The sequence below is a fragment of the Oncorhynchus masou genome, chromosome 1 (genome assembly GCF_036934945.1).
Source record: "Oncorhynchus masou masou isolate Uvic2021 chromosome 1, UVic_Omas_1.1, whole genome shotgun sequence".
Classification (NCBI taxonomy): domain Eukaryota; kingdom Metazoa; phylum Chordata; class Actinopteri; order Salmoniformes; family Salmonidae; genus Oncorhynchus; species Oncorhynchus masou.
In genome coordinates this window covers 52,378,951-52,523,129 of record NC_088212.1, presented here as the reverse complement: position 1 = coordinate 52,523,129, position 144,179 = coordinate 52,378,951, and the positions used below count along the sequence as shown (strand labels likewise).

Here is a 144,179-nt window from a genome sequence, read left to right as displayed (position 1 = left end):
AATAAATGCTCTAAATGACAATATGTTTATTTGGAATTTGGAAGAAATTTTCAAGACAATCAAAAGATGCACAGTGTTGTCAGTCCTTGAATAATGCAAATAATATAAGTTCATGTTCATTTTTAAACACAATACTAATGTGTTTAGATTGTTGAACAATTCATAAAAATCACCACCAGACAATTTACATGGACCCCCCCCTCCCTTGTCCACTGCTGCTACTCGCTGTTTGTTTGTTACCTATGCATAGTCAAAACGCCCCCAGCTACATGTACAGATTACTTCGACTATTCTGTACCCCTGCACACTGACTCGGTACCGGTGCCCCCTGTATCGAGCCTCGTTATTCTTATTGTGTTACTATTTATTATTACTTTAAAAAAATATATATTACCCTTATTTTCAATCACAGCTTTCATGCATCTTGACATACTCTCCACCAGTCTTTCACATTGATGATCAATGATCACATTGTGAACATCCATCTTCCTTTTGATCACATTCCAGAGGTTTTCAATGGGGTTCAGGTCTGGAGATTGGGCTGGCCATGACAGAGTCTTGATATGGTGGTCCTCCATTCACATGTTGATTGACCTGGCTGTGTGGCATGGAACATTGTCCAGCTGGAAAAAACAATCCTCAGAGTTGGGGAACAATGTCAGAGAAGAAGGAAGCACGTTTTCTTCCAGGAAAACCGTGTACCTGTCTTGATTCATGTGTCCTTCACAAAGACAAATCTTCCCGATTCCAGCCTTGTTGAAGCACCCCCAGATCATCACCGATCCTCCACCAAATTTCACAGTGTGTGCGAGACACAGTGGCTTGTAGGCCTCTCCAGGTCTTGCACCCACTGTGAAATTTGGTGGAATTCCTTTGTCTCTCCTTCTCCTGCTCTTTCTTTCCCCACCCCTTTCATTGTGTAACCAGCCATCATATTGGGTTAGTCCACTAGGGACTTTTCATTGCATTATGTTAGTAATCAATTCAACCTATACTGTGTGTGTTAATGAATTTCTGTGTAATTGTTAAATTAGTTAGTAAATAAATAATTAAGCCAATTTGCGTATGCTGAGTCATCATGTAGACTAGGGATTGTGCAGATTTATAGAATATTATGACATTCAGAATGAGACTGATATGAGGTAAAATAAATACATTAATAAGTGACTGTTATCTATAGATATGAATATATCTTATAAGAGCCCAATTTGGGAGATATTTAACGAGTTACTAAGTTTTCCCGTGGTGTCCCAAGTTACTGAGTTAATTGTTACATGATTAATTGAATCACATAATCAATTAAACATAGTTAATTGATTTGATAAGATAATAGTCATCGCATTAATGATAGTCACTTCACGACACCATCATGAGGTTGCTACAACCTAGCCTATGAATTAAAGTTTACAACTTTGCTGCACACAGGTCGAGAGAAAATGTTGAGGTGACAGACAGCGACACATTTAACACCGCCTTGCATACTCTTGCCTGCATCTAGCTGATCTAAGGTGTAATCATTAGTCCAACAAATGCAAACAAGAGTTTCTATTGGACAAATTCAGATATGTTTATCCCCGTTTCATTTACGTTTGCTTCCATTTAAGAAATGTTTTTCAACACAGTTGGCGGAATCAATACACCCCTGATGACACGTAAACAGTTCACTTGTTTTCCCTTCATTTGTGGACTTGCATCAGCAGTATGTGACCAGGCGAAAAAACCTTTCCAAGCCAAACCATATCCTAACCACTACACACAGCCTACATCGTTGTCACCATATTAGCTAAAGTAACGTCCTAGTCAACATAGCTAATAGAACTAATGTGTTAGTAAACCCCCTACAATCATGCAGTAATGTTACAGTCACAAAGCAGTATAGCGGTTACACCGGCAGCCACATTTTTTTCCTTTCTTCTCTAGGGAAAGGTCACTTGAGGTCCAGAGAGGGGAGAGGTCAGGCTTGTCTCTTACATGTCTGGTAATAGGCAGAATATCAGAAAGGGAGAAGTCAGGTTTGAACATTGTCTTCATAATGAATATATCTGTTAAACCATGTGATGGGGAGATGTCGTGGAAAATTGCAAGATTATGTTATAGTGCTTGTAAGATTATTTTATAATCTTTGTATTGCATTAGAATATTGTGTGTGTGTGTTCCACTGAGGATGGGCCTCTATTAGACAGCACTGACAGAGGAGATTTACGATGTCTTTGGCCAATAAAGCCTAAAGAGCATTCCAGATAGTGAGGTAATGTCTTGGTACTATGAAGTACCAGGAACGAGATTAGAATCTCGTTTTAGTGACCAAACTGAACTATAATTTAGAGCTAATGTTATCTGGCTATGGGATACTTCAAGTAAAAGGCCCTTTGTGAAGTTCCTAAGATCTGTGGTTCATCATTGTGAGTTGAGAGGGGTGTATCTTGGCAATAAAAGATTAAGTATTCTTTTGTAAGCACTCTCAGAGAATTCATTTATAGACACTGAATTGATCTGAGAGTCACAGGGCTATGGTGAAGCTCATATTATTAGAATATTTAAGTTTACGTATAACTCTGACTGGTGTGTGGTTTGTAACTCTCATCATTTAGTAAAACAGGAAATTACCACGACACTACACCATGGTGCTAACCTACAGTGTGCTGTTGAGGCTACTGTAGACCTTTATTTCAAAACTGTGTGTTTTAATCAATTATTTGGTAACATTAATATATTTAGTATAGTTTTACTATTTTATTTTTATGGAATTCAGTGAGGAGGATGGTCCTGCTCTTGTTCCTCGGAGGAGCCTCCACTGGCATTAGTCCATTCACAAAATAGTAAATGTACATGCACACTAATACATCGATATTAAACTGACTATGGCACTAGGCCAAGTATGGAAATAGTAACACCATAACCTGCATATGCCGAATAAAAACCTGGAATTATTAGTACAGTGCCTTGCGAAAGTATTCGGCCCCCTTGAACTTTGCGACCTTTTGCCACATTTCAGGCTTCAAACATAAAGATATAAAACTGTATTTTTTGTGAAGAATCAACAACAAGTGGGACACAATCATGAAGTGGAACGACATTTATTGGATATTTCAAACTTTTTTAACAAATCAAAATGTAACGGCGTTCTTCTTTTGTTGAAGGAGAGTCGGACCGAAATGTAGCATGTAAGTTACTCATGTTTATTAGGAAGACAAACGAACGAACTATACACGAATAACTAATAAATACAAAAACAACAAACAGAACGTGAAACCTAATACAGCCTGACTGGTGCACACTACACAGAGACAGGAACAATCACCCAAGAAATACAAAGCGAAAACCAGGCTACCTAAATACGGTTCCCAATCAGCGACAACGAGAATCACCTGACTCTGATTGAGAACCGCCTCAGGCAGCCAACCTATTTAACACACACACACCCCTAATCAGCTACAATCCCAGACACTACAAACCCCAATACGAAAACACAATACATAATAACCCCATGTCACACCCTGGTCTGACTAACTAATAAACTAAAACACAAAATACTAAGACCAAGGCGTGACAGAACCCCCCTAAGGTGCGGACTCCCGAACGCACCTCAAAACCATAGGGAGGGTCCGGGTGGGCGTCTGTCCATGGTGGCGGTTCCGGCTCCGGACGTGGACCCCACTTCATAAATGTCATTGTTCCTCCCCTTCGCGTCCATGGATAATCCACCCTTACCGCCGACCATGGCCGAATAGTCCTCACCCAGAACCCTACATAACAGAGGAGCAGCTCGACTGACTGACTGGGGCAGCTCGGGACTGAGGACAGCTCGGGACTGAGGGACAGCTCGGGACTGATGGGCAGCTCGGGACCGAGGGGCAGCTCGGGACCGAGGACCGAGGGGCAGCTCAGCACTGAGAGGCAGTCCAGCACTGAGAAAAAGCCCAGTACTGAGAAAAAGCCCAGTACTGAGAAAAAGCCCAGCCAGGAAGTTGGATCCGGCAGATCCTGGCTGACTGGCGGATCCTGGCTGACTGGCAGATCCTGGCCGACTGGCGGATCCTGGCTGACTGGCGGATCCTGGCCGACTGGCGGATCCTGGCTGACTAGCAGATCTGGCAGATCCTGGCTGACGGGCGGATCCTGGCTGACGGGCGGATCCTGGCTGACGGGCGGATCCTGGCTGACGGGCGGATCCTGGCTGACTGGCGGATCCTGGCTGACTGGCGGATCCTGGCCGACTGGCGGATCCTGGCCGACTGGCGGATCTTGGCTGACTGGCGGATCCTGGCTGACTAGCAGATCTGGAAGAGTCTGGTTGACTGGCAGATCTGGAAGAGTCTGGCTGACTGGCAGATCTGGAAGAGTCTGGTTGACTGGCAGATCTGGAAGAGTCTGGTTGACTGGCAGATCTGGAAGAGTCTGGCTGACTGGCAGATCTGGAAGAGTCTGGTTGACTGGCAGATCTGGAAGAGTCTGGTTGACTGGCAGATCTGGAAGAGTCTGGCTGACTGGCAGATCTGGAAGAGTCTGGCTGACTGGCAGATCTGGAAGAGTCTGGCTGACTGGCAGATCTGGTAGAGTCTGGTTGACTGGCAGATCTGGAAGAGTCTGGCTGACTGGCGGCTCTGGCTGCTCCATGCTGACTGGCGGCTCTGGCTGCTCCATACTGACTGACAGCTCTGGCGGCTTCATGGAGACTGGCAGCTCCTTGCAGACTGGCAGCTCTAGCTGCTCCATGCAGACTAGCAGCTCTGGCTGCTTCATGCAGACTGGCAGCTCCATGCAGACTGGCAACTCCATGCAGACTGGCAACTCCATGCAGACTGGCAACTCCATGCAGACTGGCAGCTCTTTGCAGACTGGCAGCTCTGGCTGCTCCATGCAGACTAGCTGCTCCATGCAGACTAGCAGCTCAGGCTGCTCTATGCAAACTGACAGCTCTGTCTGCTCAATGTAGACTGGCAGCTCAGGCTGCTCTATACAGAAAGGAGGCTCCGGCAGCGCTGTAGAGGAGGAAGGCTCTAGAACCGCTGAACAGACGGGAGACTCCGACAGCGCAGGAGAGGGAGAAAGCGCTGGCTGCGCTGAACAGGCGAAGCGCACTGAAGGCCTGATGTGTGGTGCTGGCACTGGTGGTATTTGGCCGAGGACACACACAGGAAGCCTAGTGCGGGGAGCTGCTACTGGAGGGCTGGGGTGTGGAGGTGGTTCTGGATAAACCGGACCGTGCAGGCGCACTGGAGCTCTTGAGCACCGAGCCTGCCCAACCTTACCTGGTTGAAAACTCTCGTTTGCCCTGCCAGTGCTGTGAGGAGAAATAGCCCGCACTGGGCTATGTAGGCGAACCGGAGACATCGAGCGCAAGGCTGGTGCCATGTAAGCCGGCCCAAGGAGACGCACTGGAGACCGGATGCGTAGAGCCGGCTTCATAGCATTTGGCTCGACGCTCAATCTAGCCCGGCCGATACGCGGAGCTGAAATATACCGCACCGGGCTATGCACCCGCACTGGGGACACCGTGCGCACCACTGCATAACACGGTGCCTGCCCGGTCTCTCTAGCCCCCCGGTAAGCACAGGGAGATTGCGCAGGTCTCCTACCTGACGCAGCCATACTCCCTGATAGCCCCCCCCCAAAAAAAATTTGGGGGCTGCTTTTCGGGCTTCCTTGCCAACCGTGTTCCCTCATATCGTCGGCTCCTATCTCCGGCTGCCTCTGCTCTCCTTAGTGCCTCCACCTGTTGCCATGGGAGGCGATCTCTTCCGGCCAATATCTCCTCCCAAGTGTAGCAACCTTTACCATCCAGCATGTCTTCCCATGTCCATTCTCCGAATAATTCCTCCTCCCTTTGCTGCTCCAGCTGTCGCTGCCTGTTAACACGCTGCTCCTGTTTCCTCTTCGCCTGCTGCACCTTTGGGCGGCTACACTCCCCTGGTTTAGCCCAGGGTCCTCTTCCGTCAAGGATTTCCTCCCATGTCCAGAAATCCTTAATACGCGGCTCCTCTTTGCGCTGCTCCTGCCTGTTGACACGCTGCTCGGTCCGAGTGTGGTGGGTGATTCTGTAATGGCGTTCTTCTTTTGTTGAAGGAGAGTCGGACCGAAATGCAGCGTGTAAGTTACTCATGTTTATTAGGAAGACAAACGAACAAACTATACACGAATAACTAATAAATACAAAAACAACAAACAGAACGTGAAACCTAATACAGCCTGACTGGTGCACACTACACAGAGACAGGAACAATCACCCAAGAAATACAAAGCGAAAACCAGGCTACCTAAATACGGTTCCCAATCAGCGACAACGAGAATCACCTGACTCTGATTGAGAACCGCCTCAGGCAGCCAACCTATTTAACACACACACACCCCTAATCAGCTACAATCCCAGACACTACAAACCCCAATACGAAAACACAATACATAATAACCCCATGTCACACCCTGGTCTGACTAACTAATAAACTAAAACACAAAATACTAAGACCAAGGCGTGACACAAAAACTGAAAAATTGGGCGTGCAAAATTATTCAGCCCCCTTAAGTTAATACTTTGTAGCGCCACCTTTTGCTGCGATTACAGCTGTAAGTCGCTTGGGGTATGTCTCTATCAGTTTTGCACATCAAGAGACTGAATTTTTTTTCCCATTCCTCCTTGCAAAACAGCCCGAGCTCAGTGAGGTTGGATGGAGAGCATTTGTGAACAGCATTTTTCAGTTCTTTCCACAGATTCTCGATTGGATTCAGGTCTGGACTTTGACTTGGCCATTCTAACACCTGGATATGTTTATTTTTGAACCATTCCATTGTAGATTTTGCTTTATGTTTTGGATCATTGTCTTGTTGGAAGATAAATCTCCATCCCAGTCTCAGGTCTTTTGCAGACTCCATCAGGTTTTCTTCCAGAATGGTCCTGTATTTGGCTCCATCCATCTTCCCATCAATGTTAACCAACTTCCCTGTCCCTGCTGAAAAAAAGCAGGCCCAAACCATGATGCTACCACCACCATGTTTGACAGTGGGTATGTTGTGTTCAGGGTGATGAGCTGTGTTGCTTTTACGCCAAACATAACGTTTTGCATTGTTGCCAAAAAGTTCAATTTTGGTTTCATCTGACCAGAGCACCTTCTTCCACATGTTTGGTGTGTCTCCCAGGTGGCTTGTGGCAAACTTTAAAATACACTTTTTATGGATATCTTTAAGAAATGGCTTTCTTCTTGCCACTCTTCCATAAAGGCCAGATTTGTGCAATATACGACTGATTGTTGTCCTATGGACAGAGTCTCCCACCTCAGCTGTAGATCTCTGCAGTTCATCCAGAGTGATCATGGGCCTCTTGGCTGCATCTCTGAACAGTCTTCTCCTTGTATGAGCTGAAAGTTTAGAGGGACAGCCAGGTCTTGGTAGATTTGCAGTGGTCTGATACTCCTTCCATTTCAATATTATCGCTTGCACAGTGCTCCTTGGGATGTTTAAAGCTTGGGAAATCTTTTTGTATCCAAATCCGGCTTTAAACTTCTTCACAACATTATCTCGGACCTGCCTGGTGTGTTCCTTGTTCTTCATGATGCTCTCTGCGCTTTTAACGGACCTCTGAGACTATCATAGTGCAGGTGCATTTATACGGAGACTTGATTACACACAGGTGGTTTGTATTTATCATCATTAGTCATTTAGGTCAAGATTGGATCATTCAGAGATCCTCACTGAACTTCTGGAGAGAGTTTGCTGCACTGAAAGTAAAGGGGCTGAATAATTTTGCACGCCCAATTTTTCAGTTTTTGATTTGTTAAAAAAGTTAGAAATATCCAATAAATGTCGTTCCACTTCATGATTGTGTCCCACTTGTTGTTGATTCTTCACAAAAAAATACAGTTTTATATCTTTATGTTTGAAGCCTGAAATGTGGCAAAAGGTCGCAAAGTTCAAGGGGGCCGAATACTTTTGCAAGGCACTGTATATGTAATGAGCTTAATCGGAGTTCCAGGGTCCATGCTATCCGAGATCCTTCGGAAGTCCCTACCGCATTGAAGAATTGCACTGATCAGTGTTCTAGGGGTGTATTTGATCAGCACATGCATATTAGAAATACAAGCTTTGTATGTACGAACTCAGAATCAAATAGGGTTTGCAAAAAATAACATGGTGACTGCGGTAGAACGTTTATTTTGATTGGTGATTTCCTGCATTTATTTAAGTCCCAACAGCTAGCCTGATTTCAGATGTTGTAACGTTTCTCCTCTTCGTCCGAGGAAGAGTAGGAAGGATCGGACCAATATGCAGCGTGGTAAGTGTCCATGTTAATTTATTAGAACTGAACACACAAAACAAAATAAAATAACAAAGTGAATGAAAGAAACGAAACAGTCCTGTCAGGTGAAACAACACACTAAACAGAAAATAACTACCCACAACTCAAGTGCGAAACCAGTCTGCCTAAGTATGGTTCTCAATCAGAGACAACGATTGACAGCTGTCTCTGATTGGGAACCATACCAGGCCAAACACATAGAAATACAAACATAGAATACCCACCCACATCACACCCTGACCAAACTAAAAATAGAAACATACAAAGCAATCTACGGTCAGGGCATGACAGATGTGTCCATGTAAACAGGATTATTAGGGAAATCGTTCTTCCTTCAAAGCATGTAAACGTTTTAAACAAACTATTATATTAATCTGACTGTCCAGACTAATCGTATTAGCGTGCATGTAATTGTGCTTAATAAAATCTTTTCTCAGAAGCACAGACAGTGATGGCTTTTGCCTTACCTACTGAGATAATTTCAATAGGGGCAATATAAAATTATGGTAGGCTATCGGTGTGCATTGTTACATTGGCTACACTGTTATTTCTGCATTTATGCCCGACATGACCTTTTCTGGGGGAAAAACTCCCACGGTGTAGTTATACCCTGTTGGGTGCACCCCCTATTTTCCCCCATCCCAATGATCACTGACAGCAATGAACTGCTTCATCACTGTGCAAACCTATGCACTGACACTGGATGCACTCCTGAGACCTATGTCATCAAAGGGGTGTTTGTTTTCTCTGAGAGTTAAAGGGGCCCCCTGTAACGGCTTTCACAGTGAACAAACAAACCCCAAGACGAAACACACTGCAAATAAACCCATGTCACACCCTGGCCTGACTCAATAAATGAATATAACATAATAAATATAGACCAGGGCGTGACACCCACTCAAAAAGATTATACATTTTGATATGGTTTTAAATGTCATTTAAATATGTATACATTCCATGAACTTTTCATTTTGTCTTTCATTTTTCATATGCTTGAGCTTTAATGTCCCAGAGAAGGAAATGATCTAAGATACACAGTACTGCTGTATTCTATGTAACAAATAAACACTGTACATTACACACAACATAGTATGTACACTGAGTGTACAAAACATTAGGAACACCCGCTCTTTCAAATCAAGTCAAATTTAATTGGTCACATGTGATAAGCTATGTTATTGCAGGTGTAGCGAAATGCAGCGTAGCTCCGACAGTGCAGTAATATCTAACAAGTAATATCTAAGAAATTACACAACATGTACCAAATAAACACAAATCTAAGTAGGAATGAATTAAGACTATATACAGTTGAAATCAGAAGTTTACATACACCTCAGTCAAATACATTTAAACTCAGTTTTTCACAATTCCTGACATTTAATCTGAGTAAAAATGCCCTGTTTTATGTCAGTTAGGATCACCACTTTATTTTAAGAATGTGAAATGTCAGAATAATAGTAGAGAGAATGATATATTTCAGCTTTTATTTCTTTCATCACAGCTTACATACACTCAATTAGTATTTGGTAGCATTGCCTTTAAATTGTTTAACTTGGGTCAAACGTTTCGGGTAGCCTTCCACAAGCTTCCTACAATAAATTGGGTGAATTTTGGCCCATTCTTCCTGACAGAGCTGGTGTAACTGAGTCAGGTTTGTAGGCCTCCTTGCTCGCACACGCTTTTTCAGTTCTGCTCCTGTTCTAGTAATAAACTTGTGTTACTTCGACACTGTCTGCGTCTGGGTCTTCTCCTGAAACGTGTTGAAATGTCAGACTTGATTTGCCCTGACTAACTCTTACAAAAATGGAAAACAATTGTAATACACAATAATTCACATTTCCTGTTGCTGCATTTTCCTCTTTCCACCCCACAAACACACACTTTCTCTTTCTCCTCTCTTCCTTTCCTCTCTTGCTCTCTCTCACACTCACACATTTTAAATACTTTATTTGAATCCACCAATCCATTTTTTAAAGGATCCAATAATTTCAAAGGTCCCTCCCTGTATGTATGGAACTCAAGGGTACAGAAAGCACCATCTCCAAACAGCTAGGCTGCCCACGACAGCTGAAACAGCCGTACCTAGCCAAATGTTTTTGTCCGCAATCTGGAGGCCATGCACTGCAAGCCTGCCAAATATCAACTACACCAGCTTGCTTCCTACACCCAAGGCAGTCCAAGAGTGCCAAGATGGGCTGGAATTTAAGCAGCTTCTCGGCAAAGGCCTGCTCCATGTAGCTGTCAAATGAGCAGCTCACTTCCAAAATGAGCACCTCCCCCTGGCCTCCCCCACAACAACATCTGGCGTATTTGGTACACAGGAAAACACATCATCATCAAACCAGATTCCCCTTATGTGTTTATGCATGAGTGTTGTTGGTGAGACTCCTTGTCTCACCTTACTGGCTATCAGGTCAACAAGGCGATCATGTCTACCTGTAGGAGCAATTTTGGCCTGTTTATGAGTTGTGTACATGTTGTCTGTCAAGGGTTATATTTACTTGTTTTATACACTAGATAGCACTATATGTTGGGGTCATGGGTCACTGGTCACGTGTGTATATAGGTAGCATAGGTGACCAGGAAGGGTTAGCACAGGTGAGAGGAGAGCACATAAAGTTATTATCATATCACAGATAGAGCTTATAGAATGCATCTCTCTGCACCTTTTGTATAGGAACTTGAGTTTTGGAGCTTTTTATGAATGGGAACTTCACCCCAAAGGAGTAACGTTTGGAAAGCTGACATTTAAGGATGTGTTATGGACAGCTCTCTCCTGTGCCAGTGGCAGTCCATAGGGAATCACCAGTACACCACACCAGCAATGTACAAATCCTTACATGAACACTCACTCACAGGTTTTTTCTCATTGAGATAACATCTCTTTTCCAAGAGAGACCTGGTCCAATAGCAGCAAAATACTATTTTCCCTAAACCTATCCCCAAACCTAACCTTAACACTAAGCCTAACCCTAAAACTACCCCTAGCTCCTAACAATAAAACCCAATTCTAACCCTAACACTAATTCTGACCGTAACCCCCTAGAAATAGCATTTGACCTTGTGGGGACAAACAAAATGTCCTCAGTTGGTCAACTTTTTGTTTGTTTAATATTCTCGTGGGGACTGCTGGTTCCCACAAGAATAATTACACACACACACACACACACACACACACACACACACACACACACACACACACACACACACACACACACAGGGCCTTATTGGCATATATTAACATTTCCAAAGCAAGTGGAATGAACAATCACAAATCCTTAGTTAACTTCCTCTGTCTGTCTCTCTCAACAATCCTCACAGTTCACTCACAGATGGTATGTAGGCTGGTTGATGGCACCTGCAGGCCTGTTTGAGGGACAACTGGACATAACGTATAAGGACTTTAAGACTTTAGCTACCACCCTCCTCTCCTTCCCCATCCTTCAATGAAAGCCCCTTCTTTACACTTCCTGTTAGGCTTGACACTCTCAAGGTGTGTCTCTACATTTAGCTCACGTCGTGTGGTATTACATAGATGACCCCTAGACACTTTCAAATTGTTTGCCTTGGAATGTCTAACGGCTTTCTTCCTGGGAAGGAGAGGCGGACAAAAACGCAGCGTGGTTAGGGTTAAACATCTTTAATAAAGACGAAAACACTACAAATATACAAAACACTAAATGTGAAAACCAAAAACAGTCCTGTATGGTGAAACAGACACGGAAATAATCACCCACAAAAACCCAACACAAAACAGGCTACCTCAATATGGTTCCCAATCAGAGACAATGACTAACACCTGCCTCTGATTGAGAACCATATCAGGCAAAACACAGAAACAGACAAACTAGACACACAACATAGAATGCCCACCCAGCTCACGTCCTGATCAACACTAAAACAAGGAAAACATACAAGAACTATGGTCAGAACGTGACAGAATGGTTGTTCACATCATCATGCTATATACTTGTTACCTGTGTGTTTAAATACTGCATCTCTCTAACAGAATTTAAATGATTCCTGTAATTGCTGCAATTTACCTGTGATCCAAAGTTAAATCAAATTGAATATTTTATAAGTTACAAGCTAAGACAAAATGAGACTTCATGATTACTTTACACATCTAGTCTTTACACATCATTCACTAGTGGCCACTACAATTCAAGTACTTAAGAAAATGTCAAAATTAGTGAAATTCCCTAAAGCTGCATTGTGAATGTTGCTTTGATGGATACTAGATATTTATATTTGTATTTATTATAGATCCCCAATAGCTGCTGCAAAGGCAGAAGCTACTCTTCCTGGGGTCCAGCAAAATGAAGATATTATACATTTTAAAAACATTACAATACATTCATAATTGACTTCACAGCATATTAAGTGTGTGCCCTCAGGCCCCTACTCTACTACCACATATGTATAACGTGTGTATAGTGCGTACGTTATTGTGTGTTTGTATGTGTATGTGTCTATGTTTGTGTTGCTTCACAGTCCCCGTTTTTCTATAAAGTCTATTTTTATCTGTTTATTAAACTAATTTTACTGCTTGCATGAGTTACTTGGTGTGGAATGGAGTTCCATGTAGACATGGCTCTATTTAGTAATGTGTGCCTCCCATCGTCTGTTCTGGACTAGGGGGCTGTGAAGAGACCTCTGGTGGCATGTCTTGTGGGGTATGCATGGGTGTCCAAGCTGTGTGCCAGGAGTTCAAATAGACAGTTCGGTGAATTCAAAATGTCAATACCTCTCACAAATACAAGTAGTGATGAAGTCAATCTCTCCTCCACCTTGAACCTGCCTTGTTGATAGTGCTGTTAAGAATGCAGAGCAGCGCTTTATTACAGACAGACTTCTCCCCATCCTAGCTACTGTTGTATCAATATGTTTTGACAATGACAGTTTAAAATCCAGGTTCACTCTTAGCAGTTTAGTCTCCTCAACTTGCTCAATTTCCACATTATTCATTGCAAGATTTAGTTGAGGTTCAGAGTTTAGTAAATTATTTGTTCCAAATACAATGCTATCAATGGATGTTCTACCTTGTCCCGGTCCCGCTTTTTCAACTCTCTCTCTCAACCTATGAAGGCTCAGCTATGAAAAGCAACTGACATTTGCCCCTGAGGTGTTGAACTGTTGCACACTCTATAACCACTGTGGTAATTATGTTGATGTAAAAAGGGCTTTTGTAAAATATATTTTACTGATTGATTGATTGTTTGCTGTGCTGTGTGTATTCAATAACTGTCTGAGTAATGGGACATTTATATAGTATCTGTAAAATATTTTGGTGTGTATTTAGTCTGCATCTTAACTTGTTAAAGTGGTATCTTAATTTCTTAAAGTCAGCAGTAGAAACAATAACAAAGTGTCTCCCTGCTCCTCTTTCGTTCAAAAGCTGAGGGATGGGGATAGAGAAATGTAACCACTCTCAAATTCATAGACTGGGCTATAGATGTATAGATGCTATAGACTGACCATCCATGATATAAAATTGTAATCCTGTTTTTAGGATCTGTTTCCACTACCATGTACCCAGTTCGCTTTGGATAAAGGCGTCTGACAAATGGCAATTATTATTAAAGTCTACTTTGACTCTGCCAACTAGCTGCCCAGTGTAATTACCATTCCTTCCAATAGATGACAGCCAAAGCTAGGTGAAGTCACTGGTCTAGTGACAGGGACACAGGATTAGTGCGCGTTGAAAGTCGTTTTATCTTCAAAGCAAGTTTGTCTGGTTACGCTTGAACATGTTGTTATAGTGGACAAGCTAACTAATACTATTTCTTTACCTAAGGGTCAGGCATTAGGTCTATGTATAACAGCAGGCTAGATTTACTAAATTAACTTGTTTTACTCAAACTCAAATCCTATGTAAATGTCTTTGCTTCTGGGTATGTGCACTTTATGGAAGAAACGACACACATGCAGGGATGAGACGCCATACACCTTGTCTAATTCTCCCTATTGCCCATAGGATGAACTGCCGATAAACTGCCAGCCTGTATGCTCTGCAAACAAAATCATAAGAAGAGTTAGCCTGATACTGAAACAAAATCACAACGTATTTATAAGGAGCACGCCTATTATTGGTTAGAATGATATTTCATGAATCATGATGCTGTCTGCGATTCGAACTCCAGTCATTTAATCAAAAGGTAAATGTGTTACCATCACGCCAAACAGCGCTGGTGATAAACATCGTTATAGGATACTGATATTATATACACTGCTCAAAAAAATAAAGGGAACACTTAAACAACACAATGTAACTCCAAGTCAATCACACTTCTGTGAAATCAAACTGTCCACTTAGGAAGCAACACTGATTTACAATAAAGTGCACATGCTGTTGTGCAAATGGAATAGACAACAGGTGGAAATTATAGGCAATTAGCAAGACACCCCCAATAAAGGAGTGGTTCTGCAGGTGGTGACCACAGACCACTTCCCATTTCCTATGGTTCCTAGCTAATGTTTTGGTCACTTTGGAATGTTGGCGGTGCTTTCACTCTAGTGGTACCTTGAGAAGGAGTCTACAACCCATACAAGGGGCTCAGGTAGTGCAGCTCATCCAGGATGGCACATCAATGCGAGCTATGGCAAGAAGGTTTGCTGTGTCTGTCAGTGTAGTGTCCAGAGCATGGAGGCGCTACCAGGAGACAGGCCAGTACATCAGGAGATGTGGAGGAGGCCGTAGGAGGGCAACAACCCAGCTGCCAGAGCCCTGCAAAATGACCTCCAGCAAGCCACAAATGTGCATGTCTGCTCAAACGGTCAGAAACAGACTCCATGAGGGTGGTATGAGGGCCCGACGTCCACAGGTGGGGGTTGTGCTTACAGCCCAACACCGTGCAGGACGTTTGGCATTTGCCAGAGAAAACCAAGATTGACAAATTCGCCACTGGCGCCCTGTGCTCTTCACAGATGAAAGCAGGTTCACACTGAGCACATGCGACAGACGTGAGTCTGGAGACGCCGTGGAGAACGTTCTGCTGCCTGCAACATCCTCCAGCATGACCGGATTAGCCCTGGGTTCCTCCTAATGCAAGACAATGCTAGACCTCATGTGGCTGGAGTGTGTCAGCAGTTCCTGTAAGAGGAAGGCATTGATGCTATGGACTGGCCCACCCATTCCCCAGACCTGAATCCAATTGAGCACATCTGGGACATCATGTCTCGCTCGATCCACCAACGCCACGTTGCACCACAGACTGTCCAGGAGTTGGCGGATGCTTTAGTCCAGGTCTGGGAGGAGATCCCTCAGGATACCATCCGCCACCTCATCAGGAGCATGCCCAGGTATTGTAGGGAGGTCATACAGGCACGTGGAGGCCACACACACCAATGAGCCTCATTTTGACTTGTTTTAAGGACATTACATCAAAGTTGGATCAGCCTGTCGTCTGGTTTCCACTTTAAGTTTGAGTGTGAATCCAAATCCAAACCTCCATGGGTTGATAAATTTGATTTCCATTGATAATTTTTGTGTGATTTTGTTGTCAGCACATTCAACTATGTAAAGAAAAAAGTATTTAATAAGAATATTTCATTCAGATCTAGGATGTGTTATTTTAGTGTTCCCTTTCTTTTTTTGAGCAGTGTATATAGTGAGCACCTACCCACTACTGATATTAACCTTAAACAATTTATAATCAAACAGAATTTCACCAATTATGTAACTGGCATATCGGTTGCTGACTGGTCGAGTAACCTCTTCTGTCAGGAAGTCCTTCATAAGGATTAGTGACATATACAATAAATACAGTTGAAGTCAGAAGATGACATACACTTAGGTTGGAATCATTAAAACTTGGTTTTCAACCACTCCACATATTTCTTGTTAACAAACTATAGTTTTGGCAAGTCGGTTAGGACATCTGCTCTGTGCATGACACAATACATTTTGTTTTGTTTACAGACATATTATTTCACTTATAATTCACTGTATCACAATTCCAGTGGGTCAGAAGTTTACATACACTAAGTTGACTGTGCCTTTAAACAGCTTGGAAAATTCTAGAAAATTATGTCATGACTTCAGAAGCTTCTAATTGGGTAATTGACATAATTTGAGTCAATTGGAGGTGTACTTGTGGATGTATTTCAAGGTCTACCTTGAAACTCAGTGCCTCTTTGCTTGACATCATGGGAAAATCAAAAGAAATCAGCCAAGACCTCAGAAAAACATTGTAGACCTCCACAAGTCTGGTTCATCCTTGGGAGCAATTTCCAAATGTCTGAAGGTACCACGTTCATCTGTACAAACAATAGTACGCAAGTGTAAACACCATTGGACCACGCAGCCATCATACCGCTCAGGAAGAAGACGCGTTCTGTCTCCTAGAGATGAACGTACTTTGGTGCGAAAAGTGCAAATCAATCCCAGAACAACAGCAAAGGACATTGTGAAGTCCCATAACCTGAAAGGCCGCTCAGCAAGGAAGAAGACACTGCTCCAAAACCGCCATAAAAAAGCCAGACTACGGTTTGCAACTGCACATGGGGTCAAAGATTGAACTTTTTGGAGAAATGTCCTCTGGTCTGATGACACAAAAATAGAACTGTTTGGCCATAATGACCATCGTTGTGTTTGGAGAAGAAAGGGGGAAGATTGCAAGCCGAAGAACACCATCCCAACCGTGAAGCACGGGCGTGGCATCATGTTGTGGAGGTGATTGCTGCAGGAGGGACTGCTGCACTTCACAAAATAGATGACATCATGAGAAAAGAAAACTATGCGGATATATTGAAGCAACATCTCAAGACATCAGTCAGGAAGTTAAAGCTTGGTCACAAATGGGTCTTCAAAGTGGACAATTACCCGAAGCATACTTCCAAAGCTGCGGCAAAATGGCGTAAGGACAACAAAGTCAAGGTATTGCAGTGGCCATCACAAAGCCCTGACGTCAATCGCATAGAGAGTTTGTGGGAAGAACTGAAAAAGCGTGTGCGAGCAAGGACAGTTACAAACCTGACTCAATTTCACCAGCTCTGTCAGGAGGAATGGGACAAAATTCACCCAATTTATTGTGGGAAGCTTGTGGAAGGCTACCCAAAATGTATGACCCAAGTTAAAAACATTTAAAGGCAATGCTACCAAATACTAATTGAGTGTATGTAAACTTCTGATCCACTGGGAACGTGATGAAAGAAATAAAAGCTGAAATAAATAATTCTCTACTATTATTCTGGCATTTCACATACATAAAACAATGTGGTGATCCTAACTGCCCTAAAACAGGGAATTTAAATGTCAGGAATTGTGAAAAACTGAGTTTAAATGTATTTGGCTAAGGTGTATGTAAACTTATGACTTCAACTGTACATTGCCATCCAGACAGACTGACAGGAACCTCTGACTGGATGTAATACAGCCACCATCCCCTGGGATTTTGTGCTGTATCCCCAACATCTCTCTACAAGACACACACTCATACTTTAGCGATTATCTGGTAACATCCCCACTCACACCAGTTAGTGTTTTGCTATGCCGACCCTCTAACTGAGATGTTTCAGCCAACATGTCTGTGTTTGATCTGGGGCAACGATCGTCTCAAACATGAACGGCTTCATTAGGTTTATTGGCTCCCTAACTAACATTATTTAATTCTCTGTAATAAACTCATTCTCATACGTGGAGCTCCTCTGTAAATTCAGCCATTTTTGGGAGTTCCAAGATTCTCTCCTGCCAGTGACGCAACAATGCCAATATGGCTATTTACAGTTAGTTAGCTGGCGTTCTAAATCCTAAGCTGTGTTTGAATACCCATACTAACATACTGTATACTACACACTAAATGAGTATATACTACATACTATAAGTTCATTTTAGTATACTGTAAATGAACAGTATCATTCCAGTTGAGCATACTACAGCTTCGCCTATCTACTGGAAGTTGATGATGTTGCTATGCAGCATCTTGCTAGCTTGTTGGCATAACAAATGACTAGCTAGACGTTTTATGATTTTGGGTGTGTTCGTAGAGCACACTGGACACTGGCCGAGGAGTAGGGTTGATCCGAGCCTTCAACGGCAGTCAAACATCCAAGCTAACTGGCTAACGTTGGCTAGCTAATTCCAAACACAAATGAGAGAACACCTCACTCTGACCATTTGACTTGCCCTAGCATAGCTGGTTATGCTGTTTTCATGTTATCCAGAGCGTTAGTGACTGTAACTGTGCTGCTGGCAACAATTTTATTCAGCTTTTTTTTGCCTAAATTTACTCAAACTGGCCATATTCTAAGAGTGTTAAGCTTTAGGAAATTCCTCAGTTATTCTGCGCGAGAGTGCTCTGAAATGCACAACGGCTATACCACTTAGCTAAGAAAGATGTGAATAATTAAGTCAATAAACGTTGGGTAGTTAAGATAGTTAATATACTGCCTGGCAAGTGTGATGTATTAGTAGCCAACTAACGTTAGGTAACTAGCTAACATACCGGTACATACTGCTGTAATGCTATGCAGTTCATAAGGATAGCGTAGCAAATAGCAAATAATGTAACATATTTAAAAAGTCATTACTTTATTACATTGCTCAACATTTTCTAAACATTTGTCATAATTAGTTAAAGCATTGAATTTGTATCCGCTCTCGTTGGACTTCAGCTGTATATTTTCCACCATTTTCTCAAATCTAAAAAAGTTGTGAAGCAACGTTCATTTTCTGAGGAATTGCATTATGGGCCCTAAAAGTACAGAAATATTGCACAGTGCATGTGTACTTCATGTTTTGGCGAATTTAGTACAACTTTTGGCAAACTAATTATATCCATACTATGACCAATTAACCATACTATACTCAATTCAAGTCACAAATCGTACAGTTAGTATGAGTATTTGAAGATGAAGCTGTGTTCTGAAGCCCATACTAACATTTTTATTTCACCTTTATTTAACTAAGGAAGTCAGTTAAGAACAAATTCTTATTTTCAATGATGGCCAAGGAACAGTGGGTTAACTGCCTGTTCAGGGGCAGAATGACAGATTTGTACCTTGTCAGCAGGGGATTTGATCTTGTCACCTTTTGGTTACTCTTCCCACTAGGCTACGCTGCCGCCCCAGTGGCATACTTAATGAGTATATACTACTTTCTTTTAGTATACAATAAACAAAAAGTATGCTTTCAGTTGATCATACTAGCTTTTGGAATGTATACCCCAAGTTGAGGCTCTTGCTAGCTAGTTAGCATAACAAATTACTAGTTAGACATTTTACGAGTTCGGATGTATCCTTAAATTCAATATGAAGTGCCAGAGTGCGCTTGTAAATTCAGAGCATTGTCAGATTGTCCAGTTTGTAAATTCAGAGCGTTTCGCTCTCGGAGCGCACATTGGACGCTCAGGCTAGTAGGGTTGATTTGAGCGTTCTGACCTTACAACTGCAGTTAAGCACCCAAGCTAACGCTAGCTACTTTCAGACCCAAATGAGACCACTGACCATTTTACTTGCCCTAGCAGAGCTGGTAAGGTGTGTTTTCATGTTATCCAGAGCGTTGGTGACTGTAACTGTGCTGCTGGCAACAATTTAATTACGCTTTATTGGCCAACATTTACTGACACCGGCCATATTCAATGGGTGTTGAGCAATCATAAATTCATTATTCTGCGCTCTGGTACACTGAGGAGAGTGCTCTGAATTCGGAGTAGATAGCCAGAACGAATTTATGAAAGCAACTATATATACCACAACAACTATACCATTAAGCTAAGAATGACGGGAATAATCAAGTCAATAAACGTTGGGTAGTTAGATATCATATAGTTAATATACTGGCAAGTTCGATGTATAAGTAGCTAACTAATGTTAGGTAGCTAGCTAACAACATACAGTTACACACTGCAGTAATGATATGCTGTGTGTTTCGTAAGGACAGCATAGCTAACAAATTGTCAGCAAATATAACGTGTAAGTTAACTTCTTTGAAAAGTCATTACTATTGCTCAACATTTTCTTAACATTCCTCATAATTAAACCAATGAATTTGTATCCGCTCTCGCACTTCGACTGCATATTTTTTACCATTTTCTTCAAATCTCGAAACGATGTGAAGCCACGCCCATTTCATGAAGCATTGCATTATGGGTCCTAAAGTACGGAAATAGTGTCCTCTGCATGTATACTTCATATTTTGCTGAATTTAGTACGACATCCGGCATACTAACTATATCCATACTATGACCAATGAGCATACTATATACTCAATACATGTCACAAATAGCATGGTTAGTGCGGTTAGTATGAGTATTTCGAAAACAGCTCGAGTGTTTCCATTCCCCTTTAAATTGGTTTCAATGGGGGATATTATGCAATCCTGACTAAGGGACTGTCTTAAAAGTGCAATCAGCAGAATGTGGTGTTTACAGGAAAACGTAAAGTTTGTCTCAATTAAAAGAGCTCTTACAACAATTACATTTTTAAATTTGATATTGTTAATATGTATTAATTTATGTAAAAAATACAAGGACAAAAAGCATGAATAGGCATATGATCTTCAGTGTTTTCAGCAGTGGTGAGGCATAGGTAGGGTTGGGGGGGGGGGTAGTTCTTTGCTGGAGGAGTTTGAGGGGTTGGATCAGATTATTTGATAGCATAACTGACAAGGTCACTTCTGGTGACTTAAAAAAAACATTCTACTCCAAAACGCAGGAAAACTAAATGATGTTGACACCATCTGAAATATAACTCATTCACGTCACTGCACTGCACTGATTTTATATTAACATTTCCAGTTATGGGTCTTCTGTTCAATTGCTCAGTGTCCATGGGTTGAGTTCCATTACCTCTCTTATGAAAGGTACACCTTTTATTTTTTCTCCAATTTCTTGCCCTTAGATTTCTTTTACAAGTATGTATCCTTTTACAGCTGTGGTTATTTTTTCACATACATACAGTTGATGTCGGAAGATTACATACACTTAGGTGGAGTCATTAAAACTCGCTTTCCAAACACCCCATAACAAACTATAGTTTGTCGGTTTAGGACATCTACTTTGTGCATGACACAAGTAATTTTTCCAACAATTGTTTAGACAGATTATTTCACTTATCTCACTTTATTACAATTCCAGTGCGTCAGAAGTTTACATATAGTAAGTTGATTGTGCCTTTAAACAGCTTGGAAAATTACAGAAAATGATGTCATGGCTTTAGAAGCTTCTGCTAGAATAATTGACATCATTTGAGTCAATTGGAGGTGTACCTATGGATGTATTTCAAGGCCTACCTTCAAACTCAGTGCCTCTTTGCTTGACATCATGGGAAAATCAAAATAAATTAGCCAAGACCTCAGAAAAAACATTGTAGAACTCCACAAGTCTGTTTCATCCTTGGGAGCAATTTCCAAATGCCTGAAGGTACCACCGTCATCTGTACAAACAATAGTATGCAAGTATAAACACCATGGGACAACGCAGCCGTCATACTGTTCAGGAAGAAGAAGCATTCTGTCTCCTAGAGATGAACGTACTTTGGTGCGAAAAGTGCAAATCAATCCCAGAACAACAGCAAAGGACCTTGTGAAGATGCTGGAGAAAACAGGTACAAAAGTATCCATATCCACAGTTGAACGAGTCCTATATCGAGGCCTATATAGGCCGCTCAGCAAGGAAGAAACCACTGGCTCCAAAACCACCATAAAAATACAGACTACTGTTTGCAACTGCACATGGGGACAAAGATTACACGTTTTGGAGAAATGTCCTCTGGTCTGATGAAACAAAATTAGTGTTTGGCCATAATGACCATCTTTATGTTTGGAGGAAAAAGGGGGAGGCTTGCAAGCCGAAGTACACCATCCCAACCGTGAAGCACGGGGGTGGCAGCATCATGTTGTGGGGGTGCTTGGTAACAGGAGGGACTGCTGCACTTCACCATATACATGGCATCATGAGGAAAGAAAATTATGTGGATATATTGAAGCAATATCTCAAGACCTCAGTCAGGAAGTTAAAGCTTGGTCGCAAATGGGTCTTCCAAATAGACAATGGCCATGGCCATACTTCCAATGTTGTGGCAAAATGGCTTAAGGACAACAAAGTCAAGGTATTGGAGTGGCCATTACAAAGCCCTGACCTCAATCCTATAGAGAATTTGTGGGCAGAACTGAAAAAGTGTGTGCGAGCAAGGAGGTCTACCTGACTCAGTTACACCAGCTCTGTCAGGAGGAATGGGCCAAAATTCACCCAACTTATCGTGGGAAGCTTGTGGAAGAATACTCAAAACGTTTGACCCAAGTTAAACAATTTAAAGGCAATGCTACCAAATACTAATTGAGTGTATGTAAACTTCTGATCCACTGGGAATGTGATGAAAAAAATAAAAGCTGAAATAAATAATTCTCGCTACTATTATTCTGACATTTCACATTCTTAAAATAAAGTAGAGATCCTAACTGACTTTTTAATTGGATTAAATGTCAGCAATTGTGAAAAACTGAGTTTGAATATATTTGGATAAGGTGTATGTGAACTTCCGACTTAAACTGTATCTAATTCTCAATAGTTTCTTATCCAAATGATGTGTACCTGTAAACCCGTTTGATGTTGTCACAGACCTCCCTCCTCCATTAGAATCTCAATTTTCCACTGCACTGATGATTTTATATGAATATTTGCAGTTATGGGTCTTCTTTTCAATTGCTCACTGTCGAGATGAGCTACAGATCTACAAACAAGTGTGGAGGGTTCCTTTAAATCAAATCAAATACATTTTTATTGGTCACATACACATGGTTAGCAGATGTTATTGCGAGTGTAGCGAAATGCTTGTGCTTCTAGTTCTGACAGTGCAGCAATGTCTAACAAGTAATCTAACAATTCCACAACAGCTACCTAATACACACAAATCCAAGTAAAGGAATGGAATAAGAATATATACATATAAATATATGGACGAACAATGACCGAGCGGCATAGACATGATGCAATAGATGGAATAAAATACATTATATACACATGAGATGAGTAATGCAAGATATGTAATCATTATTAAAGTGGCATTATTAAAGTGACTAGTGATCCATTCATTAAAGTGGCCAATGATTTTAAGTTTGTATGTAGGCAGCAGCCTCTTTGTGATAGTGATGGCTGTTTAACAGTCTGATATCCTTCAGATAGAAGCTATTTTGCAGTCTCTCGGTCCCAGCTTTGATGCACCTGTACTGACCTCGCATTCTGGATGGTAGTGGGGTGAACAGGCAGTGGCTCGGGTGGTTGATGTCCTTGATGATCTTTTTGGCCTTCCTGCGACATCGGGTGCTGTAGGTGTCCTGGAGGGCAGGTAATTTGTCTCCGGTGATGTGTTGTGCAGACCGCACCCCCTTCTGGAGAGCCCTGCGGTTGTGGGCGGTGCAGTTGCCGTACCAGGTCCCGCTGCAGTTTTCTGAAGTCCACAATCATCTCCTTTGTTTTGTTGACATTGAGTGAGAGGTTGTTTTCCTAACACCACACTCCGAGTGCCTTCACCTCCTCCCTATTGGCTGTCTCGTCGTTGTTGGTAATCAAGCCTACTACTGTTGTGTTGTCTGCAAATGTGCAAACTTTACCTCTCTTATGAAAGCTACACCTTTTTTTGTACTCCTCCCCTTTGATATTCTACAAATATTTATCCTATTACAGCTGTGGTTCTTTGTTCACATATATATCTAATTTTCAATAGTTTCTTATCCAAATTACATATACCTGTAAAATCAGTTGATGTTAAGTCACAGTCCTACCTCATCCATAGTACACCCATTAGAATTTCCTTTTTCCATTGCGCTAATTTTTATTAATATTTCCAGAATTTCAATAGCTCACTGTCCATATGAGCTACAGATCTACAAACAAGTGCGTTGGGTTCACCTTATATTTTCAAAATTCTTCCCTTTTGATTCTCTATAAATATTTTTCCTTTTATTGTCTTGGTTACTAAGTCAGGTACAGATAACAGTTTATGTTTCTTTGTATCCAGATGGTTTTGAAACAAACACTGAAAAAACGTTCCAATATTGGACAGTTTTAACACATATTCCCTACCTAGGTCTTTATTCTACCACTTCTAGCAGTGGTTTTACATATTTGCTCACTTGTGCAGTTGTAATATGCTTGCCTTGCCTCTGCCTTTGATTTATTGTTTTATGTTCTGTATTTTGACACTAGGTGAAGCCATTGACCACAGTTCCTCCTAACCTGTGGACAAATTGAATTGACAACCACACCTCTCATTGGCACGCCAGCTGAATAGTTTCTTTGCAAATGTTCTTTGCATATCTCTTTGACCTGTGTATTTGTCCATTCCATCTGTATCATTGATGAAGCCCAAAACAATCTTTTATTAGTTGTTAAAATATAATAAATATTTTTAATGGCTATTTTTAGCTGCCAACACATAAGTGTTAGTTGCATAGGGCAGAGAGTGGATTAATGAGCTATAAGTACTTGTGAGAGGAATGATTACATGAACATTATGGTAGAGGGTTCAAATTGGAATTTAGCCAGGACATCAGGGTAAGAAACTATTCTCTTATGAGAAGGAGGCCCACCATGTTAAGCTACTAAATGATCGGAGAGTCAAGACACCCATTTAAGACCCCTTCCAAAAGACAGCATCCTCCAAAGGGCAATATCATAGGAACAATACCCAATCAACCCTTTGAACCTCGGCCCTATGCACTTGTGGAGATCAAAGGTTGTGGAGATTGGTATAAGCAGTATGGTGAAAATTCCAAATACTATAAGATGGAAAGTTGAAGCTATTGCCATATTGCTTACACCAGTCAAATCCACTCAGATCTCCACAAGTCCATATGATTTAGGATTGGGCCATACACCACTTACAGAACCATTTGGTATGTAATACCACATTTCTTTTTTTTTTCTTGTCTTTCAATCAACCAACAAAACACACTCCACATTCACAGATGTGACAGGCGTAACAAAAAAAAAAGTCAAAAAATATAATAGTACATTTGAAAAAATAAAAATACAATTAAAATGAAAGATTAAGAAAAATAAGTGTTTTTATTTTTACTTGACTTTATCTATTTATTTTTCTTGATGCATATATATATATATATATATATATATATATACATACACATATACATACACACACATACACATACATACATACGCACACGTACTCAAAAACAAAATTAAAATAAAAACACAAAAAAAAACATATATAACACTTGCAGCAGCACTATCAAGGTTCTTATCAGCTATTTCTAGCATTCGCTGAGACAACGGGCCAATAATTAGTTTTTAGGTTTTACAGTACCTTATCTGGCAATCTCTCTACAGCTCCAAAATACATGCATATAGGTTCCACTTTCAGAGGTACATATTTTACAGTTAGGAGACATATCTGTTTTCATTCTATGGAGTCTCAAAGGAGTATAATAAAATTTGTACAAAAATTTGTAATTAGATTCTTTCATTTTTACATTGGTAGAGGAGCAGTATACCCTGTCGCAAACCTCCGCCCATAACTCACCACTGATAGTCAGACCAAGGTCCTTTTCCCAGATTATTTTCAAAGGAGTAAAGGAGGAGCCTCCTTTCTCAGAAAGGAGTCTATAGATGTAAGATATTTTGCCTTTAATGGATTGTGCTGTGACAAGAAGGGTTTCAACTTCATTCAACTGAGTTCTAAACCTCCTCTTGGATGTAAATGAGGAAATTACATGTCTAATTTGAAGATATTTAAAAAAATTGGATCTTGGCACATCGAATTCACTGCAGAGCTCTTGAAAGGATTTCAGTGTAGTGGTTTTTTGATGAAATAGGTCTGAAAATTCCTGATTCCTAGAGTATGCCAAAGATTAAAGTTGGCATCCCTCAGGGCTTTTGGCAAGTCTGGGTTGCCTATTATAGGTGAGTGAGAACATATTTGGGAGGAAATGCCCAGGTATTTCTTACAGTCCCTCCACGCTAGTAGGGTGCTGTAAATCACAAAGGTTTAGGCTATGTTGCCCACTTCACTAAAGTTATTAATGAATATAATTGAGCTTAAGGGCAATGAACCACAGGATTGGGCTTCTATCTGAATCCACGTTGACTCTTGTCTGTTTGTGATCCATGTTAGCATGTTGCGGATTTGGGCAGACCAGTAGTACAATTGAAGGGAGGGAAGGGCAAGACCACCCTTAGATTCAGGTTTCGATAGAGTGGAAAACTTGATCCTAGGTTTTTTATTGCCCCATATGAATTTGGTGATGCTTTGGTTAGTTGTTTTAAAGACGGAAACTGGGAGATAGCATGGGAGCATCTGAAATAAGTAGTTCAGTCTAGGGAGGACGTTCATACGGATGACATTAATTCTTCCTACTAAGCTAATTGGGAGGGAGATCCAGGTTTGGAGATCGTTCTTGATTCGATCCAGGAGTGAAAGATAATTTTCCATAAGGCTATTCAGATCTGGTGTTATGAAGATCCCGAGGTATTGAAACACCTGTGTTTTCCATTGGAAAGGACACAGTGTCTTCATAGAGCTGGTGAGTGTAATATTGAGAGGGCAGACAGTGGATTTGTTGAAATTGATCTTATAACCTGAAAACTTGCCATACTGAGCAATTGTGTCTAAAATGAGAGGGATTTCTCAGGGTTGGATATGTAGAGCAAGACATCATCCGCGTAAAGCGAAATCTTGTGCTGCAGGCCGCCTGCAGAAACACCCATAATACTTGGATTGCTCTTTATCAGCTCTGCCAGAGGCTCCGCCCCCAACAAGTAGAGCAGGGGGGACAGCGAGCACCCCTGTCTTGGGCCCCGTTCCAGAGGGAATCTGTCAGAGTTCAGTCCATTAGTAGTCACCATGGCATTTGGATGAGAATATAGTGATTTGATCCATTTAATAAAATTTGGGCCCATATTGAACTTTTCTAAGACTGAAAACAGAAAGCTCCACTCCATCCTGTCAAACGCCTTCTCAGCATCCAGTGAAGCCAGCAGGACAGGGGTCTTCTGTGCGTAGGCTGAAACATTAGTAGGCCTAGGTTAGGCTATACAGCCCATCCCTCTCAGTTAAAGGAAAATAAATATAAATTGGACGGCTATAATGACATTTAGGGGGTGGGTCTCTGGATATCGGCTATATGTTGTCTTACCTCCTTTAGTAATGGCATTAATCGCATTTAGTCATTGGTCTGTTTCTCATTGACCAGGATTGTCTTTCAAAAAACGTTTGGCCTCTTCGGGAGTTTTGAAGTGTCGCAAGGCTCCTTGGTGAAGAATCCTGAGCTCGTTTGGGTATTTGAATCCCCTGAAGATGCCTCGAGTATTTCTTCGCTTCGTCAAACTCTCGGCGCTTTCTGTGTATTCCAGCTGACAGGTCCTGGTGTAAAGCGAGTTTGGCGTTTCCCACTGTGATGGTGTTGTTTTTCGCCGCCTGTCGGATGGTGTTGTTTATCGCCGCCTGTAGGACTCGTTCCTTGTCGGTGAATCTCAGGAAACGTATGGTGATTGGGCTCGGTGGTTGTCTGGCTGCTGGTGGGGGCCTCAGTGCTCGGTGAGCTCTCTCGAGTTCTATGGGCCTGTCGGTGGACAGGTGGAGCCACTCGGGAAGTTTGTCTTGCAGGTAGCGGATCAGTGGCATGTCTCCCTCTTCTTTTTCGCCCAGATTGAATAGAACACAATTATTCCTTCGCCCCCTGTTTTCCAGGTCCTCTGTTTTCTCTTCCAGTTGCTCGATTTTCTTTTTAGCATATGCTATTGTTTCCATGGCATCTGTCAATAAGTTTTCCATGGATAGGATTCGCCCCTCTGCATCGTCCAGGCGCCCCGTGTTTATGGTTATCTTGTTGTTGATGTCAGGCAAAGCGTTTTCCAGGATTGTCACTTTGCCCCCTATCGCACTGAGCTGAGAGTTAATGGCATCTAATTTGGTGTTTAGTTCTGTACGTTGAGATCTCAACTCAGAAAGGATGTCTTCGACAGAGTGCGAGGTTGGCATTCGTTGTGCCTGGGGGGGAGCGGGTTCTCTTGCTCCTGGCTAATGGCGCTAGTTTTTTCTGAAGCTAGCTTCTTCTTGGAGGCTTTTTCCGTCGCTAATACTCGAGTCCGGGTAAAATGTCACCTGTAGTGTCGCCTTTTGTAGCCGCCATTACTTTTTCTTACTAAAGCTAAATGAGTTTGAACTTGGAGTGGAGGTAAGATTAGGAATTGGAAACTACTTGTGCGGAGCTCTTAGTTCATGCGGCCATCTCGTTCAAGAGTCACGTGATTCCCCCCGTAATACCACATTTCTAACCGTATACATTAGAGATTCACCTGGGTAACTGGGATCCCTGGACAGTCCAGGGAACACTCTTCACATTTCCCCCCAAAATAAAATGTCAAAACCAGGGAAATAAAGAAAAAAATACCTAATGTCTGCACTAATGCAATTCCACAAAATACACAACATGCGCAGCATCAGACTAGCCAAAAATGTAATAGGACATTATCCAAGCTGGTTGATGCATGGAAGCCTTTAGCCTAGCTTATTTACTTCACAAATAGTCGCCATAAATTCCACACACGCATAACTGAAACTGACATAAAAAGCACACACATAAGTGACACTGCCAGACTGCACACGCAACCCGAATGCAGTTAATAAACCCTACAGGAAACCCCTACAGTATAGCCTATAAAATACAGTCACAAATTTCATAGGCCTAAGCACAATTCACTACATAGGCATCTCTGTCAACTGAAGTCTTAACATATAACATATATATTTTCCTATATAGTCCCAATGCCAATGAAACGCAAAATCCTAACTCTTGTCTCGCATGAACATTCCTAACTTTATTCTGTAATCCATGGGTTGTATTAACAAAGCAAACCTCTCGCCTATGTTGACTGAGAAGGGTCATATCTTACGAGTTCCAACCCAACTTTTCTATGACTTTTATCGCGTTTACCTTTACTTTTGTTGTACAGAAAGTTCACACTATTAACACATATGACTTCTGGACATCAGATCGACAGTTACTAACCTCGATTTTGACTTCAAATAGAGTTCAACTCTGACTCAGCTGTTCCACTGGAAGTTCCAGTGATGCACTCAATACAGAAGTGGTTGGATGAAGCATATGCGAGGCTACAAGACTGTTTTGCTAGTACAGACGGGGATATCGTGCCTGGCCATGCAGTCATGAGTGAACAGGGAGTGCAGGAGGGGACTGAGCATGCACCCGAGGGGCCCCGTGTTAAGGATCAGCGTGGCGGATGTGTTGTTACCTTCCGTTATCATCTGGGGGCAGCTTGTCAGGAAGTCCAAGATCCAGTTGCAGAGGGATGTGCTTAGTCCCAGGCTCTTTAGCTTTGAGGGCACTATGGAATATATATGTGCAATATTGAGAATAATTTTCAGTGTTAGATTTCAAAACCATCTGGATAGAGCTAAAGAAAATGAGATCTGTACGTGAACAAATAATAATAATAGGATAAATATTTGTACAAAATCAAAGGGGAATAATTTTGAAAGAGCTGTAAATGAACCCACCACACTTGTTTCTAAATCTGTAGCTTATATTGATAGGAAGGTATTGAAATACAGACCTATCACAAGAAATATGGCTGTAAAATCAGGGAAGTAATGACCTGAAAATATCATTAATATAGCATAGATGAGGAAGGTCAGTGACTTCACATTATGTGGTTTTACATCTCCATTTCACCTAGATAGGAAGCTTCCTTGTAAATGGGTCAAATGTTGCCCCCTTGGTAGCTAGAGGTAAATAATACAAATGCTGGGCCCTTCAGTGACTGGAGGTGCCATGCAGTGTGCAATCTTCATACAGGTTTAACCCTTCTGAATATGAATATGTAAACATTTTTGTAGTTTACACGCAATTACCGGTAGTGCACTTTTACGATGGTCCCTAAATCACCAGAGGCCAAGACAACATCGTATTGCCTTCTTTTTGTCTCTGTTAAGGGAAGAGTTTGAATATCGGTAAACACAAAGGGTTTACCTAGCTCTATACCATCATTTGATTCTATATATCAGTCATCATCCTAGGACCTTCTGCACGAGAGCTATTGACGAGCAAACTACGAATCTCCAAAGTAAACATGTTTTTACTGCAATTATTTTTTTCTCCAGCCTAACAGATGATGTTGATGCAGAGACTCAAAAACAGACTAACAAGTGAAACTGCTAACGTTAGCTTACTAGCTAGCTAACGTCACCTAACTTAGCATAACTAGCTTGCTAGCTAAATGATAAAAATATTTAGGACTGCTGGCTAAGATCTTGGCGTTGTTTCTTGGTTCTTCATCTAGCCTGAGACCGATACACCGAGGCACAGTTGATGTTGGACCTCCGTGAGCAGCAACATGTACCCCAGCGCTGCGCCAGCGGGATGCCCGCCCTACAACTCCAAAAACGGGCACGGTAATGGACTCTACCCGCTACCTCAGGCCTTTCTTCAACATCACCAGCAACTAGCTGAGGCTCCACGAAACATCGCTAATACAAAGTAAGGCAATCCCATGGAATAATGTTGCTGGGTGGGTCTTTCTATGTATGTATGTCCATATAGACTAAAGAGAACACGTTTTTAAAGAAATTGAACAGAGGTTTTGTATACTTTTAAGCCGGTAGTTCTGAAAGCAGTGCTCAAGAGTCTAAAAGTGTCCTCGAAATTGTGTACAAGGTCATTGTTCTCGAGCCCCCTGTAGCATGTGCACAAAGAGAGTAACAAAAACACTGCTGTGCATGATGGGCTAGCCCCGCAAACTCATGGGACAATACGGTGCCCATTGAATTAGGATTTAGTATACTAGAAAGGATATAAACCTCCATTATGATGGTCCAAAGGTCAGCCATGTTGGTCAGGGAGTTGGTCGACCATGGTTTGCCAGTGCAGTGATAAGTTGTTTTGTAAAACAATGAATGTGAAGAATGTATCTGCACTCTGTGTGTTAGCTAGCCAATCCGTTTTAGAGAATGATTCCATACATTTTTCAAATTAAATGCCAATATACCAACATTTCATTCAAACAATCCAAAGCCATACACTGGCTCAAATCAGTTGATGATAGGACTTAGATTAGTTCTAAATGCAACAAGTACTGATATTGTATCATATAATAACACTAACAGCTTTAAAAGGAAACAAAATCTGAGACATATTATCTTTTTATGTATATTTTAGAGGCTATGTATACAGAACATATGTATAAAACGTGTATAAACTATTTATAATTATATGATAATATTTTAATGCCATTACACAATTTCCGATACATCACTTGCCTTTTATTTTCCTGCACACAGTACATTCAGAAACTATTCTGTTATGTTACAGCCTGTGTGTAATGTATGTGTGTGTATGTACAGTACCAGTCAAAGTTTGGAGACACCTTTATTTTTACTATTCTCTACATTGTAGAATATTAGTGAAGACCATTGGCTACGGGTTGAGCTGTTTTGCGGCTATGAACGATGGACTTGACGATGGACCTGTTAGGCTCTGACAAAGATTTCAAGGCTTTCCCTGGTTGTGACCATGAATAATGCCCCCTTCCTACCTCCTCACGACAAACTTTTACCTTCCAAAGACGCACGGTTTTGCATCTTGACAAATGATTTAACTAGTACACACATCATGAAAGTAGGAGAGATGCACAGTAGCTCCCACTATGTACAGTGCCTTGCGAAAGTATTCGGCCCCCTTGAACTTTGCGACCTTTTGCCACATTTCAGGCTTCAAACATAAAGATATAAAACTGTATTTTTTTGTGAAGAATCAACAACAAGTGGGACACAATCATGAAGTGGAACGACATTTATTGGATATTTCAAACGTTTTTAACAAATCAAAAACTGAAAAATTGTGCGTGCAAAATTATTCAGCCCCCTTAAGTTAATACTTTGTAGCGCCACCTTTTGCTGCGATTACAGCTGTAAGTCGCTTGGGGTATGTCTCTATCAGTTTTGCACATCGAGAGACTGAATTTTTTTCCCATTCCTCCTTGCAAAACAGCTCGAGCTCAGTGAGGTTGGATGGAGAGCATTTGAACAGCAGTTTTCAGTTCTTTCCACAGATTCTCGATTGGATTCAGGTCTGGACTTTGACTTGGCCATTCTAACACCTGGATATGTTTATTTTTGAACCATTCCATTGTAGATTTTGCTTTATGTTTTGGATCATTGTCTTGTTGGAAGACAAATCTCCGTCCCAGTCTCAGGTCTTTTGCAGACTCCATCAGGTTTTCTTCCAGAATGGTCCTGTATTTGGCTCCATCCATCTTCCCATCAATTTTAACCATCTTCCCTGTCCCTGCTGAAGAAAAGCAGGCCCAAACCATGATGCTGCCACCATCATGTTTGACAGTGGGGATGGTGTGGTCAGGGTGATGAGCTGTGTTGCTTTTACGCCAAACATAACGTTTTGCATTGTTGCCAAAAAGTTCAATTTTGGTTTCATCTGACCAGAGCACCTTCTTCCACATGTTTGGTGTGTCTCCCAGGTGGCTTGTGGCAAACTTTAAACGACACTTTTTATGGATATCTTTAAGAAATGACTTTCTTCTTGCCACTCTTCCATAAAGGCCAGATTTGTGCAATATACGACTGATTGTTGTCCTATGGACAGAGTCTCCCACCTCAGCTGTAGATCTCTGCAGTTCATCCAGAGTGATCATGGGCCTCTTGGCTGCATCTCTGATCAGTCTTCTCCTTGTATGAGCTGAAAGTTTAGAGGGACGGCCAGGTCTTGGTAGATTTGCAGTGCTCTGATACTCCTTCCATTTCAATATTATCGCTTGCACAGTGCTCCTTGGGATGTTTACAGCTTGGGAAATCTTTTTGTATCCAAATCCGGCTTTAAACTTCTTCACAACAGTATCTCGGACCTGCCTGGTGTGTTCCTTGTTCTTCATGATGCTCTCTGCGCTTTTAACGGACCTCTGAGACTATCACAGTGCAGGTGCATTTATACGGAGACTTGATTACACACAGGTGGATTGTATTTATCATCATTAGTCATTTAGGTCAACATTGGATCATTCAGAGATCCTCACTGAACTTCTGGAGAGAGTTTGCTGCACTGAAAGTAAAGGGGCTGAATAATTTTGCACGCCCAATTTTTCAGTTTTTGATTTGTTAAAAAAGTTTGAAATATCCAATAAATGTCATTCCACTTCATGATTGTGTCCCACTTGTTGTTGATTCTTCACAAAAAAATAAGGTTTTATATCTTCATGTTTGAAGCCTGAAATGTGGCAAAAGGTCGCAAAGTTCAAGGGGGCCGAATACTTTCGCAAGGCACTGTATGTGTGAGATGATTTTGGGTATGACCATGTTTTATGTTTTACCACTCATTACTGCTGGAACCTGTCTAGATAAAGAGCGCTAGGCTGAAAGCGTCAATTAACACAGATACAGATCGCTAGAGTTTTTACCTCCCAGCCTTTCTTCCTAACATTTTATATTACATTTTAAAGACTTATGCCACTGTTCTTAAAGCTTTTCAGCTGGACATGTCTCTAATCTTACCTTGTTCCATCAGCACTTGAATTGGTTGGTTTTCACAACTCTATCCCATCAACCGGGCCAGGCTTCACAACCTGAAAAATAAGGACTATTACAAAATGCTGTGTAACATAGACCTACTGATAGTGTTCTTGGTTTGTGGCAACGCAGTTCTGTCTCTGTGCAGCTGTGGATTGGTGGTGCAGCAGGAGTGTTGAGTTGTGATATGTGTGCAGTCTGGTAAAGTGCAACTAGATGGTTAAACAGAGCACTTCCTGCAACACAGGAGCAGAGGCTTCAGACTACTGGTACTGAGTGGTTCAACACCATTTTTGGAGTGAAGAAAAGTGCTAAAGTGAGGTGGACACACAGTTGAAGTCGGAAGTTTACATACACCTTCGCCAAATACATTTAAACTCAGTATTTCACAATTCCTGACATTTAATCCTAGTAAATATTCACTGTCTTAGGTCAGTTAGGATCACCACTTTATTTTAAGAATGTGAAATGTCAGAATAATAGTAGAGTGATTTATTTCAGCTTTTATTTCTTTCATCACATTCCCAGTGGGTCAGAAGTTTACATACACACAATTAGTATTTGGTAGCATTGCCTTTAAATTGTTTAACTTGGGTCAAACGTTTCGGGCAGCCTTCCACAAGCTTCCCACAATAAGTTGAGGTGAATTTTGGCCCATTTCTCCTGACAGAGCTGGTGTAACTGAGTCAGGTTTGTAGGCCTCCTTGCTCGCACACCCTTTTTCAGTTTTGCCCACACATTTTCTACGGGATTGAGGTCAGGGATTTGTGATGGCCACTCCAATACCTTTACTTTGTTGTCCTTAAGCCATTTTACTACATCTTTGGAAGTATGCTTTGGGTCATTGCCCATTTGGAAGACCCATTTGCAAACAAGCTTTAACTTCCTGACTGATGTCTTGAGATGTTGCTTCAATGTATCCACATAATTTTCTTTTCTCATGATGCCATGTATTTTGTGAAGTGCAGCAGTCCCTCCTGCAGCCATGCACCCCCACAACATGATGCTGCCACCCCTGTGCTTCACGGTTGGGATGGTGTCTTCGGCTTGCAATCTTCACCCGTTTTCCTCCAAACATAACGATTGTCATTATGGCCAAGCAGTTCTATTTTTGTTATATCAGACCAGAGGACATTTCTCCAAAAAGTGCGATCTTTGTCCCCATGTGCAGTTGCAAACCGTTGTCTGGCTTTTTTATGGTGGTTATGAAGCAGTGGCTTCTTCCTTGCTGAGCTGCCTTTCAGGTTATGTGGATATATAGGACTTGTTTTACTGTGGATATAGATACTTTTGTACCGGTTTCCTCCAGCATCTTCACAAGGTCCTTTGCTGTTGTTCTGGGATTGATTTGCGCTTTTCACACTAATGTACTTTCATCTCTAGGAGACAGAACGCGTATGCTTTCTGAGCGGTATGATGGCTGCGTGGTCCCATGGTGTTTATACTTGCGTACTATTGTTTGTGCAAATGAACGTGGTACCTTCAGGCGTTTGGAAATTGCTCCCAAGGATGAACCAGACTTGTGGAGGTCCACAATTTTATTTCTGAGGTCTTGGCTGATTTATTTGGATTTTCCCATTATGTCAAGCAAAGAGGTACTGAGCTTGAAGGTAGGCCTTGAAATACATCTGCAGGTACACCTCCAATTGACTCAAATGATGTCAATTAGCCTATCAGAAGCTTCTAAAGACATTACATCATTTTCTGGAATTTTCCAAGCTGTTTAAAGGCACAGTCAACTTAGTGTATATAAACTTCTGACCCACTGGAATTGTGATACAGTGAATTATAAGTGGAAAAAAATCTGTCTGTAAACAATTGTTGGAAAAATGGATTTGTGTCAATCACAAAGTAGATGTCCTAACTGACTTGCCAAAACTATAGTTTGTTAACAAGAAATTTGTGGAGTGGTTGAAAATCTAGTTTTAATGACTCCAACCTAAGTGTATGTAAACTTCCCGACTTCTTCAACTGTATATGGCATCGTGTCGGCAAGCGGTTTGCTCCACATGGTGGGATTATGGTATGGGCAGGCATATGTTATGAACAATAAACACAATTGCATTTTATCGATGGGAATTTTAATGCACAAAAATACAATGACGAGATCCTGAGGTCCATTTCTTTAAGGTATCTGTGACCAACAGATGCATATCTGCATTCCCAGTAATGTCAAATCCATAGATTATGGCCAAATGTATTTATTTCAATTGACTGATTTTTGTCACATGAAGAACTGTAACTAATTAAAATCTTAAATTGTTGCATGTAGCGTTTATATTTTAGTTCAGTATATATTTAGGCTAGTTACGTTATTTATTTATTTATTATACCTTTATTTAACTCGGCAAGTCAGTTAAGAACAAATTCTTATTTTCAATGATGGCCGAGAAACAATTCCCTGTAACAGTAAACATATACAGGAAACAAAAGGCGACCGGAGATCTAAATAACCAAAACATAATTTTCCGACCCACATCATCAGTTAAGCAATGCCAGCCTACCATAAACATGTTTCCTGACTATTGAGATTGTTCAAATATGTACTTGTTATTTTCTGAAAAGATGCAAATGATAAAAATACCATTTTGTCACCTTTTTGGACCCTCACCAGTTTGCATCACTGCAGGTAAACCAAAGCATGGGTTGCTGTTGTACCTTGTCTATACACTGCTTACAGCAGGGATCATCAACTAGATTCAGCTGCGGGACATTTTTTATTTTTTGTTGTTGAGCATATGGTCAGGGGGCTGCAACATAATTACAAATAATATGTAAACTGCTAATTGACTGCAAGAAGCCCAAACCAATATAATGGGGGGCAAATAGAATCCTGCGGGCAGCCAGTTGGGGAATCCTGGTTTACAGGTTAAGGGAACCAATATGTAATTTTGTACTTTGGATGAACCATTGAGTGGTGGTGGGTTATTTTAAAATTAATCACAGAATACCAGGAACAGCCCCATCTTCCTGTCAGAATCTGGTAATATCAGGATGTAAGATGGGACATAAACCTAACAACTTCAATGACTAATTTCTCTGAACAGGGTAAAAAAAACTATCACAAATTCACTGAGCCGCAGCTCCATACTACTTGTCAAACTTGTTGGGTTGGGATTGGTGTGGGTGGTCTGTGTGTGGCTTTTGACAATTTCTTTGGAATCCTCATGTTTCACACATTGTTAGAATATTTTGGGGTCCAAATCAGATTTCATCTACTATATTTATTGAATATTAAATGATTCATAAAATTTAAAATGCACAATTTGTCTGAAATCAATTAGAAACATTTCTCAGGGATCTAATTATATTTCAACAAAATGTTGCAGGAATGCTAATCTTATCTGTTTTTTTACTACAAAAACGATTTTGGGAACTATCTGAGATGGTGGGTGTCATGACATGCTGAAATTACATGGAAAGACCCTAAAGTATTATCAAAGACTTTCCAAACCTGGGTCTGCTGCAGACTACTTTTCCTGTTTCCTCAGCCGACAAATCACTTCTCTTTTCCTAACCTTGTGAAAATTGATCCTGCATTCGTGCCATATGTGCGCAAGCAATACAGAGTCAAATGTATTCTCTTTAGTCTGTATGGCTACTTGTATGTACTTGATCTCTTTGCTCTGTTTATCAACTACTGAGATATTTCATGCTGGTGTGTTAGCCTATTCTCACTGTGTGTGTAGTTTCCATGGTCGGTCCCTGACTGCAGGTCCTTCAGATATTCCTCTATATGATTGGAAGCCAAGTCCCAGCACCCCACCTGGTCCTCATGCATCTGCACTGGCCATCGGGAGGAAGTAAGGCTTCTTTATTCTTTCTCTGTTTTCTTCTACCTGCCCTATTTCATTAGCACAGGTACCATTTCCAAACATTAGACCTGAAATGTTGCAGTTTCCTAAAGTGTGTGTGTGAATCTTCCTCTCCTGTGTGTGCTCCTGTGTCTTCTCCCTTTGTATACTAGGAGGCACAGTGGAGACCACAGCCCGTATAATTTAAAGAGGCAGCACTTCAGTTCCCCTGTCCCCCATTATGGCAGTCCTCCTGCTGTCGGCTCCTCTCCCTCTGTATCCCGCCCTGGCCCCAGGGAAACACAGTCTACCCTAATCCAGCACTCCCCTCTCAGCCCCCAACCGTCTGCCCCACGGATGCCCCCCCTGTGGGGAGAGAACCCTCGTAGCTCACTGCAGGCTTATGCCAAGGACAAGGTAAGCCTCAGGATCATGATAATAATACATATTATGTGTAGCGGTTTTCTTTTTATCCAACCCGGGCGTTTACATTCACGTTCACATGGATATACACAAACAAATAGAGATGATGGGAAAACAAGTCCCAGTGGGAAAGCCCATGTGTGTATCAGCACAAATGCTGTGAGTTGTTATGTCTCTCAGCTGAGTGGTCAGATGGTGGAGCTTTTTGAGGCATGCCAGCAGCAGTCGACTGACCTGGAGAGGAAGGAGCTGTGCAGAGCTCAACTACAGAGAGAGATCCAGAGACTCTTCCCATGTATGTAACACACATAGACACACACTAAATCATCCTACTGTCATAATTCTCTACACCCCCCCCCCCTCTCTCTCTCTCTCTCAGTGGTGAGGTTGTACCTGGCTGGTTCTTCTCTGAGTGGTTTCGGCAGCAGGAACAGTGACGCTGACCTCTGTTTGGTCATCCAAGCAGCACCAGTGAGTGTGTCAATTACTTGTAACAGACCCAAACCAGATCTCCATCCAACCATTTAATGCGGATGAATTACCCGAAGCATAAAAAAAGTCACAGCAGGCCTGGTGGAAACAGGAAATTTGTGGGTAAAATTTCCTAATGTCAACAACACAAAATACGCTGGACAAGGGTGGATAATCTTTTTGTCGTGAAATTGAGTATGCGACAATTGTGGTGGAAACACCTTTATGTGCAAATGTTGATATAATAACCATAATTTTGAGGTAAACTTGGAAGTAAATATGTTATGTTGTAGGCCTATCACCACAATGTGGAAAAGCATGAGTTTATAGGCAGATTAAACAAGTTATGATGAAATTTCCAATAAATATCGAGGGTAGGCTATTATTTGAATGCTGGTGACATGATGATCGGTGCTTTATCAAATATAATGATCTTGCTCTTAGCCTATCTTGTCATATAACCTACCCTGTCCACATTATCAGCGAACTCTTCTCTAAAAAGCATGCGCCAAAACCAGATTGGGCACATTTGCTGGTACATGGGAACTTAAGCGCAAAAGTGTTTTTAATGTGCACTATGTCCTCACACACAGTTTTTGATGGAAACACACCTCGTGGTAAAATGCACATATGGTTTTTATGCAGATTCTTTGAAAAAATTACTTGAAGATCTGTCGCCAATTGGTTGGAAACCTAGCTACAGACACACAGCCATATTAGCAAAGACGTGATATCAGTCAAAACACCTCAAAACAAGACATTGTGAAACGAGCCACCTACAGTTCGCAACATGGCAGCTTCTTGTCATTGTTGCTAGCTATCTGACCGTCTAGAATCACAACAACACACAGACCTTTGCCCCATTGAAGCGTGCGCATCGTTTTTGCGACTATCAGCTAACCCGTCTATCTTTCTGTGAATATAATGCCCATTGACCCTGTCTGTGTCTCTGTCAGGTGGATCAGAGGAATGATGCTGTGTATGTACTCAGTCTCATTCAGCAGCTCTTCTACAGACTCTGTGAGTACTACCGCTGCTGTTTAAGCACATTTCAGCTTTGTCTCTCAATACTCTTCATCAGCTTCCTTGTTTCCTCTCCCTTTCTCCAATCCATTATGAATACTAGTACAGTACCAGTCAAAAGTTTGGACACACCTACTCATTCAAGGGTTCTTCTTTATTTTTACAATGTTCTACATTGTAGAATAATAGTGAAGACATCAGAACTATCACATATGGAATCATTTAGTAACCAAAAACGTGTTAACTTTTGACTGGTACTGTATAAGGTTCTGCTTTATTGTTTACACCATATTGCTTTCACCTGTCAGATTGGTGGGCTTGGCCCATCTTGTTCCATGAGTTTGTGTATTAATGATAAGGAGCAGCTGTATTTATCCTCAGTGGCCTCTAGAGGGCTCTAGTTCCCTGGTGAAGCCGGAGTGATTGATATATATAGAGATGTAGGTAAACTAAACACACACAATGGTGTTCACTTTAGGTAGTCATAGTAACGAAAATATGTGTGCAAGGTCTTGTGGAGTTGAGGAATATGTGTATGTTCTGGTCCACAGCGTACATAGAGAGACCGCAGCTGATCCGTGCCAAGGTCCCCATCCTCAAATTCAGAGACAAAGTCAGGTGGGTGGAAAATGTATCAATCAATCACATTTTATTTGTCTTTTTGATTTTCATAAACACATTTAGGCTTAGCAGGCAGAGGCAACACTGGCAAGGAAAGACTCCTTGAGAGGAAGAGTAGAAACCTTGTGAACAACCAGACTCTTGAGGTGAAGCCAATATTTTTCTGGCTGACTGGGTATAAGCGTATAGGTCCTCCTTCACACAATACGGCTGTGCATCAAACATTTCTTTACAGACAGAAATATGTACATGTTACTAATGGTCCACAGTAGAACAGTGCATGGGCAATGGACTATATCAAACCTCAATAAAAAAATGTATTTATCTCTTCCTCTCTCTTTCTCTAGTGGAGTCGAGTTTGATCTGAACGTAAACAACACTGTAGGGATCAGAAACACCTTCTTGCTGAGGAGTTACGCCTACGGTTAGGTCACACACATAACACCCACACCCACCACTGCTTAACTGTCACCACTCACCTTTCACCCTCTTCCAGCTATTGGCTACTGGTTAAACTAAATCATTAGTTTGTGCATGTGGTTGACATTAAAACTGGGGATCTAAGCAGTGTGGCTATTCTCCTTTCTTTTTACAGTGCATTCCCTTACCTTTTTCCACGTTTTGTTACGTTACACGCAGTCTTATTCTAAAATTGGTTAAATACATTTTTTCCCCCCTCATCAATCCACACACAATACCCCATTGCAAATGTATTAAAAATAAAAAACAGATACCTTATTTACATACAGTACCAGTCAAAAATTTGGACACCTACTCATTCAAGGGTTCTTCTTTATTTTTACTATATTCAGAACTATGAAATAACACAGATATGGAATCATGTAGTAACCAAAAACGTGTTAAACAAATCAAACTATATTTTAGATTGTTCAATGGAGCCACCCTTTGCCTTGATGACAGCTTTGCACAATCTTGGCATTCTCTCAACCAGCTTCATGCTTTTCCAACAGTCTTGAAGGAGTTCCCACATATGCTGAGCACCTGTTGGCTGATGTTCCTTCTTTCTGCGGTCCAACTCATCCCAAACCATCTCAGTTGGGTTGAGGTCTGGTGATTGTGGAGGCCAAGTCATCTGATGCAGCACTCCATCACTCTCCTTATTGGTCAAATAGCCCTTACACAGCCTGGATGTGTGTTTTGGTTCATTGTCCTGTTAGAAAAACAAATTATAGTCCCACTAAGGCAAACCAGATGAGATGGCGTATCGCTTTAGAATGCTGTGGTAGCCATGCTGGTTAAGTGCTTTGAATTCTAAATATATCCCTGACAGTGTCACCAGCAAAGCACCATCACACCTGCTTCTCCATGCTTCACTGTGGGAACCACACATGCAGAGATTATCTGTTCACCTACTCTGTGTCTCACAAAGACACGGCGGTTGGATCCAAAATATCTCAAATTTGGACTCATCAGACCAAAGGACAGATTTCCACTGGTCTAATGTCCATTGCCCTTGTTTCTTGGCCCAGGCAAGTCTCTTCTTATTGGTGTCCTTAGTAGTGGTTTCTTTGCAGCAATTTGACTATGAAGGCCTGATTCACCGTCTCCTCTGAACTCTTGATGTTGAGATGTCTGTTACTTGAACTCTGTGAAGCATTTATTTGGGCTGCAATTTCTGAGACTGGTAACTCTAATGAACTTATCCTCTGTAGCAGAGGGTCTACTTTTCCTGTGATGGTCCTCATGAGACCCAGTTTCACCATAGTGCTTGATGGTTTTTACGACTGCGCTTGAAGAAACGTTCAAAGTTCTTGAAATTCATGTAATGATGGACTGTCCTTTCTCTTTGGTTATTTGAGCATTCATATGGACTTGGTCTTTTACCAAATAGGGCTATGTTCTGAATACCACCCCTGCCTTGTCACAGCACAACTGATTGGCTCAAACTCATTAAGAAAGATAGAACTTCCACAAATGACCTTTTAACAAGGCACACCTGTTTAATGAAATGCATTCCATTTGACTACCTCATGAAGCTGGTTGAAAGAATGCCAAGAGTTTGCAAAGCCATCATCACGGCAAAGGGTGGCTACTTTGAAGAATCTCAAATATAAATATATTTTGATTTGTTTAACGCTTTTTTGGTTACTACATGATTCCTTATTTGTTATTTTGTAGTTTTGATGTCTTCACTATTATTCTCCAATGTAGAAAATAGTAAAAATAAAGAAAACCCCTGGTATGAGTAGCTGTGTCCAAACTTTTTACGGGTACTGTAAGTATACTGTAAGGGGCGGCAGGTAGCCTAGTGGTTAGATCATTGTGCCAGTAACCGAAAGCTTGCTGGATTGATGAGTCCCCAAGCTGACAAGGTCAAAATCTGTCGTTCTCCCCCTGAGCAAGGGGGCAGAAGACGTGGATGTCAATTATTGCAGCCCCCCCCAAACCTCTGTGATTCAGAGGGGTTGGGTTAAATGCAGAAGACACATTTCAGTTGAATGCATTCAGTTGTACAACTTCTAGGTATCCCCCTTTCCGCTATGCAGACCCTTTGCTATGAGACTCGAAATTGAGCTCAGGTACATCCTGTTTCCATTGATCATCCTCGATATTTCTACAACTTGATTGGAGTCCACCTGTGGTAATTTCAATTGATTGGACATTATTTGGAAAGGCACACACCTGTTTATATAAGGTCCTACAGTTGACAGTGCATGTCAGAGCAAAACCCAAGCCATGAGGTCGAAGGAGCTCCGAGACAGGATTGTGTTGGCACAGATCTGGGGAAGGGTACCAAAACATTTCTGCATTATTGAAGGTCCCCAAGAACACAGTGGCCTCCATCCTTCTTAAATGGAAGATGTTTGGATCCACCAAGACTCTTCCTAGATCTGGCCACCCGGCCAAACTGAGCAATCGGGGGAGAAGGGCCTTGGTCGGGGAGATGACCAAGAACCTGATGGTCAGTCTGACAGAGCTCTAGATTTCCTCTGTGGAGATGGGAGAACCTTCCAGAAGGACAACCATCTCTGCAGCACTCCACCAATCAGGCCTTATGGTACAGTGGCCAGACGGAAGCATCTCCTCAGTAAAAGGCACATGACAGCCCGCTTGGAGTTAGCCAAAAGGCAACTAAAGACTCCCTGGTCTGATGAAACCAAGATTTAACACTTTGACCTTAATGCCAAGCGTCACGTCTGGAGGAAACCTGTATTCATCCCTATGCTGAAGAATGGTGTTGGCAGCATCATGCTTCGGGATGTTTTTCAGCGGGAGGGACTGGGAGACTAGTCAGGATCAAGGGAAAGATGAACGGAGCAAAGTGCAGAGAGATCCTTGATGAAAATCTGCTCCAGAGCGCACATAATCTCAGACTAGGGCGAACGTTCACCTTCCAACAGGACAATGACCCTAAGCACACAGCCAAGACAGCGCAGGAGTGGCTTCCAGACAAGTCTCTGAATGTCCTTGAGTGGCCCAGCCAGAGCCGGACTTAAACAATATGGAACATCTCTGGAGAAACCTGAAAATAGTTGTGCGGCGACTCTCCCCAACCAACCTGACAGAGCTTGAGAGGAAGCCAAGCTTGTAGCATCATACCCAAGACGACTCAAGGCTGTAATTGCTGCCAAATTACTGAGTAAAGGGTCTGAATACTTATGTAAGTGTGACATTTCAGTGTTTTATTTTTAATAAATGTGCAAAAAAATGATAACCTGTTTTTGCTTTGTCATTATGGGGTATTGTCTGTAGATTGATTAGAAACATCTACACACAATACCCTTATAGAATAAGGCTGTAATGTAACAAAATGTAGAAAAGGTCAAGGGGTCTGAATACTTTCCAAATGCACTGTACATGCTGTTCTAGAGTAACCACAGACCTGCACTACCACATTACTCCACTCACAACAAATTAATAATATCAAAACAGATTATTTGGGTGAAAGTCACACATTTCAATAAGGAGAGTATTTCAAACCCTGTTACACACTGTGTGCTGGATGTGTGCCCACTATGTTACAATTCTGTACTAGCCTCTTGTCTCTCGCTCGGTGTGTCTATAGCTGAGCGGCGTGTGCGTCCCATCATCTTGGTGGTAAAGAGGTGGGCCAGACATCACAGGATAAACGACGCCAGTAAAGGAACACTCAGCAGCTACACTCTAGTACTGATGGTACTACACTACTTACAGAGTGAGTGTAAACACACGCACACACACACAATCATGGTCCTGCACCAACTACAATATACCTCTGGCATTCCTTTTTCGAGGTTAACCACTACACAGTTTAACCCCGTGTGTCTGTCTCTGTCTTTACAGCTTTGCCTGAACCAGTCATTCCCTCTCTGCAGAATGAATATCCAGTAAGGAAATTTACATTTACTCTTAAACGACAAAAACAGGCTACATTACAGGTTTATTAAGTCGTTTTAGGCTACCAATTCCAATAAAACGACATGTCATTACTTTCCATGATTTGTCTAACTACACTATCTTGAATCTAAGCAAAGATGTTTTTTTGTTACAGAGTGTAGTTTTTACTGACCATGTCAAGCAATACATTTCACTGCACCCATCCGTTGTATGTATGTGACAAAACATTTTATACTTTTTTTATTATAAATTATTGACGTATAATAGGAATTTGGGTACATTACTCAACCTGTGACTCCAATGTTCTAATGAATATCGGTTTCTCCCAGCACCCAGACACCTCCTTTCCACTGTGTGTAGGAGTCTTTGTCCCTATATGATGCAGGGTTTCCGTAAGCCGGCAATAGCCGGTTTTGTGCCCCAAAAAACACATGAACAGCTGATAAATAAAACTGTCTCCGGCCAATTATCTGGGGAAAGAAAAATAATCCCATTGCAAAAATGATGCTTTTTAGCATATTCCATGATGGAAATACCAGTCGATGTAAATACATTTGACCGATTATGCTGACCCATTTTTATGTTAATTAGCATAATTTTGTGGAATTAAATTGGCCTTTGTGTATTTTCAGTAGTCGTTAAGTTTATCACATGCGTACAGATACAGAGCCTATGAGCGGAAAATCTGCCAGACAGCGCGAGAGCTGCTGCTACAGCTTTTCAAACAACTAATTTGTTGCTGCTGGAGTGAAACGTGCTTGTATAATCTCATTCATTGCCTATATGCAACAGTAAGATAGGCGTGTCACACGCTACTTTGCAATGATCTGGATGCAATATGTATTTTGAAAACTTAGTTGTTTGAAACCTGAATGTTTTACTTCATATAATTAGTCATGTCTTACCTTGCTTCAAAGTAAAATATGACAATACAAACGTGGAGGCAATTATACTGAACAAAAATAAAAACGCAAGGTGTAAAGTTCCCAGACATTTTCGAAACGCACAAAAAGCGTGAGCATTTCTCCTTTGCCAAAATGATCCATCCACCTGACAGGTGTGGCATTTCAAGAAGCTGATTAAATAGCATGATCATTACATACTTGCACCTTGTGCTGGGAACAATAAAAGGCCACTCTAAAATGGGCAGTTTTTTCACAGATGTCTCAAATTTTGAGGGAGCATGCAATTGGCATGCTGACTCCAGGAATGTCCACCAGAGCTTTTGCCAGAGAAATTAATGTTCATTTCTATACCATAAACGTTGTTTGTGAGAATTTGGCAGTACGTCCAACCGGCCTCATAAACACAGACTACGTGTAACCACGCCAACCCATGACCTCTACATATGGCTTCTTCACCTCCGGGATCGTCTGAGACCAGCCAACCGGACAGCTGATAAAACGGCGTTTGCACAACTGAAGAATTTCTGTACTACAAACTGTCAGAAACCGTGTCAGGGAAGCTCATCTGACTTCAGTGAGCAAATGCTCACCTTTGATGGCCACTGGCACGCTAGAGAAGTGTGCTCTTTACGGATTAATCCTGGTTACCATGGCGTCGTGTGGGCAACCGGTTTGCTGATGTCAATATTGTGAACAGAGTGCCCCATGGTGGGGTTATGGTATGGGCAGTCATAAGCTACAGGCAATGAACACAATTGCATTTTATCCATGGCAATTTGAATGCAGAGACACCTTGACGAGATCCCGAGGCCCATTGTCGCGCCATTCATCCACCGCCATAACCTCATGTTTCAGCATGATAATGCACGGCCCATGTCGAAATGATCAAATCAAATTTATTTATATAGCCCTTCGTACATCAGCTGATATCTCAAAGTGCTGTACAGAAACCCAGCCTAAAACCCCAAACAGCAAGCAATGCAAGTGTAGAAGCACGGTGGTTAGGAAAAACTCCCTAGAAAGGCCAAAACCTAGGAAGAAACCTAGAGAGGAACCAGGCTATGTGGGGTGGTCAGTCCTCTTCTGGCTGTGCCGGGTAGAGATTATAACAGAACATGGCCAAGATGTTCAAATGTTCATAAATGACCAGCATGGTCGAATAATAATAAGGCAGAACAGTTGAAACTGGAGAAGCAGCACGGCCAGGTGGACTGGGGACAGCAAGGAGTCATCATGTCAGGTAGTCCTGGGGCATGGTCCTAGGGCTCAGGTCCTCCGAGAGAGAGAAAGAAAGAGAATTAGAGAGAGCATATGTGGGGTGGCCAGTCCTCTTCCGGCTGTGCCGGGTGGAGATTATAACAGAACATGGCCAAGATGTTCAAATGTTCATAAATGACCAGCATGGTCGAATAATAATAACGCAGAACAGTTGAAACTGGAGCAGCAGCATGGCCAGGTGGACTGGGGACAGCAAGGAGTCATCATGTCAGGTAGTCCTGGGACATGGTCCTAGGGCTCAGGTCCTCCGAGAGAGAGAAGGAGAGAATTAGAGAACGCACACTTTGATTCACACAGGACACCGAATTGGACAGGAGAAGTAATCCAGATATAACAAACTGACCCCAGCCCCCCGACACATAAACTACTGCAGCATAAATACTGGAGGCTGAGACAGGCTGAGATCTGTACACAATTCCTGGAAGTTGAAAATGTCTCAGTTCCATGAGCTGCATACTCACCAGACATGTCACCCATTGAGCATGTTCGGGATGCTCTGGATCGACGTGTACAACATCGTCGTACAGTTCCCACCAATATTCAGCAATTAATTAATTCAAATTAACTGATTTCCTTATATGACCTGTAACTCCGTAAAATCTTTGAAATTGTGGAATGTTGCATTTGTATTTTTGTTCAGTGTATTTTATAAAGACTTCTATAAACCATTGAAACCGGTAGCATATTTCTCTCATGTTCTATTGATTTTCAAGTGAACTTTCTTTCAGTTTCCAGTAGCCAAAGGCACAATACTGGTCATATTAGCAACCCCTGCTAGTTGCATCTCCAGATCTCCCCTCTTTCAAAATTTCTAGCGGACATTTTCATCTCTGTCACTAAACCGCTTGTATTTTCGGTGCGCTTTCGGCAATAGTGTTTTCTTGCTAATTGCATTATGGAACGAACATTCACGCATAGCTTACTGCCTTGTGCGCATTGCTGCGCTTATAATGTGAATAAATAATAGCTAAATGTTCTGATCTATTACATCAGCCTCAATGCTTTAAAAAAAAATACAAATTATGTAGCCAGAGTCTGTTAGGAGTAGGCTATTTCTTTCTTGCACAGAACAACAAGCTGACCAATAGAATAGGTCAACTTTTCTACTATGGGGATATTAGATTGACATATGCTAGTGACTTTTCCGTCGGTTACTTGTCTTGTTAGCTGAAGAAAAGTAAATGTGGCAGTTTATCTAACATCTTCAAAGTGCGCATCGGTATCCAGTAAGAAGGAAGCATGTCGTTGCATCCTCGAGTTGTATGTGATTTCTGTCATTCTGAGCACCGTGGATGGACGCCCTAATCAGGTTACGCACCTGATGCATATGGTCCGGTAAATTTCTCAAAAGCCCTAGTATGATGGTGTAATTTACAACATACTGTGTGATGGTGTCATCTGTTCCTCTGTGATAATGCCATCTGTCCCAGTGTAATTAGTGTTGTATTCCCTTGCTCAAACTTTGCTGATACATGCCAGATCTTACAATGCCTGGATAGATCATTTATGTATCCGCATCATAGGTTATGGCAATCTGGTCGATGACGTGGCACGCAACCATTGTTTGATGCAACGTATGAGCATGGAAACACAAACAATGTCATCTGTACCTGTAGGATGATGGTCTGTCCCTGTTTGATGAGGTCATGTTAAATCACTGGGGCGTATTCATTAAAAATAAGACACAGCGTTGTAAAACATTTTGCAGGGAAACCGTTTAATACCGAACATTCTGCAATGTGCCGCACTAAACGGAACTCAACATCTTTTGCTTGATGTTGCAGAACCTGTTTTAGCTGCAGAATGTTTTGCAACCGTGATTGACTAATGAATACACCCCTGCTGTTTCAGGAGTGTTTTAGTCCATCCATGGATATCCACCGTGTGCCTGAGGGTCCGAGAGACATCCCCCCCTACTCCTCCTCTAACCAGGCCTCACTGGGAGAGCTGCTGCTGGGCTTTCTCAACTACTACACCTCCGTCTTTAGGTAATATTGCTAAAATATTCCTCTAGTACTGTCTTCAGGTAAGACCCTTCAAATAATCCTCAAAAACTCAACATTTACTCTGTAAAAGTACTACAGCAATGTCGCCAGGTAAGTAAAGTTGCCGGTAGGGTTGGGGGGTATCCAGATTTTCAGACCTTTTTTTACTGTCCTTGTGCCATACTGGGGTATAAGGTATTATTTACGTTGCAGAACAAGGGGTCACTTTTTTATGCAAAAAAAAACCCAATAACCATCTGTAAAAAAAATGCTAGCAGATGCTAATAAGTACTAACAAATTTCCATAGCAGATGCTAGCTATATGCTAATACACTTCCTCGCATGTGGTCTGTGCCCTGGCAAGTTCTAGTGAGGGAGATAAGTGTTTCCAGTTTCAGAAATGTTTGTAGTTCGTTCCAGTCATTGGCAGCAGAGAACTGTAAGGAGAGGCAGCCAAAGGAAGAATTGGTTTTGGGGGTGACCAGAGAGATATACCTGCTGGAGCGCGTGCTACAGTTTGGTGCTGCTATGGTGACCAGCGAGCTGAGATAAGGGGGGACTAGCAGGGTCTTGTAGATGACCTGGAGCCAGTGGGTTTGGCGACGAGTATGAAGCGAGGGCCAGCCAACGAGAGTGTACAGGTCGCAGTGGTGGGTAGTATATGGGGCTTTGGTGACAAAACGGATGGCACTGTGATAGACTCCATCCAATTTATTGAGTAGGGTATTGGAGGCTATTTTGTAAATAACATCGCCGAAGTCGAGGATCGGTAGGATGGTCAGTTTTACACGGGTATGTTTGGCAGCATGAGTGAAGGATGCTTTGTTGCGAAATAGGAAGCCAATTTTATATTTCACTTTGGATTGGAGATGTTTGATGTGAATCTGGAAGGAGAGTTTATAGTCTAACCAGACACCTAGGTATTTGTACTTGTCCACATATTCTTAGTCAGAACCGTCCAGAGTAGTGATGTTGGCCAGGCGGGCAGGTGCGGGCAGCAATCGGTTGAGGAGCATGCATTTAGTTTTACTTGTATTTAAGAGCAATGGGAGGCCGTGGAAGGAGAGTTGTATGGCATTGAAGGTCGCCTGGAGGGTTGTTAACACAGTGTCCAAAGAAGGGCCAGAAGTATACAGCATGATGTCGGCGGTTATGATATCGTTTCGGACCTTGAGCGTGGCTGAGGATGTCCCTGGTGTGCTCACCACAAATAATGCTTAGTAGTTGTAAATTAATGTTAAGCTATCTTGTAATCATTAAAGTTCAGTGAAAGTACAGTAAGTTATTGGCAGCTATTTGCAAGTAAGTTACTGGCTATTAAGTTACTGGCTATTAAGTTACTTACAATTTTAGAATAACTTACTGACAGCTAGTTAATAATAGTAATGATAATTCAATTAATTTGTTAAGCGCTTTTCTCACATCCATCACACTTAAGAAAATGTATTAATTGATAATAAAAACAATCCAAAACACAGAACATTGTAAGCAGACAACAATCAAAGCCATACAGGTGTTGTCAGATCCGGTGGACAGTAGAACAGAATACACATACACTACATGACTAAAATGTGTGGACACCTGCTCGTCGAACATCTTATTCCAAAATCATGGGCATTAATATGGAGTTGGTCCCCCATTTTGATGCAATAACAGCCTCCAGTCCTCTGGGAAGGCTTTCTGCTAGATGTCGGAACATTGCTGCGTGGACTTGTTTCACTTCAGCCACAAGTGCATTAGTGAGGTCAGGCACTTCAAGAGGCAGTTTGGAAGTCGGTAGTGAGTGTTGCAACCGGGGACAGACAATTTTTACACGCTTTGGCACTCGGGGGTCCCATTCTGTTAGTTTATGACGGTGCCACGCTGAAAGTAACTGAGCTCTTCAGTAAGGCCATCCTACTGACAATGTTTGTCTATGGAGATTGCATGGCTGTGTGCTCGGTTTTAAACACCTGTCAGGTGTGACTAAAATAGCCAAATCCACTAAGTTGAAGGGGTGTCCACGCACTTTTATATATACAGTTGAAGTCAGAAGTTTACCGTGGTTGGAGTCATTAAAATTGGTTTTTCAACCACTCCTCAAATGTCTTGTTAACAAACTATAGTTTTGGCAAGTCGGTTAGGACATCTACTTTGTGTTTGTGCATGACAGAAGTCATTTTTCCAACAATTGTTTACAGACAGATTATTTAACTTATAATTCACTGTAATCACAATTCCAGTGGGTCAGAATTTTCCATACACTAATTTGACTGTGCCTTTTTAAACAGCTTGGGAAATTCCAGAAAATTATGTCATGGCTTTAGAAGCTTCTGATAGGCTAATTGACATCATTTGAGTCAATTGGAGGTGTACCTGTGGTTTCAAGGCCTACCTTCAAACTCAGTGCCTCTTTGCTTGACATCATGGGAAAATCAAAAGAAATCAGCCAAGACCACAGAAACAAATTGTAGACCGCCACAAGTCTGTTTCATCCTTGGGAGCAATTTCCAAATGCCTGAAGGTACCACGTTCGTCTGAACAAACAATAGTACGCAAGTATAAACACCATGGGACCACGCAGCCGTCATACCACTCAGGAAGGAGACTCATTGCGTCTCCTAGAGATGAACGTACTTGGTGCAAAAAGTGCAAATCAATCCCAGAACAACAACAAAGGACCATGTGAAGATGCTGGAGGAAACAGGTACAAAAGTATCTATATCCACAGTAAAACAAGTCCTATATCGACATAACCTGAAAGGCCGCTCAGCAAGGAAGAAACCACAGCTCCAAAACTGCCATTTAAAAAAGCCAGACTAATGTTTGCAACTGCACATGGGGACAAAGATTGTACTTTTTGGAGAAATGTCCTCTGGTCTGATGAAACAAAAATTGGACTGTTTGGTCATAATGACCATCGTTGTGTTTGGAGGGAAAAGGGTGATGCTTGCAAGCTGAAGAACACCATCCCAACCGTGAAGCACGGGGGTGGCAGCGTCATGTTGTGGGGGTGCTTTGCTGCAGGAGGGACTGGTGCACTTCACAAAATAGATGGCATCATGAGGCAAGAAAATGATGTGGATATATTGAAGCAACATCTCAAGACATCAGTCAGGAAGTTAAAGCTTGGTCGCAAATGGGTCTTCCAAATGGACAATGACCCCAAGCATACTTCCGAAGTTGTGGCAAAACAGTTTAAAGACAACAAAGTCAAGGTATTGGAGTGGCAATCACAAAGTCCTGACCTCAATCCCATAGAAAATTTGTGGGCAGAGTTAAAAAAGCGTGTGCGGGCAAGGAGACCAACAAACCTTACTCAGTTACACCAGCTCTGTCAGGAGGAATATACCAAAATTCACCCAACTTATTGTGGGAAGCTTGTGGAATGCTACCCAAAACGTTTGACTCAAGTTAAACAATTCAAAGGCAATGCTATCAAATACTAATTGTGTGTATGTAAACTTCTGACCCACTGGGAATGTGATGAAAGAAATAAAAGGTGAAATAAATCAATCTCTCTACTATTATTCTGACATTTCACATTCTTAAAATAAAGTGGTGATCCTAACTGACCTAAAACAGGGCATTTTTACTAGGATTAATGTCAGGAATTGTGAAAAACTGAGTTTAAATGTATTTGGCTAAGGTGTATGTAAACTTACGACTTCAACTGTGCGGCAGGGTAGACTAGTGGTAACCGAAAGGTTGCAAGTTCGAATCCCCGAGCTGACAAGGTACAAATCTGTCGTTCTGCCCCTGTTCCTAGGCTGTCATTGAAAATAAGAATTTGTTCTTAAGTAACTGACTTGCCTAGTTAAAATATATATATATATATATATTTTTAAACTGTATAATGTAGGTCCATGAAAGCTTTTCAGAAAAACTCAGTCTTTCGCTGAGCTGTCCTGACCGTGATTATAATGAGGATCCACACAACTGAAAGCCCTGTCACCCATAGTTTTTAGTCCGCTGTGGGGCTGCTGAAGGGAGATGGACCTGCAGGAGCGAAGGATGCGTTTGGGGCAGGAGGTCAGGATAAGATCAGACAGATTTTTGGGTCCAGAGTTGTGGATAGCTTGTTAGCTGTGAACCAGGATTTCAATGTCAGTGCCGACTCGATTCGGTCTTATGTAGCAAAAGTTGAAATGGTGTTTTTTACATTGGATAAAAGTAGAGACTCTGAGCTAGAAAATGGTATATCATACACTACAGTTGAGGAAGAATGGGAAAGTAATTCTGCTTTTAAAGTTGATAAACTTGTAACCTCACTTTTGAGAAAATTGCCTTTTGAATGTTTTGGTGCACCTATTGGAGAGCTCCTTGTCTACACCCATTCAGCATAGTTCACACCCTCTTAAACCTGCTGTCTGATCTAAAAATGAATGGAGTCATGTTTTGCAGCAATTATTGTGGCCTTTGTGTTTCACCGGTTTGCACGATCACGCTAACAGCGTGTTTGTTCTTGTTCAATCGAGACATTGCAGGATATTTAGGTTTACTTATTTTCCCTGATTTTGTCAAGAGTACAGCCTGACAGGAGCCCTACTTTCTTGTTCCCACCCTCAAAGGCAGGCTTTTCAAAAAAACGGGTGCGGTACTAGTTTATAGGTTCACTGGAGCTATGTTACCGCGCATTTTTTATCCGAGATTACAAAAGAATTAGCTATAATGGCTGCTACTGATGATTCCTCTTTCCAGAAGAGCTGGACGACGACAACACGTTTTAATTACAAAAATTGACATAGGAACATACAGCCCTATTTTATTTGAGCCGGAATACACTGAAGAGGAGTTGAAACGTCAAGAAAAATAATTGCGAGACCAGCAAGCTGTGACTGCTTCCTAGACCAGCTGAACCAGGACTCAGTAGGGCAAATTAAAAACAAGTAAGTTATTTTGCTGTCGTTAGCTAGCTAGCAATATAACCTCTTTTTACACAAGGAAGTGTTGTACAGTACAATTTGGTGATCGATTCGGCCATAACATGGCTTGCTAGTAAGTTTAGCGAGTTAGCTTTGTTTTCTATATTTAAAATGTACTGTAGTCTAGCATTTTATAGCTAGTTAGCTAACTAGCCTAGCTAGCCTCAGTGTCTCTCATTAGAGCAACACTGGAGAAATGTGTTGGTGTTTCATATAATGACTTTGGGTCTTTATGACTCATATTAGTCTTGGAGTAACTATACCTGTGGTTTGTAGCGAGCTAGCTAACGTGTGTCTGTGGGTTGTCTCATATTCTACACCGTGCTGCTACAGTAGGAATACAGACATTACACAACAATTTCCCATGAATATCTAATAGCGTTTTCGTCTTTCTCTCACAGACAATATTGCTTGGCTACTAAGAAGTTGATGACTCGCAAGAGGAGATGTGAAAGGTGTGCTCGATTTTATACTCCTGTCGGCAAAGGTGTGGCTGAAATTGCCGAATCCACTAATTTAAAGGGGTTTCCACATACTATGGTATATGTAGTATAAGTATTCACACCCCTGAGTCAATACTTTGTAGAAGCACCTTGAGCAGCTATTACAGTTGTGAGTCTGTCTGGATAAGTCTCAGAGCTTTCCACACGCAACGTTTGCCCATTATTCTTTTCAAATTTCTTCAAGCTCGGTCAAATTGGTTGTTGATCATTGCTAGACAACCATTTTCAGGTCTTGCCATAGATGTTCAAGTAGATTTAAGTGAAAACTGTACTCAGGAACATTCACTGTCTTTTGGTAACCAACTCCAGTGTAGATTTTGCCTTGTGTTTTAGGTTATTGTCCTGCTGAAAGTTGAATTAATCTCCCATTGTCAGGTAGAAAGCAGGCTAAACCAGGTTTTCCTCTGGGATTTTTCCTGTGTTTAGCGCCATTCTGTTTATTTTTTTATCCTTAACAATTACAAGCATACCCATAACATGATGCAGCCACTACTATGCTTGAAAATATGGAGAGTGGTCCTCAGTAATGTGTTTTATTGGATATAAAACATTGTTTTATATATTTGAACTTTTACCCCTTTTTTCATCCCAATTTTGTGATATCCAATTGGAAGTTAGTCTTGTCCCATCTCTTCAACTCCCCTATGGACTCGGGAGAGACGAAGGTCGAGAGCCATGGATCCACCTGTCAAGCCGCTCTGTTTCTTGACGCGCTGCTCTCTTAATCCGGAAGCCAGCCGCACCAATGTGTCGGAGGAAACACGGTATAGCTGGTGACTGAAGTCAGCTTGCAGGCGTCCGGCCAGCCACAAGGATTCGCTAGAGCGCAATTTGACAAGGATATCCCGGCCAGCCAAACGCTGGGCCCAGTGAGCGCCGCCTCATGGGTCTCTGACACAGCCTAGGATCGAACCACCTTAGACCACTGTGCCACTCGGGAAGCTGTTGTATAGCATTTTCCCTCAACACAACACTTTGTATTCAGGACAAAAAGTAAATTGCGGTATTACTTTAGTGCTTTGTTGCAAACAGGATCCATCAATTTATTCTGTACAAGTTTCCTTCTTTTCACTCTGTCAATTAGGTTAGTATTGTGAAGTAACTACAAAGTTGTTGATCTATGCTCAGTTGTCTCCAATCACAGCCATTACACTCTGTAACTGTTTAAAGTCACTATTGGGCCTCAAGGTGAAATCCTGAAGCGGTTTCCTTCCTCTCAGGCAACTGAGTTTGGAAGGACGCCTGTATCTTTGTAGTGACTGGGTGTATTGATACACCATCCAAAGTGTAAATAATAACTTCACCATGCTCAAAGGGATATTCAATGTCTGCTTTTTTATTTTTACTCTAGGTGCCCTTTGCGAGGCATTGGACTACTTTGCTGGTTTTTGTGTTTGAAATCGTGTTTGATATTCACTGCTCGACTGAGGGACCTTACAGATAATTGTATGTGTGGGGTACAGAGATGAGGTAGCTATTCAAAAATCATGTTGAACACTATTATTGCACACAGAGTGAGTCTATGCAACTTATTATGTGACTTGTTAAGCATACTCCTGAACTTATTTAGGCTTGCCATAACAAAGGGGTTGAATGCTTATTGACTCAAGACTTTTCAGCTCATTTGTAAATAATTTGTAAATGACATTTTTCCAATTTAACATTATGGGGTATTGTGTGTAGGCCAGTGATGACAAATTCAGGCAGTAACACAACATAATGTGGAAAAAGTCAAGTTGTGTGAATACTTTCTGAAGGCACTGTATATGTCATACATTTCTATACAGTAACTATTCCTGGATACTGCTGTGTAAACTCACCTCGGTCTCCTGAGCAAATAAACGTTGTCTTGAATACAAGCCATGTCTACTTATTTGCTATATTACCTACATTTCCATCCAATTGGCGACAGATTTTCATGCAAATCTCAAAAAATCTGCATAAAGAAAGTTTTTCCCTCCAGTGGTGTGTCTCTACCAAACTGACTTTTGCCGAGAAAAAGTCAGTGCATGATGTCGTAGTGCACACAAAATGCAATTTTCTGCTAAAGTTCGCATGTACTGAATAAAAATCTGAAGTTCAATGTGTTTCCATCGCATTTTCAACTCTACAGATTAGATTTATATGTTTTGTCTCAAAAATATAGCAAATGTGCCTACACTGGTCTTGGGACATTTGCTATAGCCAACAGCTCGCAGATACAGTGCGGGTAGGTTAGTCTACGTTATGTTATTATTATGGATAAGAGCGAGAATATTTGCCAAATGGCAGTCAAGCATCGATCATGTCACCAGAATAAGACCCTTGATATTTATTTGAAAGGAGCATCAAGCACATAGTGTGCACTTTCAACACTGTGAAGTTCATCATAATTTATAACATCTGTAGCCTACTAAACTGCATGGTTTCCCAAGTCGTAGTGGAAGGATCGCACACCATATCACGAGACTCCAAGTTAGCTTTGATGGTGATGGTTATTACATTAGTATTTGCACATAAAGGCTTTACCACCGCCATTTCTCTCATAATACATTTTACAGACAAAAAAGATCCCACCATGTCAAATTAACACATTTATCTGTAGGCATTTATAAAATTGTACTGAAACTTCCTCTTTCCATCACAGCTGTCATAAAAAATAAATAATACGGTGTGACTTTACTCGTGGTTAGACAGACTAATCTATTGTTTTATTGAAGCATGTTTACTTGCCAACAAATGTAAGTTGAAATGACCCACCAACTCCCTGGATTCTACAAGGTGTCAAAAGCATTCCACAGGGATGCTGGCCCATGTTGACTCCAATAGAATACCACAGTGTGACCCATTAAACCTAGCGGTCAAACAAGGAAATGGTCCTAGTAGTTTTCCCATAGGGGATATTAGAAACACTTAAAATAAGGGCTGTGTCTTGTGTAGGCTTACCCTTCTGTGATTGTTTTGATAACCGTGTAAATCTTTCTAGGACAATGTGACTTCTATCAGGGTAAGCATACATGAAAAAAACTTCATTTGAAGTGTTTCTAAAATTCCCTATGGATGGTTGAAAAACGATTACAACCATTTCCCTTTTTGACAGCTAGGTTTTGTGACGCCTCCACTGTGGGGCCCTACGCTTCCCACAGTTGTGTCAAGTTGGCTGGATGTACTTTGGGTGATGGACCGTTCTTGATACACACTGCAAACTGTTGAGCATAAAAAAACAGCAAAAACTACCTACCATACCCCATTTAAAGGCACTTTAAATATTTTGTCTTGCCATAGTCTCAGAATGGCACACATACACAATCCATGTCTCAATTGTCTCGAGGCTTAAAAATCCTTCTTTAACCTGACTCCGCCCTTTCATCTACACTGATATGAAGTGGATTTAACAAGTGACCTCAATAAGGGATTATAGCTTTCACCTGGTCAGTCTATGTCATGGGAAAGAGCAGGTGTTCTTAATGTTTTGTACACTCCGTGTATACCACAGTTGTGAGCATACTAAGTATTCTATATTATACTACAACATCAGTCAAACTGAATATGGATGTTGTGTCGGTTGAATGTTCCAGGCAGGTTACAAAATGTTCTTTAGCTGGTGAACCTCTTGTGTTGGATAATGGCAGCTGGTTTAGCAGGCGTTGGCGCTGTGGCGATGTTCTTCACCACCCACTGCTTCGACCTCTTTCAGAAGATTTGTATGTAATTCCAACATTCCTGGAAATACATGAAGACTGATCATGAAGATGTGTAACCATACAATAAACCATGTTCATCTGTAAACAAAAAAACAGTACAATAGACTGGTATGTGTTTGTTGTTTACTCAGTCAATAATGGGGCTTTGAGATGGGCTATTAGCAAAGATGTGAAAAGTTTGAGGGGGTCTTGACTTGTAGACAGTTTAGTTGTGTATTTTTGTGTATGAGCACCAAGTTGTGCTGTTGAGTAGACGAACACTGCCAACAATAGTGAATAGGCTAGAAGAGTATGCTAACAATCCCCTCCATGCCAAAGAACTGACTTGCAAGGGTGTGAAAAGTTTGAGGATCACTTGTCTTGTAGACAGTTTTAGTGTATTAGTGATTTTGCTTTCTTCAAGGTCATTGTGCTTTCATAAATACCTTTGGCTGTCCTGGCTTGTTTCAAAGTCAGATGATGTTGAGCTTGAGATTTTTCCAGGCTGAAAGCTTTCATCCAGTGGGTCTACAGGCTCTGCACTACGAAAGCTTGTGTCAAGGTCATCGTCATCAACATTAGGATTAGTCTGTGGGACACACAGTAGTCAGTGATAAGCCAACATTTTACTACTTTGTACCCATCAATACACACTCAATCAAGGTACTATATCCACCCACCCCCCACATGTCAATAGATCATGCATACTAACTATCCCCTCCTTACTGATATCACATTTTTTCCAATTTAGACTTCAAGCCTTGCATGAACAATCAACTAAGCCTCTATAAAATAGATACCTACAGTAGAAGTTGTAGCCTACTTGTAAACACACCAACTATGACAAGACACAGACCGTGTTAATGCCTACTACCAGTATATTTATTTACTCATCATGGAAAGATTTTGTCGATTTTAGAAGGTGACTTACACTAGTTCCTGGTGCTGCGCTTGATTTTGCTGTTGATGGGATTGGACTCTAAATAGAACACACAACATTAGTCACGTTAGCCTCTGCGGTAGTAAGTTAGCTAGCTAACGTAACCTGAAGAAGCTAACGTTAGCTTGCAAAGTTACTAATCACATCGCCAGATAGCAGCTGGCTAACTACCTTGATATGTTTTGGAATGTCTAGCCAGCGTATTATGAAAGCTAGCTAGATTCTGGTTTTGATAAACACGTGTAGTTAGCTAGGTAACGTTAGCTACGTTACCTCAGCTTGACTACTTTTCTGCTACGCTGATTTTGGCTGATCGGATGCCTTCCTCTTTGAAGTTAAGGGGAAAATCGATGGACTAGCATCACTTTTCAACATTCGATGACATGGCAACTCCATCAGTTATGACTTCAGTTATGTTTTGAAATCCTCTGGCTGAAAGTTCTGGATACAAGCACAGGCATTTTGATAGTTGGATACACCTCCACGAGGAGGTTCTCCATGTCCTGAAATTGCTATGAATTTTGGATATTGTGGTTTGCTTACATCCAGGAAATGCAGCTGGCCTGTTTCTACTGGTGAGATGCAGAAACACTTGTATTTGTGTGTAGTGATACAACTCAAAACTTTTATAATGCATATGATACTGTATATTTAACATATTAATGTACATACGTATTCAAATAGAGCAGCGGGGAAATTGTCATTTAATGATGGTGGGAATGCCAGTCAGGGCGACCTCTGTATTTTTGCTGTGTGTCATCAGCATAAAAGTGAAAGCCCAGTCCGTGTTTCCTCAAGATATTTCCCAGTGGCAGCATGTAGATACAAAACAGTAGTGTCCCTATGACCGAGCCTTGAGGGACCCCTGATGGACCACCACTGTGTCTGACCTACTAGGGCCGAGGGCTACAAACATGGAGTTATCAGTGTCTGACAGGCCCAGGAGCTTCTCCATGCTGACCAGCAGAATGGCCTGGCTGACAGTGTCAAATGCTGCACTGAGGTCCAGCAATAGGAGGATGCTGGCAGCCCCAGAGTCAGCATTCATCAGGAGCTCATTGGTGATCCTTACCAAGGCACTGTCTGTGCTGTGTCTAGCTCTGAAACCGACTGGAAGGGCTTGAGTAGGTTGTGAGTGGCCATATGGTGTTTTGAATTGACTAGACACAACACGTTTGAGTAGCTTACTCAGGAAGGGCAGGTTGGAGATAGGCCTGTAGTTCTGGAAGTTGTCAGGGTCAGATCCAGGCTTTTTAAGTACTGGTGTGACTGCTGTGAGTTTGAGCTGAGGAGGGACATATACAGTGGTAAGGGAAATGTTGATGATTTCCAAGAAAGGTTCCAGAGCATGTAAGCAGGTCTTCAGAAAGGAGGTGAGGATAGGGTCGAGTGGGAAAGTGGTGGGCCTCATTGTCCTAACCAGCTTGGTTACATCAGCTGCAGTGACTGTGGTGGAGAACCTTGACTCAGGGATCATAGGACTGGGTAGATCAACTACAAGAGCTGGAGATGATAGGGTGGTATTATTGATCTTTTCAATGTTGCTTGGGAAGAAGCAAAGGTGTTTATTGCACCGTTTTGGGGAGGCTGAGATAGAAGTGATGTTTACAGGTTGGGGGAGCTTGATTAGAGTAGAGAACAGCACCCGGAAGTTACCACTGCCATTGCTGATCAGTTGGGAGTAGTAAGATGTCTGAGCTGCCTGGCCTGTCTGGATGTCTGGCCTGTTTGTAGTCTTTTTCTGATGTTGTGCATACATCACATACATCATTCTAGATGACGGACAGTTGCTTTGAGACAGCGTAGCTCCTCAGTGTACCAGGGAGAATATTTGGAGGAAGACACTAGGCGGGTTTTCAAAGGAGAAACTTCATCCAGTATGGAAGCCAATGCAGTTTTGTGTTGAGCCACAGAGTCAGTAACTGGCAGGTTGGAGGTTACCACCTCATCGTCCTTGCCTTCTGCATTTTGTTTGTGGGATCCCGTATTGAAAGAGGCTGTTCTTAAACTCCTTACACAAGGTATGTTTTAATCTGTGCAAAACCTCTGAGGAGTCCTTATGAAGATTGCTGCCATTTCTGAATATTGTGGTCCTGCCTTTGGTCCAGTAGATGGTAGATGAGATGCATTGAATTTGCATGAGATGATGATCTAGGAAGATCTAACTAGGCTGGTATTTGAATCCAAACAATTAGCTAGTTGATTGGAGAAGAGAAGTAGCCAAATACAGGGCTGCCAACTTTTGAAGAAATTTTAGAGTGAGATTTGCTATGTGAAATTCATTGGCACATCCTCTAGCAAGGGGGCTTGGGTGTCCTCACCCAGGAAAATGTTACTGTTTTAAAGCTAATTTCCTGTGATTTTACAAATTTTGACATGGCTTAGGCCTATGAGCAGGGGGGATTTTTTCTCTCCAAAAAAATCCATGGGTCAGGTGTATTCGGGATGCTTTGAACTTTGTTATTTTGAGATTTATGAGGGATGAAAAATAAAGTATGCTCATATTATTTTTGCAATTTTTGTTTTAGGTGGTTTGGTACTTTATTCAGACAGTAATGAAATGGGGAGACAGGCAAATGGGATAAACCGTGGGAAGGTTGGAAGCAGGGATTGAACCCTGGTCTCATGTCGACAGTTGTATGCGATGGGTAGTGTTACCGCTACACCAAGGCTCTGCACAGGAAATACTAATATTAATGGTTGATGGGATTGGGTAACCAAATCATAGATGGCAGTCGCCTTGCTTTAAAGTTAAGAACACAAACATTTTCTAATTTGGGTGAACTATCTCTTTAAAAGAGGGATGGAAGAAAATCCTGCTTGCTCTCAATGAGGGTTGTTATAACAATTCATTTCTCTAAATCACCGAACCTAATGAATATCAATATTCAAAACTGTCCATGAATGGCTGCAAAAATGCATAGCCTCATATAATTCATTTGAAGACACTAATAGGCTTATTAGATTTCAAATATGTGTCACATTCGTCATTCGAAGGAGACCAAGGTGCAGCGTGGTATGCTTACATTCTAATTTATTAAAATAATGAACAAACTAACGAAACGTGAAGCTAATATGAATAGGGCAGACAGGCAACTAAACGTAGAACAAGATCCCACAAACACCAAAGGGGAATGGCTACTTAAATAGATCCCCAATCAGAGACAACGATAAACAGCTGCCTCTGATTGGGAACCATATCAGGCCACCATAGACATACAAATCATCTAGACCTACAAAAATCCTAGACATACAAAAAGCCCTAGACAATGCAAAAACTAGTGTACTCACCCTAGTCACACCCTGACCTAACCAAAATATAAAGAAAACAGAGATATCTCAGGTCAGGGCGTGACAATATGTGATTACACTGGCAATATTGGGAAGAATCGGGATAATAAAATAAGTGTGGGGAACAAAAGTAATGTTCTTGCTGACAAGCAGTATAACTACACTATATTTTAGCTCATTGTTAAGAATAAGAATTGTTCCACTGATTAGGTAAATAAAGTAAATGCAAAATAATATCGTCTGAAGACAAGACGACCCTACACTCTTACCAAATTATTTATTCAATTTACACTTTTGGGTTTGCAATCTGACAAAATTATTTTCATAGTTACAAATCTGTAGGTCCGTCTACTGCCTTTTCGTTGTCACAGCCTAAATGCCAATCACCAAACGAGGGGACTAATGCAAGTGTGGATTAAATCGACTTTAGTACATGCTGTCAAAAGGCTGCATTCTGCAATAGGGATGGGAGTAACAGCAACCTAATTATGTTGACAACATTGTACATAAAATATCTCTTCTTTGCTGCTCTTTTTAGTTTTATAAGCTCAGCTGAGAACGTTCTCTCTCCATTCAGCTTCACTCTAATCTTAAGGGGTGTTTCTTTAAAACGCACATCCAATCCCCATGATCCCTTACATACTGTAACTAGACCAATCATATTCTTCAATGTGTCGCAGTTCACAGTGCTGTGCAGATTCACCACTTTCAAAATTATTTGGAGCACAGTTGAAAAGTTAACGCATTGAATTAATTAGAAAATATAACCAGTACTTTTCAGTGTGTGAGATATGAGGTGTGGCGTGAGAATAGGGTCAAATGCGCGTCTCTCTTGGCCAATGCGTGAAAGTTGGCAGCACTGCAAATATGTCAGCTAATTTAATGATGATGATTAAAAACAATTGATTCCTGTGTTCTATACTTGATAAGCTATCAAAAACTAAAGGTTGTTAAAAAATAATGTGCATTAAAAACACCTAACAAATAATAATTATGGATAATTTTGCAGGAGGAAACTACCAAGGCAGCCACTAGGCACCATGGCAAACATGGAACCCCTAGTTGCCAGTTAGGTAATGCAACATTTACAGCAACTTCCAGGCAACTAACTGCCATTAAAGGGATACTTTGGGATTTTGGCAATGAGGCCCTTTATCCACTTCCCCAGAGTCAGATGAACTCGTTGATACCATTTTTAGGTCTATGTCCATCATGAAGGATGTTAGAGGTAGTTTTGTGAGCCAATGCTAACTAGCGTTAGCGCAATGACAGGAAGTCTGCATCTGCTAGACTTCCAGTCATTGCTCCAAAACACTGATAATCTGCTGCTTTTATGATTTCTTGCACATGTTCAAGGCCCCCTGTATCAGAGGCAACAAAGCAACCCCACAGCATCATCAAACCTCCCATATAAGAGGTAGCTTTTTCTTTGAATCTTTCAGTTGGTTATTGGTAAACATAGGAGGACCCCACTGCTGAAAATGCATGTAATATCTTATGATATAAATGGTCATACAGCATGTGTTATAGCAACAGTAAAGAGTACATAACACAAGAGCCAATGACAACAGGTTGAACAGTCATCTATTTTAGAATACCTGTTATTTTTTAATAAATTGTTTTTATTGTAAAAGGTATAAAAAAAATCTGCCAAATCAAAATCAATATTAGTCTTTCATTTTTACATTACAATCACCTTTGTAATGATTTATTTTTTCTTTGCAAACAAAACAGACAAAACACCACCTACAAGCCCCACCCATCAGTCCAAAATGACTCCACATCCATACTCTTTCTGCCGTATGTCCATGTCATCCATAGACATGTCCCACATACTATTTCCTTTTCTGTGCGCATGAGTGGCAGTACAATCTCTGATGTGCTGCAATATTTGCAACATCTACATGTCACAAACTCGTCACTCATCACATAAACCGTGCTATCCCTCCAAGACTCCTGTCTCACCGTAGATGGAATTACCATCTGTTGGCTCTGTTTTTCTGCGGCATGGCTTAGGCATCAGAGGCGGAGACTCGAAGTAAACATTGGGAATCAGATGAAGACTCTTCATCTGCAACGTCAAGCTCAATATCCGAGCCTCCATCCGGCTCCAACTCATATAAATTCTGCAGCATTTGCAATGCTGTCAGTGCGTCCATTCGTTTGGTTCGTCTTTCCAATGTGCGCTACACACATTGTGGGTTGTATTCAGTGTCTGATTTGACTCTCCAAGGTGAAATTATATACAATTTCCAGCCATTCGTAATAAAATTATTAGACCGCCCAGAATTCTTCATCATCATTACACTATTACACTTCATCATCCTCATAATTCACTTCATTGAAGTCACATGCACCATTATCAGAATCCATCTGGTTTTTATCGCCCATTCATCCATTGACGACAGAATAGCATATTTTAAGTTTATTATGTTACTAATTTTTGCTTAGTAGCTAGTGGTCATGTGCTGACTGCAATGACAGCACGGATATCCTTGGAAAAAGTGAAATATGGAAACAGCTGCACTATTTGATAAAAGTAAGTGTCATAGAATCTGCAGAATTTGGACTTTCTGAGACTATATAGAAATATAAATGTTTTCCCTGCATGTGACTCTGAAGGAGGATTTGATAAAGTAATGCTCCTTTCCTTGCATCTGTCAATTACAAGGTGAATCCATCTTTTCTATATACAATTTTATAGGCCAATTTGATAGGCCTAACTGATAGGCCTAAGAATTGTCACTCATCAAATTATTTAATCTTGTCTATAGGCTAACTCTCATGTGTGAAATTAGTATCGGTATAGTTTATGGTGTTATTTCTATGGGCCGGCTGTGCAGGCTGACTGGGATCGTTTGTTTCCCGCTCATCAACCTAGATAGAGTCAAGGATATGTTTAGCATTATTCTGAAGGCCTACTGCAACACGTAGCATGTTTTAGTTTTCCTTACAATACATTTGATCAGTAGTAGAGTTACATTAAATAAAACAGTCCCGTAACGGCTTATTTTTTACAAAGTAAAACGTCAATCAACCAACCTGCAAGGCGCGGTCAAATGATTTGCTGCTGAAAAATAGGCACAACACAACCTCATCATTACACTATTGTCTTTCTGAATTAAAGCAACCTCTTCATCCTGCTTATCATTCAGTTAGGCCCAATTTAAATTCAATTGTGAAGTAAGATGCACAATTATCGCCCATTCATCCATTTGTCATTCATTCAGTGAGGAGAGAGAGGGAGACGCATTAGCACCTGGCTGGGTACCAATGTCCTTACAGCACATTATCTTGGCGGGTTAAGTTGGGAATAGGTGTGTAAAAAATAGTAAAAAGGCTCTAAATACTTTTCTGTTTGCTTATTTGACAGAATTTTGAAATCACAATGTAAAATACAAACATTTAGGAAAAGTAAGGGAAGGAGCAGGGCACTGCTTTTTTCGGGGGCCACCTTTTCTTTTACTTACAAAATCAAACGTCAGTGGCCGTTGGCCTATGGCGGTTCTAGTGTTAAACATTTGAACAAGGCCAGAATATAATTTATTGGATCACTTACATACAATAACACAACATCTGCATATAATGACAGTTTCTGCTCATCTGAACCAGAATTTGGCCTTACAGTAGACGTTGATATGGTGAATCTCCTTTAAGCCCAGGAAGCAGCCATTCAACCTGCCGTTCACCAGCTTTTCAAAGCTTAATAATGTCAAATTACATTTGTTATTCACCAAATATGGAGTTTCGATCAGCGACTATCGTCATTTACTGCTGTCACAGCTGGTATGTACTCTCCTCCCACTCCCCCCTCTCTCTGGTGTCATGTTGCTGTCTGAGGGACTGCAACAGGTGGAAACTGACCTTCAACCTTTTGGCAGCGTTGCTGGACGCTCCGAGGACCTCTGACTGAGCTCTGAAGTTTATGTCTACAATACCATAACATGCCATTTAGAACTCCCACACACACAGATGTCTACTCATGCTCACAACACACTCCCTCTCCTCTGTTTCAGGTGGGATAAACAGGTGATCTCGGTGCGAGAGGCTAAGGCTCTGCCCAAGTCAAATAGTCTAGAGTGGAGAGACAAGTTCATCTGTGTGGAAGGTAGGTCAGACCAGACCTGAAAGGTCAATCACTTCTAACCATGACACTGACACCAAGTTGCCTCCCACACAGTTGTGTAGTGACTGTGTAAAAAACATTATTACCATGATGTAATGTCTCCCCTTTTAGATCATCTTCTTATATTGACACCTAGGGGCTAGACTTGTGCTACAAAACATGATTGTGCAATACATGCTGGTGCAATACATTTGGTTCTTGCTAAATCAGTGTCAATGTTTTAACGTGGCATCTGTCCCAACTGAAATGTTGTCTCTCCATTGTTGCTCTCTCAGAGCCATTTGATGGCACCAACACAGCCAGGGCAGTCCATGAGAAGGTCAAGTTTGATGCCATCAAAGCACAGTTCGCTGAGGTAGACTTAGGGAACGTTTCACTGTGGTTATTTTCCTTCCACATTGCAAATCCACAATTTTGCTTTGAGAACCTGGGGCATCCCAAATCTAACCCCACCCCTCTCACTCTCTCTAGTCGTGGCAAATACTCCAGCTGAGAAAGGATCTCAACTTCATCCTCCCAATCAGAAACACCATTCAGAGATGAGGAGGAGGATCTGTGAGTGACTCAGCTGTACAGAGGAAATCTGCCTGGTCTGTCCTGGGCCTTTCTGCTGGGTTGTACAGTCTCCGTCTCCCTCCTCAGCATGCCAAAGCCCTAACATTCAGACTCTTCACGTTCTCCTGACTCACCTGCCAATGTTACGGACACAGAGGAGAAATAAAAGAAAGTATAACCTCTGATATTTGAAGAGGATACATGAGATTGCTGCTAAAGTGTGTGTGACCTGAAGTATTGCTGCTGCCTCGCATAGGGGCCGATTCAGACTTAGTAAATTTCTCTTTCTTAGGCACGCTTTTCCTACGCACTTCTCAGTAGTTGGTATTCAGACTTCAGGCATGTAACGAGGTTTGGGGGGGTTCCCTTGCGCGCACTAAATAAATGGAATTCAACTCCAGAAAACATACCAATTTGATCAGGGAGTTTTTGTTCAGTCATACTGAATAAAAATATAAACGCAACATGCCTCAATTTCAACAATTTTACTGAGTTACAGTTACTTTAAAGGAAATCAGTCAAAATAAATAAATCAATTTGGCCCTAATCTATGGATTTCACATGACTGGGCAGGGGCGCAGCCATGGGTGGTCCTGGGAGGGCATAGGCCCACCCACTTGGGAGTCAGGCCCAGCCAATCAAAATCAGTTTTTCCCCTCAAAAGGGCTTTATTACAGACAGAAATAATCCTCAATTTCATCAGCTGGCTTGTTGGCTAGTCTCAGACGATCCCGCAGCTGAAGAAGCCGAATGTGGAGGTCCTGGGCTGGCGTGGTTACACGTGGTCTGCGGTTGTGAGGCCGGTTGGACGTACTGCCAAATTCTCTAAAACGGTGTTGGAGGCGGCTTATGGTAGAGAAATTAACATTTCATTCTCTGGCAACAGCGCTGGTGGACATTCCTGCTGTCAACATGCGAATTGCACACTCTCAAAACTTGAGATATCTGTGGCATTGTGTTGTGTGACAAAACTGTACATTTTAGAGTGGCCTTTTATTGTCCCCAGCACAAGGTGCACCTATGTAATGATCATGCTGTTTAAACATCTTATTGATATGCCACACCTGTCAGGTGAATAGATTATCTTGGCAAAGGAGAAATGCTCACTTAGAGGGATGTAAACAATTTTGTGCACAAAAATGGAGACAAATAAGGTTTTTGTGTGTATGGAAAATGTCTGTCATCTTTTATTTAAGCTCATAAAACATGGGACCAACACTTTACATGTTGCATTTATATTTTTGTTTAGTATCATTAATCTGTTCATTTCTCTAAAGCAATCTCTTTAAATATGGTGTACCTTTAATTTGAATTTGATCGGCACAAGACTTGAATGTAGACTATGGCGAATGCGTTCAGAATATAGAAGCCATTAAAACCTATACTGTGGGGAGAACAAGTATTTGAGACACTGCTGATTTTGCAGGTTTTCCTACTTACAAAGCATGTAGGGGTCTGTAATTTTTTTATCATAGGTACACTTCAACTGTGAGAGACGGAATCTAAAACAAAAATCCAGAAAATCACAATGTATGATTTTTAAGTAATTAATTTGTATTTTATTGCATGACAATTATTTGATCACCTACCAACCAGTAAGAATTCTGGCTCTCACAGACCTGTACGTTTTTCTTTAAGAAGCCCCCCTGTTCTCCACTCATTACCTGTATTAACTGCACCTGTTTGAACTCGTTACCTGTATAAAAGACACCTGTCCACACACTCAATCAAACAGACTCCAACCTCTCCACAATGGCCAAGACCAGAGAGCTGTGTAAGGACATCAGGGATGCAATTGTAGACCTGTACAAGGCTGGGATGGGCTACAGGACAATAGGCAAGCAGCTTGGTGAGAAGGCAACAACTTGGCGCAATTATTAGAAAATGGAAGAAGTTCAAGATGACGGTCAATCACCCTCGGTCTGGGGCTCCATGCAAGATCTCACCTCGTGGGGCATCAATGATCATGAGGAAGGTGAGGGATCAGCCCAGAACTACACGGCAGGACCTGGTCAATGACCTGAAGAGAGCTGGGACCACAGTCTCAAAGAAAACCATTAGAAACACACTATGCCGTCATGGATTAAAATCCTGCAGTGCACGCAAGGTCCTCCCGATCAAGCCAGCGCATGTCTGAAGGCCCGTCTGAAGTTTGCCAATGACCATCTGGATGATCCAGAGGAGGAATGGGAGAAGGTCATGTGGTCTGATGAGACAAAAATAGAGCTTTTTGGTCTAAACTCCACTCGCCATGTTTGGAGGAAGAAGAAGGATGAGTACAACCTCAAGAACACCATCCCAACCGTGAAGCATGGGGGTGGAAAAATTATTTGGGGATGCTTTTCTGCAAAGGGGACAGGACGACTGCACCGTATTGAGTGGAGGATGGATGGGGCCATGTATCGCAAGATCTTGTTAGAGCATTGAAGATGGGTCGTGGCTGGGTCTTCCAGTATGACAACAACCCGAAACACACAGCCAGGGCAACTAAGGACTAAGGAGTGGCTCTGTAAGAAGCATCTCAAGGTCCTGGAGTTGCCTAACCCAATAGAAAATCTTTGGAGGGAGCTGAAAGTCCGTATTGCCCATTGACAGCCCCGAAACCTGGAGGATCTGGAGAAGGTCTGTATGGAGGAGTGGGCCAAAATTTCCGCTGCAGTGTGTGCAAACCTGGTCATGAACTACAGGAAACATATGATCTCTGTAATTGCAAACAAAGGTTTCTGTACCAAATATTAAGTTATGCTTTTCTGATGTATCAAATACTTATGTCATGCAAATTAATTTCTTAAAAATCATACAATGTGATTTTCTGGATTTTTGTTTTAGATTCCGTCTCTCACAGTTGAAGTGTACCTATGATAAAAGATGACAGACCCCTACATGCTTTGTAAGTAGGAAAACCTGCAAAATCAGGAGTGTATCAAATACTTGTTCTCCCCACTGTACATATTTGCCTCAATTTCAGAACCCATGGGTAGATTTACACATTTATGTTTAGGGAATAATCATGAATCCTACTTAATGGAAAAATGTTGCCTTTTACGTGCAAATGAAGAAAGGTGGTTTGATTCATTGTGAAACCTGCTACATTCAGATCATCAATGGTAACGTTGGAAGTAATGTAGCCTACAAAATAATTATAATATGTAGAATAGTATACAGCAATATCATATAATAAATATTCCCTAATTGCCCGCATTGATCATTGAACTGTTTGATGGCAAGTACAAAGTCTTGCGGCATTCATCAAGTTCAAAGAAACAGTTTGAATTGAATTATTTATTTTTACTACAATTTGTATTTGGCCTTCATTAAATAGTATCCACTATTATTTGACCCTCTGCCAAAACCACAAGGACGCCCTTACAGTGGAAAGAACTAAAGTTAGGCTGCAAACATTAAATTGGGAGTTAAATATATGTGGTTATGGTCGCTACCCACAGTTGCTTATAATATTTAACATAGGCTATTCATTTAATCCCTGCAAGTTATAAGGCCATACAATTAAAATTCTTCATAATGGCACAGCATTTCATACTTCACTGTGGGAAAGGGGCATAAATAGGCCTACCTGTCATGTTTATATATTTTTCAGATTCCTTCCATTCATCTGCAGCAATCATAAGGTAAAGTAGATCTAAAACAATTGTTATTTAGACTTTATGTATAATCCCCATATCCAAACGGATTACCTAGCTCTTGTCAATAGCTCTTATCATATCATTTATTTGATCTGCACCCCAAACGGATACCTTGCTGGCACTGGCATTTCCCCCAAGCTTAAATTCAAGGTCAGAATACGCTTAGACAGAAAAGTGCATAAAAAGGTAATAAAGTACATTTACGAGCGTGTAACTCTGGTCTGAATTGTCCCCTTAGATAAGAGCGGACCCTGACAGAAAACATAGCTATGATAATATCCCTTTCTTCACCCCACTCTATTTTCATCTCCATCTCTTTCTCTCCTCTGTGTCTGCCCTTGCACATGGAATTGTAATGATCTGTCCTAAGGTTCTCCTTGAACTGTGTTCTACTTCCTCTGCTCTTTACATACCATGGGGGACCTGTCCTCCCAAGATCAAAGGTCAAACCCTTGGTCAAGAACACATCTCGGAACCTCCAGTCAGCTCTCTAATGTTAGCTCCTCAGCACCTGTATGTTTCCAGCTTATCTATGATTATCTATAACATTGACAATGTTGTTGGGCGAAGTACCAATCCTTGGTAGAATGCATATTAGAATGTTATTATCATGGAACATTGTCATTCTGCTGTCATTATTCTGTTGTCAGTATGACAATAGGTAGAGGTAATGTCTGCAGAAGTGCTTTTGTGGGAATAACAACAAAGAAATCCATTTGGGATTCTAGGCTATGATGGCATGTATGAGCACCCAGCAAACCAAAGTTGGTTCTGTGAAAGTTCCCAGAACATTCATTAGGTTGCGGTAAATGTTCTCATAATACAAAAACTGTCCCGTTGTGCTGATGATTATACAATATTTGTATAAAACATTCACCTGAGATTGCAAGAACATTCGCAGAACACATTTAGTCTGCTTTTTAAAGGTTCCCAGAATGTGGGAACAGTCTGGTGGGACATTGTGGGGACATCAGAAAAGATGTGTTCCCAAAAAACAAAACCTGTCCAGATGATTATACAATGTTTATATTAGTTTGCAAGAACGTTCCCAGAACACATTTCTTATGTTATTTAAAAGTTCTTAAAACATTTCTTTAGATTGTGGGAACATTGAGGGATATGACAAGATGGGTTCCCAAAACAGAAAATCTGTCCATTTGAAATGTCATTCTTACAATGTTTGTATCAGGGTGCACAAAACTTTCCCTTGATGTTCATTGAATGTTATTTATATGTTCTCAGAATGATCAAATTCAGTTTTGAACAGTCCATGGAGGTTTCTTTCATGTGTTGGTGTTCTCTTACTGTTGACAAAGTTAGTTGTACAACAATCCATGTAGAAACACATCTGGCAATTAATTGTAATTATATGACAATTTATTGTACAAACAGTTCTGCCATAGTCTCAAGCGGGGATCGGACCTGGGAGCGTTATCCCTGGAATTAATCCATAGCACCATTGGGAAGGGACTAACATACAGTTAAAGCAATTTACACCTTTACTCTGACTTCCAGATTGTGGTCTTTATCTTTGCATACAGTACCTGTCAAAAGTTTGGACACCTACTCATTCAAGAGTTTTTCTTTATTTTTTACTATTTTCTACATTGTAGGATGATAGTGAAGACGTCAACACTGAAATAACACATACTAATTCAGGTAGTAATGAAAAAATTGTTAAACAAATCAAAATATTTTTTTCATTTAAGATTCTTCAAATTAGCCACCCTTTGCCTTGATGAGCTTTGCACACTCTTGGCATTCTCTCAACCAGCTTCACCTGGAATGCTTTTCCAACCATCTTGAAGGAGTTCCCACATTTTCTGAGCACTTGTTGGCTGCTTTTCCTTCACTCTGCGATCCAACTCATCCCAAACCATCTCAATTGGGTTGAGGTCAGGTGATTGTGGAGGCCAGATCATCTGATGCAGCACTCCATCACTCTCCTTCTTGGTCAAGTAGCTCCTACACAGCCTGGAGGTGTGTTGGGTCATTGTCCTGTTAGAGAAAAATAAATTATAGTCCCACTAAGTGCAAACCAGATGAGATGGCATATCGTTGCAGAATGCTGTGGTAGACATACTGGTTAAGTGTGCCTTGAAATCTAAATAAATCCCTGACAGTGTCACCATGAAACATTACAGGAGCATTCTGCTAATGTTGATGGATGTGTGTTTTAAAATCCCAGCCCCCGTCCCCGCAGGAGGCCTTTTGCCTTTTGGTAGGCCGTCATTGTAAATAAGAATATGTTCTTGACTGACTTGCCTAGTTAAATAAAGATTAAATACATTTTTAAAAAGCAGCCCCACATCATCACACCCCCTCCTCCATGCTTCAAGGTGCGAACCACACATGTGGAGATCATCCATTCACTTACTCTGTGCGTCTCACAAAAACACTGCGGTTGGAGCCAAAAATCTCAAATTTGGACTCATCAGACCAAAATACAGATTTCCACCTGTCTAATGCCCATTGCTCGTGTCTCTTGGCCCATGTAAGTCTCTTCTTCTTATTGGTGTCCTTTAGTAGTGGTTTCTTTGCAGCAATTAGAACATGAAGGCCTGATTCACCCAGTCTCCTCTGAATAGTTGATGTTGAGATGTGTCTGTTACTTGAACTCTGTAAAGCATTTATTTGGGCTGCAATCTGAGGCTACTAACTGCTAATCTGAGGCTGCTAACTCTAATGAACTGGGTCTTCCTTTCCTGTGGCGTTCCTCATGAGAGCCAGTTTCATTATAGCGCTTGATGGTTTTTGCGACTACTTGAAGAAACTTTTGAAATTTTCCAGATTGATGGACTGTCGTTTCTCTTTGCTTATTTGAGCTGTTCTTGCCATAATATGGACTGGGTCTTTTACCAAATAGGGCTATTTTCTGCATACCAACACTACCTTGTCACAACACAACTGATTGGCTCAAACGCATTAAGGAAAGAAATTCCACAATTTAACAACCTCTTGATACTCCCCATCCCGGATCCGGGATCGTGAATAAAGCCTCAGGCTCATTAGCATTTTGCAACGTTAACGATTTCTGAAAATCGCAAATAAAATGAAAATAATGCGCCTGCTCTCAAGCTTAGCCTTTTCTTAACAACACTGTCATCTCAGATTTTCAAAATATGCTTTTGAACCATAGCAATTCACTAATTTGTGTAAGAGTATGCAAAGCTAGCTTAGCATTTTGAGTAGCATTTAACACGCAACATTTTCACAAAAACCAGATAACCAAATAAATAAAATCATTTACCTTTGAAGAGCTTCGGATGTTTTCAATGAGGAGACTCTCAGTTACATAGCAAATGTTCAGTTTTTCCTGAAAGAATCTTTGTGTAGGAGAAATCGCTCCGTTTTGTACATCACATTTGGCTACCGAAACGAACCGAAAATTCAGTCACCAACAACTTCAAACTTTTTCCGAATTAACTCCATAATATCGACCGAAACATGGCAAACGTTGTTTGGAATCAATCCTCAAGGTGTTTTGTCACATATCTCTTCATTGATATATCGTTCGTGGAAGCCTGCTTTCTTCTCTGAATTCCATGGAAAAATACTTGCAGCTGAGGTTTGAGCACCAATTTCGGCGCAGGACACCGGGCGGACACCTGGTAAATGTGGTCTCTTATGGTCAATCTTCCAATGATATGCCTACAAATACGTCACAATGCTGCAGACACCTTGGGGAAACGACAGAAAGGGCAGGCTCATTCCTCGCATTCACAGCCATATAAGGAGACAATGGAAAACGGAGCCTCAAAAATCCTGCTGATTTCCTGGATGCCGTTTCATCTTGGTTTTGCCTGTAGCTCACGTTCTAGGGCACGCACAGAGAATATCTTTGCAGTTCTGGAAACGTCAGAGTGTTTTCTTTCCAAAGCTATCAATTATATACATAGTCGAGCATCTTTTTGTGACAAAATGTCTTGTTTAAAACGGGAACGTTTTTCATCCAAAAATGAAATAGCGCCCCCAGAGTTACAAGAGGTTAACATGGCAGACCTGTTAATTGAAATGAATTCCAGGTGACTACCTCATGAAGCTGGTTAAGAGAATGCCAAGAGTTTGAAAAGCTGTCATCAAGGCAAAGGGTGGCTACTTTGAAAAATCTCAAATATAAAATATATTTGGATTTGTTAAAAAAAATGGTTACTACATGATTCCATGTGTTATTTCATAGTTTTGATGTCTTCACTATTATTCTCCAATGTAGAAAATAGTAAAAATAAAGAAAACCCTTGAATGAGTAGATGTGTCCAAACTTTTGACCGGTACTGTATATACGAAGACATATGACCATAGTTTGGATCATAATTAAAGTATTTCAATACAAAGGGAAATCCACGGGAAACATTAGGATCCTGGTGGCGTAGCAGACTCAGTAGCCTACAGGGCTTGACGATGTTCAAATCTATTTGATTACCATTCTTTATAAAAGCTATAGTTATGTTTGGACAGTACCCTAATAAAATCTAATGATGTAAGAAGATTGAAATGCCATTTCTTTAAAAGTTTAGCAACTTAATATAATAGTGTTACAACACACATCAATATTAGCAGCACTTCAATAGCAATGTTTTCAAAACTACTTCCATTATCATTGACGTATGTTTTTAGAACAATTCTAGATCATCATGTCATAATCTTTAAAGAATACCTTCATAAGAGTCTCGCAGGAATGTTTCTTGTTGTTATAGGTGTTAGTATTAATATCATCCCAACATTACCTGATTAATAAATAAAAAATAGTTTTTTTAGAACAATTTATATTGCTCAACAGGGAAGGTTATTAGGACCATAATGTCACACTATAACTTTATGAGACCGTTGTAGGAATATTCCCTCCTTGCTGTTATGTGTTTGAATAACATATCCATCAACATTAGCAGAATGCTATTGTAGTGTTTCCTCAGAACCACTTCTATTGCTCCCACATTTTGTTGCGGCAGTATGTTCTAAGAACATTAACGGGTAATTGTGTTATCCCTGGCAAGCTAATGAGATCCTTAGTGTAATGTTCTTTGATAGTTTTTAGAACATTCCAACAATTTATTTTAATTTTTTATTCGTAGAAAATAATATTTGGTGATCAAAAAAATGCTTTGAATTTTTGTGGGACATTATCATTCTCAAATCTCTAAACCTAACTAGAACTTCATAAGAATGTTAGCTAATGTTCTGGGAATGTTCCCGGTTTGCTGGGCTGTTGGTTGTTATAAATACATATCATAGGTTGTTAAATACAGGATCTTAATTTGACCACCCTGTTGTAGGATATTTTTTCCTGCGCCATAGGAAATTAAAACTTTTATTTTATTTAAGGTTAATAAAATGCTTCTAAAGTTTGTAATTTCCACTTTAAAATGTCAGACTTGTTTTTGCTCAAACAAAATTTTTATCAACCGATACAAAATGTACCATTAATTATAATCCACATAGTAATTCACACTTCCTGTTGCTGCAGGATTATTTTCCTGCTGTGAGAAACTGGTCAAATTAAGATTCTATACCTGGATCGGTGTCTCGGTTGACATATCCATTAATGTCAGGGAAATGTTCTAGTAATGTTCTCTTATAACCAATTTAATTGAACCCAGACATGACCGCTGAAGAATGTTTAGGGAGCGTTATTGGAACCATCATGTCATAACGTCACACTATAACATTATGAGAGCATTGTGGGAATATTCCCTGCTTGTTGCTATGGGTGTTTTTAATTTAATTACATTGCCTTCAACATTAAGAGAATGTTCCTGTAATGTTTCCTCAGAACCATTTCTATTGCTCTCACATTTTGTTGCAGCAGTATGTTCTAAAAATATTTATTTTACATTGTTATTAACTGGAAACCTAATGAGAACGTTTGAAGAATGTTCTGTGGTGGATGTTACAGCTGTTATGCACAACGTTTTAACTTTAGTAGAACATCCTAAGGACATTTTTAAATGTTTTATTCAACAACAAAAAAACATGTTATCATCCTAATGTTATATAAAATCCTAACTAGAATTTAATGGGAATCTTAGCTAATGTTCTGGGAATGTTCCCGGTTTGCTGGGAAGCTTTATGTATTTTTCAAATTAGTTAATTATATTGGGGAAATTCTAAGACATTTCTGTTCAAACCCTATATTTTCCTATGATTGGATTGCTGTGTCTGATTCAGCGACTAGTTTTGTTCTTCTAAACATTGACAGTCACTCATATTTGATCAGTTAACTGCTAGACAGACCAGTGCGACAATCTACTCTCACCTCGACGTGAGTATAGCTACTTTTATTGGTAATATTTTGTTAATGTGGTTCCTTGTGACTTTTTGTACTGAACACACTTTCAATGTTTTATTTAAGTGATAAGTAAAATTGTGTCCCTGCGTATTTCATTGGAATGAAATGTTACCTGAGGCTGAGACCTCTAGGTTCCCTGACCCTTGTTAGTTTGTCTCTGTGATTTTAATGCCGAATTACATTTGTTTTATGACCAGTGCATAGTGTTGGCATGAGGAGGGACACGGTGTTAGTTAGACATAGCTATGTGTGCATGTATGTTTGTTCAGGCCTGTGCTACAAGGGGGTACAGTGCCTATATTTAACCCAGCCACGGAGAATCTAGTCTTAAAGGGATAGCTGCAAGATTTCGTCAATTAGCCCTTTATACTCACACCTGTATACAGGTTTAAAATGGCAGGTTTGGGCACTGATAAGCACCTAAATTGGAATGCAGTGGTTATACAGTAACATGCTATAAATTATAACAGAGCTCAGGCTCTGCGTTTCACAGCGCTGTATGGGTTTTGACTGACAGCCGTTTTGAACTTGAGCACCACACACGACAAGAAGTAGCTCCCTTCCCTCCTGCTAATTGGGCAACTATTAAAACATTTTTGTTGTCCGAGTCAGGGACTCGGATAACAAAACTCGATGTACACTGAACAAAAATACAAACGCAACATGCAACAAATTCAAAGATTTTACTGGTACAGTTCATACAGTATAGGGAAATCAGTCAATTCAAATTTCTGTTCATTAGACCCTAATATATGGATTTAAATGACTTGGAAAACAGATGCATCACAGATAGGGGCGTGGTTCAGAAAACCAATCAGTATCTGATGTGACCACCATTTGTCTCATTTAGCATGACAGAGAGTTGATCAGACTGTTGATTTTGGCCTGTGGAATGGTGTCCTACTCCTACTCCTCTTCAATGGCTGTACAAAGTAGCTGGATATTGGTGGGAACTGGAACAAACAGTTGTACACAGTGATCTAGAGCATCCCAAACATGCTCAATGAGTGACATGTCTGGTGAGTAAGCAGGCCATTGAAGACCTGGGACGTTTTCAGCTTCTAGGAATTGTGTACAGATCCTTGTGACATTGGGCTGTGCATTATCATGCTGAAACATGAGGTGATGGTGGCGGATGAATGCTACAACAATGGGCCTCAGGATCTCATCACGGTGTCTGCATTCAAATTGCCATCAATAAAATGTGTTTGTTGTCCGTAGCTGATGCCTGCCCATGCCAAAACCCCACTGCCACCATGGGGCACTCTGTGTCACAACGTTGACATCAGCAAACTGCTCCCCCACACAACCCCATACTTGCTGTCTGTCATCTGCTCAGTACATTTAAATCCGGGATTCGTCCATGAAGAGCACACTTCTCCAGCGTGCCAGTGGCCATCAAAGGTGAGCATTTTCTTGCTGAAGTCGTTTACGATGCCGGTCAAGACCCCGGTGAGGATGACGAGCACGCAGGTGAGCTTCCCTGAGAAGGTTTCTGACAGTTTGTGCAGAAACTCTTCAGTTGTGCAAACCCACAGTTTCATCAGCTGTCCGGGTGGATGGTCTCAGATGATCCCGCAGGTGAAGAAGTCAGATGTTAAGGTCCTGGGCTGGTGTGGTTACACATGGTCTGCGGTTGTGAGGCAGATTGGATGTACTGCCAAATTATCTAAAATAACGTTGGAGGTGGCTTATGGTAGAGACATTTACATTTCATTCTCTGGCAACAGTTCTAGTGGACATTCCTGCAGGAATCATGCGAGTTGCACACTTTACATTTACATTTAAGTCTTATCCAGAGCGACTTACAAATTGGTGAATTCACCTTATGACATCCAGTGGAACAGCCACTTTACAATAGTGCATCTAAATCATTTAAGGGGGGGGGGTGAGAAGGATTACTTTATCCTATCCTAGGATAGGATAAACTTGAGACATCTGTGGCATTGTGTTGTGCTACAAAACTGCACAGTGTTAGTTAGAGTGGCCTTTTATTGTCCCCAGCACAACCTGCACCTGTGTTATGTTCATGCTGTTTAATCAGCTTCTTGATATGCCACACCTGTCAGGTGGATGGATTATCTTGGCAAAGGAGAAATGCTCACTAAGAGGGATGTTGCAATTATATTTTGGTTCCATATATTTTGAAAGATGACACATTGAGGATTATAATTAATACCACTTTGATGCCAAACACCCATGAGTCCAAATTTGCACTTCACATTTCCATATCACAAAACTGATATTGATGTACAATTACTAGATGACATGGCGTCATACCCTGAACTATGTTTGTCTTATGAAGAAAATTTGCCTCGGAACACGCACCTGATTGCATGCATGACTCCTTTCTATGCGCACCAAAATGACGATCTGTTTCTCTGAATTATTTTATAACTTACCTAGTCATGTTGGCAATAGAACAAGCTTTCAAATGTGTATTTATTATGGATCCCAAGGCAGCAGCAACTGTTCCTGGGGTCAGGCAAAATTAAGGCAGTTATACCATTTTAAAAACATTACAATACATTCACAACACATTGTGTGCCCTCAGGCTCCAACTCTACTACCACATATTTACAAATCCATGTGTACGTGTGTATATAAACTCAGCAACAAAAAAACATCCTCACTATCAACTGCGTTTATTTTCAGCAAACTAAACATGTGTAAATATTTGTATGAACATAACAAGATTCAACAACTGAGACATAAACTGAACAAGTTCCACAGATATGTGACTAACAGAAATGGAATAATGTGTCCCTTAAAAAAGGGGGGGTCAAAATCAAAAGTAACAGTCAATGCAGCTGGTGGCCACACCAGATACTAAGTACTGCAGTGCATCTCCTCCTCATGGACTGCACCAGATATGCCAGTTCTTGCTGCGAAATGTTACCCCACTCTTCCACCAACGCACCTGCAAGTTCCCGGACATTTCTGGGGGTAATGGCCCTAGCCCTCACCCTCCGATCCAACAGGTCCCAGACATGCTCAATGGGATTGAGATCTGGGCTCTTTGCTGGCCAAGGCAGAACATTGACATTCCTTTCTTGCAGGAAATTACGCACAGAACGAGCAGTAGGCTGACTGCATTGTCATGCTGGAGGGTCATGTCAGGATGAGCCTGCAGGAAGGGTACCACATGAGAGAGGAGGATGTCTTCCCTGTAACGCACAGCGTTGAGATTGCCTGCGATGACAACAAGCTCAGTCCGATGATGCTGTGACACACCGCCCAGACCATGTCGGACCCTCCACCTCCAAATCGATCCTGCTCCAGAGTACAGGCCTTGGTGTAACACTCATTCCTTCAACAACAAATGCGAATCCGACCATCACCCCTGGTGAGACAAAACCACGACTCGTCAGTGAAGAGCACTTTTTGCCAGTCCTGTCTGTTCCAGCGATGGTGGGTTTGTGCCCATAGGAGACGTTGTTACCAGTGATGTTTGGTGAGGACCTGCCTTACAACAGGCCTACAAGCCCTCAGTCCAGCCTCTCTCAGCCTATTGCGGACAGTCTGAGCACTGATGGAGGGATTGTGCGTTCCTGGTGTAACTCAGGCAGTTGTTGTTGCCATTCTGTTCCTGCACCGCAGGTGTGATGTTCGGATGTACCGATCCTGTGCAGGTGTTGTTACACGTGGTCTGCTACTGCAAGGACTGTCAGCTGTCCGTCTTGTCTCCCTGTAGCGCTGTTTTTGGCATCTCACAGTATGGACATAGCAATTTATTGCCCTGGCCATATCAGCAGTCCTCATGCCTCCTTGCAGCATGCCTAAGGCACGTTCACGCAGATGAGCAGGGACCCTGGTTATCTTTCTTTTGGTGTTTTTCCGAGTCCGTAAAAAGACCTCTTTTGTGTCCTAAGTTTTCATAACTGTGACCTTATTAATTGCCTACAGTCTGTAAGCTGTTAGTGTCTTAACGACCATTCCACAGGTGCATGTTCATTCATTTTTTATTGTTCATTGAACAAGCATGGGAAACAGTGTTTAAACCCTTTACAATGAAGATCTGTGAAGTTATTTGGATTTTTATGAATTATCTTTGAAAGACAGGGTCCTGAAAAAGGGACATTTCTTTGTTTGCTGAGTTTAGTACATGTGCTATCGTGTGTGTATATGCATGTATCTGAGCCTATGTTTGTGTTGCTTCACATTTTCCAACTGTTCCATAAGGTGTATTTTTATCTGTTTATTAAATCGAATTTTACTGCTTGCATGAGTTACTTGATGTGGAATAGAGTTCCATGTAGTCATGGCTATATGTAGTAATGTGCACCTACGATAGTCTGTTCTGGACTTGGGGACTGTGAAGAGACCTCTGGTGGCATGTCTTGTGGGGTATGCATGGGCGTTCGAGCTGTGTGCCAGTAGCTCAAACAGACAGCTCGGTGCATTCAACATGTCAATAGCTCTCACAAATACAAGTAGTTTGAGCCAGGAGAGATTGACATGCATATTATTAATGTTAGCGCTCAGTGTAAATTTAAGGGCTGTTCTGAGTCAATTGTAATTTTTCTTTGTGGCACCTGACCACACGACTGAACAGTAGTCCAGGTGCGACAAATGGACCTGGCTTGTTGATAGTGCTGTTAAGGAAGAGCAGTGATTTATTATGGAGAGACTTCGACCCATCTTAGCTACTGTTGGATCAATATGTTTGGACCATGACAGTTTTACAATCCAGGGTTACTCCAAGCAGTTTAGTCACTACAACTTTCTTAATTTCCTCATTGTTCATTACAAGATTTAGTTGATATTTAGGGTTTAGTGAATGATTTGATTTCACAGCAGTTTAGATGGTACAATGATTATCAACACAATACTAGTTTATTTTGTAACATAAACTGAAATTAGGCAAACTATTAAAGTTTTAGCCATCAGGAAATGGCGGAGTGATTTCTACAGTGCAACTTTTAAAGACAAAAAAAGTCACCTGATTTCACCTTTTTATTTTTTAGAGATACCATTTGTATATCTCTGAGTGTAGTTGAAGGAAGTAAAAAAATAGTTTTGCGAGCAATTGCTAACTAGCGTTAGCGCAATGCCTGGAAGTCTCCCAGAACAGCTAGCATGCTCGCACTATCCCTTTAAACTCACACTGACCCTGATCCATGCCTCCACTAGAACACTGTGGCACTGTGACCCACTTAAAGCTATTTTAGTGTTATGACCATGTCATGTTTCTAACCAGGACCCACCATTTGGAGGACATTGATTTATAATTCCCTCTGTGTTGTTGCACACAGGGAGCAAACTTACACAGCTTTAGATACTGTAGGCACTGTATCTTAGGGAACAGTTGTTGCAGTGAGTGACATGTTACGTCTCTGTCTGAGGGTGTTGTTGTAGGTCCACAAACTGAAACACAGGGGGCAGAAAGACACAGTGCCCTGTCTCACACTCCTCACCCCTCTGTCCCTCTCTTTCAGCCTATATCTTCTCTCCATCTCTCTCCCCTCCCCTCTCTCCCTTTCACTTAGCCCTCTCCTGTCTCGCTCTGTCCCTCTCTGTCAGTCTATTTCCAGTGCTAGCTGCGTCAGGCGAATAGCTCCCAGCTTGGAATGACACAAATAGGAAGAGGGACTCCAATCCTCTAAGAGGGTCAGATACCAACAGAAAAATAACAAGAAACTTTAGAAAACATCAGGAACTACGGAAAAATACTGAAACCTGCTAAAGGAACCTGCTATAAACTACAAAAATGGACTCTGATATGGCGTTGACGGAATTACAGGAGCATGAGTTGCCAGAGGCCATCGTTCAGGAGGATGAAGACGACGTGGAGGAACTCAGGAACAGGTGCTTGAATTTCAGCTAAGTGCTTCACTGTCTTACTGTGCTCTGGAGCACACACACACACACACACACCACTCTACAACACTAGGACAATTAGTGCTCTATTAATTCAGATCCGCTTTAGCCGACATCCGTATAGCTATTGTTTTGGTCGTGTCGGAGGTGAAACTGCGTTAGAGCTGTCAAATCCACAAGCGACTCCTGTCATTATACCTAAAGCGGACATTGCCAATGGCTGCACAGAGTCACATTACGAGAAATCGTATGCAGGCTTGTTTACAAGTTCGAACACTGGAAAGCGATTTAGGCTGATAGAAAACCTTAATTATTTTGTTTAATGATTTTCAATTTGAGCATCATTATTTCTATATAGCCTACATTTTCTCATTCTGAACTGTGTGGCTTTGTGACAATGATCAAGAGCAGCTGCTCACCGATTTGACAACTCCCATGCAGTTACATCTCAGACACCACCAAAACATCAGTATGCGGGTGTCAATGATCACCAGTTAACACTTGATCTAATTGAATCTAGGCCTTACACTATCACACAGTTTAGTGCTTTACTCTCTAATTAGGTTATCCTGAATATTGCAACTGTAGCTACATAGATAGTTGTCACGCAGCCCCAGTCACGATGATGTTCGGGGACACTAGCCTTCCCAGTTTTGATCTACTGTGGACAGAGCGAGTGCTCAGTGCATATAGGATCATTTGTTATACAGCTTTTCTCAATCGCGTACAAGCAATTTTTCGATCTGTGTTGAAACGTATCTATAGCATAACAGCAATGATCAAATGCTCAAATACATATCTTAGACCACATATCTTAGACCTCATCAGTGAATAGTACAAAGTTCATTGTTTTGTTCACAGAATATTAACACGTTGTTTTCATCATAAAATAAATGTGTGCAATTGTGTTCACTGTTTCTAGCTATCAGTAAATACTACTGCACAAAATTCTAAATCATCCCATAAGTGTCATACAATTTGAGTCGTTCCATGTCATTTCAGCAAGCCATGACACCCGCCATTGTTCTGAAATCATTTCTGTAATTTTAAACTGGTAAGATTGACATTCCCGAAACCTAAATTTGTTGAAATTGCATTTAATCTCAGAAAAATTTATAAAATTGATTGCACCCAAATTGTCCATTTAAGTTTAAAGGATATATTCAATAAATATAGCACCCAACATCCGATTTGGACCAAACGTCTTCCTACAAATGAGTAAGACATGAGGAATCCAATAAAATACTCAAAAGCCACCCACAAACCCCTCACTTCAATCCCACCCCAACAACCAGAATACAATATAAGATCTCTATGTCTGACAAGTAGTATGAATATGCAGTTTGGAGTATTGTTTCTTCATTCTATGTAATGTGTTCTTTGTGAATTTGGTGATGGTTATTTTCCTCTGTTCTGAGAAATTTGAAATTGAAGTCTTGCAATTTTTACCATATATTAGTGTGAACATATCAGGTTTTGACCACTAAATGCTGCTGTTCCTGCTATGCTGCCAGACATTTAGCTGGTCCCTTGTTTTTATTAAATGGATCACATTTCCTTTGCAACTTCGAGTAGAAAACCAATACATTTTGCTCATGGTAGATAAATTGCGTGGTCATCCTAACAATTCAAGTCATTTCTTCATGAAATAAATACATTTTGTCTTTCTCTTAGCAACTTAATGCTTCAACCCAACATTCCTTGAATAGTTCAACAAGGCAGCCTTCTGAGAGGGCTATCCCTATGGTGCAATGAACCTGTTCTACAAGACTAAAACTTTGTTGGAGAAATGGGATAGCGACTAAAAGGTTCTAACAACCCTAATAAAATATTACAATTGTAATACAATTGTAATACTTGCAAGGCAGTCTTATATTTCCAATAACATTATTAGAAAATAGCTCTACATGCAGTGTGATTTGTGACATTTACCATTAAACCCAACCCAACTCAATACCATTACAATTGCAAAAGACTATACAGTGTGTGTTTGGGACTTAAGACCACTCTAGCGCCCTCTACTGAAGAACATTAGAATGATGCTTGACAAGGCCAATTCATTACCAGTCTCAATTAAATGAAGTGAATGCTCGGAAAAGCAAAGAGCAAAGTTATTTTTTGAAGATATCTGCTGGGATGGTGTAAATACAACTTGGCTGCATTCCACACAGCAATGGATATTTATTTATTTTTACCTTTATTTAACTAGGCAAGTCAGTTAAGTTCAAAGTCTTATTTTCAATGACGGCCAAGGAACAGTGGGTCAACTGCCTGTTCAGGGGCAGAACGACAGATTTGTACCTTGTCAGCTCGGGGGTGTGAACTTGCAACCTTCCAGTTACTAGTCCAATGCTCTAACCACTAGGCCATATTCCAACCCTGAGCACCGGCCTGCTCTACTCTTGCTGATTTGATTGACGTAAATGCCAGAAGTTTGATTTTGAAAATAGATTTTAATGTAACTCTGGTCTCTCAAACCAATACTGACATTCCTATTATTACTGAGTCTTGGTTAATAAAGTCTATGTCGAATACTGATGTGTCTCTGACTGGTTATAATGTATACAGATTTGGCAAAGGTGGGGGTGTCGTCATATTCGTAAAGGGCAGCTTAAATGTTTCCCTACGCAATTTCAATGTCTAATCTTGAATGTAGGCCTTGGTAATAAAGCCCTGCTGACACTAGTGGGAATTTATCTCCCTATCTCGGCTCTGCCTTGTGCTCTAAGGCGGGAATTACGACCAGAGTTAAGCATGCATAAATGGAATGGCATTCCCTTTTTATGCACTTTTCTCTCTACGTGTATTCTGAACTTGAACTTAGGCATGAGAATAGCATGCTATTCTTTTGGGGTGGAGATCAAAGAAATGAGGTATGGCGGCGGTGTGTCTACAGATATGCCGTATCCTGACCTTTAACTTAATTTCCTCATAATTCCAACAATTTCACGCGCGATGAAAGGATGAATAAGGTCGACATCTACTTTATTTTTCCCGATATAAATAGCACCATTCTTCATGCACTGTAATTTACAAATTGATTACGAGCTACAGTAGGTAAATGAGTAAGCCGTTTGGATAAGGGGATTGTAAATATAAATGACAATTGTTTAGATTTATTTTACCTTATGATTGCAGGAGACAAATGTGTAACTAGTCATATGGCAGCAAACTGAAGCATATCAATATATCAACCTTTTCCACAGTGACATTTATGAAATGATGGCCTTAAAATCTTGCACGTTTGGAGAGCCATAGCTTCTGTAGTCATGCGCAAATTACAGTATAGCACCAAACATACCAAGTTGATTTATAATAATTTCTATAATGTTTAATTACAGTATACGGCCAGACTTTTCAATGTATTTTTTACAATGTGTATCATGTTAAATATTAGCCACTATCAGTAGCCTTTGTTCCTAAGGATTGCTAGCATTAGTGGATCATATTAGGCTAACAAATTAATTTGGGACATGTAGCCTATTTGAATCATAATGGAATGCATGCCATACTGTAGCAGCTTATACCTAGACCCTGGCGTACTGTTCACAAAGACTGGGTTCAAATTAAAGGTACACCAAATTTAAAGGGATGGCTTTAGATACAGTGCCTTGCGAAAGTATTCGGCCCCCTTGAACTTTGCGACCTTTTGCCACATTTCAGGCTTCAAACATAAAGATATAAAACCTTATTTTTTTGTGAAGAATCAACAACAAGTGGGACACAATCATGAAGTGGAACGACATTTATTGGATATTTCAAACTTTTTTAACAAATCAAAAACTGAAAAATTGGGCGTGCAAAATTATTCAGCCCCCTTAAGTTGATATTTTGTAGCGCCACCTTTTGCTGCGATTACAGCTGTAAATCGCTTGGGGTATGTCTCTATCAGTTTTGCACATCGAGAGACTGACATTTTTTCCCATTCCTCCTTGCAAAACAGCTCGAGCTCAGTGAGGTTGGATGGAGAGCATTTGAACAGCAGTTTTCAGTTCTTTCCCCAGATTCTCGATTGGATTCAGGTCTGGACTTTGACTTGGACATTCTAACACCTGGATATGTTTATTTTTGAACCATTCCATTGTAGATTTTGCTATATGTTTTGGATCATTGTCTTGTTGGAAGACAAATCTCCGTCCCAGTCTCAGGTCTTTTGCAGACTCCATCAGGTTTTCTTCCAGAATGGTCCTGTATTTGGCTCCATCCATCTTCCCATCAATTTTAACCATCTTCCCTGTCCCTGCTGAAGAAAAGCAGGCCCAAACCATGATGCTGCCACCACCATGTTTGACAGTGGGTATGGTGTGGTCAGGGTGATGAGCTGTGTTGCTTTTACGCCAAACATAACATTTTGCATTGTTGCCAAAAAGTTCAATTTTGGTTACATCTGACCAGAGCACCTTCTTCCACATGTTTGGTGTGTTCCTTGTTCTTCATGATGCTCTCTGCGCTTTTAACGGACCTATGAGACTATCACAGTGCAGGTGCATTTATACGGAGACTTGATTACACACAGGTGGATTGTATTTATCATCATTAGTCATTTAGGTCAACATTGGATCATTCAGAGATCCTCGCTGAACTTCTGGAGAGAGTTTGCTGCACTGAAAGTAAAGGGGCTGAATCATTTTGCACGCCCAATTTTTCAGTTTTTGATTTGTTAAAAAAGTTTGAAATATCCAATAAATGTCATTCCACTTCATGATTGTGTCCCACTTGTTGTTGATTCTTCACAAAAAAATACAGTTTTATATCTTTATGTTTGAAGCCTGAAATGTGGCAAAAGGTCGCAAAGTTCAAGGGGGCCGAATACTTTCGCAAGGCACTGTACATGTACTGAAAACCATATTGAACACAACTCTACAAGAAAATCTGTAAGTGGGAGGGTTCTCAGGGGTTGAATTACATTTATTCAGTGCGTGCAGGGGAACCATGCCTGCTAAGCCTGATACGCACCTGCATAAGGTAAGTCTGAATACCAATTACTGAGAAATGCGTAGGAATGCCGTAAATTTTGTCTGAACCGGGCCCTAAGCAAATTGTCTGAATTACTGTCTTACTATGGTAAATCTTAATTATTCATATCGGGTCATTTTATTCTGGATTGGTTGATGCCAGTGTCAGACAGCTCAGTAAAAATATATTTCAGCCTAACTCTAACTCGGCTGATAAGCAAACCAACTCTCCCCAACTTTAAACACCCTAAAAAATGTACTCTTTTAGATATTATTCTAACAAATGCCCTCCTAAATATACTGCCAATGGAATCTTTGCTAATGAGCTCAGTGAACATTGTCCCATTGCCTGCATAAGTGATGATAAGCTACCTAAATCCTGCCCACGGATTATTACAAAGAGACATTTTGGGCATTTGAATTATCAACATTTCATGTCTGATCTGGGGTTGTGTGACTTGGGGATTGTGTCATCTGACTCGGATCATGCCCCACATTGTTTTGCTTCTCTGTTCAACAATTGTAGATGAGCATGCATACATTTAACGAAAAATGACAGAAAATACATTTTGCTTGGGCTAAGGCTAAATTGACTGATACCATGTATGACTGGCAGTCCTATAGACAGTCATACACAGTCATACATACATGTAGATTTGGCCTTGTGTTGTAGATTATTGTGCTGCTGAAAGGTGAATTCATCTCTCGTCTGATGGAAAGCAGACTGAACAAGGTCTTCCAATTTTGCCTTTACTCAGCCCCATTCCGTTTCTTTTTTATCCTAAAGAACTCCCCAGTCGTTAACAATTACAAGCATACCCAGAACATGGAGCAGCCACCACTATGATTGAAAATACGGAGAGTGGTACTCACTGATGTATTGGATTTGCCCCAAATATAACACTTTGTTTTCAGGACAAAATGTTAATTGCTTTGCCACATTTTTTGCAGTGTTACTTTAGTGTCTTGTTGCAAACAGGATGCATGCTTTGGAATATTTTTTATTCTGTTCAAGCTTCCTTCTTTTCACTCTGTAAATTAGGTTAGTATTGTGGAGTAACTACAATGTTGTTGATCCATCCTCAGTTTTCTCCAACACAGCCATTAAACTCTGTAACTGTTTAAAGTCACCATTGGCCTCATGGTAAAATCCCTGAGCGGGTTCCTTCCTCTCCGGCAACTGAGCTAGGAAGGACGCCTGTATCTTTGTAGTGACTGGGTGTATTGATATGCCATCCAAAGTGTAATTAATAGCGTCACCATACTCAAAGGGATATTCAATGTCTGCTTTTTTTTTAATTACCCATGTACCAATAGGTGCTCTTCTTTGTGAGGCCTTGAAAAACCTCCCTGATCTTTGTGGTTGAATCTGCATTTGAAATTCACTGCTCGATTGAGGGACCTTACAGATAATTGTATTTGTGGGGTACAAATATGAGATAGTCATTATGCAACTTATGTGACTTGTTAAGCACAGTTTTACTCCTGAACTTATTTAGGCTTGCCATAACAAAGGGGTTGAATATTTATTTACTCAAGACATTTCAGCTTTTAATTTTTAATTGATTTGTAAAACTTTTGAAAAACATAATTCCACTTTGACATGATGGCATATTAGTGTGTAGGCCAGTAACAAAACATCTCTATGTAATCCATTTTAAATTCAGGCTAGTTGATCTGGAAGTTTCTGCCAAGTTATAAATAGCTCTCTAAGGTATTCAATGACTGACATGACAAGAGGAAAACTGATGACCGATTTCGAAATTGCACCTTGTGCATTCTACTCTTACAACTTTCAAGACTAAGTTGAAAGCTGGACTGAGATCAGCTCAGACAGATGGAAACACCATTTTGCCTCAGCTGGCCATCTATTTTAAAGAATAGTTTCTAGAAATTCCTCATTTATTCCCCTCGAAACTTTTGAAAATGATGCACCCCCAGATACACATTCTCTATTTTCATTTCAACCATTTTATATCTATGATTTAGTAAGTGCCTTGCTAACAAATCCACAGGGGCTGATTCTCTTGATCCCTTCTTACTGCAGCTCTCTGCCCCACTTATTGCAGAATAATTAACCTATATTTTTTACTTGACAATTGTTCCATGTGTTATCCCTAAGATCTGGAAAGTGACACGTCCTCCCCCCTACACAACGGAGTAGATAATTTTGACTTAGATCAATTATCTTGCCTTTTCAAAGTTTTAGAATCCCTGGCCAACTCTCAGCTAAGACCTTTTTAAACTTCTCATTCTATTCTAAAAGTGCACCAGTCTGGTTTTAGACCCAGATAGAGCACAGTTTCAGCTGCTACGCTTGTTGTAGATGATGAGTTAAATTGCTTAGATCATAAAAACCATTGTGCTGCCTTATTTATAAACCTTCCAAGGCCTTCGACACTGTTGACCATTACATTCTCACTCAAAGACCGATTTGAAATAGGCCTGGATCAGGCTTCTTGCAAGTGGTTAGAGAATTATCTGTGACAGGACACAATGTGTGATTTGTGATGATGTCCGGTCTACTTTCCTGGATATTACAAAAGGTGTGCCGCAGCTACTATCCAAATAAAGAAAGTTCAACGAAAAAAAAATAACTCTGTCGAACAGATAAAAATGTTGTTGACCTTTAGACCATTTATCCTATAGCTGACATTTTCTTTACACATCCAACTGGGCACAGGCATCAATTCAATGCATATTCTACGTTGGTTCAATGACATGGAAACAACGTTGATTCAACCAGTGTGTGCCCAATGGGATGTTGATTTTGTTAAATAAACCTGGGGCGATGGAAACCTGCCTATTGACTCTCCCCTTTGAATGCCCCAAATTGACCCATTTTTAGCTTCATTGGAGAGGATCAGCTTGAGCAAAGTGGGGTGTAGAATCTTCGCTCTAGAATTGATCTAGAAATAGTATTCTCTGCCTAATAAGGTTTGTACAATTAAGATTCACAGAGCTACGGTCAAGCGATACCCCTTGCCAAACACACGCGCACAACCAGACATTGATTAATTGATCACTTATCACACACTGATATGCACACACACACTGCAAGTTGATGCACACTTCTCTAGTTATCAAGCTGAGAAACAGTTGAGGTAATCACGTTCAATGTGAGGTTTTTGCTCACAGTTTGCTATTCCCGGAGTACCCCCTGAAGTACCCCCACATGTGCATTTCACTTGTAGACCTATGTTCTTATGTGCTCCCAAGTAACTCATCTAACTCCCTGTTCCTTTATTCAGTCTGCGGGAGGTGGTCCAGGACCAGTCTGTGAAGCCCAAGCTGCAGTGTCTGATGGTGGACCCGTCCTTCTCCATGGTGACTGTTCAGAGTGAGGACAGCGGCATAGTCTGGGAAACGGCCTCCAGCCGATGCTCCACCCCCTGGGCGTCGGAGGCCAGCTACAGCTCTGACACCTACAGTTTGGATGGCTCTGCTACTGGTGGTGGAGGTGCACAGGGCAAAATTACCATTGTCTTCGATGAGGACAAGATAGTTCGGAGGAGGAAGAGGATGAGAGGAAAGGCCAGGCTGGGGGAGAGGCTAAGGAGACCCGGGAGCTCCAGGTCTGGCTCGACACTGGGGGTGGAGAGGCCTGAGATGGCTGAGGTGTCTGTGCCAAACATCCGAGTGGAGAGTGTAGAGTCAGACACAGAGTCAGGGGAAGTGAAAGACAAAGAGCAGGAGCTGTTTAGTCTGATTTCAGAGGGTTATGAGATCCTCAACATCAAAGTCCCGTCCAAACTGCCCACAGTGGACGAGGAGGAGAGCACTGAGCTGCAGGATAACCTGTCCTACTTGGAGGAGACACCCAGGATCAGGTCCAAATCCAGGCGGGGCTCTGAGGCCTTACCTGCCCAGGACTACCCAGAAATGAAGGAGGTACAGGAGGGCACAGAAGGAGAAGAAGTAGGAGAGACTAAGCCCTCAGAACCCACAGAGCAACAGGGGCCTCACAACCACAAGGATGGCACCAGCGACATGGACTACTTTGAGGCATTTACCCTCCTGGATGAGGTGGTTCCTGGGCAGCAGGTTCCAGAGCCAGTGGGAGATGAGACACCCACGAAGCCCCAACGAGAGGAGACTAATCTGGGGCAGATGACAGCCACAGACAGCCTCTCTGCAGCTCCGGACGATGACTTTGTGTTTGTCACAGACATGGAGATTGCCAGCGAGCGTTTGGATGAGGTGTTCTACGGGAACAAACACCACGCACCCCCAGAAGACCTGATGAAAAGGGGAGAAGAGGATGAAGAGGAGGGAGGGAAGGAAGGAAGAAGGGAGAGTCTGAGGTCTCTGAAGGAAAGTGGGTCAGCGCTGTTCGGCAGAGAGGAGAGCATCCTCACCCCCATCTTCCTCTCCCCAGGACCCCCTAAGATCATTGATCCCATCCTGCTAGAGGAACCCACAGCCATGTCCTTCCTCTACTCCGACCTGTACGAGGACGCCATGGGGGAGAGGAGGAGGAGCGACGAGGAAGGCTCAGAGGCAGAGAGCGTGGGGTCGGACAGATCGTTCCAGAGGCGACTGTCTGATTCAGAGGAAACAGACGGATACCTGGAGAAGTTTATCCTGAAAGACGAGACTCCCAATGTGGAGGACCAATCAGAAGAAGTGGATGGCAAAGGGGAGGGGCTAATGATGTGGTCGCAGAGTAAGTTTGAGCTGACCGGATTCCTAACAAGAGTGGTGGAAGAAGAAGAAGAGGAGAAGGAGGAGTGTAAGAAGGAGGAGATCAAAGCTGCAGAGATGAATGGGTACCTGCAACCAGCAGGATATAAAGAGATGGAAGAATCAACAGAGAGATCTTTGCTGCACATCAAGGAAACTGGTCCAGAAAACGACCCTGAGTCTGTAAATACAGACAGCAAAGTGTCTCAAGTTGAGAAGGACCATCTAGTCCCAGGAAAGAAACCTGAGAAGGTTGATGTGGTAGATGAAGCTAAAAGTGAGACAACACCTGAGGCACATGAGTCAGAGGTTGACAGCCAGGAGGAGGTAGTGTCAGATAAAGTATCCCATGAAACAGAGCTACTAGCTCGGGCAGAGGAGGTGAAAAAACAAGACAAAGTAGAAGTGTCTAGAGTGGCAAAACCAGTTGTAATTCAGGAGCCTGTGGTTGTACAGGTGAACCAGGTGTCAACTGAAAGTAAAACAGAGACTGTAGTTAAAGCATCTGAACCTGTAAGAGCAGAGGATGCTATTAAAGATCCAACTGAGGCCATAGCAGGAGCACTGGAACTACACAGGGTCTCTCAAAAGGCAGTTACTGATTTATCAGTAGTTGTTGTGAAAGTATCAGATAATACTAAAATGGCATCTGAAATTGCAGCTGAAACAATCAATAGAATGGAAATGCTAGCTGAAGCACACAAAGTTGAAAAAGTAGAGAATAGATCTGAGGAGCCTGTGAGTGTAGCGGAGGAGTCCTTCACACACAATCCTGAAGCCGAAGTAGTTCCAACTGCCCCTCCTGCAGAAGCTGCGGAGCGATGGGCGTCACTTCTTGCCCCTGCCGAGGGAGATAAGGGACAGGAGAAAGAGCCAATGAAGAAGCAGGACTTGGAAGGTGAGGACGAGTGGGTGTTCACTCCCCTCAGGAGCTTTGCTCCTCAGGAAGACCTCTCTGAGCTGCACAGAGAAACTGTAGTTTCAGAGATGGAGCTGCACAGGGAGACTGCAGAAGAGCTGGAGTATGAGATAATCTCGCAGCAGGAGGCAAGAGAGATGATGGTGTCTGAGACAGAGAGAAAACGGCTCTGCCCAGGCCCTAACTCTAATCTAGAGAGAGAGAGGGAGCTGGAGAAAGAAAAGGAGAGAGAGATGGAGTTGGAGAGGGAGAGAAAGAAGCAGAGGCTCAAGGAGGAGGAGAGACAGGAGAGGGAGGAGAGGGAGAGACAGGAGAGGGGGAGACAGGAGAAGGAGAGACAGATGGGGTTGGAGAGGGAAAGAGAAAGAGAAAGGGAGAGGCTAAGGCTGAAGGAGGCAAAGGAGAGACAGGAGAAGGAGAACAAGGAGAGGAAGGAAAAGGAGAGACAGGAGAGGGAGAGACTTATACAATTGGAAAGGGAGAGATATAGGGAGAGGCAGGGGCTGAAGGAGGAGAAGGAGAGACAGGAGAGGGAGAAACAGGAGAGGGAGAGACAGGCGGAAAATGAAAGAGAAAAGGAGAGGCTGAAGGAAGAGGAGGAGAAGGAGAGACATGAGAGGAAAAGACAGATGGAGAGGGAGAGAGAAAAGGAGAGGCAGAGGCTGAAAGAAGAGAAGGAGAGACAGGTGAGGGAGAGAACAATAGAATTGGAGAGGGAGAGAGAAAGGGAGAGGCTGAAGGAGGAGAAGGAGAAGGAGAGACAGGTGAAGGAGAGACAGGAGAGGGATAGACATATAGAGTTGGAGAGGAAGAGAGAAAGGGAGAGGCAGAGGCTGAAGGAGGAGAGCGAGGAGAAGGAGAGACAGGAGAGGGAAAGAGAAAGGGAGAGACAGAGGCTGAAGGAGGAGAAGGAGAGACAGGAGAGGGAGAGACAGATGGAGAAGGAGAGAGAAAAGGACAGGCAGAGGCTGCAGGAAGAGAAAGAGAGACAGGAGAAGGAGAAGGAGAGACAGATAGAATTGGAGAGGGAGAGAGAAAATGAGAGGCAGAGGCTGAAGGAGAGAGAGGAGAAGGAGAGACAGGAGAGGGAGAGACAGATGGAGTTTGAGAGGGAAAGACAAAAGGAGAGGCAGAGGCTGAAGGAGAGGGAGGAGAAGGAGAGACAGGAGAGGGAAAGGCAGATGGAGTTGGAGAGGGAGAGAGAAAAGGAGAGGCAGAGGCTGAAGGAGGAGAGCGAGGAGAAGGAGAGACAGGAGAGGGAGAGAGAAAAGGAGAGGCAAAGGCTGAAGGAGGAGAGACAGGAGAGGGAGAGACATATGGAGAAGGAGAGAGAAAAGGACAGGCAGAGGCTGAAGGAAGAGAAAGAGAGACAGGAGAAGGAGAGACAGATAGAATTGGAGCAGGAGAGAGAAAATGAGAGGCAGAGGCTGAAGGAGAGAGAGGAGAAGGAGAGACAGGAGAGGGAGAGACAGATGGAGTTTGAGAGGGAAAGACAAAAGGAGAGGCAGAGGCTGAAGGAGAGGGAGGAGAAGGAGAGACAGGAGAGGGAAAGGCAGATGGAGTTGGAGAGGGAGAGAGAAAAGGAGAGGCAGAGGCTGAAGGAGGAGAGCGAGGAGAAGGAGAGACAGGAGAGGGAGAGAGAAAAGGAGAGGCAAAGGCTGAAGGAGGAGAGACAGGAGAGGGAGAGACATATGGAGAAGGAGAGAGAAAAGGACAGGCAGAGGCTGAAGGAAGAGAAAGAGAGACAGGAGAAGGAGAGACAGATAGAATTGGAGCGGGAGAGAGAAAATGAGAGGCAGAGGCTGAAGGAGAGGGAGGAGAAGGAGAGACAGGAGAGGGAGAGACAGATGGAGTTTGAGAGGGAAAGACAAAAGGAGAGGCAGAGGCTGAAGGAGAGGGAGGAGAAGGAGAGACAGGAGAGGGAAAGGCAGATGGAGTTGGAGAGGGAGAGAGAAAAGGAGAGGCAGAGGCTGAAGGAGGAGAGCGAGGAGAAGGAGAGACAGGAGAGGGAGAGAGAAAAGGAGAGGCAAAGGCTGAAGGAGGAGAGACAGGAGAGGGAGAGACATATGGAGAAGGAGAGAGAAAAGGACAGGCAGAGGCTGAAGGAAGAGAAAGAGAGACAGGAGAAGGAGAGACAGATAGAATTGGAGCGGGAGAGAGAAAATGAGAGGCAGAGGCTGAAGGAGAGGGAGGAGAAGGAGAGACAGGAGAGGGAAAGACAGATGGAGTTGGAGAGGGAGAGAGAAAGGGAGATGCTTAGGCTGAAGGAGGAGAGTGAGGAGAAGGAGAGACAGGTGGAGAGGCTGAAGGGAGAGAGAAAGGGAAAGGCAGAGGCTGAAGGAGGAGAGGCTGAAGGAGAGTGAGAGAGGAGACAGATGGAGAAGGAGAGAGAAAAGGACAGGCAGAGACTGAAGGAAGAGAAAGAGAGACAGGAGAAGGAGAAGGAGAGACATATAGAATTGGAGAGGGAGAGAGAAAATGAGAGGCAGAGGCTGAAGGAGAGGGAGGAGAAGGAGAGACAGGAGAGGGAAAGACAGATGGAGAGGGAGAGAGAAAGGGAGATGCTTAGGCTGAAGGAGGAGAGTGAGGAGAAGGAGAGACAGGTGGAGAGGGAGAGAGAAAGGGAAAGGCAGAGGCTGAAGGAGGAGAGCGAGGAGAAGGAGAGACAGATGGAGAAGGAGAGAGAAAAGGACAGGCAGAGGCTGAAGGAAGAGAAAGAGAGAAAGGAGAAGGAGAGACAGATAGAATTGGAGAGGGAAAGACAAAAGGAGAGGCAGAGGCTGAAGGAGAGGGAGGAGAAGGAGAGACAGGAGAGGGAAAGGCAGATGGAGTTGGAGAGGGAGAGAGAAAAGGAGAGGCAGAGGCTGAAGGAGGAGAGCGAGGAGAAGGAGAGACAGGAGAGGGAGAGAGAAAAGGAGAGGCAAAGGCTGAAGGAGGAGAGACAGGAGAGGGAGAGACATATGGAGAAGGAGAGAGAAAAGGACAGGCAGAGGCTGAAGGAAGAGAAAGAGAGACAGGAGAAGGAGAGACAGATAGAATTGGAGTGGGAGAGAGAAAATGAGAGGCAGAGGCTGAAGGAGAGGGAGGAGAAGGAGAGACAGGAGAGGGAAAGACAGATGGAGAGGGAGAGAGAAAGGGAGATGCTTAGGTTGAAGGAGGAGAGTGAGGAGAAGGAGAGACAGGTGGAGAGGGAGAGAGAAAAGGAGATGCAGAGGCTGAAGGAGGAGAAGGAGAGACAGGAGAGGGAGAGAGAAAGGGAAAGGCAGAGGCTGAAGGAGGAGAGCGAGGAGAAGGAGAGACAGATGGAGAAGGAGAGAGAAAAGGACAGGCAGAGGCTGAAGGAAGAGAAAGAGAGACAGGAGAAGGAGAGACAGATAGAATTGGAGAGGGAGAGAGAAAATGAGAGGCAGAGGCTGAAGGAGAGAGAGGAGAAGGAGAGACAGGAGAGGGAAAGACAGATGGAGTTAGAGAGGGAGAGAGATATTGAGAGGCAGAGGCTGAAGGAGAGAGAGGAGAAGGAGAGACAGGAGAGGGAAAGACAGATGGAGTTAGAGAGGGAGACAGAAAAGGAAAGGGAGAGGCAGAGGCTGAAGGAGGAGAGCGAGGAGAAGGAGAGACAGGAGAGAGAGAGACAGATGGAGAGGGAGAGAGAAAAGGGCAGGCAGAGACTGAAGGAAGAGAAAGAGAGACAGTTGAGGGCAGAGAAGGAGAGACATGAGAGGGAGGAAAAGGAGAGGGAGAGAGAGTTGTTGAGGGAGGAGGAGAGACAGGAGAGGGAGGAGAGGGAGCAGAAGGAGAGAGAAAGAGACAATCAGAGGCTGAAGGAGAAGGAGCAACAGGAGAGGAAGAGTGAGATGGAGTTGGTATTGGAGGGAGAAAAGCAGAAGGAAAGGGTGAGAGAAAACCTGTTGATGGATATGGAGAGGCAGAAGGAGCGAGAGATGGAGGAGAGGGTAAGAGAAGAGAGAGGGCTGGATCTCCCCGCTTACGAGGAGCCCATTGAGGCTGATTATGAAATATTCGATGCGGAGGAGGAGAGCCAGGCCAGAGCAGCTGCTGCCCTACAGGGGATGGATTGCTTCTGTCTGGGCTGTGGTTGTCTGCTCTCTGAGACTGACAGACTGTCTGGAGGACACCAGGATCATGAGGTCACCAGCGTGGAGACAGCCTACGAAGACATCAGGGTGAGTGACAAAGTTAGATGTTAGTGGATAGAGTACACTATTCACATCACCCCATGTCACAATTCAGGTAATAATTCATTATTGTGTCCCTTCTTGGAAACTTGTCTTGCTTCTTACACTCAACAGCACAGCATCACCACATTTAGTGCAATTATACATAAATGCATAAAACAATGTAAATCAGCACTATACAACTAGATACAACACTTGTGGATCATACCTGGGTTCAAATACTATTTCAGGAATTTCATTACTGTTAAATACATTTCAAAACAAAATAAATTTGAACAAGTACAGTGGGTGTTCACCCCTTTGAATTTGTTCACATTTTTGTTGTGTGACAAAGTGGGATTGAAATGGATTTAGTTGTGATTTTTTTGTCAACTACAAAGACCAGGGATCTTTTTGAAAGCTTCATAAAGAAGAGCAGTGATTGGTAAATGGATAACAATAACAAATCAGTCAATGATTCAAGTGTTTATTTCATATGACTGTTGGTTATTTGTGTTTATGGAGGGCTCATCTGCAAAAGAGACTGTGGTCTCAGCATGCCTTCCTGCTTAAATAAAGGTTGAATAAAATCCAATACATTTTAATATCTCTTTAAACATGGTCAAGTTAATAATTGTGCTGTGGATGATTTATTAAACCACCCAGACACAACAACGATAGAGTCGTCACTCTGAACTGAGCTGCAGGATGAGGCCATTGGTGATTTTAAAACAGCTACAGAGTTCAAGGGCTGTGAAGGGAGAAAACAGAGGATGGATCGACAGCATGGTAGTTACTCCACAATAATCGGCTAAATGACAGTGAAAATATAAAATGCTGAATTTAAAAATAAAAAACATGCAACAAGGCACTAAAATGAAACTGAAAAAAACATTAAACACGGCAAAGGAATCAACTTTTTTGGCCTTAAATACTGAGCCTTATGTTTGGGGCAAATCCAACACAACACATCACTAAGTAACTGCCTCCTTATTTAGAGGAATAGCTGCTTCCGTCTGCTTTACACCAGAGACTGGGAGAGGAATTCACCTATCTCCAGGACAATAACCTACAACACAAGGCTTTACACTTGGCTCATTGCGCTCTAGCTATCATGTTTCAGGTCATTTTATTTTATTTTCCTTTATTTAACAAGGCAAGTCAGTTAAGAACAAATTTGTATTTACATGATCTGTGTCGTAATATTAATTGAATCAGAAACACATTTGCATTGCTGGTTATAGACTAATGTTAGCTAGCTAACAATGAACCAAGTTGGTTTGCTTTAGCTACCTGCAGATTCATACTACAGCTATGACAATGTTTGTGTTGGTAGTGGTACGAGTTGGGATTATGCCAGTTCATTGTTTAGCAAGCTAGCTACATGTCTAAACAAAAGACAGATGATTACATGACTCATCAAGTTAGCCAGGTGTGTCTGGGTTTTTTTATGGTCATCTCTTGTATTTCATGAACATGTGTAGACAATAGTGTCCCTTCCACATAGCTACATGTGGCTGGGAGGTGGTTATAACATTTCCTTCACATGGCCCATCAATTTAGATTGGTGTGTCGGGTAAGCATCATCTAATAATTATAATGTATATTTATCTGGGCACTCTCTGTTTTTGAAATTGCTACTATGCAGTAACCATTTCACTGAACTATTTTCACCTTCTGTATTCTGTGCATGTGGCAAATAAACTTATATTGTATTTGATATAGTGTCTGTTTACCAGAAATGGTAATTTGAAGAACAACATGACCTGCAAAGTCAGATTACGATATAGGCCAAAGACTAGATAGTGTATTTTTACCTGAAGTTTTTCCTTATTGTTGGCTACTACTTTTACTACTTTTAGTCTGGAAATCGTTGGTTGTTTACTAAACAACTCACTCTGTTTAGCACATGGCCTCATGTGAATCCTTAAAGAGATGGGAGGGGTTAAGGCTCTAAGAGGGTGTGAACAATGCTGAATAGGTATAGACAAAGAAGAGCTCTCCAGTAGGTGTACCAAAACATTCAAGATACATTTTCTGGGTGATTTAAATATTGAAAAAGCTTCAAACTGTAACTTGTGCCTGCAACCTGGTTCAGGTTATCAGTCAACCTAACAGGGTAGTTACAAACAGGACATGAATGACGTCATAATCATGTATTGATCACATCTTTACTATTGATGCAGAAATTTGCTTTAAAGTAGTATCCAAATCCATCGGATGTAGTGATCATGTAGTGATCAGGAAAACCAAAGTTCCAAAGGCTGTGCCTAATATAGTGTCTACGAGGTCATACAATACGTTTTGTAGTGATTCCTATGTTGTTGATGTAAATCATATTTGTTGGTCTGTGGTGTGTAATGAGGAGCAACCAGATGCTGCACTTGACACATTTATGAAATTGCTTATTCCAGTTACTATTAAGCATGCACCCATTATTAAGAAAATGACAGCAAACACTGTTATATCCATGTGGATTGATGAGGAATTGGAAAATGTAATGGTCGAGAGGTATGAGGCAAAAGGAATGGCACATACTGTAAGAAATTATACTATGAAACCCTCCTGTACTCCCTGTTCACTCATGACTGCACGGCCAGGCACGACTCCAAAACCATCATTAAGTTTGCTGATAACAACAGTGGTAGAACTGATCACCAACAACGACGAGACAGCATATAGGGAGGAGGTCAGAGACCTGGCCGTGTGGTGCCAGGACAACAACCTCTCCCTCAACGTGATCAAGACTAAGGAGATGATTGTGGACTACAGGAAAAGGAGGACCGAGCACGCCCCCATTCTCATCGACTGGGCTGTAGTGGAGCAGGTTGAGAGCTTCAAGTTCCTTGGTGTCCACATCACCAACAAACTATCATGGTCCAAGCACACCAAGACAGTCGTGAAGAGGGAACAACAAAACCTTTTCCCCCTCAAGAGACTGAAAAGATTTGGCATGGGTCCTCAAATCGTCAAAAGGTTCTACAGCTGCACCATCGAGAGCATCCTGACTGGCTGCATCACTGCCTGGTATGGCACCTGCTCAGCCTCTGACCGCAAGGCACTACAGAGGGTAGTGCGTACGGCCAGTACATCACTGGGGCCAAGCTTCCTGCCATCCAGGGCTTCCATACTAGGCAGTGTCAGATGAAGGCCCTAAACATTGTCAAAGACTCCAGCCACCCTAGTCATAGACTGTTCTATCTGCTATCGCACTGTAAGCGGTATCGGAGGGCCAAGTCTAGGTCCAAGAGACTTCTAAACAGCTTCTACCCCCAAGCCATAAGACTAATCAAATGGCTACCCAGACTACTTGCATTGCCCCTCCCCCCTCCTGTACGCTGCTGCTACTCTCTGTTATTATTTATGCATAAGTTACTTTAATAACTCTACCCGACATGAATATATTACATAAATGACCTTGAATAACCGGTGCCCCTGCACATTGACTCTGTACCGGTACACCCTTGTATATAGCCTCTATTGTTATTTTACTGCTGCTCTTTAGTTATTTGTTACTTTATTTCTAATTTTGGTAGGTATTTCTCTAAAAACTGCATTGTTGGTTAAGGGCGTGTAAGTAAGCATTTCACTGTAAGGTCTACACCTGTTGTATTCGGTGCATGTGACAAATACAATTTGATTTGAAACAAAGATCAATTCTATTCTATAAAGATTGATAGAAAAAAGCTTTGGAGCACCTTAAATAAAAATTTGGACAGAAAGGCAAACTCAGTTCCATCATTCATTGAATCAGATGGCTCATTCATAACAAAACCCAATGATATTGTCAATTACTTAAATTATTTTTTTATTGGCATGACATGCCAGCAACAAATGCTGACATTTACACATACAAGTATAACTGATTTGAATTATGAAAGACAAGATTTGTAATTCTGTGAAGTGAGTGTGAAGTGAAGTGAGTGTGGAAGAGGTGAAAGAATGATTGTTGTCTATCAACAATGACAATCCACCGTGGTCTGACAACTTGGAGGGAAAATTATTGAGGATAATAGCGGACGATATTGCCACTCCTATTTGTCCATATTTTCAATCTAAGCCTACTATAAAGTGTGTGCCCTCAGGTCTGGAGGGAAGCAAAAGTAATTTTCTACCCAAGAATAGTAAAGCCCCCTTTACTGGCTCAAATAACCAACTTATCATCCTGTTACTAACCCTTAGTAAACATTTGGAAAAAAATGGCCAGTGTGTCTACAACACTATACACGTCAGCTAGTGAGTGAAATTACTGCAACAATTAACAAAGAGTGGCAGTTAGTTTCAGAATGGGTGGCAAGGAATAAATTAGTCCTAAAAAAAAAAGTAAAAGCACTGTATTTGGTACAAATCATTCACTAAACCCTAAACCTGAACTAAATTTTGTAATAAATAATGTGGAAATTGAGCAAGTTTAGGTGATTAAACTGCTTGGAGTAACCCTGGATTGTAAACTGTCATGGTCAAAACATGTTGATACAGCAGTAGCTAAAATGGTTTAGTAGTCTGTCCATAATAAAGCGCTATTCTGCATTTTTAACACTATCAACAAGGTAGGTCCTTCAGGCTCTAGTTTTTTCACACCTGGACTACTGTTCAGTCCTTTGGTCAGGTGCCACAAAGAGGGACCTAGGAAAATTACAATTGGCTCAGAACAGGGCAACACGCGCTGGCCCTTAACTGTACACGGAGAGTTAACATTAATAACTCATTAATATAAGAGCGACCTCAACTTACCAAAATTACGACCAGGAATATGACTTTCCCGAAGCGGATCCTTTGTTCAGACCACCACCCAGGACATTGGATCTAATTCCAGAGACCGACCCAAAACAATGTCGCCGCAGAAGAAGTAGACGGAGCAGCCTCCTGGTCAGGCTTCAAAGGCGTGCACACCGCCCACCGCTTCCGAGTATACTACTCGCCAATGTCCAGTCTCTCGACAACAAGGTGGACGATGTTAGGGCAAGGGTTGCCTTCCAGAGAGACATCAGAGATTGTAACATTCTCTGTTTCACGGAACAATTGGTCTCTTGGGATATGTTGTCGGAGTCGGTACAGCCACCGGGTTTCTTCATGCGTTGCACCGACAGAAATAAGCATCTCTCTGGGAAGAAGAAGAACGGGGGTGTATGCTACATGATTAACAACTAATGGTGTAACCATAACAACATACAGGAACTCAAGTCCTTCTGTTCACCTGACCTAGAATTCCTTACAATCAAATGCCGACCATATTATCTCCCTCGAGAATTCTCGTCAGTTATCATCACAGCTGTCATACCCCCTCAAGCAGGTACCATGACGGCCCTCAAGGAACTTCACTGGATACATATCCTGAGGCTGAATTTATTGTAGCTGGTGATTTTAACAAAGCAAATTTGAGAACGATGCTACCTAAATTCTAGCAGCATATTGATTGCAGCACTCGTGCGAGCAATACACTTGACCACTTCTACTCAAACATCCGCAATGCATACAAGGCCCAACCTCGCCCTCCCTTTGGCAAATCCGACCACGACTTCATCTTGCTCCTATCGTCCTATAGGCAGAAACTCAAACAGGATGTACCCGTGATTAGAACCATTCAGCGCTGGTCTGACCAATCGGATTCACCGCTTCAAGATTGTTTTGATCACGCGGACCTGGCAATGTTCCCGGGCACCCTCAGAGAATAACATCGATCTATACGCTGAGTGAGTTTATAAGGAAGTGCGTTGGAAATGTCGTACCCACTGTGACTATTAAAACCTACCCTAACCAAAAACCATAGATGGATGGCGGCATTCATGCAAAACTGAAAGCGCAAACCACCAGATTTAACTATGGAAAGAGGACTGGGAATATGGTCTAATATAAACAGTGTAGTTATTCCCTCCACAAGGCAATCAAACAGGTGAAATGTTGGAATAGGGACAAAGTGGAGTTGCAATTCAACGACTCAGGGAAGAGGCTCAGGCAATTACAGACAACAAAAAGAAAACCAGCAATTTCACGGACATTGACCTATGGCTTCTAGACAAGCTAAACACCTTCTTTGCCCACTTTGAGGACAATTCAGCACCACCGCCACTACCTGCCCCCCCCCCTCTCCCTCTCAAATAAAATCTAATTTGATTGTCACATACACGTTATTTGCAGATGTAGCAAAATGCTTGTTTTTCTAGCTCCGACAGTGCAGTAATATCTAACAAGTAATATCTAACAAATTACACAACATATACCCAATACACACAAATGGAAGTAGGAATGAATTAACCAGCATGGCTACCACAGCATTCTGCAGCGATACGCCATCCCATCTGGTTTGGGCTTAGTGGGACTATCATTTGTTTTTCAACAGGACAATGACTCAACACATCTCCAGGCTGTGTAAGGGCTATTTTTACCAAGAAGGAGAGTGATGGAGTACTGCATCAGATGACCTGGCCTCCACAATCACCCGACCACAACCCAATTGAGATGGTTTGGGATGAGTCGGATCGCAGAGTGAAGGATAAGAAGCCAACAAGTGCTCAGCATATGTTGGAACACCTTCAAGACTGTTGGAAAAGTATTCCAGGTGAAGCTGGTTGAGAGAATGCCAAGAGTTTGCAAAACTGTCATCAAGGCAAAGGTTGGCTATTTAAAGAATCTCAAATATAAAATATATTTTGATTTGTTTAACACTTTTTTTGGCTACTACATGATTCCATATATGTGATATTTCATAGTTTTGATGTCTTCACTATTATTCTACAATGTAGAAAATAGTAAAATAAAGAAAAACCCTTGAATGAGTAGGTTTTCTAAAACTTTTGACCAGTAGTGTATCTGGCATTACTCATCTCATGTATACGCTGTATACACTGTATACACACGTATACTATTCTACGGTATCTTAAGTCACTTAAGTGTGCCTTGAATTCTAAATAAATCACAAACAGTGTCACCAGCAATGCACCCCACAGCATAACACCTCATCCATGCTTTATGGTGGGAAATATACATGCGGAGATCATCTGTTCACTCACACCGCGTCTCACAAAGACATGATGGTTGGAACCAAAAATCTCCAATTTGGACTCCAGACCAAAGGACAAATTCCCACCGGTCTATTGTCCATTCCTCGTGTTTCTTGGCCCAAGCAAGTCTCTTCTTCTCATTGGTGTCCTTTAGTAGTAGTTTCTTTGCATCAATTCGACCATGAAGGCCTGATTCACACAGTCTCCTCTGAACAGTTGATGTTGAGATGTTTCTGTTAGTTGAACTCTGTGAAGCATTTACTGGGCTGAAATTTCTGAGGCTGGTAACTCTAATGGACTTATCCTCTGCAGCTCAGGGTCTTCCATTCCTGTGGCGGTCCTTATGAGAGCGAGTTTCATCATAGTGCTTGATGGTTTTTGCGACTGCACTTGAAGGAACTTTCAGACCTGTTAATTGAAATGCATTCCAGGTGACTACCTCATGAAGCTGGTCGAGAGAATGCCAAAAGTGTGCAAAGCAGTCATCAAGGCAACAGGTGGCTATTTGAAGAATCACAAATATTAAATATATTTACATTTTGTTTAACACTTTTTTGGTTACTACATGATTCCATATGTGTTATTTCATAGTGTTAATGTCTTCACTATTATTCTACAATGTAGAAAATAGTAAAAATAAAGAAAAACCCTTGAATGAGTAGGTTTTCTAAAATGTTTGACTGGCCGTGTATGTAAACATTATTTAAGTGACTGGTGTTCCATTTCTTAAAGTGGCCAGTGATTCCTAGTCTATGCCTATAGGCAGCAGCCTCTAATGTGCTAGTGATGGCTGTTTAACAGTCTAATGGCTTTGAGATAGAAGTTGTTTTTCAGTCTCTCGGTCCCAGCTTTGATGCACCTGTACTAACCTTGCCTTCTGGATGTTAGCGGGGTGAACAGGCAGTTTCTCAGGTGGTTATTGTCCTTGATGATATTTTTTGCCTTCCTGTGACATCGGGTGTTGTAGGTATCCTGGAGGGCAGGTGGTTTGCCCCTGGTGATGCGTTGTGCAGACTGCACCACCCTCTGGAGAGCCTTGCGGTTGTGGGCGGTGCAGTTGCCATATCAGGCGGTAATACAGCATGACAGGATGCTCTCAATTGTGCACCTGTAAAAGTTACTGAGGGTTTTCGGGGGCAAGCCACATTTTTCGGCCTCCTGAGGTTGAAGAGGCACTGTTGCACCTTCTTCACCACACTGTCTGTGTGTGTGGACCATTTCAGTTTGTCGGTGATATGAACACTGAGGAACTTAAAACTTTCCACCTTCTCCACTGCTGCCCTGTCGATTTGGATAGGGTGGTGCTCCCTTTGCTGTTTCCTGAAGTCCACGATCATCTCTTTTGTTTTGCTGATATTGAGTGAGAGGTTATTCTCCTGACACCACACTCTGAGGGCCCTCACCTCCTCCCTGTAGGCTGTCTCATTGTTGTTGGTAATCAAGCCTACCACTGTTGTGTCATCTGCAAACTTGTGTGCATGGCCACGCAGTCGTGGGTGAACGGAGTACAGGAGGGGGCTGAGAACGCACCCTTGTGGGGACCCAATGTTGAGGATCAGCGGTGTGGAGATGTTGTTTCCTACCTTCACCACCTGAGGGCAGCCCGTCAGGAAGTCCAGGACCCAGTTTCATTGGGCAAGGTTGAGACCCAGGGTCTCAAGCTTAATGATCAGTTTGGAGGGTACTATGGTGTTGAATGCTGAGCTGTTGTCAATGAACAGCATTCTTACATAGTTATTCCTCTTGTCCAGATGGGATAGGGCAGTGTGATGGCGATTGCATCGTCTGTGGACCTATTGGGGCGGTAAGCAAATTGAAGTGGGTCTAGGGTGACAGGTAGGGTGGGGGTGATATGATCCTTGACTAGACTCTCGGAGCACTTCATGACAGATGTGAGTGCTTCAGGGCGATAGTCATTTAGTTCAGTTACCTTGGCCACCATTGTTCCTGTTCCCAAGAAAGCTGTCTTGAAGCATGTGGGGACAGCAGACTGGGATTGGGATTGATTGAATATGTCCCAAAACACACCAGTCAGCTGGTCTGTGCATGCTCTGAGGACACAGCGAGGGATGCCGTCTGGGTTGGCACCCTTGTGAGGGTTAACACATTTAAATATTTTACTCACGTCGGCCACTGAGAAGGAGAGCCCACAGTCTTTGGCAATGGGCCACTATGTCGATGTCCGTGACAGGGCTGGTTTTCTTTTTGTAGTCCTTGATTGTCTGTAGTCCCTGCCACATACGTCTCGTGTTTGAGCCGTTGAATTGCGACTCTAGTTTGTCTCTATACTGACACTTTGGTTGTTTGTTTGCCTCACGGAAGGAATAACTACACTGTTTGTGTTCGGTCATATTTCCCTTGCCATGATTAAATGCGGTGGTACGTGCTTTCAACTTTACGTGAATGCTGCCATCAAGCCACGGTTTCTGGTTAGGGAAGGTTTTAATAGTCACAGTGGGTACAACATCTCCTATACACTTCCTTATGAACTCGCTCACCAAGTCAGCGTAAACGTCAATGTTATTATCTGAGGCTACCCGTAACATATTCCAGTCCATGTGAACGAAGCAATCTTGAAGCGTGCAATCCGATAGGTCAGACCAGTGTTGGATAGACTTAAGTACGTGCTCTTCCTGTTTTAGTTTCTGCCCATAGGAGGGGAGCAACAAGCTGGAGTCATGGTCAGATTTGCCAAAAGGAGGGTGGGGGAGGGCCTTGTAAGCATCGCGGAAGTTAGAGTAGCAATGGTCAAGCGTGTTACTCGCTCGTGTACCACAATTGATATTCTGATAGAATTTAGGTAGCCTTGTTCTCAAATTGGCTTTGTTAAAATCCCAAGCTACAATAAATGCAGCCTCAGGATATATGGTTTCCAGTTTGAATAAAGTTCAGTGAAATTTCTTGATGGCTGTCTTAGTATCCGCTTGCAGGGGGATATACACGGCTGTGACGATAACCGAGGAGAGTTCTCTTGGGAGATAATACGGTTGGCATTTGATTGTGAGGAATTCTATGTCAGGTGAACAAAAGGACTTCAGTTTCTGTATGTTGCTACAATTACACCATGAGTCGTTAATCATGAGGCATACACCCCCCGCCCTTCTTTTTACCGGAGAGATGTTAATTCCTGCCAGCGCAATGCACTGAAAATCCCGTTGGCTGTATGGACTCCGACAGCATGTCCCCACCTAGCCATGTTTCCGTGAAACAGAGTATGTTATAATCCTGGATATCTCTTTGGAAAGCAACTCTTGCCCTTATTTCATCGACTTTGTTAACTAGGGACTGGACATTTGTGAGTAATATACTAGGGAGCGGTAGGTGGTGTGTGCGTATCCGAAGTCTCACTAGAAGACCGCACCGGCACCCTCTCCTCCGGCGGCATTGTTTTGGGTTGGCCTCTGGAATCAGTTCAAATGCCCTGGGAGGTGCAGACAAAGGATCCGTTTTGGGAAAGTCGTATTCCTGATCGTAGTGCTTGTTGTGCTGGTAAGTTGACGTCTCTCTGATATCCAATATTTCTTCCCGGTTTTATGTAATAACACTTAAGGTTTTCTGGGCTAACAATGTAATAAATAATACATAAAAAAATATAAATACTGCACAGCTTCCTAAGGACTAGAAGCAAAGCTGCCATCTCTATCGGCGCCACCTTGGCACCATTTCAGCAGGGGCTTGAACCAGCAACTATTGTTTTGTGTCCCAAGTACATTTACATGGTCCTTACATATGGAGAGTTGAGCGACAAAGGGGAGAGACTGAATTATTTATTTTACAGTAGAGCAAAACCAACACTTTTATTGTGTTCACTGCATCTAAAACAGCCCATCCTTACAGTAGCCTGTATTGTATTTTCCTAGTTCAAGTTTTCCTTCAGTGTGTTTCTGTGCTCTGTTCATATTCCAGGAGAGGCTGAGTGAGTGGATCTCAGAACTGCAGGAGAGATCAGAGAACATTGAGGATCTGGTGTCAGAACTAGAGCTGGGATACAACACTGTAGAGGTAGGAGGAAAGACTGAACTTGCTATCTTCTCAAACTGAAGTAACTGTCTAATTGTGTGTTATTGAATGCGTGGAATAATGCATGTTCTAATGCAAAGTGTTACCACAAAACTTCCCTGCAGATTCTTTTCTGGCCTAACCCTTCTCTTTCAGTTTCTCTTCCAATGGACCAGTTTAGACTCAGTGTTCCTCTCCGTGTCACTGTACATTGTCCCTCTCTGTCCCCTGTCTCTCTCTTTCCCCTGTACCTCTCTCTGTCCCCTGTATCTCCTGATCTCTATGGTCCCAGGACCATTGCAGGGACAGTGAGGAGGTAATGGAGGCTCAGAATGAGGAGATGATGGCTCTGGTGATGGATCAGTACAACACCATGTCTCTGAGCATGGAGGAGGAAAAGAAGGCAAAGCTAGAGCAGCTTTACGACCAGATCGTCTCCTTCCAGGAGAGTATAGACCAGACCAAGGTCACACTGGACACCACCGCTAGAGAGGCAGATATAGACCCAGACACACAGGTGAGGGACACACACACACACAATACAGTGTAGTGCTAATTAGACTGCTAAAAGGCTAACTGAATAGCTAACAAAATGGCTACACAGACTGTCTGAGTTAACCTTTGTATTTTATTTCTCTATGCACACACACAGGGCCCTACACACTACACACACTGATAATCCAACACACGCAGAAACAACACTTCATAATTTGCTCACACACACATTATATGCAAATACATTTATACTGACTCTACACACACCCACTCATATACAATCATCATATACGCTGCTGCTACTCCGTTTATCATTTCTCCTGATGCCGTGTCACCTTACCCTTATACATCCTGTATCTATTGTACCTCTATCTATCCAGTATCCCTGCACACTGTAAATATGGTACTGGAAGTGACCCTTTATATATTATGCTTACTTAGTGCTCTTTTTCCCCCCTTATTTTTTATATCTCATGTGTTTTTGTTCTACCTTGTTATTTCTAGTATACATTGTTTTTGATTACTGCATTGTTGGGGTTAGAGCTTTGAACTAAAGGCATTTCACTGTACTTGTGTATGTGACAGAGAAACTTGAAACTACTGACAAATGCATCCTTCGTTAAGATAATCAGTTCTCAGAGGGTTGGATTAGTTATCAATTTCAGCCCGGGCCCGACAGGTTCGGGCCGGACATGTGTTTTCAAGAATTGATTTGGGCCAGGTTGGGCTCTAACTTTCCGCGACGTGTAAAAATATTTTTACTGCGCGTGCCTTTGTGACTGGCAGCACCTTGTCTCTCTTTTCCTCCTCCCTGTCAGCTGCAGGAGCAGGCACAATTGTGTATTGCGCTGTGCAGGGTGCTGAAACTGCTATCTGATAACAGCTATTAACTTGTTTCTTACTTGTTGTTTCTCTGTCTGAAAAGTCATGTTACTGAAATCCCTCATTTGTTGAGAGTGCAAAAACATTCCCTATTTGCTAATTGTGCCTTCCTTGCCATACTTCTTTCACTTAACACATTCATACACCTCTGACTGACCAACACAGTAGGGTCTGAACATAGGATACATCGGTTACAACAACTCTGTTATACAGTTATAACACATGTTATAGCGAATTGGATGCCAAACAGATGTGTGGATGTCATTCGACTTGGTTGTTCAAACAACGGGAGAATCAACTGCCATGTCAATTGCAAAGGATGCGAGGCTGTTCTACGTTATGACAGCAAGACGACAGGTACTTCTTCCCTGCAGCGCCATTTTGCACAATGCCGTGGCGCGACAGCCTACTCAGGCCAAGCTTTTATGTCAGCTTCAAAACGGTAACTCTCAAAGAAAACAAAACAGGCAGTGACAGACACATTTTTCAATTTTTGTTTCAAAGACGACAGGAGCTTATATATATGTGGGAGCCACTTATGGGAGAGTTTGTTCTACTCAGCCACAATACCGTCTCCGCCAGGTGCAAGAGGACAAAAAAGAAGAACTTACAGATAAGGTAAATGATATCCTGAAAGAGGGCACAGTGGGGATGACTATCGGAAGCTTAGTTAACTGACAACAATATGTCATTTCATAACTGAAGAGTTCCAGTTAATTGAAAGAAACTTGACCACGGCTGTGTGTCCAGCTGAAGACTCAACAACTGAGGAGAATATAAGGCGAGAGTTAGTGAAGCTGCTCATGACAAAGTTTGGCCTTGACACTATGTCACTGAGCAGAATTGTTGCGTGACTGACCAGGGCTCCAGCATCATTCTTGTCCTTCGGCAGTATCAGAGGCTGGACTGTCAGGACCACATACTAAACCTCGTGCTATGTCATGGTCTTGACGGAGTAGCACTGCTGAAACCCTCACCGCAGCAAAGATCCTGGTCAGGTAGGCTATATGATATAAGTAACATTTTTTAAATAAATATGACATGTTAGCCTAATTATTTTGTTCAACCATGTCATACCAACAATGTATTTAGAAATATAATTAATATCATAGAGCCTTACTATGTGGGCAATCTTATTTTGCCATGCACCGGTTTTGAAGGTTTATGATGTGTTAATCATACCTCTATCAGTTATGTCAAGAATTCTGGACTGGCTTCCTAACTCTCGAAGACCCTGCTTCAGATGGGAGATGCAAGATTTAGCACAGTCTACCTGACTTGCACTCTGTCCAGGACTTGTACAACGAAGTGCACGAAAATCTGGAGGCCTGTGGAGAAAATCGCAGCTGATGACCTGCAGTTTCTCTTGGAGTTCCTCAAGCTGTATTATGACGCACAGAAGGGACTGGAGGGGGACAAATACCCCACACTGAATCTTGTGTGTCTACAGACGAGTTGGTAGCAACAAAACCGACGCATGCACAACTATGGGGCTAAAACAGACAGGGTTGGCTTACATTGTTGATAACATGTAAACTATATTTTGCTTCCAATGGTTATTGAAAACATAAATAAAGTAGAGCAATGAGAAGTTGTTTCTCAAATACATCATTACAGTTGTTGGTTAGATTTGAGCCATATTAGCAAAACACCTCAAACAAGAACAAGACCAAATGAGCTGGAACAAGTCACTTATGATTCACCACATTCTTTGTCATTCCTTCCTTGTCATTGTTGCTAGCTATCTGGCCAACCAGAACCATAACAACACATGGCCTTCTGCCCCTTTTGAAGCGCATGTAACGTTTGCACCATGTTGTCAGCTAACCCATCTAGGGTCAGAGAGACTAAAGCATCACTGCCAGCTCAATGCGCAAGACTCACAACATCAGGCTGCAGTGTGACTACGACACAGTGAATGGTTGGAGAGGAAGGTGGACATCAAAGATCTACACAAGGTGGCAACATGTCTCTGGCCCAAGTTTAACCAGCTGAGGATGCTGCCCCCTCAAGACAGGCAAGATGTGATCATATGAGCACACTTCCACAGGCCACAGAGGATGACTTTAGTGCCACCCCCCGCCAAGAGAGCAGAGCTTGGCTTTTCAGAGTGGGAAAATGTCCACAGCAGAGAATGAAGAAGAGGATGATGAGGTGACAAAATACACTGTGAAGTGACCTGTGATGACGAATGACAGAGAGATGTTGGGATGGTGAAAGTCCAACAGCACAACATATCCACTGCTAGCCAAGTTAGTGAACGGGTGGTTAGCGTCCCAGCCACCAGCAGCGAAAGGATATTCAGCGTGGCAGGCCGGACCATCGACCCGAGGAGAACAAAGACATGTTCTTCTGTTGTGTTCTGTTGTCTTAATATTTAGGCCATAGGTATATAGCTAATAATATCCAGAACATGTATTTATACTTTACTTATGCAAGACTACATTTTTTATGTTATTGACTTGTTCTTCTGTTGTGTTCTCTTCTGTTGTCTTAATACTTAGGCCATAACTTAATTAGCTGGAACATTTCATTTATTATTTTCAAAATAAAAAGCTGTATTTTAAAGGCATGACTGACTGACTTGTACTTATATAGGCTGCATGAGACTGTTGGAGCTCACGGAATCAAACAAACACATAAAAACAGGCAACAGAAGTAGCATCTGTCTAATTTCTGAAGATACTGTATATATGGATGTTTTACACACTTTGAGTCCACATATAACAGTTGTTGATTATATTCAAGTTGGAGTTTCTCCCTCTCCTCACTTTACTTAGATAAGGCAAGGGCTTTTCCCTCTCATCACCTCACTCCGCTTGTTGCCGTCTCTGCCGTGTTGTTGTCAACACCAGTGTAAATTAATAGCCTACTGGTTAACTTTCGCAAAATAACAACATGGTCTAGGAAAAGGTTGGGCTGTTTTCTAGAAATCAGCCTTTTTTCGAGTTCGGGCCCATGACATTTTTGTGATGTCAGCTCATCGGGCTTGGGTCGGACCGGGCTTGAAGATTCAGGCCCATTGAGAACTAGGTTGAATTGGTGGAAGCAGTTGGATGGAAACCTTGCGGTTATTATTGTAGGTTATTATTGTATGTACCTAATGAAACCTCTTATCCACAGACATCCAAAGACATCTATATGAGGTAACTGCACTGTGTCAGCTGTACTCACAATACTGGATGTAAGCTATACTAGCATGATTATACAGCAAAGGACAAAATTCTTGTTTAGGTGTGTGTCGTCATTTTGTTGACTGGTGGGGTTGGTCATATTCAGAGTGTAATGACCACCAAGGTTTGGGTCAATTCCATTTAAATTCAGGAAGTATACTGAAATTCCAATACTCTTCAATTATTTTCAATGAGGAAAATGTGGAATTGGAATTTGGTTTACATTCTGAATTGACTGGATTTTAAACGGAATTGAGCCCAACCCTGGTGACCATGTTGATTGATTTAACATTCCAAGCAGCTGGTTCTGTTGATGGCATGTGACTGTGAGGTTTTGTTTCTAAGCTAACATTAAGTGCTGTAGGCAGGTACAGGTAACCGCGAAAATAAACAAAACACTTGAGTAAATGAGGGATACAAAGTACAGTGGGGCAAAAAAGTATTTAGTCAGCCACCAATTGTGCAAGTTCTCCCACTTAAAAAGATGAGAGAGGCCTGTAATTTTCATCATAGCAACACTTCAACTATGACAGACAAAATGAGACAAAAAAATCCAGAAAAATCACATTGTAGGATTTCTAATGAATTTATTTGCAAATTATGGTGGAAAATAAGTATTTGGTCACCTACAAACAAGCAAGATTTCTTGCTCTCACAGACCTGTAACTTCTTCTTTAAGAGGCTCCTCTGTCCTCCACTCGTTACATGTATTAATGGCACCTGTTTGAACTTGTTATCAGTAGTCCACAACCTCAAACAGTCACACTCCAAACTCCACTATGGCCAAGACCAAAGACCTGTCAAAGGACACCAGAAACAAAATTGTAAACCTGCACCAGGCTGGGAAGACTGAATCTGCAATAGGTAAGCAGCTTGGTTTGAAGAAATCAACTGTGGGAGCAATTATTAGGAAATGGAAGACATACAAGACCACTGATAATCTCCCTCGATCTGGGGCTCCCCGCAAGATCTCACCCCGTGGGGTCAAAATGATCACAAGAACGGTGAGCAAAAATCCCGGAACCACATGGGGGGACCTAGTGAATGACCTGCAGAGAGCTGGGACCAAAGTAACAAAGCCTACCATCAGTAACACACTACGCCACCAGGGACTCAAATCCTGCAGTGCCAGATGTGTCCCCCTGCTTAAGCCAGTACATGTCCAGGCCCGTCTGAAGTTTGCTAGAGAGCATTTGGATGATCCAGAAGAAGATTGGGAGAATGTCATATGGTCAGATGAAACCAAAATATAAATTTTGGGTAAAAACTCAACTTGTCGTGTTTGGAGGATAAAGAATGCTGAGTTGCATCCAAAGAACACCATACCTACTGTGAAGCATGGGTGTGGAAACATCATGCTATGGGGCTGTTTTTCTGCAAAGGGACCAGGACGTGTAAAGGAAAGAATGAATGGGGCCATGTATTGTGATATTTTGAGTGAAAACCTCCTTCCATCAGCAAGGGCATTGAAGATGAAACATGGCTGGGTCTTTCAGCATGACAATGATCCCAAGCACACCGCCCGGGCAACAAAGGAGTGGCTTCGTAAGAAGCATTTCAAGGTCCTGGAGTGGCCTAGCCAGTCGCAAGATTTCAACCCCATAGAAAATCTCAAAACATCACTGCTGTAGAGGAGATCTGTATGGAGGAATGGGCCAAAATACCAGCAACAGTGTGTGAAAACCTTATGAAGACTTATTGACCTTATGAAAACGTTTGACCTCTGTCGTTGCCAACAAAGGGTATATAACAAAGTATTGAGATAAACTTTTGTTATTGACCAAATACTTATTTTCCACCATAATTTGCAAATAAATTCATTAAAAATCCTACAATGTGATTTTCTGGATTTTTTTTCTCATTTTGTCTGTCATAGTTGACGTGTACCTATGATGAAAATTACAGACCTCTCATCTTTTTAAGTGGGAGAACTTTGGTGGCACAATTGGTGGCTGACTAAATACTTTTTTTTTTGCCCCACTGTATATTGACAGCAGGTGCTTCCACACAGGTGTGGTTCTGGAGTTAATCAAGTAATTAACATCCCATCATGCTTAGGGTCATGTATAAAAATGCCCAGTTTACCCATCATTTTGGCTACCATGACTACAAGAAGAGATCTCAGTGACTTTGAAAAAGAGGTCGCAAAGGAGTATACAGGGTTTAAAATGTGTGTGTGTCTCAGTCACCAAATCTCAACCCAATTGAACACTTATGGGAGATTCTGGAGTGTCGCCTGAGACAGCGTTTTCCACCACCATCAACAAAATGGTGTTGCATCCCTCCAATAGAGTTCCAGACACTTGTAGAATCTATGCCAAGATGCATTGAAGCTGTTCAACGCCCGAGTAAGATTACTTTATGTTGGTGTTTCCTTTATTTTGGCAGTTACCTGTTTGTCTCTGGCAATGGGTCTCACACACACTAGCAATGTGCATGCCCTGCCCACCTGAGGTCTTTGGCAGCAATCTATTTCCTGTGTTTGAGGGGTGCAAAATCCACTTGTCACTTAAATCTCTCTGGATTGATTTCTTTCATTTTACTCCTGAGACTCTTTCAAACTCACACTTGTGCCCGTCTTATTTTCCCGTTAATTTTACGACAGAGGAAATGTTTGTAATGACCTGTCAAACACCCCGGTAATGGCTGAAATGTGCTCAATGTAATTGTCTTTCCGTAGAATCTATAAAAATGCAAAAGCTTCGTTGGGGATTTTACACACCGTCTCGACACTTACGTAACAAGACAGAGACGAAAGACAACTTTATTTTGATGGGTGTTAATACAGTTGACATTTTTACAAATTAGATGCGCTGAAATGAAAGAAATGAACACTCGGATTATAGTGATATGTCTGATCTCTCAAACATGTATGTTTAGATAGGTGTAATATTCACTGAGTATACAAAACATTAAGAACTCCTGTTCTTTTCATGACATAGACTGACTGACCAGGTGAAAGCTATGATCCCTTATTGATGTTACTTATTAAATCCACTTCAATCAGTGTAAATGAAGGGTATGAGGTTTGAGAAGGATTTTTAAGCCTTGAGAATTGAGACATAGATTGTATATGTGTGCCATTCAGAGGGTGAATGGGTAATACAACATATTTAAGTGCCTTTGAACAGGGTATGGTAGTAGGTGCCAGGCGCACTGGTTTGTGTCAAGAACTGCAACGCTGCTGGGTTTTTCACACTCAACAGTTTCATGTGTGTATCAAGAATGGTCCACCAACCAAAGGATATCCAGCCAACTTAACACAACTGTGGGAAGCATTGGAGTCAACATGGGCCAGCCTCCCTGTGGAATGCTTTCGACACCTTGTAGAGTCCATGCCCCGACGAATTGAGGCTGTTCTGAAGGCAAAGGGAGGGGGATCGCAGCTCTATATTCGGAAGGTGTTCCTAATGTTTGGTATACTGAGTGTCTGAGGGTATCCTGCTATTATCTGAGGGTATCCTGCTATTGACACACTTGTTACTGCACTGTCGGGAACTAGAAGCACATGCATTTTGCTGCACTCACATTAACATCTGCTAACCATGTGTATGTGACCAATAACATTTTATTTTATTTTACAATAGACTGTGACACCAACAGTAATTCATGAGGTAGTCTAGACAGCGCAGGTGAGTGCAGGTAGGTAGGGTAGACAGAGTAAGTGTTTAGTGGTTGCAGTCCTGTTACACCCCGTTATGTTAATTTATTCATACATGTATACCCGGTGGATTTATGCAAATGAGGCACATTTTCTTTATTTTAACACAAAAAATGTAATAAATAAGAAAAATGTATATACTGTATGAGTGCATTCTAATAAAAAAAGGTGACATTTGCAAAGTTGAATACATGAATTCCCACCAAAATCCCTGTCCCAGTAAAACGTTTTATGTGCTATAATTCAGTCAATATCTAACGGAATATAAAAATGCTGAAAGTTTTGAGTATCTTCATCCACTGTCCAATTGTTGCATTTATTAGAATTGTTTCGATGACCGTTGCCACATAAACACACACAAACTCTCATAACTGTTGTTTGCCTCTCCAAGGTTAACAGAAGCACTACAGTCAGCCATGTCTCTGGAGCTGGGTCCTCGGGGACTACTAGTGTTTGAAGACTATGCCAAGGGCAATGCAGCAAATACACACACACGACGCAAGGGAATCCCAGGTGGGTCTCTATAGAACAGAAACTCTCTCTTTCTCTTTCTCTCTAACTCTTTTCTATCTGCCCCCTCTCCCTGTGTGCCTCTCTGTGTGTCTCAGTTCCTCAGAAGCCGTCTCTGCAGCCTCAGGAGTGTGCTTCAGCCAGCAGCACCAGTGTGACTGTTTACTGGAGGGTCAACCCTGGAGACATCATAGACTGCTTCCAGGTCTACTGTATGGAAGACCCACAAGGAGGTAGCCTACACACAGGCTGCATTTAGACAGGACCCACAAGGAGGTAGCCTACACACACACACGCAGGCTGCATTTAGACAGGACCAACAAGGAAGTAGCATACAAACACATACAAGCTGCATTTAGACAGGACCCGCAAGGACGTAGCCTACATGCACACACACGCACACACACACACTGCATTTAGACAGGAACCACAAGGAGGTAGACAGGACCCACAAGGAGGTAGCCTACACACACACATGCTGCATTAAGACAGGACCCACAAGGAGGTAGCCTACACACACATATAGGCTGAATTTAGACAGGACCCACAAGGAAAGAGCGTACACACAGGCTGCATTTAGAAAGGATCCACAAGGAGGTAGCCAGGACCCACAAGCAGGTAGTCTACACACACATATAGGCTGAATTTACACAGGACCCACAAGGAAAGAGCTTACACACAGGCTGCATTTAGAATTGACCCACACGGAGGTAGCCTACACACACACATGCTGCATTTAGACAAGATCTACAAGGAGGTAGCACACACACACACACACACACACACACAGGCTGCATTTAGACAAGATCTACAAGGAGGTAGCCCACACACACACACACACACACACACACACACACACACACACACACACACACACAGGCTGCATTTAGACAAGATCTATAAGGAGGTAGCCGGCACACACACAGACTGTATTTAGACATTACCCACAATGAGGTAGCCCACACACACACTGGCTGCATTAAGACAGGACCCACAAAGAGGTAGCTTACACACATATGCTCCATTTAGAATGGACCCACAAGGAGGTAGCCTACACACACACTGGCTGTATTTAGACAGGACCCACAAGAATGTAACCTACACACACAGGCTGCATAAAATCAGGACCCACAAGGAGGTAGCATACACACACAAACAGGCTGCATAAGAGACATAACCCACAACGAGGTAGCCTACGCACTCTCAGGCTGCATTTAGACAGGACCCACAAGGAGGTAGCATACAGACACACAGGCTGCATTTAGACAGGCAGCCCGATTTGTATGTTTATTTCACAAATATGTATTTTTTTTTAGGTCTGAAAAATATCTAATGTGAAAAGATCTGATGCGATTGGTCAAAAGACCATAAACATCAGAATTTGCCTGTCTAAACGCAGCCTAACAGCTCTTTGTGTTCTCTGCCCAGCGGTGTCGGATGAGTACCGTGTGACAGTGAAGGAGAGTTACTGTGTTCTAGAGGAGCTGGAGCCTGACAAGGTGTATAAAGTGTGGGTGATGGCTGTCAACTATACCGGCTGCTCTCTGCCCAGTGAGAGACTACCCTTCAGAACTGGTGAGTCTCGTCGGTAAAGCAGAAATGTCTTCTGATGTCATACTGTGGTCATATGGACCAATGCATGGTTCTCTTGTGATTTGTTGATTAATTGGTTGACAGCCCCATCGGTGCCAGTGATTGATACGGGGCGGTGTACGATACTGTGGGACTCGGCCACATTACGTTGGAATGTGGACAACCAAACACCCATGCAGAGTTACACCCTGGAGTACTGCAGACAGTACGCCCTTGAGGGAGAAGGGCTTAGGTGGGTCTGACACAGGCACACACACATGGCATGCAACCCCCCCCCACACACACACACAACGTACTACTCTAATATCCTCCATCACTTCAAGCATACACACAAAAATGCCACTGAAAACGAGATTTGTGTCTTGGAGGCGTGGTTTGATGTGGGTGTTTCCAAGTTACCAAGGGTAAATTCACTTTGTCAATCTAATCTGATAATAGAACACTCTGGTTTGAGAGTCCCAGAGTGCATAATAATTTATACATTTACGAATGACCTACACCTGGTTGTTAAGACAGGTTTCAGTAATAATTGTTAGGTGTAAATTCTTGCCATTAACAGAGTAACAGTTACTAACCTTCTTGATAACAATGAAAACAGTCTAATCAGCTCTGCTAGGGTTAGTAAAATAGATGCCGGATTTTTTGTTTGTTTTTGCAACAGCTCTTCTTTAAATGACAGTTATGTTTCACTATATTGGATCACTCCAATATATTGGTATTTCTCCGCAGAGGAGGGATACAACCGAGGTGAGGATTTAAAGATTTACTCCCGTGTACACCTTGTATCACGGCTGGGGTCCGCCCCTATATATAGACCCCATGACCGCAACACGTTCTCTTTAATTTTCTCAGAGGACATCCGTATGGCTTGAGGTACAAACTTTTTGAAGTGCCCTTGGTAAGGTACTGGTAAGTGTAATATCTTGCGTGGAAGTATACTCAATGGTTGTTTGCACCATGGCCACATGGCCAGCCCCTCTTCTTGAGTGGTCCACTTGCTGCGCGTGGTTGATCTGTATCCTCCACCCGTGGTTTGTCGTGCTTGTGTTAGCGTTACACGGAACTCAAACCGTCTGCGCGTGTGCTCCCATCGTGCATATATGTATTTTAAAATATCAAAACCAACTCTGAACGAAAATACATTAACTTGGAGACAGGTTGAAAATCATTAAACATGTATGGCAGGCTAGCTAGCTTGCACTTGCTAACTAATTTGTCATTTTTAGATAGCTTGCTGTTGCTAGCTCATTTGTCCTGGGATACAAACATTACGTTGTTTTACTTGAAATGCACTCCGACAATTAATCCGCACATAAAACCGTTAACCGAATCGTTTCTAGGCATCTCTCCTCCTTCCAGGCTTTTTCTTTTGACTTTATATTGTGATTGGCAACTTTTATAAATTTGGTGTGTTAATGCCCCTGGCCTTGTTCCTCTTTCAGTTACCCATGTAGGTATAACCAATGAGGAAATGGCACGTGTGTATCTGCTTCTACAAACCAATGAGGAGATGGGAGAGGCAGGACTTGCAGTGCGATCTGCATCACAAATAGAACTGACTTCTATTTTAGCCCGTGGCAACGCAGACACTTGTTGGCACCCGTGAGCAATGTGTGTGCAATAATTGAATAACATGTATGTCAACATTTATTTTGCAACACTCGCGCACACGACACGAGCGGTGTAGTCAGTCTGTTACACTATGACTGTGTGTATCCATTAATATATTGGTGGCTCTTGCTGCCACAAACTCAATTTACCTTACACAAGTTGTCGACTGGCTTGTTTTGTGTGTGTTGTGAATTGCTTTTAACATGCCGTCCTCTGCTAATTACCATAAACGGGCTCTCTGCTAATTCCCCTACAGTGTTTTCTTGTTCTTTCTACTGCGGAATGTAAGATTATGGTGGTGGGCTGCCACTACGTTGAGATATTAACTTTGGAGTTCCTAAACGGAGTTACTCCATCATATGGTGCTTTTTTTGTTTTCTACTTGGATATGAATCCTGCTAGGTAAAATCGCAGTTGGCGTAAAACAAAACCACACATAAATATTATCCATAACCTTTTTTTTTTGTCTGACTGTTTTTCCCACATGGGTCTACCCCTGTGTTTGCAGAGGTACTGTGTAATTTATCCCCCACCGTGTTCCTATTCCTCCAAGCGGGTCACGACATAGCTCTCCCAGGGCATCAGACCCCTGCTCCATAGCCTAGTTGGCTTGGCTGAGTTTATGGCTTCCCTTTGTGACTGGGGTGATGGTGGTATCCCCCTGGGGATCTGCATACCTCGTATATGCACTGCCTGGGTTTCAACCATACTGGATGCCTGCTTTGTGTGGTGTTCTTAGAACGCCTGCACCTGGCGCGGTTGGAGGCCATGCGCAAGTGGGTCAGCCAGGCTGGGGACGAGCTCCCTCCCTCAGGAGTGGTGCAGCAGCGAGCTGTTAATCCCTCTACTGGGCACAGTACCCCTCCAAGGAAATGTGGCCAGAGCAACCGCAGGCAGAGCCCATCTGCTGCCAGTCCTGTACGGACCGATGGGACCACCATGAACGGAGGGCGCATGCCCTGCGTCAGGAGGTTGATAGCTTTGATGGAAACGACAACTGTTCCTTGTTGGCCAGTGATAGGCTGTTCCTGGGAGACGATGCTGGAACTGTTCACCATGTGAGCGGAGCTACCAGGCTGACGGGCCATCTGAAGCCGCCAGCGGGGCTTCATCGCCCCGAGCGGCTCGAAGGTATGAGCGGCCTACACTTGGGTAGCCACTGCACTGGACATCAACTGGTGGACAGCGAGGACTCTCCATCTGTCCGAATCTCTGCTGAGTTCCGCAAGGCCATGCAGGAGAGCTGGGCCACTGCCAGGGCGGAACCCACGACAGAAGGCGGGACCCCCCCCCAGAGTATTTGATGTGGACTTGAGAGCCACATATACAGTTGAAGTTGAATGTTTACATACACCTTACCCAACTACATTTAAACATAGTTTTTCACAATTCCTGACATTTAATCCAATTAAAACTTCCCTGTCTTAAGTCAGTGATGATCACCACTTTATTTTAAGAATGTGAGATGTCAGAATAGTAGAGAATGATTTGATTTCAGCTTTTATTCCTTTCATCACATTCCGAGTGGGTCAGAAGTTTACATACACTCAATTAGTATTTGGTAGCATTGCCTTTAAAGTGTTTATCTTGGGTCAAACGTTTCGGCTAGCCTTCCACAAGCTTCACACACTCCTGACCGAGTTGGTGTAACTGAGACAGGTTTGTAGGCCTCCTTGCTCTCACACTTTTTCAGTGCTGCCCACATTTTCTATGGGGTTGAAGTCAGGGCTTTGTATTGGCCACTCCAATACCTTGAATTTGTTGTCCTTAAGCCATTTTGCCACAACTTTGGAAGTATGCTTTGGGTCATTGTCCATGTGGAAGATCCATTCGCGACCAAGCTTTAACTTCCTGACTGATGTCTTGCGATGTTACTTCAATATATCCACATAATTTTCTTTCCTCGTGATGCCATCTATTTTGTGAAGTGCACCAGTCCCTCCTGCAGCAAAGCACCCCCACAACATGATGCTTCCACCCCCGTGCTTCACGGTTGGGATGGTGTACTTCAGGTTGCAAGCCTCCTCCTTTTTCCTCCAAATATAATGATGGTCATTATGTCTAAACAGTTCCATGGCCTTGTTGGCTTGGCTGAGCTTCCCTTTGTGACAGGTGTGATGGTGTCAACTGTCACCCCCATAGGGACATGCCTGGGGGACCCATGCACTTTGGGTGCCAGAGTAGAGGCGGGCCCTGGTAGGGCCCCTGACACGCCCTTCCCTGGCCGCTTCTCCCGGTCTCAAAGTGCAAAGTGGGAGGTGTGTGGGGAGTCCCCATGGGTGTTGTCCTCAGTGCTCGAGGGGTACCGACTCCAATTCTGGTGCAGTTCTCCATCTTTCAGGGACCACGGTGGCCGACCCCCTGAAGAAAACCCTGCTGCTAGAGATTTCCTCACTCCTGGACAAGGGTGTCATCCGCAGGTTTGAGAACCGCTAGGTGGTTTCTACACTACCTATTTTGTGGTCCCAAAAAGAGGAGGGTTTTGACCGATTCTGGACCTCCGCAACCTCAATGGGTACTTGATGGTACTGAGGTTCCATATGCTGTCCCCAGTCCACATGTTGCAGGCCGTGTCCAGGGACCAGTGGTTTGTGATGCTGGACCTGATGGATGCGTACTTCCATGTTCCTGTTCACCCAGGTCATTGGCAGTACCTCCGATTCGCTTTCGAAGGGAGGGCTTACGAATTCATGGTTCTTCCATTTAGCCTCTCCTTGGCACCCCGCACTTTTGCAAAGTGCATGGATTCTGTCCTGACACCTCTCACGTCCCGAGGACTGTTGAGCCTCAATTACCTGGATGATTGGCTGATGTGTGCCCCGAACAGGACCCAGGTCCTGTCAGTGGCAGGCTCCTGACCCACATTTGTGGGCTTTGCACTATTATACATGACAAGAAGAATCATCTGATGTCCACCCAGAGAGTGGCCTTCATTGTCATGGAACTGGACTCAGTTCTCATGAGAGCATGCCTGCCCACCAGAAGGGTTCATCTTATTTTGCCTGGACCCCTTTCGACAGGAGTGGTTGCTATCTGCCCTAAACGGCCAACGCCTGTTGGGTATGCTGACAGCAGCCTTGTTGTTTATTCCCCTGGGACCTGACCAAGGCCAGGTCTGCCAGCGGCTGTTGGCTACCCCCTTAGAGTGGCAGGCACATCAATACACTACAGCTGTATTGCTGGCCCTGTAGTCTTTCCTTCCACATCTGAAGACATGTCTTGGTGAGAACAAACACCACAGTGGTGGCTTATATCAACCATCTGAGTGGACTGAGGTCCCAGCGCCTCCATATTATGGCACAGGACCTCCTTCTCTGGGCTCAGGGACGTCTAACATCTCTACGCACAGTGCATGTACCTGACATCCTAAATGTGGCAGCGGATATGATCTCAAAGGAGGGCCTGCCACCTTGGGACTGGAGCCTACATCCCCAGGTGGTGTAGCACCTGTGGGACAAGTTCAGTAGGGTGCAGGTGAACCTATTTGCCTTTCTGGACAATGCACACTGCCACCTGTTGTACTCCATGTCGGAGCCACCAGGGCCTCTGGCTCACGATTGGGCATTCCCCCCTTTTCCCCTGATCCAGGCTATGCTGGACAGGACCAGGATAACAGAGCATCGTCTGCTTCTGGTGGCCCCATACTGGCCCAGACGACCCTGGTTCAGCCTTATCCTGTTGTCTGGGACACCTTAGCAACTTCCCCTGAAACCGGATCTGCTGTCTCAGGTCGGGGGAACTCTTTGGTATCCGAAGCCGCACCACCTCAGTCTGTGGCTTGGTCACTGAATGGCACCAATGGTGCATGTTAGGACTACAGGAGGGTGTAATGAACACCATGCATAGCACAAGGGCGCTGGTTACAACCGCGGCATACCAGTTGCGCTGGCGATTGTTCTGCTCTTGGTGCACTGGTATTTAGGTTGTGCCTGAGTCATGCGGGGTGCAGTATGTCCTCCAATACCTGCAGTCTTACTTGGATGAGGGCTTGGCAGCCTCTACACTGAGAGGGTACTTGGCCACTATATCTTCCTGCCATGCAGGGTGGATGGACAGTCCAGTGGGGCGCCATCACTTGGTCTCCAGGTTTATGAAGGGGGTTTGTTCGTTGCCTGCGTCCAGCTATGACCGGCTCAATGGCGAGCTGGGATCTGGATGTGGTCTTGGCAGCTTTGGCAAAGTGAGGGCACTGGCTGCCTATGTGGAGCGGACAAGGTCAGTGAGAACTACAGAGGTGGCACATTCAGCATGAGGTGTGGCTGCGTCCTGGGCTCTACTGAGAGGAGTGCCCCTCGCTAGGTACTATCCGGTAAATGTGGCACCTCCCTCTGCAGTTGGTTCAGTGGTCCTGGGCGTTGCTTCCCCTTCCACATTGATGGCCCCTGCGTCTCGGTCCCACGCTGGGGCTTTGCCGCTGGCTGGCCAGGTCCCTCTAGCACTGACTAATCTGGTACGGGTATACCAATATATTAGAGTGATCCAATATAGTGATACATAATGAAGGTTCGTTATTTAACCATGGTTATTTGAGCTAGATGGATCACTCCAAACCTCTACGGTGCTAGGGTAGAGGGTAGCCTAGTGGTTAGAGCGTTGGACTAGTAACCGGAAGGTTGCAAGGTACAAACTTGTCGTTCTGCCCCTGAACAGGCAGTTAACCCACTGTTCCTAGGCCGTCATTATTAACTGACTTGCCTGGTTAAATAAAGGTAAAATAAAAAAAATGATGTAGAGAACGTGTCGCGGCCATGGGGTCTGTATATTGGGGTCGACCCCAGCCGTGACACAGGTGTACGCGGGAGTAAGTCTGTTAATCCTCACCTCAGATGTATCCTTCCTCCGCGCAGTGATACCAATATATTGGAGTGATCCATATAGCTCACATTAACATGGTTGCATACGTAACCTTCGTTTCCATTTACAAACTGCTATCATGTCATCATTCAAAGATGTCAAGCAATGATTATCCCTCGTGTGTGTGGTGGGTGCATGGATGTGTGTAGGTCTATCTCAGGTATCCAGGGCAGACAACAGAGGGTACTACTGCATCCCAATGAGAACTACCTGTTCTACATCAAAGCTGTTAACAAGGCTGGAGCCAGCGAACAGAGCGAGGCTGCTCTCATATCTACCAGGGGTGAGAGTGAGACCTGTGCGCACATACACTAACATACACACACCCACACACACTGACCTCTGTACACTGTATCCAGGAACTAGGTTCCACCTGCTGAAGGCTTCGGCTCACCCTGTCCTGAAACTGTCTGAGGACCAGACCACCCTGTACTACCCCCAGGACACATACACAGAGAGAGGGGATGTGGTTAACGAGTGAGTTTTGTATTGCTCTGGTATCTTCTGTCTGTGTGATGTGTGTGCTGCTCTGTAATATACTGTTTGATGCAAAGTATATGCTTTTACTTGGCTGACATTTTGCCAGGTCTCTGGATAAATGAGATGCTAAGTGTGTATGTTTTTTTTACCCCTAGATGTCCATCTGTTCTGGGTGAGTTGTTACCCATGAGGGGGCATCACTACTGGGAGACCAATGTGACCAGAAGTTCTGCATACCGGGTGGGAGTGGCATATGAGACAGCCAATAGGGACAGTCTACTGGGGGAGAACAGCACTTCCTGGTGTCTGCATTGTGTCCCAACACCCTACAGGTATCTATTCCTTTATTTATATCCAATCTCTTATCTATCCTCTTTCCCAACAGCCTTTTCTATTAGGGGTTCAAGCAGCGAAGCTGCGAGAAACCCTATTCTATTTGTTGGCATTAATTCTTCTTCCATAAGGGCAAATTCCAATGCAAATTCCTGTGAGATGGTAAGGCCTACAAGGTTAAGACTTTGCAAGACGGTAAAGGGCCCAGGGCTACACCCCCTCAAGCAATATCAAATCAAAGTTTATTTGTCACGTGCGCTGAATACAACAGGTGTAGACCTTACAGTGAAATGCTTACTTACCGGCTCCAACCAATCGTGCAAATAAGGTATTAGGTGAACAATAGGTAGGTAAAGAAATAAAATGACAGTAAAAAGACAGGCTATATACAGTAGCGAGGCTACATACAGACACCGGTTAGTCAGGCTGATTTGAGGTAGTATGTCTACCGGGTCTTTTGACATAATTGAGTTCACGGTAGTTTTTTTTCTTGTTAATGATGAACCAAACTGTTGACTTGGGCATGCCCAGGGTTTTTGCAATGTTCCTGATGGATTGATTTTCATTTCTGAGCCTTATGACTGCCAGCTTCATTTGAATCGACACAGCTGTCTTCCTCATGTTGCCACACCCCAACAACTCCAAAGGCAATAGCAAAGTCTAGAATCAATACTATTCATTAACAGCTCTCCTGCATTCACTAACGACACAAATGAATACACCTGCCTAACGACACACTACTTCAACAAATACTTGTAGTACGTTAAAATGGGGGGACCATGTACAAAAGGTGCTGTCATTTCTAAACGGTTCATCCGATATGTATGAAAATACCCTCAAATTAAAGCTGACAGTCTGCACTTCACCGGCATTGTAGCATTTCAAACTCAAAGTGCTAAAGTACAGGACCAAAATAACAAAAAATGGCCACTGTCCAATAAATTATGGTGCTCACTGCATATCTCGAACTGCTTGACTCAGATGGATGTCAGTTGAGAGAACTTGTAAAGTCATGTTTGGCCACATGGGGGCACTATTGGACAGGAAAAAACATTCAAGATCTTCAACTAGGTAAATCCGCTCTTAGTTTTAATGCACCTCATTGCTGGAACCAACTACAAAATACATTACAATTGGATGTTTTTGTGCCGCTTGGACAATTTCAGTTATTGATTGGGGACCTTCGCACTGTATTTCTTGAATATTTGTGTTCTGTAATCTTAGTTTTACATTGTATCTGATTTTATTTATTCTATTTATTATGAATTGTATATGCAGGGCTCCCTTGGTTTCAATGGTGACTCCCTGTTTAAATGAAGATACAGTGCATTCAGAAGGTATTCAGACCCCTTGACATTTTCCACATTTTGTTACGTTACAGCCTTTTATGTTTGAGATGCTACTTACTAAATTTGGTGCCGCTCGGTCCAGCCGTTATAGAGAAGAAAATGTTTAAAGAGATTTTCTGGTACTTTTGTTAACTTATTAGCCAGTAGTTCTGAATGTAGTGCTCACGAGCCAAAAGTGGTCCCCTTAAAATGGCTTACTATGTGACATATGTGCACCATGTCATTGCTCTCTCTTTTACTCTGCTATGTGTGCATGATGTGCCTCTTGCTAGATGTCACTCAAATGGCAAGGGGCTGAAGCTCGTTGGTAGAACTTGAATTGCTAGTGGGAAAATGTTACGTGGGGGGAAATATAGGGAAAATGGTGGTGCACAGCTTCCAGAAAAAAAATATATTTTTTGCTATTGAGGTAAAACAATAATTCTGCTTATAGATTATGCATGTATGAACTACACTTTGACATAGGTTTAAAAAATATTTTGTAGTCGCCAATGTTCTGGAGCATGTCTTTAAAGTAGTCAACATTAAAAAAAACAATGTCCAAAATACATCAAGGGTTGTTTCACCAATTCGGTGCCTTTTGAGATGAGTAACTTTGTAAAAAAAACGTTTGATTTCACCCAAATTTAACATTCTGTCATAAAGAGTGCATTCTACTTAATTATAAAAACACATTTTCCCATTGACATAAACTCAACCTTCGTTTACGTTGTGACATACTTCGGAACTAATGTTTTAAACATGACTGACTTTATGACAAATTATCCTATTTACATTTTATAGTTAATGTTTGATTTCTTTATTCATCAGTATATATTTTGTTGTTATATCCTTGTCAATCCAAATGTCTAGGTATTTATATGCAGAAACCCAATGAATAAATATGTAGTTCATCAGATTTGTTGTTGAGAATTAGAGAACAACATGTATTTAGTCTTGCCCACATTAAGTACAAGTTTTTGTAAGACGACAAAGTCAGATTGTAGCTCTATCAAGGCCTGGTCTACAGTTGGGGCAATGGCATACAGTGCCTTCAGAAAGGGTTCAGCCTGATTTTAAAATGGATTACATTTAGAGTGTTTGTCACTGACCAACTATATAGTTGCATGTGATAGAACACTATTAGTTAACTTTTCCCATCACATAACCTGACATACTTAGCCCTATGTTAACAACACCAGCTGGACGTAACAAAGTCTGTATCAGCCAATTACAAATGTTGACGTAGTTAGAAGTGATTTAACACTTTTTTTATGAGAGCGTCCTTAACAGAAGTCACACGGCACCATCTGCTAATCAAAATTACTAAAACACAAACAAAAGTTAAATTGGAGAGAGAGCTCAGTGTTGCGAGCTAGGCTTCTGTTAATTTTTGCCATTTGCAGCAAGTTCAAATCCCAGTTTTTTTTTTCATTTGAAATGTAAATTATATTTATTGTAATAGTGAGTTGCCAAGAAGGGTGCGGCCAAAACCTTGTAAATGAATATGTAATGAATATATTTAATGAGAGGCTTCTTGCAGTCCCTCTTGCAGACCGACATAGCCTACTGCTAGACAGGGGCGGAGATCTGCCGGAGTGCATCGGAGCCACGCTTCGCCACTTCTCAGAATTGTGCTTGTTTAATAAAGTTTAGATCAAAGCTAATTCAATGTCTTGCAAGATCACTTAATGATTCATTAGTATTCTACATAGGCCTAACATACCAAATATTAAAGCATAGTTTAACGTTACTGTTAGAACAAAAAAACACTTAATTTCTGATGTAGGCTACACTTACATGCAGTGGCGATTTTAGCATGTAAATCTTGGTGGGGCAAAAAAAGAATGTAGTATCCATAAAGCTGTCCCAACACCTTACCACTGCTATCAGCGGAGCCTTGTCTGCCAGCGAAACAGTTCATTCAGCCACATTTACTGCCTTTTAAAAAACATGACTGACTTGCTTAAACAAATGTGATTTCTACTGACAAATGAGATGTACCTTATGCCATAGTTTGTACAACAAGCAGATAATCGAAATTACAGATGGCCTCTTAAGACAATAATGAGCGAGCGATGACGGACGTAGTAATTTTAACTATTCGTTCAGCACTTTTGAAATGTACAGCGGCAGAATTCAGAACATTGTCCGTTCTTAGTGTACTCCCTGTTTACCAAGCCAAAACCGTAGGATAAATAAAGGGGGCAGACAATGAAAGCTATTACAATATTCAATGATTAAATTTGTTTAAGCAAGCAAGCCAGTCATGTTTTTTTAAAGGCAGTAAATGAGGCTGAATGAACTGTTTCGCTGGCAGACAAGGCTCCGCTGATAGCCAGGTGTAGCAGTGGTAAGGTGTTGGGACTCTGCTGTTGGGACAGCTTAAGGTAGGCCCTATCAGTTTGTGGACACTGTTTGTCACCGTTATCGTGCAATGAATTTAGTGTTGTGTATTGGCTTTGCTGGCATGCATCCCACTTAAAAAAAAATACATTTGCCCCATCAAGATTTACATGCTAATATCGCCACTGCATGTAAGTGTAGCCAACATCATCAGAAATTAAGTGTTTTTTTGCTCTAAAAGTAATGTTAAACTATGCTGTAATATTTGGTATGATATGCCTATGTAGAAAACTAATTAATCATTAAGTGATCTTGCAAGACATTGATTTAGCTTTGATCTAAAATGTATTAAACAAGCACCATTCTGAGAAGTGGCGAAGCGTGGCTCCGATGCGCTCTGGCAGATCTACACCTCTGTCTAGCAGTATTCTATGTCGGTCTGCAAGAGGGACTGCAAGAAGCCCCTCATAAATTAATATGTAACAAATATATTTAACAAGATTTTTGCTGCACCCTTCTTGGCAACTCACTATCACTTTAAATCTAAATTGTCATTTCAAATGAAAAAACTCACTTGGGATTTGAACTTGCTGCAAATGGCAAAGATAAACAGAAGCCTAGCTCGCAACACTGAATTAAACTTTTTTGTGTGTTCTAGTAATTTTGATTAGCAGATGGTGCCGTGTGACTTCTGTTACGGACGCTCTCATGAAGTGTTAAATCACGTCTAACTACATCAACATTTGTAATTGGCTGATACAGACTTTGTTACATCCAGCTTTTGGTGTTAGCATAGGGCTATGTCAGGTTATGTGATGGGAAATGCTAACAAATAACGTTCTATCACATGCAACTACATAGTTGGTCAGTGACAAACTCAAATGTAATCCATTTTAAAATCAGGCTGAACCCTTTCTGAAGGCACTGTATGCCATTGCCCCAAATGTAGACCAGGCCTTGATAGAGCTACAATCTGACTTTGTTGTCTTACAAAAACTTGTACTTAATGTGGGCAAGACAAAATACATGTTGTTCTCTAATTCTCAACAACAAATCTGAACTACATATCTATTCATTGGGTTTCTGCATGTAAATACCTGGGCATTTGGATTGACAAGGACATAACAAAAAATATATACTGATGAATAAAGAAATCAAACATTAACTACAAAATGTAAATAGGATAGTTTTGGTCATAAAGTCAGTCATGTCCAAAACATTTGTGCCCAAGTATGTCACAACGTAAATGAAGGTTGAGTTTATTTGAATGGAAACATTTGTTTTTATAATTAAGTAGAACGCTCTCTTTATGACAATGTTACATTTGTGTGAAATCAAAAGTTTTTTTGATTTCAAATTGTCAGTAGAAACGACATTTGATCAAACAAGTCAGCCATATCAGCTATGTTTTTTTAAAGGCAGTAAATGAGGCTGAATGAACTGTTTTGCTTCTAGACAAGGCTCCACTGATAGCCAGGTGTAGCAGTGGTAAGGTGTTGGGACAGCTTTATGCAGGCCCTAACAGTTTGTGGGCAGCGTTTGTCACCGTTATAGTGCAATCAATTTATTGTTTAGTGTTGTTTAGTGGCTTTGCTGGCATGCATCCCATTTTGTTTTAGTTTGCCCCACCAAGACCTACATGATTACATGCATGTCTGGCGCCGATGGACATGGCGGCCTCGCGACTAGCGGTATTTTGTTTTTTATGTATTGTTTACATTATTATCTCAGGAAATGTTGTGTCATTACATACAGCCAGGAAGAACTGTTGAATATCAGAGCGGCGGTGACCTACCAGAACTACCAGCATTACGACCACGAATACACTTCCCTGAAGCAGATCCTTTGTTCACTCTCCCCAGTGCAATTGCACTCATTCCACAGGCCGACCCAAAACATCGGAGAGGCACTTGGAGCGGCCTGCTGGTTCGATTTGCACACCACTCACCACTTCTGAGTATATTACTGGCTAATGTTCAGCCTTTGGATAACAAAGTAGACGAGCTCAGGGCAAGGATTTCTTTCCAGAGTCGTCAGGGCCTGTAACATATTTTTGTTTCACGGAAACATGGCGCTCTGGAATGAAATCGGTCCAGCCAGAGGGATTCTCAGTTCATCGCGAAGACAGAGACGTGGTCATTTTCTGTATTACTAAGTGCAAGGAGAGTTTACAAACAACACACAAGTCAGAGTTACAGTGCCTTGCAAAAGTATTCGGCCCCCTTGAACTTTGCGACCTTTTGCCACATTTCAGGCTTCAAACATAAAGATATAAAACTGTATTTTTTTGTGAAGAATCAACAACACGTGGGACACAATCATGAAGTGGAACAACATTTATTGGATATTTCAAACTTTTTTAACAAATCAAAAACTGAAAAATTGGGCGTGCAAAATTATTCAGCCCCTTTACTTTCAGTGCAGCAAACTCTCTCCAGAAGTTCAGTGAGGATCTCTGAATGATCCAATGTTGACCTAAATGACTAATGATAAATACAATCCACCTGTGTGTAATCAAGTCTCTGTATAAATGCACCTGCACTGTGATAGTCTGAGGTCCGTTAAAAGCGCAGAGAGCATCATGAAGAACAAGGAACATACCAGGCAAGGCAGGTCCGAGATACTGTTGTGAAGAAGTTTAAAGCCGGATTTGGATACAAAAAGATTTCCCAAGCTTTAAACATCCCAAGGAGCACTGTGCAAGTGATAATATTGAAATGGAAGGAGTATCAGACCACTGCAAATCTACCAAGACCTGACCGTCCCTCTAAACTTTCAGCTCATACAAGGAGAAGACTGATCAGAGATGCAGCCAAGAGGCCCATAATCACTCTGGATGAACTGCAGAGATCTACAGCTGAGGTGGGAGACTCTGTCCATAGGACAACAATCAGTTGTATATTGCACAAATCTGGCCTTTATGGAAGAGTTTTATTTTTCCTTTATTTTACTAGGCAAGTCAGTTAAGAACAAATTCTTATTTTCAATGACGGCCTAGGAACAGTGGGTTAACTGCCTGTTCAGGGGCAGAATGACAGATTTGTACCTTGTCAGCTCGGGGATTTGAACTTGCAACCTTTCTGTTACTAGTCCAACACTCTAACTAGGCTACCCTGCCACCCCAGAGTGGCAAGAAGAAAGCCATTTCTTAAAGATATCCATAAAAAGTGTCATTTAAAGTCTGCCACAAGCAACCTGGGAGACACACCAAACATGTGGAAGAAGGTGCTCTGGTCAGATGAAACCAAAATTGAACTTTTTGGCAACAATGCAAAACATTATGTTTGGCGTAAAAGCAATACAGCTCATCACCCTGAACACACCATCCCCACTGTCAAACATGGTGGTGGCAGCATCATGGTGTGGGCCTGCTTTTCTTCAGCAGGGATAGGGAAGATGGTTAAAATTGATGGGAAGATGGATGGAGCCAAATACAGGACCATTCTGGAAGAACCTGATGGAGTCTGCAAAAGACCTGAGACTGGGACGAAGATTTGTCTTCCGACAAGACAATGATCCAAAACATAAAGCAAAATCTACAATGGAATGGTTCAAAAATAAACATATCCAGGTGTTAGAATGGCCAAGTCAAAGTCCAGACCTGAATCCAATCGAGAATCTGTGGAAAGAACTGAAAACTGCTGTTCACAAATGCTCTCCATCCAACCTCACTGAGCTCGAGCTGTTTTGCAAGGAGGAATGGGAAAAAAATGTCAGTCTCTCGATGTGTAAAACTGATAGAGACGTACCCCAAGCGACTTACAGCTGTAATCGCAGCAAAAGGTGGCGCTACAAAGTATTAACTTAAGGGGGCTGAATAATTTTGCACGCCCATTTTTTTCAGTTTTTGATTTGTTAAAAAAGTTTGAAATATCCAATAAATGTCGTTCCACTTCATGATTGTGTCCCACTTGTTGTTGATTCTTCACAAAAAAATACAGTTTTATATCTTTATGTTTGAAGCCTGAAATGTGGCAAAAGGTCGCAAAGTTCAAGGGGGCCGAATACTTTCACAAGGCACTGTATACTCTAAACTTCATCTTTTAATAATATGAGCTTCACCATAGCCCTTTGACTCTCAGATCAATTCAGTGTCTATAAATGAATTCTGAGAGTGCTTACAAAATAATACTTCATCTTTTATAGCCAAGATACACCCCTCTAAACTCACAATGACGAACCACAGTAGAAACTTCACAAAGGGCCTTTTCCTTGAAAGGGGAGTATCCCATAGCCAGATAGCATTAGCTATAAATTATCGTTCAGTTTGATCTCTAAGACGAGGTTCTACTTCTCATTCTTGGTACTTCCTATTACCAAAACATTACCTCATCCAATGGCATATATCAATTGTCAATTCTAGATACTCCCATCTCAAATACAACCCACCCCTGGACAAGTTCCCTGAGAGGAGTGAGCCTCTCGGTCATATACTATGAAATATACGTTTCAACATCAGAGGGGACATACAATGGTTCCAGACTCTGCCGTACTCCTCCCCACAATGGGAAAAGGAGGGAATGACTGGAGTACAGACATTGTGTAGCCCTTCACATGGTTTAACCTCTTGAAACTCCCCATCCCGGATCCGGGATTGTGACTAAGCCTCAGGCTCATTAGCATAACGCAACGTTAACGATTTCTGAAAATCGCAAATAAAATTAAAATAATGCGTTTGCTCTCAAGCTTAGCCTTTTCTTAACAACACTGTCATCTCAGATTTTCAAAATATGCTTTTGAACCATAGAAATTGACTAATTTGTGTAAGAGTATGCAAAGCTAGCATAGCATTTTGTGTAGCATGTAGCACGCAACATTTTCACAAAAGCCAGATAACCAAATAAATAAAATCATTTACCTTTGAAGAGCTTCTGATGTTTTCAATGAGGAGACTCCCAGCCACATACCAAATGCGCAGTGTTTCCTGAAAGCGTCTGTGTGTAGGAGAAATCGTTCCGTTTTCTACATTGCGCCTGGCTACACTTAAAAAACGAACCGAAAATGCAGTCACCTACAACGTGAAACTTTTTCCGGATTAACTACATAATATCGATCGAAACATGGCAAACGTTGTTTGGAATCAATCCTCAAGGTGTTTTTTCACATATCTCTTCATTGACATGCAGTTCGTGGAAGCTTGCTTCTCTCTCTGTGCCCCATGGAAAAATACTGGCAGGTGACTTTTGCGCACCAATTTCGGCGCAGGACACCGGGCGGACACGTGGTAAATGTGGTCTCTTATGGTCAATCTTCCAACGATCTGCCTACAAATACGTCACAATGCTGCAGACACCTTGGGGAAACGACAGAAAGGGCAGACTCATTCCTCTTGCGTTCACAGCCATATAAGGAGATCATGAAAGACAGAGCCTCAAAAATCCTTGTCATTTCCTGGATGCCAAGTCATCTTGGTTTTGCCTGAAGCTCACGTTAAAGGGCACGCACAGAGAAGATATTTGTATTTCTGGACACGTCAGAGTGTTTTCTTTCGAACAGTAGCAATTATATGCATAGTCGAGCATCTTTTTGTGACAAAATATCTTGTTTAAAACGGGAACGTTTTTCTTCCAAAAATGAAATAGCGCCACCATAAGTGTAAGAGGTTAACAGATATTCACATATGAAGATGATCCTGACCTCTCCACTCTCTGGGCCCCAAGTGACTTTTTCCCCCACAAGCATATTATGAAAATAAATAAAACATCTTTTATATATCAATGTTACCAAACTAATTCGGATTCAGCTACGACAATAGGAATAAATATCTCTCCGGGAAGCAGAAAGGCGGAGGTGTGTGTTTCATGATTAACGATGGTGTAATTGTAATACATGACCTTTTGTTCAGCCAACCTAAAATATTTCACAAAAAATGTCTTATCTCCCAAGAGAATTCTCCTCGGTCATAGCGTTTATATCCCCCCTCAAGCCGATACCACAACAGCCCTCAAAGAACATCACTGGACTTTATGCAAACTGGAAACCACATATCCTGAGGCTGCATTTATTGTAGCTGGGGAGTTTGAGGACGAGGCGTGCTTCATACTTTTCAACGCTGGTCTGACCAATCGGAATTCAACGCTTCAGGATTGTTTTGATGACGTGAACTGGGATATGTTCTAGGTCGCTTGCAAAAATTATTTAAATGAATACACTGAAACAGTGACTGAGTTCATCAGGAAGTGTATAGGAGATGTCATATCCTCTGACTATTAAAACCTACCCTAACCAGAAACCGTGGACAGATGGCAGAATTCGCCAAAATCTGAAAACGCAAACCAACGCATTTAACCATGGCAAGGTGACTGAGAATATGGCAGAATACAAACAGTTATTCACTCCGCAATGCAATCAAACAGGCAAAACATCAGTATAGAGAAGGTGAAGTCGCAATTCAACGGCAGGGTCAAAAGACGATCACGGACTATAAAAGGAAAACAACAAGCCACATCGCCGACACGTCTTGCTTCCGGATGAGCTAATCACCTTCACCAACTTTGAGGATAACACCGTGCCACCGACGTGGCCCGTTACCTAGGACTGTTGGGCTCTCCTTCTCCGAGGCCGACTTGAGTAAGACATTTAAACGTGTTAACATGACCTGGGTCTGAATCCTGCCCTGTGCAACTGGGTTCTGGACTTCCTGATGGGTCACCCCCAGGTGGTGAAGGTAGGAAACAACACTTGGCCTTCTGGGCAGAGTTGAAAAGACAAAGCCATATCTCAGACTGGCCAATAAAAATAAGACTAAAATGGGCAAAAGAACAGATACTGGACAGAGGTGGGCCAGCCCCTCTGAACCGGGTGTGTAGTACTAATGCAAAAACAGTATACAGTTGAAGTCGGAAGTTTACATAAACCTTAGCCAAATGCATTTAAACTCATTTTTTCACAATTCCTGACATCTAATCCTAGTAAAAAATTCCCTGTTTTAGGTCAGTTAGGATCATCACTTTATTTTAAGAATGTGAAATGTCAGAATAATAGCAGAGAATTATTTATTTCATCTTTTATTTCTTTCATCACATTCCCAGTGGGTCAGAAATTTACATACACTCAATTAGTATTTGAATTGAATTGTCTATAGAATTGTGGTCAGGACGTGTGATGACCACTCCAACACCTTGAATTTGTTGTCCTTAAGCCTCTCTCATCGTCACTCAACACCTAGGTTTACCTCCACTGTACTCACATCCTACCATACCATTGTCTGTACATTATGCCCTGAATCTATTTTACCACACCCAGAAATCTGCTCTTTTTTTATTCTCTGTCCCCAATGCACTAGACGACTAGTTTTTATAGCCTTTAGCAGTACCCTTATTCTTCTCTTCTTCTGGTGATGTGGAGGTCATAGACCCCCCTCAGCCCCCAGCTGTGCCCTGGACACCATATGTGAATTAAAGACACCCCCATTTATCTTCAGAGTTTGTACTGTTAGGTGACCTAAACTGGGATATGTTTAACACCTACAATCTAAGCTAGATGCCCTCAATCTCACACAAATTGTCAAGGAACATACCAGGTACACCCCTAAATCCGTAAACATGGGCACCCTCATAGATCATCCTGACCAACCTGCCCTCTAAATACACCTCTGCTGTCTTCAACCAGGATCTCAGCGATCATTGCCTGCGTCCGTAATGGGTCCGCGGTGAAACGACCACCCCTCATCACTGTCAAACACTCCCTAAAACACTTTAGCAAGCAGGGCTTTCTAATCGACCTGGCCCGGGTATCCTGGAAGGATATTGACCTCATTCCATCAGTAGAGGATGCCTGGTTATCCTTTAAAAGTGCTTTCCTCACCATATTCAATAAGCATGCCCCATTCAAAAAAATGTAGAACTAAGAACAAATATAGCCCTTGGTTCACTCCAGACTTGACTGCCCTTGACCAGCACAAACACATCCTGTGGCGTACTGCATTAGCATTGAATAGCTCCCGTGACATACAATTTTTCAGGGAAGTTAGGAACCAATATACACAAGCAGTTAGGAAAGCAAAGGATAGCTTTTTCAAATAGAAATTTGCATCCTGTAGCACTTTGATTTGACAAACTCCAAAAGTTCTGGGACACTAAAGTCCATGGAGAATAACATCACCTCCTCCCAGCTGCCCACGGCACTGAGGCACTAGGAAACACTGTCACCACCGATAAATCCACGATAATTGAGAATTTCAATAAGCATTTTTCTACGGCTGGCTATGCTTTCCACCTGGCTACCCCTACCCCAGCTCTGCAAGCCCACACAGCAACTTGCCCAAGCTTCCCCCATTTCTTCTTCACACAAATCCAGATAGCCGATGTTCTGAAAGAGCTGCAAAATCTGGACCCCTACAAATCAGCTGGTCTAGACAATCTGGACCCTTTCTTTCTAAAATGTTCTGCTGCATTTGTTGCAACCCCTATTACTAGCCGGTTCAACCTCTTTTGTATCGTCTGGGAACCCTAAAGATTGGGAAGCTGCCACGGTCATCCCCCTCTTCAACGGGGGAGACACTCTAGACCCAAACTGTTACAAACATATATCTATCCTGTCCTACCTTTCTAAAGTCTTCAAAAGCCAAGTTAACAAACAGATCACCGACCATTTAGAATCCCAACATACCTTCTCCGCTATGCAATCTGATTTCCGAGCTGGTCATGGGTGCACCTCAGCTGCGCTCAAGGTCCTAAACGATATCATAACCGCCATCGATAAAAGGCAATGCTGTCCCGCAGTCTTCATCGACCTGGCCAAGGCTTTGGACTCTGTCAATCACCACATTCTTATTTGCAGACTCAACAGCCTGAGTTTCTCAAATGACTGCCTTTCCTGGTTTACCAACCACTTCTCTGATAGAGTTCAGTGTGTCAAATTGGAAGGTCTTTTGTCCGGACCTCTGAAAGTCTATGGGGGTGCAACAGGGTTAAATTCTCGGGCCGACTCTTTTCTGTATATATCAATGATGTCGCGCTCGCTGCGGGTGATTTTTTTTTTTGATCCACCTCTATGCAGACGACACCATTCTGTATACCTCTGGCCCTTTGGACACTGTGCTAACAAACCTCCAGACGAGCTTCAATGCCATACAACACTCATTCCGTGGCCTCTAACTGCTCTTAAATGCTAGTAAAACTAAATGCATGCTCTTCAACCGATCGTTGCCCACACCAACCTTCCCGACTAGCATCACTAATATGTACCCAAATGTTTTATATCCATAATTTGTATGATTATTTATTTGAGTTGTGCGCCCTCCAGTTTCACCGGAAGATGTCGACAGGTGCCCCGCTAGTGGGACGCCTAGCCCTAAGTCTCCTAACCTGCTATGAAGAAGTCATAGCTATAGCGAAGTGGCTTGTTTTTAGGGAATCTCATCCACGGAATTCGATTTCTGGTCAGGACCAAATCTGAACCAATCATAGGTGTCATTTTTGGTTCAGATTTAGTCTGATCCGGACTGGCCTTGATTTGGCCCAAGCACCTTTGGCAGCGATTACAGCATTGAGTATTCATGGGTATGATGCTACAAGCTTGGCACACCTGTATTTGAGAAGTTTCTCACATTATTTTTACCCCAATTTCGTGAGATCCAATTGGTAGTTAAAAGTCTTGTCTCATCGCTGCAACTCCCGTATGGACTCGGGAGAGGTGAAGGTCGAGAGTCATGGGTCCTCCGAAACACTACCCTGCCAAGCCACACTGCTTCTTGACACACTGCTCGCTTAACCCGGAAGCACCAATGTGTTCGGAGGAAACACTGTCCAGCTGGCGACCGAAGTCAGCTTGCAGGTACCCGGCCCGCCACAAGTAGTCAGAGCAGGATGGAAAAAGGAAAACCCTCCCCTAACCTGGACAATGCTTGGTCAATTGTGCGTCGCCTCATGGGTCTCCTGGTCACGGTTGGATGTGACACAGCCTGGGATCATACCCGGCTGTGATGCAGTGCCTTAGAATGCTGCAACACTCGGGAGGCCCGTGTCTCCCATTCTTATCTCAGGTCTCGCAAGAGATGTTTGATTGAATTCAAGTCTGGGCTCTGGCTGGGCCACTCAAGGACATTTGGAGACTTGTCCCGAGGCCATTCCTGCATTGTCTTGGCTGTGTGCTTCGGGACGTTGTCCTGTTGGAAGGTGAACCTTTGCCCCAGTCTGAGGTTCTGAGCGCTCTGGAGTAGGTTTTCATCACACTTGTTAGATAAAATCCTTCTTTATTTCCCAAAAAGTCAGTTTAGTTGGCGCCATCGATTTTGAGTAATCCAGTCGTTCAACATGCAGAGAAAATAATCCAAAAAGCTATCGCTAAATCTTGTTAAAACAAGTGAAAATACGTTTCTATGTTTTCCTCAGGTACCCTAAAATGTAGTTAAACTATAATATTTCATATGGAAAGAAGTATGTTCAATAGGAAAATATTAGCAGATGCGCACACAGACTGATTTCCAAATCTAAGTACCAGTATTAAAACTCATAATCCTTCATTGTTTTGGAAGAAACAAGCCTGAAACCTTGAACAAAGACTTTTGACATCTAGTGGAAGCCATAGGAATTGTAATCTGGGAGCTGGATTTGGATATGCCCCTATGCTTTCCATTGTAAAACAAAATATATTTTATATTTGATATTCTTCAAGGTAGCAACCCTTTGCCTTGATGACAGCTTTGCACACTCTTGGCATTCTTTCAACCAGCTTAATGAGGTAGTCACCTGGAATGCTTTTCCAACAGTCTTGAAGGTGTTCACACATATGCTAAGCACTTGTTGGCTGCTTTTCCTTTACTCTGCAGTCTCTCATCCCTAAACATCTCAATTTTTTTGAGGTCGGGTGATTGTAGTCATCTGATGAGATAGTCATCTGATGCAGCCCTCCATCACTCTCCTTCTTGGTCAAATAGCCCTTACACAGCCTGGAGGTGTGTTTTGAGTCATAGTCCTGTTGAAAAACAAATGATAGTCCCACTAAGTGCAAACCAGATGGGATCGCGTATCACTGCAGAATGCTGTGGTAGCCATGCTGGTTAAGTGTGCCGTATATTTTAAATAAATCACCGACAGTGTCACCAGCAAAGCACCACCACACCACCTCCATGCTTCAAGCTGGGAACCACACATGCGGAGATCATCCGTTCACCTACTCTGTGTCTCACAAAGACATGGTTGTTGGAACCAAAAATCTCAAATTTGGACTTATCACACCAAAGGACAGATTTCCCCGGATCTATAATGTCCATTGCTCGTGTTTCTTGGCCCAAGCAAGTCACTTCTTATTGGTGTCCTTTTAGTAGTGTTTACCTTGCAGCAATTTGACCATGAAGGCCTGATTCTCTGAACAGTTGATGTTGAGATTGTGTGTGTTCCATGAACTCTGTGAAGCATTTATTTGGGCTGCAATCTAAGGTGCAGTTAATTCCTGATTTCTGAGGCTGGTAACTCTAATGAACTTATCCTCTGCAGCAGATGTAAATCTGGTTCTTCCTTCCCTGTGGTGGTTCTCGTGAGAGCCAGTTTCATCATAGTACTTGAAGAAACCTTCAAAGTTCTTTGAAAATTTCCAGATTGACTGAGCTTCATGTCTTTAAAGTAATGATGGACAGTCAGTCCTCTTTGCTTATTTGAGCTGTTCTTGCCATAATATGGACTTGGTCTTTTACCAAATAGGGATATATATACCACCCCTACCTTGTCACAACACAACTGATCGGCTCAAACACATTAAGAAGGAAAGAAATTCCACAAATTAACTTTTAACAATGCATAGCTGTTAATTGAAATTCCAGGTGACTACCTCATGAACCTGGTTAAGAGAATGCCAAGAGTGTGCAAAGCTGTCAAGGCAAAGGGTGGCTACTTTGAAAAATCTCAAATATAACATATTTTGATTTGTTTTGCACTTTTTCGGTTACTACATAATTATGTGTTATTTCATAGTTTTGATGTCTTCACTATTCTACAATGTAGAAAATAGTCAAAATAAAGAAACCCTTCAATTAGTAGGTGTGTACAAACTTTTGACTGGTACTGTATATAGTGTATTTATGTGTTGTATTGTGCAGGGCTCATTTGAAAAGGAGACCTAGGTCTCAATATGTCTTCCCTGGTAAAATAAAGGTAACACATTTATAATTTGCCCAACAGTGGTGTGGAGAACTAATTTTTATTGTTTAAACTGCTGATTGCTCCTTAAAGTTAAACTGTTTCTAATTTTCCCAAATATGGCCCCGCCCAGTATTAAAACATTGTTTTTGTAAGGTGAAATGGAGTCCATTTTGACATTGCAATCACATTGAAACTAAAACACAGGTACGTGTTGAACCAGCGATATGCCTGCTCTGAGGGCGTAGTGGTGAGGAGAAGTGATTAGGTAAAAACAGTGTTCTACGTTTTCAATTGTTTGACGGAAACGCAACTTTTCTGATGGAAAAACAGAGCATCACAACGGCCCTCCCACTACGTACTACCCCCATCAAACCATTGTTGCTGTGTCTTTTTTAATGCAACCTCTACTGATATGGTACTAAAACAGTGCTGCGTTAAGCTAATGCTAACTGACAGTGAAATTATCTCAATGTTTTTTTTTCACTCACTCTCTTTTATTCCCTCACATCTTTCTCTAGTTGTCGGTTTGAGCTGCTCCACGGCAGTGTTCAGTCAGATGTGTTCGTGGGGGAGGTGCCCTCTCATATTGGCACACTGCTGGACTACAAGCAAGGCCGTCTGTCCTTCTATAACACCCAGCGCGGCCAGCTGCTCGGGACCCTCACCCACTGCTTCACCCAGCCATGCCACCCTGTTCTGGGCATGGAGCAGCCAGGCAGCCTGAAAGTCAGCATGGCCCTGGAGGTGGCTGACTTCGCCAAGCATAGCTAGCCAAGCACCAGAACTTTCCTATGCAAGATATAAGTACCCATGGATTTAATAGAAATCAAATTTTAGAAAGCTAGAACAGTGATAGCTACACTTTTAATGGAATAAATAGCCAATCTCTCTGGACTCTCCCCGATGAAGGTAGTGGCTATAGCTGTATCAGGACATTCACTGACTCAGTGATGAAAGAGACAGGAGTGAGAGGAAGAACTGTAGTTGCTTCAGTAGTATAGATTTGAAAGAAAGTGCAAATCTTGAAGGTAATAGGAAAAATATTTTATAAATAGGAAAAACAATCAGAGCAATAGTCAATATCTATCGCTCAATTATTGCTGTTTTATTTCTCTTGTGAATTTGACTGAGTGTTTCTTGTTGAGGTGAAATGTTTAATCTCTGAGATCAGTATTAATTCATTTTTTGGCTATTTTTTAACATGTTTTGTCAATTGTCTTGTGTGCTTTAATTTCTCCAGTATCTCCTTCTCTTTTCTCAGCAATCTTACTCATCTCTCCTAGAGCCTTTAGTAGGTACAGTAGGCACACAGCCGAGATGCACATTAAACTGTATGTAACTACCAGGGTATTGAACCCAGGTAGTCTGTGTGACTCAATACTTTGTTAGCCCACTGAGCTACTTGCAAGGCAGGTTAATTACTTGGAGATTGTGTGGATAAAGATACTAGTAACTATTTTGTTTAAAACCATAGCACTACTTGTGTTTCATGTTGTGAATACTGGTGTATAAATAACCTTGTAAACATATGTTGAATCTCTTCTGTGTGTTTGTTTGGAATCATTTCTGAATGATGATGAATTAAAGTTTTTTTCTCTTTGTTGAATGTCTTCATGTTAGAGTCTGATGGAGAGATGGCTATTTTTGTATTTGAGACAGCACTGAATAAACTCCTAAGGAGATCTAGAATGATCTTTAATTTTATGAACTGAAAGACAACAACATGCGACTCCTGACAACTGTAACAGCTTGGGACTGATGTGACAGCATGCACTAAACCAGAGAATGCCGTTATCAGGAGCAATTACAACAAATAATGTCATCACTTCCTAAAAGGTTAAGGACTCAATTCAATCCGTATCGCTGAAGTTCAGCGCTATAGCGAGTTTGATTTTTAATGGTAATTTTCAATTGAGCTGACATATGCACGTTTTACCATGAATGCAGTCTCCACGAACAGAGAACATTGCATTACATTTCAATCATACTATAGCGTGGAACTTCAGCGTTACGGTTTGAATCTGGCTCTAAAACAATATAATGAATGAGCAACATTAGGTCAAAATTAAAGATTAATATTCTTGGACAAATTCAATGAGATATTTGCGGGAAAGTATAAATGTATTTTTAATAAACAGGATGAACAAACATACATGACAATGCAGCAAAGCCCTAACCCAACCCACCCTAAAATAAAATACAGGAGACAAACAAAATAGCAAATATGCTTCTTAAGAATCGTGCAAACAAACTGTGGAATGACTGACACACTGAGTCACGCAACTTGAAAGAGAGCTTGATTTTGGCTGTTTTAGGGCACCCCACTATATTTGACACAAGCTACCATGCGTACTGTGATCTGAATGCAAAAAATGTGGCATGGAAAAGTGTTGCAACACAAGGTAACACAATTATATAATATATATATATATATATATATATTATTTGTTTACATTGTTTGCAATCTGATATGTGACACATGTTAATGCCACAATAACATGCACACATTTTGCTCAAAATGACGGGTCACCACTGTATATGTTTCAGTTATTAATGGGGCGAGTGACAGACAGGAGTTGGGGGCTCAACATTACCCAAATGAACTTTGCATGTCACATGTTCCATATGTGACTGGATCACAACCAGTCATATCTAGTATCAATAAAAGTAACATTTGCAATGCAAATTCAGAGAATTAATTAATTTGGACATTTGCTCAGTACTTGAAGGGCGAATAGAAAAACAGAC

At 42.2% G+C, this 144,179-nt stretch overlaps 2 protein-coding genes across 4 annotated transcripts; both read left to right on the top strand.

The window, feature by feature from the left end:
• The first annotated feature begins 30,153 nt into the window (after nt 1-30,153).
• On the top strand, nt 30,154-67,826 carry tent2 (terminal nucleotidyltransferase 2). Its single transcript, XM_064974722.1, has 15 exons — nt 30,154-30,333; nt 30,550-30,746; nt 37,474-37,587; nt 37,752-37,995; nt 38,182-38,296; nt 38,381-38,472; nt 39,429-39,492; nt 40,047-40,113; nt 40,464-40,540; nt 44,144-44,272; nt 44,401-44,444; nt 48,489-48,625; nt 65,939-66,030; nt 66,324-66,403; nt 66,520-67,826. The coding sequence occupies exons 2-15, from the start codon at nt 30,604-30,606 to the stop codon at nt 66,589-66,591; spliced, it is 1,470 nt and encodes a 489-aa protein (XP_064830794.1). The 5' UTR covers nt 30,154-30,333; nt 30,550-30,603; the 3' UTR covers nt 66,592-67,826.
• A 14,158-nt stretch (nt 67,827-81,984) lies between these two features.
• cmya5 (cardiomyopathy associated 5) lies at nt 81,985-143,037 on the top strand. 3 transcript variants are annotated; one of them, XM_064974699.1, is made up of 14 exons: nt 81,985-82,341; nt 90,560-95,204; nt 95,286-97,094; nt 107,993-108,088; nt 108,378-108,602; nt 112,586-112,608; nt 116,688-116,809; nt 116,905-117,039; nt 118,235-118,381; nt 118,484-118,631; nt 125,014-125,147; nt 125,224-125,341; nt 125,500-125,676; nt 141,950-143,037. In XM_064974699.1, the coding sequence occupies exons 1-14, from the start codon at nt 82,244-82,246 to the stop codon at nt 142,200-142,202; spliced, it is 8,130 nt and encodes a 2,709-aa protein (XP_064830771.1). In that variant the 5' UTR covers nt 81,985-82,243; the 3' UTR covers nt 142,203-143,037. The 3 variants fall into 3 exon arrangements, 2 of the variants coding, with proteins under 2 accessions (XP_064830771.1, XP_064830783.1); XR_010456569.1 differs by lacking the exons at nt 112,586-112,608; nt 118,235-118,381; nt 118,484-118,631; ... (2 more) ...; nt 125,500-125,676; nt 141,950-143,037 and having other exon boundaries at nt 116,905-116,990; XM_064974711.1 differs by lacking the exons at nt 112,586-112,608; nt 118,235-118,381; nt 118,484-118,631; ... (2 more) ...; nt 125,500-125,676; nt 141,950-143,037 and having other exon boundaries at nt 116,688-116,998.
• Nucleotides 143,038-144,179: the final 1,142 nt, after the last annotated feature.

What these genes read in the sequence shown, in the direction of transcription:
- tent2 (XM_064974722.1), top strand. Translation starts at nt 30,604, where the DNA reads ATGTACCCCAGCGCTGCGCCAGCGGGATGCCCGCCCTACAACTCCAAA. An exon ending in GCTGAGGAGTTACGCCTACG is followed by an intron (nt 40,541 to 44,143) that starts GTTAGGTCACAC and finishes GTGTGTCTATAG; the next exon opens with CTGAGCGGCGTGTGCGTCCC. An exon ending in CAAGTTCATCTGTGTGGAAG is followed by an intron (nt 66,031 to 66,323) that starts GTAGGTCAGACC and finishes TTGCTCTCTCAG; the next exon opens with AGCCATTTGATGGCACCAAC.
- cmya5 (XM_064974699.1), top strand. Translation starts at nt 82,244, where the DNA reads ATGGACTCTGATATGGCGTTGACGGAATTACAGGAGCATGAGTTGCCA. An exon ending in TGCTCTCATATCTACCAGGG is followed by an intron (nt 125,148 to 125,223) that starts GTGAGAGTGAGA and finishes CACTGTATCCAG; the next exon opens with GAACTAGGTTCCACCTGCTG. An exon ending in TGTGTCCCAACACCCTACAG is followed by an intron (nt 125,677 to 141,949) that starts GTATCTATTCCT and finishes ATCTTTCTCTAG; the next exon opens with TTGTCGGTTTGAGCTGCTCC.